Source organism: Parasteatoda tepidariorum, chromosome 8 (genome assembly GCF_982258835.1).
Source record: "Parasteatoda tepidariorum strain Cologne lab strain chromosome 8, Ptep-v5.0, whole genome shotgun sequence".
Lineage (NCBI taxonomy): Eukaryota > Metazoa > Arthropoda > Arachnida > Araneae > Theridiidae > Parasteatoda > Parasteatoda tepidariorum.
This window is the reverse complement of record NC_141762.1, coordinates 59189670-59306812: the sequence shown is the minus strand read 5'-3', so window position 1 is coordinate 59306812 and position 117143 is coordinate 59189670. Positions and strand designations below refer to the sequence as shown.

The 117143-nt window shown below is 30.2% G+C and overlaps 1 protein-coding gene across 1 annotated transcript; it reads right to left on the bottom strand.

The window, feature by feature from the left end:
- Positions 1-2714: 2714 nt before the first annotated feature.
- Positions 2715-94679, bottom strand: LOC107444627 (uncharacterized). The gene is made up of 18 exons (XM_043041074.3): positions 94507-94679; positions 61281-61377; positions 46804-47004; positions 35208-35470; positions 33401-33525; positions 30383-30512; positions 28046-28234; positions 26244-26369; positions 24348-24655; positions 23504-23727; positions 21204-21383; positions 20787-20967; positions 17978-18197; positions 11634-11832; positions 10051-10248; positions 8318-8532; positions 6069-6337; positions 2715-4271 (listed from the first exon to the last, which is right to left on the bottom strand). The coding sequence occupies exons 2-18, from the start codon at positions 61360-61362 to the stop codon at positions 3938-3940; spliced, it is 3444 nt and encodes a 1147-aa protein (XP_042897008.2). The 5' UTR covers positions 61363-61377; positions 94507-94679; the 3' UTR covers positions 2715-3937.
- Between the last annotated feature and the right edge of the window lie 22464 nt (positions 94680-117143).

Here is a 117143-nt window from a genome sequence, read left to right as displayed (position 1 = left end):
TTAGTTATTGTTATAAGTAGTTGTTGTTATTTGTTTTAGTTGTTGTTGTTTATTTAGTTGTATTTACTTTCAATAACTTTTCTTTATAATGCAATAAAATCTGGCGAGCAGCTATTTAAACGATCGAACACTTCGTTTGTTTATTTGTGGCTTGAAGTTAGGCTCGCAGAAAATGCCGTTCATGGGTTAAATTTAGTAGGAACAACACAACCTGTGACGTAGGCTATATTATACCCAATTAACTTATATATTATACTTAAGGCTGTGATAATAAGCCTTTGATATTAAATCTCATTGATAACAAAGTTTTATTCATAGAATAAAAGAATAAATTAAGAAACAAATCTTATATTTTTTAGGAGCTCATATTTTAATGTGTTTAATGAGCTCATTTTAGTATGTAAAATAATTTGCTGTTATATTATCATTAAATAAATTTCAATTATTCCCATTTAATCTTATACACATTTACTTCAATACGTGTAATTTTAAAACTTATTAAATATCTATTCGTAACTAAGGAATAAAGACTTCTACCGCGAGCAATTTATTTTGAAAATGTTTTCCGATTTAAATTAATATTTTTTCCATAGATAAGTAGTTTTTTTGTATTTGCAATTCATTAATGGTTTTAGTTTGATAAAAAAAGAACTAACTTCTATAAGAACTAACTATATTAGAACTAACTTCTTTCCTTTAACTAGTTTGCAATAATTAAATACAAATATTAGCCTTTTTTATTATTAGTGATATTTAGAATTTGCTATATTATTGTTAAATAATACTAAATACTATTTATACATTTTGTCAGAGTGATCGTCAAACGCGAAAAAAAAAATTTTTAAAATCTGATTGAATTGAAAAAAATCCAATGTTTGATAAATACTTTATTAAACAAACATTTTAAAATGCCTTAAAAGCCATGACATGTTTAAATGTCTTTTTATTAACCCTGAAAAAAAATCTGAATGCTTCGCCCAGGGCCGCTAACATTCTAGGTACTCCCCTGATTCTGTAATATGATAAATTCTACTCTAAATAGAGAAAAGAAAACTTCTTCATTCCTGACACTTTTCTGTATTTATTCTCCTATTAGTTAAAAAGATTAATTATGCTCACATAGATATGGATTTCATTAACATAAAAATAAATATAAGAACAGGAAAAATAATTAGAAATTAAAATGAACGTAACTTACTTAACAAAATGCACATTTGCGTTCGTTAAAACACGACATCCTTGAAGAACTATTATCTAAGCATTTCATTAAACTGTAATAAAACAAACAACCAAACCATTACAAAGAACTTCTGTAGTTCAATTAAAAATAATTAGCAATCTAACTAGTAATTAAGCATTTTGTCGTAGCGTGGCCTAAAACTGTTTCGGCCAGACCTGTTGCCATTTTGCACTCATATAAAAAAAACGTGCTGCCTTTTTATATGCTTTAGCATTAGAGTGAAAATTCTTTATATTCTATGTTTTTTGTGGTTACCACTATTATTACTAAAAAGACGGCAAGTTTTTTTCATGCACTTCAGAACACCTAGCACTATCCCTATCAGTTTTAGTACCTTGCAACAGTAAAAAAAAAACTACTAGTTAGATTGTTGAGTTCATCGTTTTCTTTTATTATTTTTAATTGCATTTATGAAGTTCTTCACAATCGTTTGATCATTTGTTTTGTTTTAGTTCTATGAAATGCTTAAGCTCTAATTCTTTAAGAATGCCGTGCGTTAATGAAGGAAACAGTATAACTTGTAAAGTAAACCACGATTTATTTGAAATTTTTAATTTCCTTGTACTTAAATTAATTTCAATGTTAGATAAAATGCTTATTTAGATGGATGACATGCACCATTAATTCTCTTAAACTAAAGAATAAGTTCCGAAAAATGTTATTAATGTAGATTATTTTCTTGTCTCTGTTTAAAGTAGATAATCAGAAGTAAATAAAAAAAATATGGCGGAAACACATTTTACGAATGATATATCTAAAGCTTTAAATAAAAGATTTGAATTGATTACTAATAATTGTTATTTTTTATTTTTTTAATAATCAGATTAAGCAAGGGATACGAGTCTACACTGTTTTTTAAAGGTTAAGTTCCACTGCCCAATATACGCTACAGTGATGTTTTTTTCTTTTTCGGTAAGGTTAAGTGCCATTGTTGTCTGAATTCTCTATGATGATGTTTTTCTTCATGTACCCAAATATATTTTTTAATAATAAACCATAAAAAGTAAAGTAACTACACTGGTAGATCGCATATTTTGACAATAGACAACTGACCAGCGTAATCCTCAAACTGAAAAACTAGTAATAAAATTTCCATACAAATCTTTGAAAACTCTCAATACTTTACTTTTCAATTTTATATTCTAAGAACAAAAATCTTTCGCCGATTTCAGCAATTCAAGTGGATAATTTATAGTAGAACTGAATATAAAGATTTGTAAATACGTGAAGCGTTTATTACTGAACTTTATATGAATATTGGCGCCATTAGTCTTTGAGAATTAAGATTACTATTGTGTGTTTTTTTCGTTCACGCAATATTAAATGTAAGAGTTGCACAAAAAGTAAGCATTTATTAAATTGTTCTTTTAATGATTTAAAACTCGCTCATAAACTAATCTAAGCCTCAAATATCATTTTCATTCTCTCATAATGTTTGAAAATAAACTAAATGAATAAAAAAAAATTCGCAAACTATTTGCTAAAACAATTTATTCAATATATAAAAATCAACAAAATTTTCACAGATGATTGTAAAATGTGCACATGATATCATCCTTTGGCTTATGATGATATATGTGCTTACAGTAATTTGAACAAATAAATATGTTGACATAGCATGAAGCAATTCTTACGTGATACGAACTTCAAGAGTTTAATGAAATGACGAAGGGTACTTTTTTAATGAAGAGATGAGATACAATTTATATAATGAAATAAATTTTTGAAATCAGCATTTGGAAATTAGATGAGTTTTTATGTGTTGATGAGCTTTAAAAGTTTTACATTAATAAGATTGTAAATGAGAAAAATTACGTGGCAATGGATAGCAATATTTTCATGCAGCGTATTTACATAAGATTGAATATTCCCTGTAACCAAACTCTACATTTGCCTTTTTATGAGAAAAACAATCTAAAAATAAGCTTTCAAATTATGCTCAAATAACTAATAATTTGCTAAGGCACGTTAAAAATTAAAACTTCACATATGTAAATTTACTTTGAAATTAGCTCAAAATAAAATCCGTTAATTTTAACCAATATTTTCTTAAAGCTGCTGTTGTTTTATATTGTAAATATTTATACTCTACATTTCTATTTCGTATAAAAACTATATTAGTCTGGATTTATCAAACTATAACTAATACTAAATTCAACTTTTTAGATTATGAACTGTTTGCAGCAATAATTTTCAACAGATTTTTCTTATTAATGTATAGAATTTGCATGCATAATTAACAAAAGAAAACAACCACTTTAAAAATATTTTTTCTAAAACAAAAGGGAGCTTCCGAGACTAGAAAACAAAATTGTTAATTTGAACTCTGATGATATTTCTTAGTTCTATAAGTCATCTCTAGTTTGTGGGATACTGCTTCAATCAGATTGGTTGTAACAAATCAATTCTGAGAAAAAACAATGATCAAATTGCTTAATGCTATGCTTACAGAGATTGATGCTTAGATCCATGATCACAACAGAAACAACGTCGACAACAGACATGATTAGAAAAGTTACAAAAAATAGTTAAACCACGATGCGCAATTGTTTTCCCTAGAAATCGCTGAAGAAGCTGCAATTCAACGAAGTTTGAGAATAATGAGTCTCAAAAAAGTTCCATCTCTATGTACAGTCAGTTACTTCATTTAGTTCCATTTTCAGTACTGGTTTGTAAATATCTAAGTATCCTTTCTGTTTATTTCAGTTTCTGACACTTACTTCTGTCTCCTTTCATGCAACGTCCTATATCCACTAAGTATATTTGATTAGCCGGGCAATTTAGGATTCGACCTTTCAATGCCTTTCCAGCAGCTCGAGAGGCCGGTGCGCAAACTACGAACTTACTACACTCAGTGGGATGAATAAATACACCTCGTTTAAAGCAATCAACTTCGGTTTCTGATTTTACGACTACGGGTGGTCCATCATCGGATGGAGTAGGTAAAGGACGACTAGTTGTGGTAGTTGCTGACGATGCAGTCTGTGAACCACGACGATTAGAACTTCTTGGGGAAGAAGTTGTACTGGTCCTATGAAAAAAAAATTGTAAATTAAATCACTGAATTAGGAAAAATATGCATGCCTATAACACGTTAGTGGCATTACGAATTTTAATAGTTCTTTCCTTGAGATCCCATTAAATGGACTAGTCATGTTCCGATTCTGTGGCGTAGAGAAATTAACTGGAAGCCAAGCTTATAGCTAAATCGTGATTATTTGTCGTAATTTTGTTTCGAATTAATATAAATACATGTTTTGAAGCGTTCTTGTCCACCTTGCACGAAAGAACAAACAGAGCTCGTTGCGTTTCAGAACTGGTTGAACATTTTTCCTGGTTGAATATCACCGAAAGTTTAGGTAAATATTTGCAAAAAAAAAAAAAAAAAAGACTCAGCCCACAACGCATCGTAAATTAACAGAAACTACCTAGTGGGCATTGGTGGGAGACGCAGGGCAAAATGAGCCCTTTTTTGTTGTATGTATAGTATTAGAAAAAAATGAGAGACTTGGCGCAAAAACAAAGTTCCTTTTTCAATTGCATTTATATGTGTGCAAAATATCGGTGTTTTCATTAGTGCAAGAGCCGTGATTGAATATGAAATTAGCCCTCTCTTATGTGGTTAATAATGTAAGAAAAAATTGGGTTAATCTGCGGACTATTTAAAATTCTATTGGATCCTACCGATAATTTCTGAATCTGCATTTTCCTTGTTACTGCACCAAGCTCTTCAAACACTCTAACTGTGGTGGGATTAGATCAGAATATTTGATACCATCCAAATCTATGCAACATAGCAGTTAACAGATTAAGAAGTAACGATGTTAAGTTGCACTGCTAAATTAAAATGTGAAGCACATAAATTTTACAGTTATAGATTCTAATATAAATACGATGTCCTTTTGTTTTTCGATAAATTACACGTTTTAATGCGTAGTGTCAAGATTAAAAAACAAACGAAACGAAGCCATTAGTAACTTCAAAAGGAATTTTAAAGGAAACACATATGATCCATCTTATTTTTAAAGCTGATGTTAAGTTTACTTGGTCAACATGATGTTCAGTTTACAAGTTAGAGTCACAAATATTTTAGAAAATTTTTCGAATGTTATTCGACAATTAAATGCATTTAATTGTCTTGCATTCTTTTCTGTTAAATGATTTCGTATTTTAAAAGCTGTCAATAAAACTTTTATAAATATGTACTTTTATTTTATTTAGATTATTTTGCAATTTTTTTTAAAAAAAGCAAATATTACTGCTTATGGATTATGTCGGAAAAATTTTAGCTAAGTAGCAAAAAGAAATATCAAACAAACTTCTTCGCTGGCCTCTTATCCTGATAAAAGCATTTACTTACATTCCATTACGTTTTAGTTACAATTTTGGGTAGTAAGTTTTTAAAATTACGAGGTTACTTCTGTGCACAGTCATTATAAGTTAGCTCTATCAATTAACTATCCTTTTATATTCGATTTTGATGTAGTGTTGCAACTTTAATTGTATTTCGACTCTGGAATATTACTATGCCGCAATTGTAATGCGATTCTGGAGCATTGTTGTTAATATGCCGTAGTTGTAATTCAATTCAGAAACATTATTACTACAATGCCGTAAATCAAGATTCTGGAATATTGTTGTTACTGCAAGCCATAATTTTTATCCATTTCTGCAATATTGTTTCTCTGATGCCATATTTGCAACCTAACTCTGGAATATACAGAGTTGCTCTTATGACGTTTTTAAAAAAAATAGATATATAGATAGATGGCGTAAGTTAAAGTTTGAAGGCATGTCAGTATTTAGATGCTAAATAAATTCTACTTACGTTCTCACAGGTGATGATGTTGATGATGAGAATCGTCTTCTGTTGCTAAGAGGGGGCCTAAGTGTTGGTCTTTTGGTTGTTGTAGTTGTAGTGGTTGTCTGCTCGGAAGTAGTAGTTTCATCTTCATACTCATAATAGTATTCATCTTCATATTCATCACTATCATTTTCTGAGGTTGAATTTGGAGCAGTGTAAACTGGAGCTGGTTCAGGAGGCAAGGTGGTGGTTGTCGTTGTTGTTGTGGTAGATGTTGTTGCAGGACTTGTTAGCTATAAGAGAAACAACTTTTAAAGCAATGGGGTCAAATTTAAAGTGGGTAATTTCATAATTTTATTCCAGAAAATGTCTAAAGCCTATATGTTCGAAAAGTTTAATTAAAATATTTTTATTATTTTTATTGTTCGTAAATCAGTTTATGATTTTTATACCACTAGATTGAGACTCTGGAGCATTTATGAATGTTTTTTTATTACTTTACTCGCAATGTTCTAAACTTTTTAGGGATAATTTTAATTGCTGGTTAAGTGTTGTTTGAAAAACATTGAGAAGACAAGCGTAAATAAGATATAGAATATTTTCAGAATGTTGCCGAGTAGATTTTACAAAAACGCATATTTTCTCTCTTCAAACCACTTCAAGCTCTTATAGCTCTTCTTTAGCAAAAATATCATGATTATGTTTTAAATTAGATTTATAGAATCGCCTGTTGCTTATTGTCCTTAATGTATATATTTCATTTTTAGAATTAAAAAAAATAAATAACTAAGCCTGATAATGTGCTCTCCAAGTAATGCTAAATACTTTAATTTATAATTTCGGCGAAGTAAAATGTTTCCTAAAGTTTGTATTTTTTAGTAACCTAATTAAGTTTAACAATATGGATTGATGTGTATTAGTTTTTTTTTTATGGAGTCAAATGTTTGTGTAGGTCAAAAAATTGTAGTTATAGATTTCGATTTTCAGCTATAGATTTAGATTTGCAGTTATAGATTTTTTTAAATCATCAGCTTTACTATAAAATTTTTAAGGAAATTTATGAAGCAGGAATTCACTAAATTAGCGAAAGAGTTGTGAAACATCGAATAAATAAACACGTTTTGAATACATGTTTTTGAACAGTTACTTAATTATTTAATTTTAAAATTTCAAACATATGCTGCTTTTCTAAGGGTATACTGTGCTGTTTTTAATAACTTTTTTCATTCATTGAAATTTTTTATTTATTAAATTTTCAACTTTTTATTTATTAAAATTTTTTATTTATGAAATTTTTCAATTTTTTATTTATTAAAACGAACGTTTCCTTTAGAAAAAAAACTTCAACTATTGCTTACATATATATATATATATATATATATATATATATATATATATATATATATATATATATATATATATATATATATATATATATATATATATATATATATATATATATATATATATATATATATATACATATATATATACATATATATATACATATATATATATATATATATATATATATATATATATATATATATATATATATATATATATATATATATATATATATATATATATATATATATATATATATATATATATATATATATATATATATATATATATATATATATATATATGTATATATATATGTATATATATATGTATATGTATATATATATATGTATATATATATATATATATATATATATATATATATATATATATATATATATATATATATATATATATATATATATATATATATACATATATATATATACATATGTATATATACATATATATATATATATATATATATATATATATATATATATATATATATATATATATATATATATATATATATACATATGTATATATACATATATATATATATATATATATATATATATATATATATATATATATATATATATATATATATATATATATATATATATATATATATATATATATATATATATATATATATATATATATATATATATATATATATTTACTTTTAAAATAAAGATATTTCAGTTTTATTTAATTCAAATTTCAAAGTTCAGATTTTCAAATTTTTTTAGAACCAAAACATAAATGAGATAAAGTTTTGAACAAAATGTTTTTAAAAATTTCTTCTGTAGCCACTGAAAAAAATTAACATCATATTGGCCTTTTTTTTAATAGAAATTGCATACTACTTAGATTTCAACACTACGTTGGAACTCTTTTAAAAAAATGCCTCTTTCTACCTCGGCAGTTGTAGGACGCCTCCTGACAGTAACATAGTTGCCTCTGTCATTGTCAGCTATGGCATTGGGCCGTCTAGCTACAAGGCGTACACCTTGTCCTACTCTTTGTTCTTCAGCGATCTTGTCAACTGATTGCCCTTGTCCTGGTCTTCTTCTCACAGCCACCCTCGATTCTCCGTTTCCAGCAATATTTGATGCGGCGACTACAGGATTTGCTAAAAAAAATATGTGGAATGCAAAGAATAAGTTAACATTCTTATGTCATAAATAACAAAAAGCATTGTTGGTAACATCTATTTATAAACTGAAATTAGTCTATTAATCATATACAAAACTACAATTTTTAAGACAATTTCTACAGTTTAAAATACAACAGTTCTCGGCATAATTGAAACTTAGAATTTAACTCAAAAGTTTAGAAAGAGTTTTTAGACAAAGTATCGTTTTCACGTTTACATGAAAAGAAAGCCATAAAAACTCATCGTGGTACACTGAACTACTCTGAGCTTCAAGCCGTGGTGACTCAGGGGATAGAGTGCTCGCCTCCCAACGAGTTGACTCAGGTTCGAACCCCAGCAATAGCTGGTGGATACTTATTCTTCACCCTGCTCGTATCAACCACAGTGCTGAAGTAAAATATCTTCATGGATCATGGGTTAGTTCCCTTGCCGTCAAGCTAACCGTGGGTGTTTTACGTGATTTTCCTCTCCATGCAATGCAAATGCACGTTAGATCCATCAAAAAGTCCTCCACGAAAGCAACTTTATCCCAATGCTTGATCCAGGAGTTCTCTTTTCTTTTAGGTTGAGTTCAAAAACTATGGAAGCTACGGAGTCAAAGTTATGGTGCTGAACATTAATAGTCGTAAACTCAGAATTGGGTCAACTATTCACCACTAGTTCCAAAATAAAATCATTAAATGCTTATTTTTACTATTTAAATCAAATTGCAAATTATTTTGTTAATTTTGTTAATGAAAACTATGTCATATGACTTCACATTTTTTTCAGTCTTTCTAGATAATTTGCCATACGAACAAAATGTTCCCAAAATCATTAATTATAGTATTTTACGAATTAAATCAGAGCGTATGATATATTAAACATTATAGTAATATTTAAAATATTTTCAATATAACTAATTCGTATAGTGTGTGTTTTATTAAGTTCAGCAACTGCAGTAGAGCTCCCCTAAATACTGTTCTGGCATTCTGTATGTTCTGGCATTCTACACTGTTCTGGCATTCTGCCTTGATAGACAACTCCGTATGAGAATAATATTTTATTCGAATTCTGAACATTACATAGGTTTGAATAATATCTTTCCAATCTATTGTAATAATAAAATCTTTCATAAAATTAAATAAAATCAATAACTATTATATCTGGTTAATTTTACAAAAAGGTTTTAACTAAAACACTTTAAGTTATATTCTAACTTAAAATAAAAATACAAATACATTTTACTAATTTATTAAAAACATTTACTTGAAATTAGCCATATATGTTGATAGATTTTCATTGAACTATCTCCAAACTTAAAAAAAGGTATCAAAAAGATGAATATGAAATTAATATGCTAGAATGTGAAATTTAATTCGCCATTATACCTCCTAATGCAAACTATGAACTACTTTGAACCACAAAATATCTAAAATCCACAACTGAAAACTATAAGCTAAGTACTTAAGATCTTTAAGATCCTTAGATCTTTTAATAACAAAATTTCATTACTTCTTGTGGCTTGAATTGTTGATCCGGACAAGCGACCATCTTCTCTGCTAACTGCCCTTCCTGTCACTTCACTGACTGGTTCTTCGGCTGTCGGCCGTACATCGTCTTCAGTTGTAGTACGGTTAGATCCTGCTGGTCTTACTCTAACAAGCATTCTTCGTCGCCCTACGTGTGGACCAGACTCCACAATATTGTTTCCTACATTGAAAAAAATAATTTTTTTATTCAAATTCATAGTTTTTTTGTTTAATTTTTCTTCCGAAAAATAATCTACTTATTGGGTGCTAGTTACTACTATTCCGCATGTCACAAGTAGTTTGAGAATGGTTCGAGAATTTTGTGACATACGTTTGATAAATCCAAGAGTCTTCTTTTTTAACTTTAAAAGATTAATCTGAATTTCTCTAACAAAATAAGAGGGGTGATAATAACCATGCATTTTCCATGTATTGTAGTATTTACCATGGTACATATGGTGTCACATTCCATTCTAAGAATCAGAAAAGAACGAAGTCGAAACGCAGCGATCATAAAGACGACACTTCTGACGTCATTTTGTACCTGCCTGTCGTAACATGCAAGCTATCTTCATCGTATGTGAACTTTGGAACGACAAGTCAGGCTATTACTTTGTGCACTTGCTGTATTTTTCAGATAAATAAATCAGATCGTACAACTTTTGGTATAGTTTTGGTATATATTGACTCAATTTATAAATTGTTGCTCGTCTATATGGTACTATTGCCTCTCTTATTTAATAAAAATTATTTAGATTCACCCTGTGAACACTGTTAGTAATGTTTGAATCAAGTAAAATTGCAATAATATTTCTTTTCAATAATATTTTCTCAAGTATTGATATTTTAAAACTTAAAATCATTGTGTTTGGAAACTCCTTTGGGATGAACCCTACTTTTGAACAAATTTCTTATTTAATAAAATAATATGAAAAAAACAATTTGTGGGGAAGCTGTCAGGAAAATTTGTACATCTTGGATCGTCGTACATCATCAGGAGCATCCATACATCTCTTTTACACCGATCTGTACATATTGACGATGCAGGCCAATCATTTAAGTCTATAAGTAGTCTAATATACTTCGTTTAATATACTGATTAAATAAAGTAGTTGAATATACTGATTAAAATTGAGGCTGAACGCCTCGATTTTAATCAGCGACCACTGACTGGACCACGGACACTAAGAAGACGAGAAAAATCCATCAAAGAACGCCTCGACACATATCGGCCATGCATATTTTTCGACATCGCGAGAGGTCTCCTTTCCATAGACTGTCATTTATCCCTTTTAAGTTCAAACCCACAGTCATCAAAAGACGTGACACACGCTGAAGCACAGCTTTAATAAGAGAACTCCATTACTGGTATCAACTGACAATAACTTGCCAACGATATCTTGTGATAAAATTTAGAAAACTATACTGGTAACCATATTGAAGAAATGTAACATAATTTTGCTTGTGGGTTCATTAAAATAATGTTTTCCAAAGATGTTTCCATTACTTTATTTACAGCCCTCGAATGAAATGAAAACAGTAGAGTATAAAGCTAATGGAAGCTACCTGTTTGGGGTGGTTGGTTTCCGTTTTGTACTCGAACTACCCTACCGACTTGTACTCTGATCGGGGTTCGATAGGGTCCTTTGTCTGGTGCGGCAGTTGTCGAAGATGATGTAACAGGAGATGAATATCTAAGAGGGGCTTCGTATGGTGCTACATCAGGTACTGGTCTTTCAGAAATTTCATCTTTAACATAAACAACCTACACAAATACGGTAACAACAAATGTTAGTATGGTCAGAAGTTAAACAAAATATTCAAAAACTTATCAGCAAAAATCTGTTAACCTTTAGGTATTTTTTCATGTTTTAAACATATACTGGCAATATCTTTCAATTTACATATAAATAACATTATCAAAAAAAAACTTTTAGATTTCTATTGATAGTTATTACTTCAGCTTTAAATACCTAGATTAATTATGTACAATGTGGCAAGCTTCGTAGTGCAACCTTAAATGAAGCACCATAACTCGAAAAAAAGTTTTCGCTGTATACGAGCTCAAGGGTATCGTTTGAAATCTTGCACTTACATTCCAGTGTTAGAGGTTTTCCTATGCGAATTATGAATGCCACAAATCAAGAAGAGCTGTCTAAACAAAATTATTTTTATATAATTAAAATAGTACTGTGTTCTACTGGCCTAAGCCAATTATTTAACACTTTTTAAATAAAGCAATGAAATCAAAATAACCAAGTAATAGGTAATATAAGATAAAAAAAATAATAATAAATTTTTCTCCTTTTAATGCAGAAAATTACCAGAATTGCTGTCTAGGCATAGTTAGCCTAAATGAATTTGCTTGTAATAAATAAATTTCATGAAAAGTTTAAATACAATCATGAATGAATCTTCAAATTATCTTGAATATCATTTATTACTATATTTGAAAAACGTAGTGATGACATTTGTAAATAAATACTTAATATAATGCAAATACAACCAAACTTTTCTTAAACTACATAGCTTGTTAAAACAGTACTTAATTAAAAACTTCATCGACTTCCTTGAAGCCAATGTAGTTTGTTGAAAGTTGCACTCAGCATTTATACGTGACTTGATACACTATTAGAAAATTTGGTTGTATTTGCATCAAAATCTTTAAACCGTGTTGTCAGGATGGTTTGCAACCTTATAAAAGCTTTGATTTTAAAGTTAGGCTCCAAAATGTTTATATGCAAGTTTAAAAATCATTCATTTACATAGACTCAACACCATATTGAGGTCAAAATAACAATTTTAAAAGATTTTGAACCAAAATTTTAGCACTGTGTTTGATACCTAAGATTATTTATTTTTTTTGCTTTAAATCAATTGATAATACTTCCTAAGTAGTAAGCTGAGCATTAGATTATCTGAGAAATAAACGCATGGCTGAGAAATAAGTGCATAGTTATCTATCTAAGAAATGGGTCTGGTTCATTTCATCGACAATCATTTCATCGACAGGCCATTTCATCGACACCACTTCATCGACAGGCCATTTCATCGACTAGGTCATTTCGTCGACAGGCCGTTTCCTCGACAGGGTTGTTTCGTCGACAGGCCATTTCGTCGACAGGGTCACTTCGTCGACAAGTCATTTCGTCGACAGGGTCATTTCGTCGACAAGTCATTTCGTCGACAGGGTCATTTCGTCGACAGGGTCATTTCGTCGACAAGTCATTTCGTCGACAGGGTCATTTCGTCGACAGGGTCATTTCGTCGACAAGTCATTTCGTCGACAGGGTCATTTCGTCGACAGGGTCATTTCGTCGACAGGGTCATTTCGTCGACAAGTCATTTCGTCGACAGGGTCATTTCGTCGACAGGTAATTTCGTCGACGGGTTCATTCCATCGACAAGTCATTTCGTTGAAAAGTGATTTCGTCGACAAGTGATTTCGTCGACAGGGTCATTTCGTCGACAAGTCATTTCGTCGACAGGGTCTTCTCATTTACAGGGTCGTTTCGTCGACAAGGTCATTTCGTCGACAGGGTCATTTCGTCGACAAGTCATTTCGTTGACAGGGTCTTTTCATTTACAGGGTCATTTCGTCGACAGGGTCATTTCGTCGACAAGTCATTTCGTTGACAGGGTCATTTCGTCGACAAGTGATTTCGTCGACAGGGTCATTTCGTCGACAGAGTCTTTAATTTACAGGGTCATTTCGTCGACAGGGTAATTTCGTCGACAAGTGATTTCGTCGACAGGGTCATTTCATCGACAGAGTCTTTTCATTTACAGGGTCATTTCGTCGACAGGGTAATTTCGTCGACAAGTGATTTCGTCGACAGGGTCATTTCGTCGACAAGTAATTTCGTCGACAAGTCATTTCGTCGACAGGGTCTTTTCGTTGACAGGGTCATTTCGTCGACAGGGTCATTTCGTTGCTAGTGTCATGCGTAATTCTGAAACTATTTTAGAGATTTAATCTAAATATTTCTATTATTAATTAGAAAAATGCACTTATTTAATTTTATACTAAAGTAAAATTCTTTATGGCGGTTTATTGTTCCAATTGCATTAAAAGAAGTTCGCTTTTTAAATTAATTAATAGGTAGTTGAGAAGCGTTTAAACGGTTGATGTATCGAAATCTACTTTTCTATATCTAAATCGTAATAGCTCGACACTTATTTTTAGGATAGGTAAGGATTGTCTTCAGAGCATTACCAAGCATGATATCCGGACCGTGGTTACAGTTAATATAGTGTGACGTTAACAATCAAATTGTTTTTAATATCAAATCAAATTAATAAAATATATTTCTAGAATTGAAAGCAATAAAAATATATTACAATGAAAATTTAGACACTATTTCAAGGAGAGGAAAGCTAAATTTATTGCTGTAAAAATTTTCAACATTTTTACATAAATTTTAACAAAAACATAGACATCAGTCGAATTCTCACAGAAATGAAAATAATCATAGACCTAATTATTATATCTGCTTAAGTAGAAAAAAAATTCTACGTTTTTTATGATGGAAAAGTAATTTCTTAATGTTCACTTTAATTGCAATTTTAAACTTTTTGTTCAGCATCTTTAACATTAGGACAGGAATATGCGTATTCGAACAATCGAATTGAGTCTTAGTTTCGTTACTACTATTAGAGATTTCGAAGAACAATAGGAACACAAGCTTGATGTTTAGGTATTTACCGAGGCGGTTGTAGATTCCCACAATATTTAAAGTGCTACTCACCTTACCAAAATTGTTTAGAAGCACGGGCGTAACGTTGCAAGCCTGTTAGTGTTTGGTCTTCACAAAATATGTTTTTTCTATGAATAGTGAATTTAATAATAGTATTAATTATTCAATTCTAATCTAATACTATCAAATTATACTATTTTTGCATTATACTATTATTATAATTAAATAATAATAGTATAATTTAATAAGAATAATAATAGTAGTAAGTAAATGATGAATTAATTCATTTTTTATTTGCAGGATTTAAATTAGACACATTTTGCTTAAAAGAAAATTAACAAAAAGTCAAGCTTGGAATTTAAATGTAAGAATAAATAACTCCTACTATACAAAAAAGAAAAAAAAAATTTTGCAATTAAAATTTGACCAATTTTTTTACTAGCATAATTGCTGAAATTTTTAACTGATTTTCTACACAGGATGAAAACACAATTTTCAAACACTTACTGACCACTATTAGCACGACTTATTGCCAATCAAAATTTTGATTATTTTCTGCCTGAACAAGCCAGAGACTCAAAACTAAAATGTAGAAAAAATGAAAATAAAAAATGCATATGTATTTAAAATATCAAGTTTGTTCAATAGACTACAAATGAGAAAAACAATTTATAAAAATTTTCACGCATAGCAAAAACCACAAGGGCAAAATTTCACAAAATATTCTATCAACATTCAAAATTTCACTTTTTTCGTTTTGGTAACGAAAATTCACATTTCTTTATCAAGACACATATCAAACATGATATTTAAAAATTTACACTTTTTAAAGGACTTATTGCTCGCCTTTAAAATATATAATCTCCCTGCAAATTTTATCAATTTAAATAAATTTTTATTCTCTTGCAAATCGAAAAGAAAAACATTTTAATATTTGAGTAAAAAAACAAGTTTGCTAAACTTATTTTAATTAAGCATTAATGGGAATAAAATCAGATGCATATAGATAACTCTCCTCAATTATAAACTCAAAAGTCAATTTATTTGTTATATCGTAGTAAATTGCGTTTTTTCCCCAAATGTTTTAGATCATAAAAACCAATTAGACAGGTTTCCTCCCCTCCTCTGATTTAGAACCATTTTTTATATCATTTCGATTGCATCGCATACCGAGGATGTGGAGTCATTGTGAGTTTTTTTTTTTTTACTTTAACGAAGTTTATTTTATATGGTAAAAGAACTTATAAATGTTTAGGGAACATATAGGATAAAATACATATTAAACGTCACAACGTTATAAATAATTAATTAAATAAGAAATAAAATAAACTGGAAATGCGAGAAGATTTTTGTTTAAAATAATATTTCATTTTAAATTTCACAAGAATTGTCAGAAACTTCCCTCTTCAGCAGAATAGCTTACAAAGACATGAGGAAGAGGATTAGAACAAAAAATTTATCAACATTATTTCCCAATATGTTTTCCAAGTTGGATTTTCATTTTATTTTTCCCCTCATGCATTTTCTTCCCAAGGTTTTTATAATACTATAAAGTTCAGTCCGTTGCTCACTTCGCTCGCCAACCTTCGTAATAGCCACTCATACAACTTAGTTTGTTTTTTTCCAATATCGATCTTTCTTTTAAAGAGAAAATATATAAATATTGAAATTTCATGTAAGAAAATTTTATTAATATGTCAATAGTAACAAAATTAACGATTACTTGCATGTAAAAAAAAATCAACTGAGCTTGAAAAAAATAAATATCTAAGCACAGGGAATATATAAATTTTTGATAAAACAAGAAGTAATCTTACTAGCTGACTATCTAAAAGGTTTGTGTTTTTCGGATTAAATTCTTCGTAAACATCACCATTGTTATCATTGCAAAAGTTAGTTCCTTTTCCTTCTCTTTTTTTTTTGGACAAGATTTTAAACTGTATTAATGCGTTTTACTCATTGCGGGGGAACGTTATATAAGTATAATCTTCTTTTTTATCGACAGAAAATTTTTGCAGTTGAAATGGCCTGTTAACGAAAAAACCTTGTCATTGAAATTATCTATCGACCCATGGTTTCATTATCTCACAGATTCATTTTATACCGTCTTTTTTTCCTTCCTAATTTCACCCGTCATTCACTCCCTACATCAAGAATCATTCACAATAGTTGTTGCAATTGCTTTTGCGATGATAATCTACAATAATGTACATTAAAAATTAATCTTAGAAACAAATGTGTTAAATATGATTAGAAAAAAATTGTGTAATATACAACTTAAATGTGTAAAATACAATTAATGTTTCGTTTTTGCAACGTGATATGAATAGAGGAGTAGGCAATTTTCAAATGAAATGCTTTTTTCCGGCAACTTCAACATACAATTAAGATTTTGTATCAGGCTAGGCTTAAAAAATTTCATCAGAAATATACTAAATTACAAAAAAGTGCAAGGGGCATAACGTCTATTGTAAAAGAATCATAAGACTAGTTTCAAAATTACGCATGACTTTGCCTACAAAATAATCTTCTCTTAATATTGTCGACGAAATGACCCCTGTCGACAAAATGACCCTGTCGACAAAATGACCCTGTCGACAAAACTACCCTGTCGACGAAATGACCCTGTCGACAAAATAACCCTGTCGACGAAATGATTTGTCGATGAAATGACCCTGTCGAGGAAACGATCATGTCGACGAAATGACTTGTCGGCGAAATGACTTGTCGACGAAATGACCTGTTGACGAAACGGCCTGTCGACTAAATGATTTGTCGATGAAATGACCCTGTCGACAAAATGACCCAGTCGTCGAAATGACCCTGCTGACAAAACTACCCTGTCGATGTAATAACCTAGGTGAAGATACGACCCTGTCGATGAAATGACTTGACGACGAAATGACCCTGTCGACGAAATGACCCTGTCGACGAAATGACCCTGTCGACGAAATGGCCTGTCGACGAAACAACCCTGTCGAGGAAACGGCCTGTCGACGAAATGACCTAGTCGATGAAACGGCCTGTCGATGAAGTGGTGTCGATGAAATGGTGCGTCGATGAAGTGATTGTCGATGAAATGAATGCGACCCCTAAGAAATAAGCTAATAGTTGGCACATCCTATAATATATTGCTATCGAATCATGACTTAATGTACAAAACTTTCAGGTTTTCAAAACAGAATGGATCTCTTAAGAATATTCTATATTTACTTCGGGCTGAACATTAGTGTTTTCACGTGGAGGGGTATTATAGTGGAACGGGAAGTCATCGATAGCATCATCAACGTCGGGTTCACCTTCCTCAGCTCCTCCAAAATCATATGGATCAGGGAAAAGTTCTGGTTTGTGCTGAGGTTGTCTTTTAGGCTGTGTAGCTGGAGCAACTGTTGAAGATGGTGCTTCATATACAGGTGGTAGTACTGGCGATATCCTGCAATAAAGTAAATTAAAACATAGATGATTACACTTTTAAATGAAGTAATATATTTTATTTAAATTAAAATTTCGCCCCTTAAACTATATATCATTTTTATCTTTAACCAAATCATTGTAAGAAATATACAGGATGTTTCATCATTACCACCCTTAACTTATATTTTTAAAATCCTTGTGACAAATGAATTATTTTAAAAAATTTCGCGTGTCAGGGCTTAATATTACACATGTTGTTTGAGATTAATATTTTAAGTAAAGGATTCCAGCATTACGTTAAATATTATTCCGCATACATAATAGCAGACTATTATTTAATATGATAGCCCATTGTGAGCCCAGTGTGGATCTTAAAGCTAGATATTTTCATGACCAACAGCATGGTGATGGAAATGGGGTCAGTTATTGCAAACCTTCCACCTTTATTTACCAGACAAGCTGGCGCCATAGAACTATAATCTAAGAGGAGCGAGCGCTGCATGAAAAGTTTCGTCCTCAAAATGAAACCACGTAATTACCTACCGTTTCTCATTGTTACTTCAATGGAAGAAAATCTATGAGGGAATTTCAAAGCAAAATAATCTTAAGACATAGAGATTTACTGTGCTGCAATTGGCTGTCCAGAAAAACTTATTGAAAAGGCACCTTATACATTTTATAAGTAAGTTGACTTATCACATTTTGGAATTACAATTGCCTTATTAACAATATAAAATGAACTTTGAGCATGTGCTTTTTTTTCCTAAAACACCATATTAATCTCGATTGTTCAATTTTAAACATTCTAAAATCCAAATTTACAGTTTCAAGACTATCTCATAAGTAAATATAACTGAATACGAACACAATCATAAAGTAATGATTATATATAGAATTAAATTGAGAGAACAAATTGAGAAAACTAGCAGTGATATTAGCTAATTAACCTTATCATCGATGTAAAGTTTAAGTAAAATCGAAAAGTATTAAAGAGGGAAGCGGATCTTAAGATTAGGCAGCACTTTTTTATTCTCAACTTTACTTCGTTTTTATTCTCAACTTTATTTAACTTTATTTCGTTTATTCTCAACTTTATTACTTTATTCCTGACATCAGTGAAATCATTCCTTGTAAATGTGTTCTAAAAATTTCTACTATCTGGGAAAATATTCGTTATTTTACAAGATGTTGCTCTATTGTAAAATCTTTGCAGGATGAAAATTTAAAATTGTTTTCATACCCTACAATTATTAGACAAGGTTATTATAAAATAACTGCAAATGTTTTGAGCCTCATAATTAAAAAAACTATTGAATCAAAATGTAATAAGTTCTCAAGATGCATTTTTACCGTTTTTAAAACCATTCAAAAATCATTATTTTTTTAATTTTGGGTAAGCTTAAACAATTTTGTACAGTTTACACATAATTCTTAAAAAATTAGAACTGTAAAATAACCAATGGTCTAGCAAGATCTTGCTAAAGAATGATCCAATATTTTACTGTTCAGCAAACATCAACACCGTTGAAGCTCTAAACTTTGTTCTCCTCCCTTGTCTTTAAAGGAATATCTACCAGAAAAGGAATCTTGCCTCCTCAACTGTTACCTATTATTTCAGATCTATGACTGGTACTATATGAAACAGCTAGGCTCAAGCCGCGATCAGAGTCACTCCCCAGCGCTTCACACTTAACCGTTAAGCTATTGTGATTCAAATTAATATTTCAACGAAGTGAAAAGCAAAAGCATCATACAAATTTGACAAATAATTAATAAGGAAGGTGAGAATATAAACATCAAAACCTGTTTTACGAACTGAGAAAAGTAAAGGATGTTCGGAAAGGCGATTATTCGGAACATTCTCAAATTGATTACGGTAAATTTAGTTCAGCTGTAATTTGTAAAAAAAAACTGAGAAATTAGTTTTGTTAATATTCCATAGAATATAAAGAAAGAATTGTAATTTACATGTTTTCTGGTATTTATTCTTTGTTATTTACCTATTTCAAGAAGTCTAACATTATCTACATAGATTGTTATAAAGACTTTAAACAATGGCGAATTCCACTGTGATAGTTATAAAAATTAGCATTCTGTTTCAAAATTTAATCTCAATATTTTAATATAATTAGAATAGCCAGGAAAAAATAAGCTTTAAAATTCATAATATGGCATAAATCAATCTCAATAGCAAAATTTCAATCTGAAGAACGTGAAAAAAAAGTGAGGTAAAAAGAGTCAACTCTTAAATTTTATTCACCTTTTGCAAAGGATGCAAAGAGCATTTTTTTTTATTGAAAATTAAAGTAGTCTTTTATGAAAATTTCTAACTAACTCTATCAATTGAAAAAGAAAAGCAATTTTAAAAAATTTTTCTAGTCACAGATTCTCTTTCCCCTTGTTAAAATTTAAACATAGACTCCTGTGTTGTGTTTTAAAATTTTCCCTGCATCTGTAAGAAGATTTTCTGAATGTATATTAACGAGAAATAAATATTTACAGTTAGAAAGGAAAAAAAGCAATGAAATAATAAAACATTAAATAAGTTTTCAAAAACAATTTAAACTGAAATGTTCGACTTTGGACAAACATTGAATTAATAGCTCACCTTTTAGGAGTGTCATAATTCGGCAAAGAAGGAACTGTGTCGTGACTCCTTATGCTCGATGCTTGATCTTGGGCTCCTAAGATACTCTGAAGGCGCTCAACTCCTCCTATCGCTTGTAGGAGTCGGAGTAACTCTGCTACATTTCCTCCCCCTTCCGGTGTCTCCTCCTCTTCTTCTTCCTCTGAAATGTTTACAATTTCACTTCATAACCAACAAATTTTAAATTAGTACATGAAAATTGGGTACTTCCGACTCGAAAAAAGGTATAGTGATTATACCTAACCATGTGATTTAAGTCAGATTTAATTGGACTACGCCTAAGGGTTAAGAGCCATAACTTATAAAATTATGGCTCTTAATATATTGATTTTGAGATAGTTTAAGTTATTTATCACTAAATGTAATTGTTTATCTTACCTGGTTCTTCAGTCGTGGTTGTTGGTGGTTCAGTGGTTGTAGTCGTCGTGGTTGTGGTTGTTGTCGTTCTGCTTCGAGGTCGTGCTGTCGATTTCGCAGGTGAAGCACCAGTGGATCCCACTGGACAAACAACATTTTCAGGATAATCACAGGACTCCGAGTTCGAATTAAAATGAAGCCCTGTTTAAAAATTCATGAATGACAGTTTTTAGTTTCGTTATAAAAATGAATTTTGTTAAAACAACAAAAAATTTTAATTTTAACGATGCATCTAGATACTTCAATACCATCACTGCAATTTTTGTTTAGTGCTGCTAATATTTCAATAGAATTTTTTGGTTTGTACTTCAGTTTATTAGAGATTGAATTATGTTATTTTTTTAATTATAACAAACATGCAATCTGCAATATAAATTGTATACAATTCTACAATATTTAACATTAGTTGGAAATTAACAACATTTAACTACAAATCTGATAAAACTCAGCAGTGCAGGTATTAACTGCACTAATTGCAATTTTAACAAGTATTCGATTTCACGTTTTTATTCTGTTATAAATTTATACTTTATTAGAGAGGATTTGGAGAGTTAATCAATCGCGGCCTACTACTAGTTCTTGAAGCTGGGGACTCGTGATTAGGGGTGCTGTAGAGGGCCATCTTTGCCATGAAGCCATCCGTTTCTCTAGTCACGAATATCTTAAACCGCTAGATGTCCCAAACGGTGCATAGGTGCGGGGCCCTGAGCTGGTGTTGTTGTTGGTGGTGCGTCTTGAAATATTTTAATAATAAAAACAAATTAATGAGATTTGATTTGCAATTTTATGAACATCGTTTAGTGCAAAAATGTTTTAAATAATAATTAAAATAAATATAATTTTAAAAAATATTAAGCATATATTTCGCCTTTAAAAAAAACTTTTTAGACTTGTCAATTAAGAACAATTCTTACTATTAATATTTACAATTTTCCACCATTTACACTACATTATGTTAACACATTAACCTACTTATATTGTTTCACAAAGCTCAGACAGTTTTGACGCATAAAAATATTTCGAACATTTCGTGTAGCCGATATGCTTTCTGAAGTATTTTTTAAATACAATTTTAAAAAATATATATAACAGATCAAGTAAGAAAATTCGAAATTGAATACCAGCATTCCAAAATAAAATTAACTCTATCACTTAATACTAAAAAATGAAAATCCTCAAGTACATATTCTATAAGTAATAAGGCTAGCGAAAAGTGCCAAACATACCCCATTTTGCAAGAGAGCCTAACTAGCTTAAAAATCATGAATTATAAAATTTATTAAATTAAAAAGATTAATATTTGATATTTATCACCTGGAAAGACTTATGTTATCCTGCAATTTCTTACTGTTAAAACGCATATTTATTAATGACAATCTAGAACATGTTTTTTGTTGCATTTATACAAATACTTATCTTGCCTGATTCGGGTGGGGGATTTCAAATCTGAAATTAATTTTTTTTCTGAAAGCTATAGATTATTTTAAAAATGACATTTTTGGTCTATTTTTGTCGAAATGCACAAGTTTAAAAACGTTATATATAACAAGGGATTGCGTAAATGACGCAACAAACATCTAGGGGAGTTAGAGAACTATATCAGCCTTAAAATTTCATTAGAGCACATAACTGGAAATGTCGTCGTACGTGGCTATGGGAGTTTTCCTATTCATGACCTGTTCAGAAGCACACGAAGAAACATTTCATAATAAGGAAGTGCCTTGGTTGGCGCATAAAATTTCCGGGCATGTTTAATAATGCAATTTTAATCCAGATGATGTGACCTAACTCTCCTAGACGTTTGTCTCAAAATTTAAGCGATCCTCTATTATGTATAAAGTTTTTAAGCTTGTACATTTCGATAAAAAAGGAACTAAAAATGTAATTGAAAAATGTAGCTTGGAGAAAGAAACCGAGTGCAGATTTGAAATTAGCGGTACAAAAGTATTTAAGATCTGTGCAAAAATTTCACGCTACAGAAAACTAACTAATTTCACACTTTTATTTCTGTATTCAATAAGCTAAACCTTTATTTAAAAAATTCTTAAACTACAATAAATTGATAAGTATGTAAGTTTCTAAAACTCGAAGCTAAATAGGTTCTAGAACGTGCGACGGTTGAGATATTTTCTAATTTACCATAATGAGACAACAAACTTAGTTCAAAGACCTAAAAAGGATTTATATGATATCTTTTTTTAAACTAATTCATTCATACTTTATTCTGAATTTATTATTGAATTTATGGAATATTTCAGTACCTGAAGGACAGGTGAAAGCATGAGCTACCACACCAAGATTCGCCGGACCACTGTCCAAACACCAGAAATATTTCCTGCAGTCTTTGGGGTTATTGAAGAAGCCTTCGTCCTTACATTCAAAGGCTACACCGGGGTCTGGAGTCGGAGGTGGAGCTGGAGTTGTAGGAGTTACCAAAACTTCATTTTCCTCGGCTTCTGTGTTTAAGCGACGAGACGAAGTTTGCCTGTATGAATGCAACAAAGACTCAATTGTTATGCAGTGTCAGGCCACAAATGTGAACAGCAACAGGCAACAAGAAAAATTATGTATATTTTTTCTTATGTTAATTGGAGCTTTTTAGCATATAAAAAAAGGCAAATCAATGTAAGAAAAATTGTCTCTTAACGATCTTTGAAAATGCAGCTTGGTTATATTAGTGTGGTTAAAATAAATTAATAGAAAATTGCGCGCTATATTACTGTTTCACTATATATTTTTCGAATGAAAAATAATTTGAAAAATTATTCTTCTCCTCTTTTGTCAGCAAAAATAAGCAAATGACCTCCCTCTCCTTGAAAGGTGCTTACATAATATTTGAATGCGCCCCAATAAAATTAAAAGTAAAGTTTGAATAACGCCAAAAATAAGAGTAAAAGATTAAGTAATATATTGATTGATTAATATGCAATGCAATCAATATAGAACTTTGCTCCTAACAAAGATTGACACAAATTTGCATCTAAATCATTATTATTGAATTATTTTAACAGTGCACCCAGAGACATTTTGATAAAATTCCTTAATTTTTATCCCCAATTTTTAAAACAAATGTTGAGATTCTTAATTATTCTTAATTATACGAACCTGTCTCTCGAGGACTGTCTGTTTTGTACCAATCTCCGAAGAGTGTTCCGTCTTCTGGGAGCTTCAGTGGCCTCTTCTTCAGTTGCATCATCATCAAATCTGACAGCAGATGACCTAGGTTGTGGACCAGCTGATCTAGCAATAGATCTCTGACTCGAACTGCCCTCAATGAGATTTGTGAGCAACAGAACCTCTCTCAGGGTATTAACGAGAGGACTTTGCTCCCCTGTGCAGAGACCTCTAAAATCATCATTATCAAGAGTCCACACCATGGCACCTCCCAGTTTTTTATCTAATATGTACCGAGCCTATAGGGAAAATAATCTATTACAATCAATATAAATCAATGTGTAACATACGCATACGCAACTTGAAGCCCCACCTCTCCTCCCCCTCCCAATATTCATATTTGGAGCCACTGTGGCTCAGGGAATAGAGCGTTCGCTTCCGAATATGGTTAGCCAGGTTCGAACACCAGCAGTGGCTGGTTGATACGAATTCTGTTCCCATCTCGCACCGACCACAGTGCTGACGTAAAATATCCCCAGTGGTAGACAGATCATGGATTAGACTCCTCTTGTCATCGGGATTACAGATAGAGGTTTTAGTGGCTTTTCCTCTCCACATAACGCAAATGCTGGTTAGTTCCATCAAAAAGTCCTCCTAGTTTATCCCAATACTTGATCTAGGAGTTTCCTTCTGCATTCGCTTCAAAATTATGAGGCTACAGAGTTGAATTGAGATAGTCGTAAGCACCGAATTGGGGGAGCTGTTCAATGAAAAATAAATAAATAAAAATATCTAAAGTTGTGGCGAAAAAACAATTCAGGTAAGGTTACTTTTGCTTGCACTTAAAATCTTGACTGCATAACTTTCAGGTCTCATATATTTGTTAAAATTGTTTGTGGAGAATAGAAGTCAAAATTATTATATTGAGAAAAAAAAAAGGATTTTTTAAATCAAAAATAGTATGCGTGCGTGCTTATTTTTGGTCATATATACATTATATTTTGTTTAAAACCATACTAGGTATAAAAAAATTTCTTTTTCATTATTTTATTAAGGTAGTTAATAGAAAAATACGTTTTATTAAAAGCTTCCTGCTAATTTTCAAGAGCTGATCTTTGTAAATTAAAATGGTACTATAAACACTTTTCAACAAATTTTTTAACAGAAAAAAATAATAGTTTTTGATATTTTTACACTATCAACAAATGAATAAAAACATTGAAATCATTTTTAAAATAAATATTTCCTAGAAAAAAAATACAAAAAAGGGAAAAATATTTTATTCAAAATTTTGAAGTTAAAAACTAAAAAATATAGGTATATTTTTGAATATTCTAAATTAAAACGTGTACTACAAACCTCCACATCCTAATCTTATAAATTATTTTTTCTATTGTAATTTTAATTAGTGTTCTGCTTTTTCTAACATCATGACATTGCAATATTTTTTCTTAAAACATAGTTTTATTATTCAAATATATCTTCCATAAAATAAAATAAAACAAGAAACAAACTGTTGAGACTGAAAGAATTCTTAAATAATTATGAAACAAATGTACATTTAGCAAGAGGAATTCAATCTTGAGTCAAAATTAAATCAATTCATTGAGAAATGCACAGAAATCATCAAACTCATTCACATAAAAAAATGTATTTAAAGACAACGAGGTCATATTCAAGTGTAAAGTCATGTAATGCATGTTTACTATTTTATGAGCAACAGATTTTCCATCCATAAACACAATTAGAAATTAATTCTAATCCTTAAAGCTGAGAGCTTTGCTAAGCAGTAATTTCTCTCGGCAAATTAGTGACCTGTCTGGTTTTTGAAATGTTTGAAAACAGAGTAAAATAAAAATTAAATCAAAAGTATTACATTTAATTTACCTTATTAAATACCATGTCCTCATCATCAAATCCAACCCATTGATTTTCTTTGTAAGCATAAGGTCCTATAAGACTTGGTGATGGGGCTTCCACTTCCCAATCATCTTCTTTCACTTTCTGACAAATCTATTTTAATTTGAATATAAATCACATTTATTTAGCAATATCCTTTAGAGCTATGAAATATATTTAAATAATTCTAGTCAATATTTTTTAAATATTATTTTTACATTTCTCCATGCAATAACCAAATGTCCCACACAATTATTCAGTTACATAAAATTAAAAGTAATATTTTAAAAAAGCTCTAACTACTTTAGCCAATTTCAAAATATAACAACCGATTTTCTGATTTATTTTATGGCATGGCATTCAATATGCAGGCGAATTTCGTAATTCGTCAAAACTCGCTGAACTCGACGCTGAATTCGTCAAAACTCGACGCTTTCGATTACTAAAAAGCAGTTTTCATTTTAGTAATGGTTTTGAGTTCATTTACATCAACTTTGTCTTTAATATTTCCCCACAAATATTAATCTCAAGGTTTGAGATCAGGAGAATAAGGTAATCTTGATGATCGGTATGTACTTACAATACTATATTTCAATATTTTCACAGAAAAAATTAACAACAATAAAAATGCGCCTGCTCAACAAGAATCACGAGATACCCTACATTTAACCACTTTTTTTTTACAGAATATTGCCAAGGGTTCAAATGTCATTAAAAAAAAAATTTCGTGTAGCTCAAAAATTTTCATCCTAAATATTAAGATTGCAAATTGCAAGCAATATTATTTCTAATTATCTAAATATTCGAAAATGATAGGTGATACTTCATGTTATGTAAACTTTAAAAAAAAGGAAAAAGGAAAAAAACAAAAACAAAAACGTGAATAAAGTTGCAAAGTGACCAATAGAAGATAAGAAACAGGTGTGAGGGGACTTAGCGAGAACCCTAGGCAGCAAACGTTACGAAGCGGTATGATACTAGAAAAATAATTTACTAAATTATTAACATTTTTCAAAGTATCGTTTGATTCCCGAAATCAAGCAGCCTATAATGATTTTAGTAGAAGAAAACTCAAATTTGTGATTAGAATTCCAAATAAATATAATAATTGAACACTGGTTAATATCCTGATTCGGACAAATCTTTTGTGTTCTCTAGGTTGAAGTTTAACTTTACGTATAGTTTGTCCAATATAAGAAAAACCATACCGACACGAAATTTGATAAATGCCCTAATTATTAATATCAGGAATAGAGTCCTTACGTTTGGTGAAATTTAGTTTATTGACAGAGGAAAAAACGACTTAAAACTCAAATTCATTCAAAATCTTAGAAACTTGAGGACTGACTTTCGGATAGTTAGGTAAAACAATCGAATTGCTTAAGCTAGAGAATTTGATGGATTGCGAGATTAATTTTCTTTCCATGAAATCAATAATATTGGAAGGAAAACAGCGATAGCTTTAAGGGAAAAAAGCTCTTCATTGAGAAGATAAATATTTAAATAAATTTTAAAAGCTTAAGAGTGAGTAAGGCAGCTGGTTAGGGAGATGGGAAGAAAGATCATGAGGGGAGGAATATAAACGCAAATGGTTTTTTATAAGCAGCAGTGTGGAATTCATTGCAATTATGAGTAATAATTGCAATAAATTTCTCACTCATAATTGCAATGATTGATTCGTTGCAATTACGAGCATTGCTGACGAAATTTAGTTATTAGACTTAAAAATCCAATCGCCACAGCCAATTACACTTGTGTCATATAAAAAAAAATAGCATAAAATACCCTACTTCGTAAAATGCAAGATATCCCTTTTCTCTAGTAGCTGCACCTTCCTCGCCGGGGCCTGTTGATGGAGCATCGTAACTACTTGCAAGTTGAGGACTAGATAAAGTAAAAGATCTGCCATACATTGGAATCCCAACAATCAGTTTGTGGTTTGGTGCACCCAATTTCAAATAATAATCCACTGTCCATGCCTATTTATAAGAAAAATATTAATAAATAATTTATATATATAAATCATGTATAAGTTTTCTTAGTTAAATATGTATTATATTTTTTTTCACTTATTATTACTAAAATATTTAAACAGCTGCGAATTATTTTTATATGGACAAATAATTTAAATATGGACAAGTAATTAAAAAAGTAGCGAACGACAAAGGTTTAGACAATATTTACAATTACCGTATATCGGGCCGGGATAGCCTGGTCGGTAGGGCGCTGGGCCCATATCCAAGAGGTCGTGGGTTCGATCCTCGCCGGCCGAAGACTCCCCGTGTAGTAAAATGGTGACTGATGCACGTTAAATCTGTCGAGTCTCAAAGTCCTCCATGTTCCCACAACAAATCAATACCTCTGGGGGTACTGATCCAGGAGTTTCCTTGTCTTCTGGATTGGTTCAAAATTATAAGGCTACGGAGTTGAACGTAAGTAGTCGTAAACCCATGAAATTGGGTCGGCTGTTCAACGACGGTTATAAAATAAAAATAAAATTACCGTATATCCCGGTGTTTAAGTCGACTTTTCAACCGCCCAAAAGTTTACGAAAATCAGGGAGTCGACTTACAGGCCGGCAATATTCGTTATTCGGATAAAGTCGGATATTCGTTAATTGAGAAACATCGATGAATTATAAACAATGAGATAGATGTGAAAAACTTTGTATCAATTTACTCCAATCAAAAACTATTTTTGATATGTTATACAGCATTATTTTTGCATTTTCTCTCTCTATATTTTCCTTACATACACATTTTTAATGGAAATGATACTTTAAAATACGTTGAGAAAATAATTAAAAACGGGAAAAATTAAGAAAATTTATTCAAAAGTATTATAAGCAATATTACTCAATGAGAACTTTTAAAACATTACATAAAGCTACAAATTTAAAGATTCTAGAGCATCATCTCACAGGATTTGTTTATGCACCTTTATTAGAGGGCAAATGTATCATATCCTGAGAGAACAATGTGTAGGGCTCGTCAATTGTCTCCAAATGTCAGTAAAATCATACGCATGGGCGGCAAATTTATCGCCTTGAAATATGTTTGAAATTTATAAAATAGTAACGAAATATAATTTTTTGTATGAAATTCCACACATTTAAAAAAATTGTACTAATTATATTGTTCTACGTGCGGTATGGAATTCAAATGGAGTAACACTAAAAGTGTCTGGTACGGAAATTTTTTAATTAAAATGTTGAAATTTTAAATTTGCATGTTGTTCTCTGTTTTGAATTTATGTACTGGCGTATGTTACTGCTCACCAATAAAATAATATTTGACTTTTTTTTAAATTTTATAATTTTTAGATAGTTAAATTTCATTATAATATTTGTTAGTTCCTACTTTCTCTGTTTTCATCATTTATTTATTTATTTGGTCTCAATATTTTAATCTCTATGCTGAGTATATTTACTTATATAATAGTTGTTTTTCACGTAATGTAATAAATACTAATCTTCAATCATTATGTAGTAATGAACCTAATTAGGGTGTTATAGTCATAATTAATAATTTTTTATCTGTATAATAACGTGAATTATGTAATTGTAAAGTTAGATTTTTCTCTCAAATTTGTAGACCATATGAAGTTTTTTGACTCTAAATGAATAGTGGTACAAATTTTAAGGTTCTATTAGACCACTAAATTTTCCTTGCTGTTGTGAACTCTAACAATGTAAGCTATTTTTGCCTCGAGATAATTTTGCAGACTTAACATTTTGTATGTTTTTTTTTTCAATTTTAGAAATTTCTATAATTGTGTTTTTACAATGGTCGACCTATACACCCGAAATACCAGAAATTTGATATCCCATCAAAAAATAGGGTTACTTATACACCGGATATACAAGTTTGTTTATTTTCAGTTACACCCACCGAAAGATTTACCAAATGATTTACCAAGTGCCAAACAATGGCAAAAGTGCAGCAATCGGGCATTCAATATAACTAATGCATTTTCGTTAAATATATTGCATTGTGCATAAAAAGTATTTAAAGTATTAACTCATCTAAATAATAGTACTGATACCAAAATTACTTGCCATTAATATTTATATTTAGAGATATAAAGTTCATGAAAAATCAGAGAACAAATTATTTTGTTAAACATACCACATTGAGGCGGTTGCGCTCGTCAAGAGGATCCAAATCAGACGGAGGGAAAAGTGGTGAATGATGATGAGTTTCTGGCTCGTAAGCTGTATGGTAATCATACGTTAACATGTTCAAAAAGTCAGCATGCCTGGTGAGGAAAAAAAAGAATGGTTATTATTTTGAGTCAAATTGTCATTACACAGGGTTAGTCTGCGCAAGGTGGCAAAACTTACTGGGTGATAGAACGCAACTACATGAGCAATATCCGTTATAGAATGTGTGATCGGTACACAAGCAGTGAGAAGTTAAAAGGTACCTTTCCACTGTCACATTTAAAGAATTAATAGAGGAATAGGAAAAAAGATTTCAGAACACTTTTTATTCACGACACTCAAAGAAATTGCTCAAAAGCTTTTCCGCATCCTTTACTCGAGTCGCAGTCTGCGATGCAGCTGGTGGAAGGTCGTTTGAGCATCACTTGGAGCAATTCTTTGTACATCGATTACATCTTCTTTTTTTTTGAGCAATTTATTTGTACATCATTCATATTCCCATGAATAAAAAGTTATATAATTGATGCAAAAAAATGGATATGAGTGATAGGATATGACACGGAAGTATGATTGATGTGGAAAGAATTGCTCCAAGAGTTGCTCAAAAGATCTTCCGGTAGCTGCAACGCAAACTGAAATGCGTATAAAGCCTGTATTATAACTGGCAAGGAGAGCTTTTGAGTAATTTCTTAGAGTACTTGAATAAAAAGTTTTCTGGAGCATATTTGCTTACTCTTGTGTTAATTTTTTAAATGTGACAGTGAAAAACTACCATTTAACTTCGCACTGCTTGTGTTCCTATCACACATACTATGACGGATATTGCTCGTGTGAATGCGTTCTATGACCAAGTAATGTTCTGCCACCTTGTTCAGTCAAAAATCAGCAGGTTTGGTAAAGGAAAAGAAGAATTTCATAATTTTAAATCAAGCAATAGTCATCATATATCTACATAAACCAGCATGCCTGGTGATTAAAAAGAATTCTTATTTTGAGTTAAGTGATAATAAAGGGAAAAAGTATCCCGAGTATAACGTTCAGCCTACACAGATAAGGAACAGACAACAAAATAAATATAATAATAAATAAAATGAAAACCGAGAACATTAGTTTAACACGCATTAAAATTCAGTCTTAATGGTCCGTGGGTCTAACCATAAATATGCTAATTATTTTATGGCGATGCTACTTTAAGTTGTGAAATGAAGCGTACTCAGGAATCTGTCTAGGTTTTTTTGAGAGGTACCTATTTTGTAAAAATTTAGACATAATTTGTGAAAATTAAAAATTATATTCAAAAATCAACACAAAAATATGGTAAAAATATGAATTTATCGTTTCTTAAGGGATACAAAAATAAAATTTTGAGAAAAAGTATTTTGTGAAACTACCGTTTTTCCTAAAGTTGAATTTGTGAAGGTACCGCTAAACGGTAGTAAATTTGGCCTGAACATATCCTTGGAGTTACTCCGAATAATGATGCCTGCCTCTCGACAAATTTGGATTCTTGACCCTTAAAATATAGACGTTAAGCAACTGTGATCTGGTTAAACTTTGGTCCCAATATATTTGTCAGAATAACTTTGAGTCTTTTAATGATTTACTTTTTGGATATATTGCTATATTCCCTATTTAAGTGAATCAGAAATTTTTTGCACATAAGCTAATTTATCCAAAAATAATTCATGTAGAAACTAACCGTTTCAAATAATTCATTATAATTTAGTTTAATAATCCTTGAAAAACTTTGAGCTGTAATGCTTACAAGATTTCACATTTTGATCTATGTTACTTTAAGTACAAAATTTGAAGGAAATTGGCCAAATAGTTTTTGAATCGATGATATTTCCTGAAGGTTGTCAATTTAAGGGTCAGTTAAAGATAACATTTAAAATTCGATTTAAGGTTAAATTTTCAATAAAGAGCTATTCAGCCAAATTCATTGAACTTTCAGATTTTGTCATGTAAAGTCTCCTAATTTAAAAATGCTGTACAAACTTCCACATGCCTTACAGTTCAAAACATTTTCATAATGAAAAATAATAGATGATTGTTTTATTTCATATCCGGTGTTGAACAGCCGACCCAATTTTGAGGAATAACAAAAGATAAATTCGGTCTTTGGATGAATTATTTTCCCTCTTCATGTTTAAATGGTTAACAAAACTTAAATTTACCTAAAAAAAATATACGTTTATTATTATATTCAAAATTAATTACGTTGTATTAAGATCAAATTGATTATATTTAGGATTTAACTCACGAAGCATAAATATTTTTTCTTAATAGGTAAAAATTCTATTACTAGTTCAAAAGTTATTGAATTGCTCTGATTTTATGTTGTGCATACATAAATAATGGAGGATAAAAAAGATAGTTTTTGTGGTTTAATCAGAAATGATACTAGTCATCATTTAAGCTACTTGTTTATATTTTAAATGCATCATAAGATTTAGAACAATTTATTGTTCAAAAAAGACAGTATCTCCTCCAAAATTATTCTATATTAAGAAAATTGATAACAAATAATTCAGTTCAAATGATTGAAAATTAACGCACACTAAAATCTTTTTGAGCTTTGAAAATACACGGAACCTGCAGAGGATTGATATCCATTCAATATTTTCTAACCACAATGGAACTTCTGTAGTTTTTGAAGAAATTTCCTAGTACTGGCAAAGGCAATGAAGGAATATTTTGCGAAACTAAAAATTACATAATCTGTCCACTACTTCAAACAAATAATTTAAACAGATATATAAACGGTTAGACTGACAAATTGATTTGTTTTTTATTTGTGTTAAAAGTTTCATAAAAGCTTGATTTGTTTTTAAAATTTCAGCTTTCGCTTAGTACCTCTGAAAAAATATTTCGCAAAGATTTCAAATGTTGCATGGTATGATGTATTTGTAATTTTTAAGTATTTATAAGTATGTTTTTAAATTGGTTGTTAACAAAAAAATTAATTTTGTTAATAACTGACTTTGATATTTCTGGTACATCGAATCCTTGATCTATATAATCCTTGGTGGCAGGAACGGCAACAGAAAGAAGTAGTTTCTCTTTATCTGGTGAAAGATCTTCTTTATCTATGACTTCACGCAACTCCTGAAAGAATAAGACAATAAAATTATTTTTAAAATCACTGTTATTTACGGATGAACTTTTACAAATTGACTTCATAACAGTTTTTCTTTTGTATTATTAGAATAATTTAAGCTACCTTCATTACATTAACATACGAGCGTTGTTTTTAAAGTAAGGACCGTTTGAAAATAAAAACCAAACGCAAGAAAATTTCCGAGAAGCAAATTTATTTTCAGATTCATTTCTCCTTTTATCAGCATAGTTGCCAAGTTTGTTTAAACACTTACCATTTCTTACTACTACGTTTAGAATACCTTTTTCATACAAACTTGCCACCTACTCCGTTGACCAAGAGGTCACTGCCGTTTTCACGTATTTGTCATCGTTGTTGTGATTGCAGTCAAAATGATGCTTGAAATATCGGAAAAGATTAAAATCACTCAGATCAAGGTCTGGACTGTAGGGAGGGATGGTCCAAAACGTTCCAACCAAAAGAGTCCAATAAAGCTGAGGAGAGAGTCATTTTCATAAAGTAGCAAAATTCCATGTGAGCATGGCAGGGAATTTTACTACTTCACAAGTCGTCACTTCACAAATCTGCTAAGTGAATGTACGCAGCAGACAAGATGTTTGCAGACTAAAAACACATCATTGGCCGTATCGCTTGAATGATGGGTGTTTTGTTAAATTTTGAATATTTTAAAGACTTAAAACTGACTGTACAGTTTACCTGCACAGCTGCAATTGAACACAGTTGATCCTGAGGAATGCCGAGACACGACACAAGCACTTGTTGCGACGCAAGCGTCAACTATTAGTGTACGCGACAAAACGGCCCTTACTTAAAAAGCAACCCTCGTACACAAAACCTTTAAATGTTATCTCCTAAGTGACATATAGCGAAGAGTTTCTCTAATTGGGCCATCTTCATTATTTCGTTACTGACTGTTCGTTATTTTATTAGTTATTGACTGTTTATAGTATACTTTATGAAATTTGAAAATCGACATTGAACCATTAAATTAATTAATTTTACCCACTCAAGCCAATCATAAAAATTTTATAAGTTATGGTATTATTTACTTCGTCATATATAACGTCGTCGTATATTACGTCGTTATAATGTCGTCATATGTCTCTATGGGGCGCTTCCCTGTTATGGGCTGTTTCTTCATGTACTTCTGAACAAGTTGTTATAGATAAGCACCCCTAGCCATGCACAGCGGCATTTCCGGGGATGGGTTCCTATGCAATTATAATCACGCGAATGCTTCCTAACTCCCTTAGAATTTTGTCGTACCATTTACACTATCCCATGTTATCTATAGCGTTTTTAAAATGGTACATTTCGACAAAAACTGGACTAAAAATTCATTGAAAAAAGCAATCAGTTGCTTAAGAGCAAAACTAATTTCATATTTGAAATACCCATACCCGAATAAAGCAAGCTCAAGTACTTGCATAAATGCAACAAAAAACCTCTTCCCCACTGTAATTAATTCATCAAACCAAGAAGACGCTGTCCTACTTCTTACTATCTGTACTACATTAAACTTGAACTGAAAACGAAGAATTTAGTTGAATGATTCACCTAATTCGTCTTGAACTGTTATTCAAAAATAATAAGTTTTCTTACACAACAACGGCGTTGTGGTGTCACCAACTTCAATGAAAACAACACCTTAACGATGATTAAACTTTACCTTGACGAGTAAGGCGTATCCACTTTTGTCAGTGGTGTGGTTTCCTCCTTCTCTGAAAGCAGGGTATTCCCAATCTAGATCAATGCCATCAAAACCATGTTCCCTGAGGAACAACAAGGCGCTGGAAATGAAGGTCCGGCGATTGTCCTCGGATTCCACAAGTTTGGAAAATCTCTTGGATCCCTCGTTCCATCCACCCACGGCAATCATGGTTTTCAGGTTCGGATTGTAGGCTTTTAAACTGACAAAGCTCCTGTAATTGCCTGGGGAAAAAAAGAACGTTAATAAGGGTAATGTCATTTGACTGAACATTTTTGGTTAAAACATCCCAGAATATAGAATTCTTGGTGATACATAACACAGGGGAAAAAATTTCTGTTGCGTGAGATTTTTTAAACAGATCTTAAATACTTTCGTATCATTGATTTAAAATCTGCAATTGGTTTCCCTTTCCAAGTTACATTTTTTAATGACATTTTTAGTCGAAATGTAAAATGTTTATATACAAAAAGATGTCACGTAAGTGCTGCGACGAACGATTAAGGGAGCATATCATCAAGAGTAAAACTTCATTAAAATGCATCCCCGGAAATGTCGTCATACGCCGCTAGAAATGCTTGCTTACTACGAGCTGTTTCTTCGTGTGCTTCTAAATAGGTCAAAATTGGGAAGCGCCTCTGGCGGTGTAAGACGACATTTCGTGGTTGGGTTCCCATGCAATTTGAATCCTGATATTGTGCCCTTTAAGAGTTTGATAAGATATTGTGTCCTTTAAAAGTTTGTCGCAACATTTACGCGATGCCCTGTTACACACGTTTTTAAACTAGCAAATTTTGAAAAAAAAATATAGATTCATTAGATCTTTAAATCAAAAGTTACTCAGGGTGGTCCTTTTATATTTTTTGCACACTATAAAATTTAGAAATCAAAACATATATTCTATGCCTTAAATAATTTTACACTTTTCTTAAAAATTCACCTCTTTGAAATCACTTTGATTATTTTGATATTATGGTCAATCCCTAAATTAAAATTAATCAAAGGAGTATATTAAATTTCTCTGTGAAATTAATTAAGTTGGAATATTTATCCTTTTCATATTGGTATATTTTCTTATGAAATTCAGCATTCTTTCGCGTGAAAATCCAATTACTTATTTCCATTAAAAATTTTACATATTATTTTACCTCAAATTTAGAAATCAAAAAATTGAAATTATATATTATGCTTTATAGAATTTCACACGTTAGCTGAAAATTTACTTCTTTGAAATTGCATTGTTTATTCTAACACTAAGATTTACATAAAAGTGCATATGTTATATCGCTGGGCTTTGCTTTAAAAGCCAGACATCATAATGTATGTGAATGTATAATCAAGTATTTTGGAAATGAAGAAAAACTATGTATTATATTAGGGTATTAAATCTCTGGAAGCAGGTTAAGGTATTATTTCAACCTGGAGCAGGTAATGTTTGTTTTCCCTAAATCCCTTTCATTAATTATTTATTCCCTGTTTTCAAGTTCTCTTTTTCCCGCTCTGACGTACGAGCGAACCACCAATAGGTAGTAGCTATAGCTGTGACGAAATAATGTCGTCATCGAACCTGTGCAGCGTGGACGGTGTGGCACGCGATCTACGAAGGGAGAGTTTTTTTTTTTGCTCTCTCTTAGCTTCCCGAGGTGATGGTCGTGACTGGCGCCTGCAGGGTCCGAATCAAGTTAACGCGGCGGGACGGACGCGTCCCTATCTCCCGATGGACATCACGATAAGTTTTCCTATTTCTTTTCATATTGCTTCGTTTAACGCTAAATTTAAATAAACTAATTTATTTTTTTTTTATTTATTAAATCCGTAGGATCCTATCAAATAAGTAATTCTAATAATTAAACTTAACTTCGTGGTAGCTGTGCCACGTGCTCGCGCTAATTTAACTTAATATGAAATGAAAACTTAATATTTTTTTTTATCTTTCCCTGCTCCAGAGAATCTTTTTTTATTGTATTAAAATGATTAGTAATGATTTTCATTGTCATGTTTAAATTAGAATGTTAAACCACATGAGGAATGTTATACTTAATTGTTTTAGAATGTTAAACCACATGAGGAATGTTATACTTAATTGTTTGAGCTGAACATGATTAATATGATTTTCAATAAATATTGTAATTTTATATAAACTTAACTCTCATTTATTGGCAGTTATTAATTGATTCACTTTAGGCAGTTATTGTGATTTTAGTAGCTTTTAGTTATATATTTGAATATTTTCCTGACAGGCTCGAACCTGATTTTAGATTAGCTTAAATAATTTATTTGGAGGAAAATGCTTGAATTACTTTGATTGCATAAAAATAATAAAATATTAAATCAAGATAAATAATTTTATTAAGAAATCTAAGCCTAGATGCAATTAGATTTAAGTATTAGTGAAGCACGTGTCGATCCACACGTGTTGATTTAGACTTGAACTAGAATAGTAAATTGTTAATTCTAATTTTTTCTTAATTAATTTCATAATTAAATTAATGAAACGGTTCGATAGTGATGAGTAATTATCAAGGAATATTAATCATTTTTCTCCACTAACTAGTTATTCAAATTCACAACGCAATTCAAATTAATGAAAGACACATTTTTAGGTACTGTTATATGTCTCCATAAAGCAAATATAACAAATGGTGCCGAGACACCTGTTAGGAAAAATTTTATTTCAGTAAATAGTAATATTTAGAGAAAAAAAAAAACTTTTTTTTAACGTCATGTTCAGCAAATGATTTTGAATTTGATGCATATTATTTTCATTTGTGTGTTATTTTGTTATTAGTATTACTGGTATTAAGGTATATTTATGTGAATGTGTGATATATTCCCCTGATGAGATTGATATTAGTGGTTACAAAGCTAATTAGATTAATGCTTTCAAAATAGCAATTATTTGTAGGTAAACTTTCACTAAGACAAAAATTTTAGTTTATATATTTTTTTTTGAGTGTTGGTTTTTCCGTTTTTTAACTAGACATGACTGATAACCAGTTAGAAGGTCTTTCTACAAACTCTACGGGAGTAAAAACAATAGACATTATTCCAGTAGTCAAAAGTCACACAGTTTCTGAGTTCTTACCCGTGATCCCATCGTTTGACGGAAATTCTAATTTCTCTGCTTTTATAGATAAATTTAATTCGATTGCTGACTATTGTAAATGGGATGATAATGACAAAATTTTGGCTCTTTCGTTACGCCTTATCGGCGAAGCTCAGGAATTCGTATCCACTCAGCGAGAGTTAAGGTACACTAAGGATTTTAAATTGTTAGTTAAATCGTTAAGGGAAAGATTTGAAACTAAATCGAATATGGCTTCGTATATAACCAAATTAACACAGGCATATCAGCTGCCTTGTGAAAATGCACGCCAGTTTTTCAGCCGTTTAGAAGGGATATCATATAACTGTATTCCAGGTAATGGCGGTGAAGAGTTTGAAAGTTATAGAGAACAACTTTTGTTATCCGCTGCTAAGCAAGGTTTAAGGGTTGAATTGTTAAGAGGAATTGCATCGACCGCACTAGATAGTTATAATGAATTTAAAAAACATACTCTTACGTTTGAGGAAAATTTTAAGTTAATTGAGCCAATGCAATTAGCGGCAGCAATTCAAGCTAAATCGGAAGACAATACAGCAGCCAAAATAGATGATCTAAGTACAAAAATCGAACAGCTTACACTAACAATTTCTAAAATGCAAACAAAACTCGATACCGAACAAAACAATCGGGAATATAGAGAGAAGCCGCGTCAAACACATAGTGCTAGAAATCGTTATCAGAATCAGTCTGAAAAGAAATGTTTTAACTGTAAAAAATTGGGACATTTAGCAAAGAATTGCCCAGTTCCATATTGTAATTACTGCAAACGTATAGGTCATTCAGTAGAGAATTGTTTTAAGAAAAACAAAGATTTAAACTAACTAGGGGTGAGGTAACGGCACCACTTATCTCTGTGGATACCCCCCAAGTGGTGTTAAATCAGGAACCAAATTTAAATAATGAAAATGCAAACAAAAGTACACTTTCTGTGGAAAGTTCAGAATTTTTTCCTAACGCTAATATTTCTAAGAATTTACCAATTGTTAAGGTAGACATTAAAAATTTAAATTATTTTGCTCTCGTGGATACCGGATCTACAATTAATTTAATTTCAGAGAATATGTTAGAAGAACTTAATTGGATTGACAAACAGAAAAATTGTAGGATAGAAGTACAAAATTTTAATGGAGGTCTTGTTAACATCAACAAGTCAATAAACTTAGATCTAAAAATTGATAGCGTAAAATTTTCTGCAGAATTTTTTGTTTTGCCCAGGTTATCTCGAGAGTATGACATAATATTAGGTTACCCTTGGTTAAGTAAAAATAAATTCACTTTAGATTGTAATACTAGAAACCTAAGAAGTAGTGAAATTGATATAAGTTTCGCTCATGCAAATAATACTGAAACTTGTAATACTTGTGAGTCCGAAAAAGGTATTTCCTTATTTACGACCCAAAAGACTGTAGTACCCCCTTTCTCACAGTTGGTAATTCCCGTTCGAACAAACATAAATTCAGTAAACATACTGAAACAAATACTTCTTTTGCCCAACAAAAATATAGACAATCTTTTAATTGCAAGAACGGTTTCTTTGGCTTCTGATAAACTATTTATAAATGTCATGAATGTAGGTGAAACCCCTATCCATATTAATAAAAACGCGTCCCTCGCTAAAATGGAATGTTTATTTGTACCAAATAAAGATAAATGTAATAATATTGACACAGCTCAACTTGGAGAGGATTTTGAATGTTGGGGTGGAAATTTTCAGCTTGATCATTTAATGCTGAACAAAGAGATAGATTGTTGGAATTTTTAAAAGTTTACAGGGATGTTTTTGCTCACTCGGTCACAGATTTATCTGAGGGATGTGAAACGCTGTTACACAAAGTTGATTTGTCGGATGACATTCCTGTCAGGCAACGTCACTATAAAGTACCACACCATCTAAAACAAGAACTTGATAGACAAATTAATGAATTGCTTGATATTGGTATAATTAGCCCAAGTGATTCACCATATGCAGCCCCCGTGGTTTTAGTGAAGAAAAAAGATCAATCATACCGCTTATGCACCGATTTCAGGAAATTAAATTTAAAAACCTTACCCGATTCGTTTCCCATACCCTGCATTACCGATTTGGTGGATAATCTGGCTGACGCAACGTTATTTAGCTCATTAGATTTATGCAGTGGGTTTTTTCAAATGAAAATTCATCCTAGCGACAGATATAAGACCGCTTTTGCCACCGAGCACGGTCTCTACGAATGGAATAGGGTACCCTTTGGGTTAAAAAACTCCCCAAACAGCTTCCAACGATTAATGTCTTTAATTTTATCAGGTTTAAAACCCTTGCAAATAGCCGTATATTTGGATGACATTATAATAGCCTCGAAAACCGAAGAAGAGCATTACAAAAAATTACAGCTGGTTTTCGAACGTCTTCGCCAACACAAATTGAAATTAAAACCATCAAAATGCTCATTTCTAAAAACAAAGATAAAGTATTTAGGTTTCCTAATAACCGACGGTAAAGTCTTCCCAGATAAAGATAATATTAGTGCAATAGAAAATTTTAAAGTTCCCGAAAACTCTGATCAGGTTAGATCCTTCATTGGAGTTACCGGTTTTTACCGCAGATTTATAGAAAACTATGCAAAAATTGCATTGCCGTTAACTAAATTGACTAAAAAGAATTGTAAATTTCAATGGACTCCTGAAACGCAATCCGCGTTTGATAAATTAAAAACTGTTTTAACACAACAGCCTTGTTTAAGCTTGCCAAATTTCGAGAAACCATTTACAATATTCACTGACGCATCTAAATATGCGTTAGGCGCCGTTCTGTGTCAGGAAGATGAACATCAATTTTTTCATCCCGTCGCATATGCCAGTAGAAAACTTAAAAATACCGAAATAAACTATTCGACAGTTGAGAAAGAAATGTTAGGTGTGGTTTTTGGTGTTACCCACTTTAAACAGTATTTATATGGAAAACATTTCACGGTATACTGTGACCAAGCTAGTTTGTCCTACGCCTTAAATGTAAAAGACCCTACATCTAGAATTGCGAGGTGGGTGATGACCTTACAACAGTTTGACTATAAGATTATTCATAAACCCGGGAAATCCAATCTAACAACAGATTATCTATCTAGGTATGTAGAAAGTACAAATAATATTGTGAGTACTAGTTTCTCCCCAGAATTCCGAGAAAGACTAAAAATTCATCAAAGAGAAGACCCCCATTGTAGCAGAATATTCAAACTAATCGAAACGAACAGTAGTGATCTAGGTGATTTACCCGTGATCTATTTTATTAAAAATGAACACTTATTCTGTACTCTAAAAAGTAATAATAGTCAAGGCAATCCCGATAAATTAGTAATCCCCTTAACATTAATACCCGAAATATTAAATCTGTGTCATGACTCCCCAGCTGTTGCTCACCAAGGCTTCACGAAAACCTTAAAACGAGTTAAATCATCATTTTATTGGCCTCAGATGTATAAACATATTATGAATTACATAAAAACCTGCAAATCTTGCGTTGGGAAAAAGGCCCATAAACCAAATAAACTTGCTCCCCTCCAGAGAATTCCGGTTACCAGCCAGCCTATGGAATGCATAGCAATTGACGCTCTGGGTCCACTCCCCGTAACGTATTCCGGAAATAAATTTATTTTAGTAATTAGTGATTATTTTACACGTTATCCCGAAGCATTTGCAACCCCTAACATAAAAACCGATGAAGTAGTACGTGTTCTTGAAGAGTTCATTTCACGTCACGGTATTCCATCAAAAATAATATCTGATCGTGGAACCAGCTTCCTCTCCCAGGCAATAATGAAAGTATATCAATATCTAGGTATTAAAAAACATTCGACGAGCAGCTACCATCCGCAAACAGACGGAGTGGTCGAACGCTTGAACGGAACGCTTATTAATTCTTTGAGTCATTTGGTTAATGAGACTCATAACGATTGGGATAGGCACTTACCTTTTGCACTTATGGCACATCGAAGCGCAATCCATTCTTCCACCGGTTATTCCCCCGCTGCTTTGCTATATGGACGCGAAATTAAACTCCCAAAAGACGTTCTAACAAATGAAAAAACATTTTCATATGCTGATCATCGAGAGTATGTATACGATTTGTCCTTGAGATTAAAAAAGTCGTTCCAAAATGTCGAGGAAAATTTAAAAACGTCAGCATTAAAACAGGAAAAGCAACGAGAAAAAGTTAGCAAAATAAAAGATATAGAGGTTAATGATATTGTGTATCTTTACACTCCCCAGCTTTCGCCAGGCTTAACACGAAAGTTCGCGAAACCAAATAAAGGTCCTTTTAGGGTTAAAAGTAGGACATCCCCAGTAAACTTTGAAATCGAAGACGTAAGGGATATCAGTAAGACACAATTGGTACATGTTGACCGCATAGTAAAGGTACCAGAGCGAATAGAATTCCCTAACTTATTAGTTGAAGAAAGAAACACTGATGAGGTTTCAAACAACTTTGAGACTGCTGTAAAAGTGTTGGACTCTAAAAAAGACAACACGCATGGTTATAACTTAAGGTCAAAACAAAACAAATAAGGTAAAAAAAAAAAAAAAAAAAAAAAAAAAAAAAAAAAAAAAGTAACATAAATTTTTGTACGAATGTTTTTATGTATGTGTGTTAAAAATGTTAATTTGGGTGTTTGGGTTTTTCTGAGCTTGGAATTGTATCTTTTGAGGATAAGTTCTTCCATTTTCCCCTCACCGTTCCCTTCTCAACAGAAATTCTTGAGAAATCTTGTTGAAAGCTCCAAATACAGGGTGTCCCAAAAGGTCGTTTACAAACTTAACATGCTGGTCTGTCATATCATGATGAACAAGATTTACATAGGAACTTGTGCCCGAAAATTAAAACTGAGACCGCTAGAGGGCGATAAGTGCAGGTTTGGATGAGGAGAAAAAAAATGATATCGATAGCGGTGTTAATATGATTTTTATTATAAAACACCATTACATCACAGCAAATGCTCAAAATTCCTTCCATTCGCCACAATGCACGTTTCACAGCGTCGGCGCATGGATTCACGAACCCGTTCAAATTGGCCAGGAGTGTCACGGACACGTGCTGCCGCTTCCGCGATCCTGGCGATAAGATCCATGTCCAATGTTACAGATGTCTCGTACACTATGGACTTCATGTGTTCCCACAGGTAGAAATCCAGGGGAGTCAGGTCGGGGGATCGCGGTGGCCATGGGACTGGTCCGCCTCTACCGATCCAGCGATTAGGATAAATCCTATCGAGGTATTCTCGAACAGCGTAGCTAAAGTGGTCAGGCGCTCCATCATGCTGAAGCCAGATGTTTCGGCGTGTAGCGGCTGGAACGTCACCCATCAGATCCGGCAAAACTCTTTCTAAAAAATGCGATAGGTATTTCCGTCGAGGCGTTCAGGTAGAAGGTAAGGGCCAATCAACATGTCACCAATAATACCAGCCCAAACGTTTACGCTGAAACGTTGTTGATGTGCATGGGCATACATCTTGGGTTTTCATGCGCCCATACGTGCATGTTGTGCAGGTTCACGACACCATCCCGTGTAAAGCAGGATTCTTCAGAAAACAAAATCCATGATGGAAAATCTGGCTGTGCGACCCGCTGTTGCAAATTCCAGCGTGAGAATGCAATGCGTTTGGGATAATCGTCAGCGCACAATGCCTGTACTTTTTGGAAGTGGTAAAGGTGTTGCATGTCATCGTGCAGTATGCGCATTATGGTGGAACGAGCTACACCCAAGACACGTTCGCCTTCTCTGAGACTTCTTTGCGGGTTGATGGCATACTCCTGTAGCACGGTTTCCTCTACGACAGGTGTGCGTGCAGCACGTTCTCCGCCGAGGTGACTACGTGCTACGAAAGCACCTGATTCACATAATCTGCGGTACAATCGTCCAAACAAAACATGACTTGGCTGACGTCTGTTTGGGAAGTGCTCAAGGTACGTCCGTGCCGCGGCTCGTCAATTTCCATCAGCAGCGCCGTATACGTAATGCATGTCGGCCATTTCTGCGTTACTAAACTCATTCATCCTTCTCCTTCAACGTCCACGCCTGAAATGATTGTTTTTCCCACTCTCCCGTTTTCGTGCAATTATCGCCCTCTAGCGGTCGCAGTTTTAATTTTCGGACACAAGTTCCTATGTAAATTTTGTTCATCATGACATGACAGACCAGCATGTTAAGTTTGTAAACGACCTTTTGGGACACCCTGTAGAAAGAACTCTTGATAGGACTGTCAAACATGATGAATCACCTTAAGAAATTCTTCATAACATAAACTTTACCTCAGATAATCTAGTTGACTATTTTGTGGTCCAACTGCAAAAGAAGTAAGACCAGACAGAGACCTGAAACGAAAGGAAATTCCTATCTACTGCTCTCGTAGCCTGATCAACTGTGAGGCAAAGGAGAGAATTTACCTTACAAGACAACTTCCCCTTCAGTGCTAAACGTGATGAAATGTTGAAATCCCCGGATTGGCCACTCGAGGAATAAATAGTTGATTACCAAAGCAATGATGATGGAAAAAGGCTTCCATGGCGCCTGGAACCCTCAACACACACCGAACTAGTACTCAAAAACCAAAAACATGATGGAAGATTGGCGGACGTATTTGACTCTGAATCCCGGATTTTTTTTTTCCTTTCCTGAAAAACCATTAAATCCAGGAACCCTCAGTGAATCCTCGAAAGATGACAGATACATTCCAAGCAGGTGAAATGCTAAACAGAAGAGGATCTTTTGTGAACACTTAATAAAAAAATTCATCCTCAATGACAAAGTTTCGTTAGCTAAGACAATTTCCAGAATTTGTCCTCTTGGGTGCAATTCCTCCCCTCAGATCCCCGAACTCCCCTCTCTAAGGTTATGTCATATTTACTGTATTTGTTATGATATGTTATCTATGATGTTTGGTAATAAGGCAGATTCAAATTATAATATGTGACGTCAGTCTGAAAGTTTAAAAAAAAAAAAAAAAAAATTTTTTTTTTGAAAAAGTCTTCTTTTGCTTAAAAATATATATATGTATGTCTGTGTACATAATATATATATTTTTTCCCTTACCCGGTTGGTATGTTATATCGCTGGGCTTTGCTTTAAAAGCCAGACATCATAATGTATGTGAATGTATAATCAAGTATTTTGGAAATGAAGAAAAACTATGTATTATATTAGGGTATTAAATCTCTGGAAGCAGGTTAAGGTATTATTTCAACCTGGAGCAGGTAATGTTTGTTTTCCCTAAATCCCTTTCATTAATTATTTATTCCCTGTTTTCAAGTTCTCTTTTTCCCGCTCTGACGTACGAGCGAACCACCAATAGGTAGTAGCTATAGCTGTGACGAAATAATGTCGTCATCGAACCTGTGCAGCGTGGACGGTGTGGCACGCGATCTACGAAGGGAGAGTTTTTTTTTTTGCTCTCTCTTAGCTTCCCGAGGTGATGGTCGTGACTGGCGCCTGCAGGGTCCGAATCAAGTTAACGCGGCGGGACGGACGCGTCCCTATCTCCCGATGGACATCACGATAAGTTTTCCTATTTCTTTTCATATTGCTTCGTTTAACGCTAAATTTAAATAAACTAATTTATTTTTTTTTTATTTATTAAATCCGTAGGATCCTATCAAATAAGTAATTCTAATAATTAAACTTAACTTCGTGGTAGCTGTGCCACGTGCTCGCGCTAATTTAACTTAATATGAAATGAAAACTTAATATTTTTTTTTATCTTTCCCTGCTCCAGAGAATCTTTTTTTATTGTATTAAAATGATTAGTAATGATTTTCATTGTCATGTTTAAATTAGAATGTTAAACCACATGAGGAATGTTATACTTAATTGTTTTAGAATGTTAAACCACATGAGGAATGTTATACTTAATTGTTTGAGCTGAACATGATTAATATGATTTTCAATAAATATTGTAATTTTATATAAACTTAACTCTCATTTATTGGCAGTTATTAATTGATTCACTTTAGGCAGTTATTGTGATTTTAGTAGCTTTTAGTTATATATTTGAATATTTTCCTGACAGGCTCGAACCTGATTTTAGATTAGCTTAAATAATTTATTTGGAGGAAAATGCTTGAATTACTTTGATTGCATAAAAATAATAAAATATTAAATCAAGATAAATAATTTTATTAAGAAATCTAAGCCTAGATGCAATTAGATTTAAGTATTAGTGAAGCACGTGTCGATCCACACGTGTTGATTTAGACTTGAACTAGAATAGTAAATTGTTAATTCTAATTTTTTCTTAATTAATTTCATAATTAAATTAATGAAACGGTTCGATAGTGATGAGTAATTATCAAGGAATATTAATCATTTTTCTCCACTAACTAGTTATTCAAATTCACAACGCAATTCAAATTAATGAAAGACACATTTTTAGGTACTGTTATATGTCTCCATAAAGCAAATATAACACATACATAAAAGTTTCTTACCTTGTTCTATGTCATTGTAAGGATCAAAAGGCTGTATTTTGTACTCTTCAGATAAAGAGGCAAATGCGTAAATGACATGGGTACATAGATACGGATTTATGTTTTCTGGAGTAAACTTTGCTAATCCGGGCCGATATACAGCCCAATTGGAGTAATAACATACGAGTTTAGCTTCTCTGCTCTGGCCTTTATCAACCTCATCTGGAAAAAGTAATAGGTTCAAAGAATTAGACTTAAATACTCACAAATTTTAAATAAAATTTCAACAGAATAGAAAAGAGTACTCTTTTAGATAATAAATTATGAAATTAAGCATTGTTTGGAGATTCGAATAATTATGAAAAATTAGCAACATGTTACTGAGATGAATAGCAACTACCTAAACTAAATGGGTTACTTTTTCAGTTTTATGGATATTGAGTGCTTTTTAATAAAAATCATTAAACTCTAAATAGCGCATACATATTACAGACAAACAGCGTTTATTCATGTTTGTCAACATACACGAATGAATAAAAATATAACCAAATTCTAGATCTGTAAGAATGTATAAAAATATAACCAAATGCTAGGTCGTTGTTTTAATGTATAAAACTGTAACTAAATGTTAGGTCTTTGTCTGAATATATAAAAATATAACCAAATGTTAGATCTGTCAGAATGTATAAAAATATAACCAAATGCTAGGTCGTTGTCTAAATGTATAAATAAAACTATAACTAAATGTTAGGTCATTGTCTGAATATATAAAAATATAACCAAATGTTAGGTCGTCTGAATGTATAAAAATATAACCAAATGTTTGGTCGTTGTCTAAAAGTATAAAACAATAACCAAATGTTAGATCATTGTCTGAATATATGAAAATATAACCAAATGTTAGGTCATTGTCTGAATATATAAAAATATAACCAAATTTTAGGCTGGTGCTTAATACAATTTAGTCGAACTAACCACGTTTTTCTGTTTACATTCTTAAAAACGCAGTGTTTATACCCAAATAAAAATACCCAATTAACTGCGAAACAATTTCAAGCTGCAATCAAATGAAATAGAATAATTGAAAGTTATGCATATAGGTACTTTTAATTGCATTACAACTTCTTAACTAGCTATCAATCATATTTGAAAATCTTTGAGTCAGAACAAATTAAATGACATTTTGTAAAGAGTTTTTAAGTCTGAAAAAATGTTATGTTCGGCTCTACATGAAAATATTTAATTGGTTTCAGTTCAGCATAAAGGGACTTAGGCAATATTTTGAAGAGTTCTGGTTACTCCAAAGGGGACAGTTTTACAGCAAACTGTCCCTTTGTGCTGTTTCCAGATAAGCACTTTGCAAGTTTTCAAAATTCGCATGCAATAACAACACAAAAATCAGAAACATCGCATTGCCAATATGAAAATCATTGTCTAATTCCCCCCAAAACGTTCTAAAAAAGCACTTTCTTGAACAATTTTAGAAATATGGTTTTTCATTAAAAAGCCACGGCCTTCATATGATTCATCATATTTTTGGAATTTTATTTGCTCTTAGCTATTTATTGGCACAGTTTTCTTAAATTATCACATGCAGCAACTTCTTCTCTACGGCGATGAAATTAAAGGAATACTTGTCATTCTAAACAGAATGCATAGAACACTTTCGCTCCGTATGAAATTTCAATTTCCTCTATCAAATTACATATGGTTGGTATGGTAAATTAAGATCGATGATCTATGTTTTCATCATCAAGCGAAAACTACTGTGAATGGATTTTTAGCTAGCCTCGAACCAACTCCTGGAGGGAAATTTCAGCTTCATTTAGATTCCATACGATTGCCCTCCGCTTATTGAATAAGTATGTCATTGATTAAAATTGAAAACAACCGATAGACCAGAAATAATTCGCAGAAATAGCTCTTTCACTTTTTATATGATTAAGTAAATTCAAAATGCCTCGCAGGTTTAGATCTATTGATTTAAGAAAGGTTACCATGGTACAGTCACTCAATCTTGCAAGAATCAAGATAATCTGGTTTTAGGAAAAAGGAAACATTGTAATCCTCAGAGATTTAATCGTATTACTTTCATAGATATCTTGTAGGAAATGTCTTTTTAATCTATTTAGAAGATTTAAAAGTTTGCATGTTGAATAAAAATGATTTTCCTCTTGTGAAGTTGAAAAATTTTTGAATTCTATTCGTACTGAAAATTGAAAACGTTTATACGATACGGCTTTGAAATGGTATAGTAAGACAAATTATCAATATTGAATATTACAATATTAATAAATGAGTAATACACAATAATATACAATTGATATTGTATTCATTATTTTAACTCTACAACATTCATCAGTATTATAAACATTAAATATCAATAATAATATCATATATTTAGATGCTATATTCATTATTCTATACGTGAAAAATCTAACTACATCTAATTCTATACAGGGTAATAAAACTGTAAACTAAGTCCGAATTGAAAAATAAAAATTCCATACTTAGTACTTTTAGAATGCAGAAAAAGCTTTAAACTTTCTTTTTTTTTCTTTTTTCCGTGATATTTAATTTTTACGTATTTACCCTGTGAAATTTATGACTTAGACTGATTTACATGAGTATAATTTAGGGAGAACTTATCTCGAACTAAAATGAACTTTCCAGTGTACTTACATTATTTTGTTATTCTAATAATTATTTTCCATTCCAACATCGAATAATAAAGGCTATTAAAATTCGAAAATGGAATTTTGTAAAAGTAATCATTTATTTCATTATTTAAAAAGTTTAACCTGGCCTTCTCGATCGAAAATTCGATCTTTTGGATTAAAACAAGTGAATTATGATATTTCTAAACCTAAAAACTATCTAACTCTTTAGATAATTTTTCACTATTTTTAATTAATTACTAGCTTTCCCCGGCGATCAACTGATCCACTTTTTTAAAAAGGTAGGATTTCAAGTATTTCGAGATTTAATATCGTACTGTCAATATTTCAATGCCAATATATCGTACTATAAAATCAAGACACTATTTATGATAAACTCATAAGTATAATGAACTCATAATGCTTAAATGAGAGTGAATTTAATTTTTTGTCTCTTACATGTTGGTATGGTATCATGATAAATTCAATATTAAAACGTTTAGTGTAACATATACTAACATTAAAGAAAAGCTAAATTTCCCAATGGCTTCTTAGAGGGATAATAAATCAAATTGGCTTTAGCAACTTTGTTAAAATCAAACGATGCTCCTATTTGTCATTATTAACTATGCGAGTCAATGAATATCATTTGTAAGGGTTTCTTCACCAAAACAAAACGAAATTTATCTGTTATAAATTTCCTTAAGTTATAACAATGCGCAGATCTAAAAAAGTAAACAATAAATTTTCAAGCAATAAATTAAGCTTAATGACACTGTTCAAGAGTTATTTACTTCTTACACTTCAAGAAGAAGACCACGAATACCCACACATGAGACCAATGACGTCAGAGTCAGCTGATCGCTTATAAACACAATGGCATGCTAAAGTTGAGTTAAGTTTCTTCATATAAGTTAGAATGTTAATTAGCGTGATGTTAATTGAATACAGAGTCGTATCGCACATCGAATTTGTTGAAATATAATTCTTTCTCATCTACATCTCTTACTTAACTTAAATATATTATTTGCTTATGTATTTTATTTCAATCGTGATACATTTTTGCTTCGTGTACCCATCAACTTCAATGCATAATTAGTTTGTTTATATTCAACATGGCTTCGTGGCTGTCTTTGTGCTACGTAAGAATTATATAGTGAAATATTTGAAATCTTCGTCAAGGAATATAGAATGTATCACTTAAGAGAATTGATACTTGACTTGCTTGGCTAACTTGAAATAGAATGGAAAGAGCAGTTGCTAACGTAAACAAATGCCATGTTTCAACAACAAATCACGATCGAAATACCCCACAGCCAATGAGTATTTACCTTAAAAAGCTAAAACCAGCCTTTACATTTATTTAAAACGTCTAATTAGTTATTGAAATTGAGCCTGAGTTCAATTCCAGTTTCATTTAACTTTTAGTAGCCTTGTGAAAAACTTATGCTATTATTGAAATTGAAATTGTCCTTCTGAAATTGTTTTGTTTATTGAAATTGTCCTTTTATGGAATTTTATGTCTGCATCTTATTTGTGTTAACGTCCATGGTTACCAGTTACTCAAGTGTTTGGGAAAAATCCATTTAAAGAAATGGTAAGCAATGTGGAAATTTTGAAAACATATAAAAAAAATAATTTGATAGCAGATAGATAAAAACAAAGATAATAGAAATTCAATTAAAAAGAATCGTAAGAATGTAAAAATTATTACGAATCTAAAAAATTACAAAATGTGATTTTTAATCAAAGAGAAAGTTTAGATGGGACAAAAGAAATTATTAACTCATTTTGGTATGTACTCACATTTTTGTGAAGATATCAAAGTACATTTCGTTTATTTTTTCCTTGATATTCCCAATCATCCTAATCACTTCCATAATTTAGCAATTAAGTGAAAAGAAAGAGAGAGGGGAATCGTTTTCTTTTCAAGGGTCATTGCTCTACAAAATTCATGCCTTCTAGGTATAAAATAGATGAAATGAAAACCACTCCCAAAGTCAAGGACATAAAAAAAAACTTTCGATTTAGAAACTAGGTGACATGCATCACATTAATACAATATTAAAATAACTCTACCTTTTTTGCTATTTTCAATTAATTTAGCTAAAAAAATTATAATTTCTAGAAAGATTTCAGAGGTTTGAAACTGAGAAATAATGTTTCTTACCTCCTCACTCTCAGAAGTAAAATTCTTATTTTTGACAATGCTGTAGTCTTGAGCTTATATTTCGTTACTTTTGGTATTATTTCGTTGAGAAATAAAATTACTTTTTGAAACAAAACATGGACTTTCGAACAATTGAAGTAAATGTTCTCTTTATGTCATATTTTAGTGCTTTCTGAGAATTCATTAAAAAAAATTTTATTGATTTTAAAATCATTCGCATTATTTGACGCGATGGTACATAGGGTATCTTTACACGCTTATAAAGTTTCAATTCCTGCAAGGAGAAAAAAATTACGGTTTAATTACCGTACAGTAGGGTAATGACATTTCCGGTTTTAAAAAAAAACGACATTGGTTAATAAAAGCAAAATATACAGTATTTAAAAAATCCATTTGGTAATTTTTTACTTCATATGGTAACAATTTGCCAGAAATTCCGGTTTTCTTAATTATCTAGTTCTTATTGTCACACATTTAGTAAAAATTATAATATTAGAAAGTAAATTGAACCGAAAAAATATATTTTATGCTATGCTCTAAGTTATCATGATAAAAATTTCAAAGTTTACTACATTTCCCAAATTTTAAAAACTAAGTGGCGCGACAGCCCATAGAGGGAGAAGACCTACTGTATCCATCTCAGTTTTCTTGACCTTGGGCACTGGGGTGCAGGAGCAAATGTTCCGATCAGGTGGTCAGCCGAACGCGGAACCCCCAGTGTTTAGTTCCCAAGCATGCTTGGTACTCATTTATCGACCCACTGTAGGGATGAAAGGCTGAGTCAACCTCGTCCGGCCCGAGGATCAAACCCAGGACCAGTGGCACGAGAGCGCGAAGCGCTACTACTCAGCCACCGGGCGTCTCCCAAATTTTATACCACTTTATAAAACCATATTTTATTGTTAATTTTACCACAATCACTGCTGAAATCCTTTGGTAAAAATTACCTAACCTTTTGGTATTCTCTTAGAGCCAGAAACACGGTAAATTTTCCCATATTCTGGTAGTTTTAAGCTTACTTTTTCCTCAGTGTGACATATACTGAGTACTCATTTGGTTATTTCCCTTTTACTTTATGTCGTATTTTCTAATAAACGATATTAATTTATATCTTATATTGAGTCAACGTAATTTAACGAAATTAGCATCCTGAGAAAGAGAAATTTGACGAAATTTTCCTCAATTTGACGAAATGCTTACTGGGAGCACATTCTCGAAAAATGTTTCATCAGTAACGAAAATTTCGTGAGTTTCGGGTATCCATATTTTATAGCACATTCCCTTTAAATGCATAATTTATCAAGGTTAATGTGGAATTTTAGTCAGCAGCAAGTATTTTATGCTAAAAAAAAAAACTTTGTTAAGTTTATAAGTTAAGATAAAATAAACGTGACATTGCCCACATTTGTGACACAATGACACTAAGTTTGTACAAAGGTACAACATCTCATAATACCTTTCAAATTAAGTATGCCACAATTTAAAGTCAAGTATCGTCATTTCGTGTGATACAAAACTAAGTTGGCAGCATTTATAAACGTAAGATACGCTATTGATTAATATTATCAAAGTAGAGTCAACAGACCAATTTTCATTTGAAGACCAAGGGTGAAAAAAGATTTCTGCATATCAACGTTAATTCTGAGAGTAAAACGAATATAAATGTTTGTCAGTCGTCATTTTTGTGCAGAATGGATATTAGCCATTCCTCCTCTTTGGGTCTTTATTTGTAATTGGATATAGCTAAAAAAATATTTGCATGCAAGAGTCAGCATTATTATGGAGAAGCACACCTTTTTTTTCTTGTGAGTTTTTTCTACGTCAGTACTATTGTCGAACTGACCAGCGATAGCCAAGGTTTAAATTCAATATGAAATATAAATCCTTGCCTCCTGAGATCTACAATGATTTTAATAACTTTTAATCAGTAACATATTATGGATATTTATAGACGCTATTACATTTTATCAAAAAGATACATTTTCGAATCTCCGACAAAACGTTTAACTTTGTCCTGCTAAATGGAATGAAAAAATAGCACGAAAAGAGTACAATTTTATATATATGGATATACGATCGTTTCGGTACTAAGGAGAAGCATGTTCTTCAGTGTAAAAACATAAAATGAACCCGAAATCGTCATTATAGTACCCGTGGGAAAAAATCTGGTAAAATTATCGTACTGTATGTCAATGACATTTGTGGTTTTAAAAAAAAGCGTAATTTTGGTTAATAAGTTCAAATTATACTATATTTAAACAATTCGTTTGATTAGTGAATTTTCTTTGCTAGTCATTTATTGATAGAATGTTTTTTATGGTTATTAATTGGGTTTTTTGGCATTCATTGCTAATTCTTTTGTTAACAATTGTTGTTTTTTGTGAATTTTAATTTAATTTTTAATATGCCTCATAGTGAAGTTTGTGATCGGTGGTGTGCCCAAAATATTGCGCCGCTTGCCATAAATGGCACGCGTGCCATAGGTTCGCCCTCCCTGCTCTAAGGTATCATGATAAAATGACCCCATTTTACCACATATACCAAATTTTATCACTTAATATAAAACCCTACTTCATTGTTAATTTTATCAAAATCATTACCAAAGCGCTTCGATAAAAATTACGGAGCTTTTTGGTGTTTTTATAGAGCCAGAAATACGATAAATTTACCATATTCCAGAAGATTCGACCATATTTCTTTTTCTCAATGTATTTAAATGATCTGATGTCTAGTATTATCCATGCTCTCTTCACGCTGTTTCAGCTTTATTCGTGCCAATAAAGTATTAGCCAAATTTTCATATTTCAACTAAATCATCCTACTTTGAAATTATATCCTTATATCATTGTTAGAATATCATAGTAATAGCACATGACCGATTACCCCTGCAACTCTACTTATAATGTAACCCTGAAAGTTTTGAATAGCAGCATGAACCTAAGAGTTTATAAATTGTCTAAAGCTCCAGTTTTGCTCCAGTTCACACTAAAATCTCAATACTCTAAAGAAAAGTTAAGATCAACTATTTTAATCTAAAGGTGAAGAACCTTCAGCTGCTGGTCAGTGCAATTGATAAAGCTTACTTTCACCTCTTTCTCATCTTTGATGGCTGACCTTGTCGAGTTTATTTCCTCCATCAAACAGCAGATGATTGGATTTATTGAAGAAGAAAAAGAAGAGGAACCTAGAAACCCCATTTCCTTCCCGTCTATGTTTAGTTGTTTGGTCGCGGGGTCAAGGGGAGGAAGGTAGGAGGTAACTCTCACGGAAAAATTAAGATTTAGAAAGTTTAATTTGAAAAGTCTGAAAATATGTATATTATATCAAGTTAAATATGTAATGTTATTGGAATACTAAGATTTAGAATATTATATTTGAAAAATTCCAAAAAATGTATATTACATCAAATTAAATTATATGTAATATTTTATAAAAACTGAGATTTAGAAAGTCAAATTTGAAAATTCTTAAAAATATATATTATATTAAGTCAAATATGTAATATTATTGAAATACTAAGATATAATACTAAGAAATACTCTCAAGGAAAAATTAAGATTTGGAAAGTTTAATTTGAAAAGTCTGAAAATATGTATAGTACATCGAATTAAATTTTACGTAATGTTTCAGAAAAACGAAGATTTAGGAAGCTAAATTTGAAAATTCCAAAAAATATATATTATATCATGTTAAATATGTAATATTATTGAAATACTAAGAATTAGAAAATTAAATTTGAAAATTCTAAAATATATATATTGCATCAAAATAAATTTTATGTACTATTTTACAAAAACAAAGATTTAAAAAGTTAAATTTGAAAATTCTAAAAAGGTAAATATCAAGGTAAATATTTTTTTAAAAATTCAAGCAAACATTAAATCTGTAAAAATAAAATATAATATGTAAAATATATGTGTATCTGTAAGACAGCACTTCTTCAGGGGACACACTGTCTACAAACACACAGGAGCCTTTCTGTTGTCACTGGAAAAACCAAAACTGTTTTTCCACTGTTTAATAAAATATTTTATACTAGTTGCCTTTGGCAACCATCCAGGCCATCTTAAAAACCGTTCTTGTACAACTTATAAACTTAAATGGTAACCAAGTTCAAATGCACAGAAAAACTCTATTTAATTATTGAACACTTATTTAATTATTGTGTAAAAAATATACTATATTCAAATTATATATATATATATATATATATATATATATATATATATATATATATATATATATATATATATATATATATATATATATATATATATATATATATATATATATATATATATATATATATATATATATATATATATATATATATATATAATTTCTTAAAAGTCTCTTCCCGGTCTTTAAATAAATTAGATTCCTTACATGTTTCATGTTCTTATATTTAGTTGCTCTTGCACAGTGTATTCTAGCATTAATCTTAGTACCCTTTCAAGGCGAAGCAGCTCCGAAGTTTTCGAAATTTTTTGCAAGACAGCGATTGAGATAGATGCTCACGCGGCCAATTTCAATCATTATTTGTGAAACAAATATGAGTGAAAAAGCTTTGTTCAAGCTTGTTTTATTCTAACAAATTTTATTTTGCCTAATTTTAGTGATATTTGCATTTTCAGATAGGTTTTTGTTTAATTAAAGATTGTACATTATGACCCTAAGTTTAAACACTCATAATTTTTCAATTTTATTTACATAGTAATACTAAAACTTACTTGAAGACTCCAAACTTTATAAAAAGGGAAAAGGAAGAAGACTTGATGTATTTGTTCCCATTCTGTCCATGTTTGCTAAGGAGGGCATTTTTTTAACAAAAAAAAATTATTGTTTTCATCTTTGAGGCAGGGCATTGTTTAAAACAGAAAAAAATCACGATCTAATTTTCCCATTCATTTTTCATTGAAAATCATTTTTGAATAGAAGAGTATCTCAAAAAAATTGACATTTTTAGTGTAAACATAGTTTATTCACAAATTTTACAACTCAATAACTGAAAACTTTCAATTTTACTTTGACTTCTTCACCTCTACAATTTTTTAAAAAAAAATATGAATGAATTAATTTTAAAAGTGAAATAAGAACAAGTCAAGCTCGTTACTTCCGATAATGTTTTTTTATTCTTTAGAGAAAAATAGATCATATGGTTTACATTTTTTTTAAACACTTTTCATTCCATCTTTGACTTATGATGTTTTAAGATGGAAAACGGCAATCTAGTTTAGCCTTATATAAAACACTTTCTGTAACTTTTTAAGAAAAAAAAGTATTTACTCGAAAAATCCCTACGTTTTTAGTTCATGTGTAATTTAATGTCAGCATATAAATGTTAGTAACAATGAAATTTCTCACTTTTTTTGCAAACAACTTAATTTCGCTTTTATATCAATACAACTTATAACGGAAATCAATATAAAAAATCCCATGAAGAGTAGAAAATTTGAAGAAATTTGAAACGGACTGAAATTTGACTATCTAAGTACATATAAAATATAAAATAAATATATAAATTAGCAGTTACTAAAATTTGAATAAAAATCAAAGAATGTTGAAGTTTTTAATATAAATGAGCAAGTGTTCAACTTTTGAATATAAATGAACGAATGTTAAACATTCAAAGACGAATGTCAAACATTTTTTGTTAAACTTTTGAATATAAATATGTAGAACAGAAATATTAAGTGTCAGAAATTTAAGTATAACTGAACAATTGCTAAATTTTAAACTTAAATATTCACTTGTTAAAGATTTGAATTTAAATAACCTGTTTTAAATTTTGAATATAGATAAGCAATTGCACTGATTTCAAATAAAAATGAACCATTACTTTAATTTTGTTAAGTTGATAAAATTTTTAATAATACACTTCATTTGAGTTAAATGAAATGAATACGTAAAATTGAAAAAAGTATTTGTCCAGAAAAAGGACTAAATTATATTTATTTTTCAATTTTTTATTTAAATCAATCAGTTCCTTAGAAAAAGTACAGACACGAAATAAAAACCGATCCTCGTATGCAAAAGCATGTTTTGTTACATGGATTAATCTTTTTAAATTTGATTCCAAATATAATTGATATTCTATCTGAAATTATAGCAAAAATTATAGCAATTATTCTAAATTGTTTTAAGATATTTATCTCATTAATTTACCTTTTTTATGAAATTAATATTAAAAATTTTAATTTTGTATCAACAAATAACAATGTGTTTTTTCAAGCACATGGAAAGATTTACATTTCAAAACAAAATTTTTATGATATTGTTTTCAAGCAACAGCACACAAAAAAATCAAATTGCACGTTCTAGGGGGGAAAGGAAAAAACATTCTGGTAATACTACAAGCTAATGACATTTCTGATTAAAAATAATAAAAAAAACATAATTCTCATAATAAAACTATAATATTATTTAAACCTTTCATTTTTTAAATTTTTCCGTTCGTATGGTAATGGTTTACAGTAAATTCTCATTTTCAAAATTATGGCTTTTATTACCACACATTTAGCAAATAATACAAGACAGAAAAATAAATTTAACCGAATAAATGGTTTTTATACTATGTTCTAAGGTATCATTAAAAAAAATTAAATATCACCACACTTACAAATTTTCATCACATATTATAAAACTTTATTTTATTGTTAATTTTACCTAAATCCTTTCCAAAGCGCTTCTGCGAAAATTACCAAGCTTTTTAATTTTCCCATAGAGCCAGGAACAAGGTAAATTTTACCATATTCTGGTATTTAAGACCCTAATTGCTATATCAATGTAAAATTAAACCCTGAAATTTACTTTCAAAGTAAACAACACTTAACATAAAGTGGAATAAACATTTATCAACTCAAAAATTTAATATTTTCCTTTTGCTTTTATACTTTTCTCCTCTGTGTTAAGGGTCGTAACTACACATTCAGCTTTACAGCATTATTTTATAATTTCCTTCATAGTTTAAAAATTTAGAACAAACATTAAAAAGTCTAGTTCTGGAAACATTTTTTTAGTCTTTTTTTAGTAGAGTATATCCCACTGCGCAGTGAACATTCATGTACAACTTGTAATCTATTGTAGATCTTAAATATAAATTGACTGGGTTTGAATTAAATTATAAATATTAATTAACCGTATAATTCGCATATACCAAATATTATCACACATTGCAAAACTATATTTTAAATTTATTTTACCAAATTCACTGCTATTTACACAAGTTAAATAGTTATTTAAACAAATCACATCGCAAAAATTGAGCTTTTTGGTGTTACCAGAGAGCTAAAAACACGGTAAATTTTATCATATTATCGTAGTTATGCTCAATATTTTCCCCAGTGAATAATTTAAATACTAAGTATATTACTTAAATAGTATATTTTATAAGACTGCGTCGCAAAAATTGTCCCAATTTTGAATTATTTCATAAATTTTGATTAACTTTAAGACTGTGCAAATTTAATAATTTTTTATTGATCATTATATAAATTTAAATAATATGCAATAACAGAATATAGATAATATAATATTTGTTGACAGCGCAAAAATATCACCTCACAATTTAAATATTACTTACATATTTAAACAAAATCCTTTAATTGAAATTCATAATTGCACCAATTTTTTCAAATAAAAAATTTTAATGTTTAACTATATCATTTTTATTAAAAAATAGTCTACATTTTTCATTAAAAAAAATATGCCACTTGATTCTTCAAGCAAAAAATCTTATTTCTAGTGTAGAACTAGAAAATCACAGGCTTCAAATTGGGATATCAAAAATCTTAACCTTCGGAAATTCCCAAGGAATTTCTAAACATTCTTAAAAATCATAGTTAATGTGGAATCAGTTCAGTCGTCTTGCACCTTTCCCCTCTATGCTCATTAATTATGCATTTTTATGACAACAGCTACTTTATTCTACATAAAACGAGAAAGGGATTACGAATAACATTCATTGCCTGAGGTTCCCAGCAAATAACTGCAGCCCGTTATTCAAGTTTTCTACCTTTCATGGTCACCTGCTTATGCAAAACCTGACATCCTGATCAGTTCCAATTTGGTGAAATTTTTATTTTTGGGTGAGAATATGGAAATTAAAACTGTGCTGATTGCATCCTTTTCTTGACAGTTTACGAATGAGTAGCTTTCAGGCTGAATTGCGTAAATTCACTTCTCGTTCTTAAACGATCTTTTCAGATGAATTACATCTCTCGATAAAATTTGATTGTCATGTAATTCTAAAATAATGCAGTAATCCTTGGTACACCTTACTTTTTACTTATGAATCTGTTATGAAGAAATTTAGATTATAAATCATTAGATACTTCATTATCATTTACGAAAGAAAATTAATGTAGCTTATACATTTCATTATTATTTGATTTTATAACCGTCGTTGAACAATCGACCCAATTTTTGGGTTTATAACTACTAATGTTTAACTCCGTAGGCTTGCAATTTTGAACCCAATCCAGAAGGCAACAGAACTCTTGGTTCAAAAATTCGAAGAAATTTGTTTTCGTGGAGGGCTTTTTGATGAAGCTAGCCCGCATTTGTGTTACATGGAGAGGAAAACCACGAAAATCTCCCATGGTTAGCCTGATGGCAAGTGGACTCTAACCGATGTTCCGTCTACCACTGATGATATTTTACGTCACTGTGGTCGGTGTAAGCCGGGTGCGGACCAGCCATCGTTGGGGTTCAGACCCGGGACCAGTATAACCTTATTGGGAGGCGAGCGCTCTATCCCCTGTGTCTTCACAGCTCAATGTCTTATATTGAAAAGATATGTCTACAATTTGTTAAGACAATATTTTTTGGATGTAATAAAAAAGTATTCTTTTATTAGTCCGAAAGCTTCTGAGACCTTCTTTTCATCTTGGTTTGATTCGCTTTATGAAAGCAAATTACAGTTTTTTATATTATTATCACCTAATTTATTATTGATATAACTTTTATGGAATAGTACAATAATAATGAATGATTGCAGCTATTAGATTTTAAAGAGCGCATAGTCATTTCACATTCCATAACTGTTGTTACATTTTTGTAGAATAAAATACTTTTAAAAAAAACCAGAAATAATCTTATTGTAGCAGATATAATGCTTCATTTATTTATACATCCAAACTTTAAAACACTAAATTTTAAATCATTCAATTGTTTAATTATTTATATTTTCTTTCATTTAAGTTCATTTATTAATTTTGTTCATTTATTTTTTATTTATTTTTTTCTTCATTTGGCTTCGTTACTTAATTTTATAATCAGATAACAAAATTGATCACTAAATGCATATTTTGAGATTTTGCGAAGTATTTATCAGAATATTTTTATGCTTAGAAAAAATTGTTCAGAGATTAGGGTTAAATTAGTCAAACAAATTTTAGTATAAAATAAGCATCATCAAACATAGTCAAAGCACAAATTAACCTTTATTTTTATTTTATTTACTTATTTATTCATTTTTTGACAATGCTTTATCAATCTTTCGAAAGAATGAGAAAATAAACAACTGCAACAAAAAATGTGCAGCATTAACATAGATTTACATTCTAACTTGTTATTGGCTACTAATGGAATATCCTTATAATAGTTCCTTCAATGTATGGTATACATGGCACACATTTGTGAAATAAATACATTAAAAAAATATTACTTACTCTGGTCAACACTTTCTGCAGAAACCGCTATCAAAATCGCCAAACTCAGCCACCTACAGAACAAAGATGTCAGGCGGCTCATTTGAAAACTCAACACCTGAAATAAACGAGAATAAATATAAAATGCGGTTTGAAATAGAACATTAGACAATTAGCTTAAAACGTGAATAAAAATCTCGTGGAGGAGTACCCTTAAGGAGTGGGTGACCCCCTCTTTAAAAATCAGGGTCAATGTCAAATTGAAACTAACAATAGTCTATAAAATTGAATAGAAGTCGCTTTACCAGTTCACTGGCCCACTGAAGTCGTCACCAGCTTACTTTGTTCCATGCAAACGATCTGAAATTCACTTTAATAACGTAAAACTTACGAGACAATTTACTAGCCAAAAATGGCAACATTGTCATAGAATAATGAAAGGAAAATAAGATCTCGAACGCAATGAGATTGATGCGGTGACAAAAAAATATCATTTAGGTTCAATTCCCTACGTTCACAACGCATTCATCTTATCTCACGAGATAATTAAAAAGGAACAAACAAGAATTAAAAAAAACTTTTTGCTTCTAAACCAGCTATTCTTAAAAGTTTAAAGATTAGCAAGCAATTTCGTAAAAATTCCTATCAGTAATATTATTTTAAAAATAGCTTTCAGACATTGTACAACTTAGTTTAAATGTTGATTTGAAATAATTTTTATAAAAAAATCTGCACTGTCTTATGAAACATCAAAACTTTAAATTTTAAAACTAAAAAACCACAAGTCTTCCATTTATAAAATATTTTAGTCAAACTATCGCAATCGTGTTCTTTCTCTCTTTACAATATTGTATACAAGAAAATGTTAAAAAATGTCTACGTTAACACTTAGAAATTTGTATATAGTGTTTCTTTAATGACTTAATAAAAAAAATTTAAACAATTTTGTAAATAAGTTACTTGATTTAAAAATTATTTTTCAAAAAAAAATTATTCCAACATGTGAATATATGCATAAATCACGTAATTTAAACATCTTGTAGCGAAAAAATTAGGTAAATGAATTTTTATAATAAATATGAAAAATATGATTATCATATAGGTTAAAAAAGCTATTTTAAAGTAATAAATAACATTTTATGTATATTAATTAATAATTTTTAGGAAAGCTTCAGTTTTGCCCGGTTTAAAATGCGCGAGATTTTTTTATAAGAAAAGCGCGTTTATATTGGGAGTGTCGTAATTAAATTTCTTACTTAAAGTAATAATTTCACTAGCTTTTAAAGCATCCACTGTATAAAATTCCGGATCAAATTATGGTATAAAGTACTGGCACTTAGAGTGTATCATCCGTAAAATAAATTTTTATCGTGAAATCTATTTTTACCGTGAAATATTATTCCGTCATTTTTACAGTAATATTTATTTAATGATAGTAATTCAGTGATTTTACATTAATAATAACTATTGTAAAAATTACGGTACATCAGATTTTTTGTTCTGTAACCTGTTGAGGTAAAACTGGATTTTACTGTAAATAGTACTGGAACCCTGAGTGACTGTACTTTTCTCCGGAATTTTTTACAGTGCGAGTTATGAAAGAAATGAGTTCAAGGATTAAATAAATCATACGATGTTTTTTATCTTGCGTGGCTTTTAGTGGCATAAAAAAACTAATAAAAAATTTCCCAAACCAAGTTCTTATTATAGTTTTAAATTTTAAGAACTACTTAAAGTAAAAAATAGATCCATTTCAATTCTAAATTGATAGTTATATTTCTAAAGCTTCAATTTGTCTTCGAAAAGCTTTTTCATATACACTGTAAAAACTTACAGATCAAATTACGATAAAAAGTATGAGCACTCAGGGTGCTGGTACTTTTTACCGTAAAATCCCTTTTACCGGAACATATTACGGTGCGAAAATCTGAAATACCGTAATAATTACCGTAAAATCACTATGACTAAATAAACATTAATGTAAAATTTACGATATGATATTTTACGATAAAAAGGGATTTTGTAGATGATGTACCCAAAATGCCGGTACTTTATAGTGTAATTTGATTCTGGAAATTTTTTATTGTGTACCTGATCCATACAAAAAAGATGCGGGGGAGTGGGAGTTTTGACTCAGTTTGTTTAACAGGCACTCCTAATTCTTAAAGTTTGACAATTTAAAATATTCAGAGCGCAAATAACAACTGAAATTTTACTGAAATATTTAGTGGTGTTATGTATGAAAAAATATTAGTTCGTAAAAAACGGGAGTAGAGAGCAAAATTTCTCTCGTGAATGGAAGAAAAAAAAACTTGAAGTGTTTCGTATCGGTTGGGCGATTTTACAAATAACGAATACAAGAGAGTTACGGTCCAAGTTGTAAAAAGCTCTCATGCGTGGAATGATGATTTTCTTCAAACAAGGGTCAATAAATTCATACCTTGAGAGATGAATGCGCAATTAAGGACAAAACGATGATGAAGGGTTAGGAAATGTTCTGCTTTTTTCGCCTTTCGGAACCTTCAGACGTTGATTCAAGGAATTTGTTAAACACACAAAGATCTTTAATAGGTTTGGAACGACATACTATGATGAGAGTTGTCGAAAGGACACCAAAAATTAGGTACATTGTTGTTGTTTCTAGATTATTTGCTCTCGTTATACACGCAAACCCTAAAAAAATTCTGACCACTACAATGCACAATTTGTTTAAATAATCAAACTAAATATAACGGTTAACTTTATTTGCTTTTATTAATTTTATATATTCTAATTAGTAATAATTACTAATAAGTTTGTAATAAGTTTGTTTGTAATAAGTTTGTTTGTTCTAATTGTAATAAGTTTTTTTGTTCTAAATTAGTAATAATTAGCAATAAGTTTGTAATAAGTTTGCTTGTTCTAATTAGTACTAAGTTAGGAATGACATACTGTGATAAGAGTTGTCAAAAGGACACCGAAAATTAGGTACATTGTTGTTATTTGTATATTATTTGTTCTCGTTACACACGCAATCCCTAAAAAAATTCTGCCCGTAGCAATGCACAATTTGTTTAAATAATCAAACTAAATATAACGGTTAACTTTATTTTCTTTTATTAATTTTATACATTCTAATTTTTATTCAATCTAATTCTATTTCTTTAATTAACAGTTATTATTTAATTGTACGCATTAAAATAATAAATGCATCAAAATCTTTATGAAGGAAATAGAAATTAGCATATTTAATTGAGATTACCAGAAACAGTTTTTTTATATAACTGCTTTTCCCGTAAACTTCACATTAACAATATTAAAATATGTTTTGGAATAGCGACTAGAAAATAAACACTCTGTAAAGAAAGTTTACAGGTGGTTTCTCACAGTTTTTTTCAAATACCGATGCGTAACATCATCATAAATCACAAAACTCACTTTTAATTTCGCTGTCGACATACATAAAAAGGTGACACGAAACTGTACATTCACGTTTCCTAAGAAGGAGAAAAAAAAGTCTCAAATTATTTTGAAGCAACGGGCTTCAAATGACGCAAACTTTGTCACCGCACTTATGTTGCTATTGAGAAAATGGCATAATGATGTTATTTCCTGTCACTTAAAAAATAGGCTCTCAGTTCTACTTCCTAAAACATTCGTAGAAACTTTTACTAAAGCGAAATGCACAATGATTTAAATTATTTTATTTTATTTTACAACCGTCTCAGAAAAGCCGACCCAATTTTAAGTATGTGATCATTTTTCAACTCCGTAGCCTTATAATTTTGTCCAGCAGAGAGCCAAATTAAAGTAGTTTGATCTCACTTGTCACCTTTAAATCTAATTGACGCACCAGAACCTTGTAATTTTGTAAACTTTATAATTTTGAAACCAATCCAGAAGACAAGGGAACTCCTGTATTGAGAATCGGGACAAACTAGCACTCGTGGAGAACTTTTTTGACGGAACTAACCCGTGTTTGCGTTACATGGATAGGGAGACAACGAAAACTTCCCATGGTAAGCCAACGGCAAAGAGATTCTAATTCTTCCAGTGAGGATATTTTTTGTCAGCACTGTGGTCGATGCAAGCCAGGTGTGAAATTCGTCTCAATCAGCCACCGCTTGGATTCGAACCTGGTAAATCTTAAGTTTATAGAAAATTTGAATAGTAGTATGTTTCAAAGAAACCAATATTATGATTTTTTGTCAATATTTCTGAGAACGTTTGAAGTGACTAATGTTGAAAGTTATTACAAAGCAAAAAGCTTCAATAATCGGGAATCGGGACAAACTAGTTCTCGTGGAGAAATTTTTTGGTGGAACTAACCCGTGTTTGCGTTACATGGATAGGGAGACCACTAAAACTTCCCACTGTAAGTCGACGGCAAAGAGAATCTAATTCTTCCAGTGAGGATATTTGTTGTCAGCACTGCGGTCGATGCAAGCCAGGAGTAAAATTCGTCCCAACCAACCACCGATGGGATTCGAACCTGGTTAATCCTAAGATTACTGAAAATTTGAACTGTAGCATGTTTCAAGAAAATGATTATTATGATTTTTTGTCAATATTTCTGAGAACGTGTGAAGTGACTAATGTTGAAAGTTATTACAAAACTAAAAGCTTCAATAATTGCCACTCATGGCATTCTTTTATTTGCAATAAATAAAGTAAAATGAAATGATTAAGAAACGGATGTCTTAGTTAACGTATCCATTATTTTTTTAAGAAAAAAAATACCTTGAGCATTAATGATCATTCCAAAATCTCGCCATTATTACATACTAGTTCAAAACAAACTATCTGCTTTAAGTGATCCATTGCAACTATCGAGAAATATTTTCGCCGGTAAACATCCTTATTTAGAGAAATCCTGACCTGTCCAGTTGTTCTCAATGAATCATTAGTTACTGAGGATAAAAAAAAAATTTCTTCTTTCCTCCTCCCTCACGCGAAAAACATGAGTTGGAATGTGACATTCGAATTTAATTTCACTCACGTTTCCATACCTAGAGATATGAAGAAAGAGAGAATGATGTCGTTGTGATGCTGACCCACAAAAAAATGACCCGGTCGAAGGTCATCGAGTGAGAGATAACAGAAAAGAAAACCGGGATCTGAACCTCCTAACATATTTAACTCCTTCATTTCCCAAAATTAACCATCTGCTTAAAAAGCACTATCTAAACTTTCCACGCAATCGTGTTTTGATTTTAAGATAATAGCTCTAGTAAGAGCTGACATTGGAGAATAATCTAGTTTCGCATGAAAAAAAATCCAGAAATATCATTAAGAAAATTGTTCTTTATGCACGAATCTTAAGAATTATTATCCCTTTAGAAAATCGAGCTAAACATAGAATATAATTTCAATAATTTTGCGTTTAACAAAATCAGGTGAGCGTAAAATTAAAATTGATATAGTAAACAATTATAAATTTTATTTTTCGACAAAAGAAAAAATACTAACACCAATTGCGCGATTTTTTAATAAGAAAATCCATCAGGATTAGAATTGACTCATATTATCGATTTTTTCTTCTTATTTATTATTAAAGGTAATATTAATTAAGTAAGTCAGTGTTTCCCAAAGTGTGGTAAGCGTACCCCCTGCTTAGTGGGGGAGCGCGTTTTAATGCGAAATATCTTGCAACAAACGAAAATTTCAAAACATTTTATTCAAAAACAAAGCTAGCCATGAAAATTTACGATTATGTATTTTTCTATTGGCTATTTTTTGCAGAGTTAACAGTTATTAATTAGTGATGTCAACAGCCAGTTGTGATTTTTATTTGTGCAATTTTTTATAGTAAGAAATAAATTTTTTATGAGTGGTACACAGCGTTACGAAAAATTTAGAAAGAGTACACAAAAGTCATAAGTTTGGGAAACACTAAAGTAAGTAATAAGGTTAGGTACTTCTGTTTAAATATTGTTTGTATTTACATAAGATTTTCGCAGTGTTAATGGATTTTATGCAAACCATCATAAAATCAAGCCCTACTGGCCAATAAAATTCTATGCAATTTAAACAGCGCAATAATTTTGACAATAATATTTTCACGTAAGTACATATGCAAACAATTCCTTAAAAAAAACTGCGTAGATGTAATTTCTCTTTGTTCCGATTCTATTAATGTAAATATGTCAGTGCATGCTTATATTTGAAAATTGAGGATTACAATTCACGTAAAATTAAATTTTAAAGTAAAAATCGCGATATAGAGTTTCAATTTACGAGATATAAACATACTTATTCTTAAAAAATAAAAATTACTTTTTTTTAACTATGCCTATCATATTCTCTCTTATTCTGTAAGAAAAGCTGATTCTTTTTAATGTGCTTCATAAAACTTTTTTTATGGATATTTATGAAGTTTAAAATGAAACAAACGAAATGAAAACGCATATGTCATCCAACCAATTTGTTAAATGACAATTTAAAAAAAAACAATACTTCGTGTTTCAACCTTTATGAAAGGCATCAGTTTGATGTAACTTAAATTTTAGTTTCAAAGCAGATTAAGCAATATTTATTAAAAATGACGTTTTTGCTTGAGAAACCAGAAAAGTATATTTACTTCCGTGTGAACAAAACAACAGAAATGGAACGAGCTGAATTTTTACTCGGTATTAATTGATTAAAAGAATTAGATTCGCATCACTGATATCGCATTCAGTCACGTGAACTCCGTAACATTTCCAACAACACTCGAAAAATGTAATTATGGCTTTATTGTTTAGAAACATCTTCTTAAAGAGATACATTTCGTCTTCTACAAAGTATTATCTCGCTTAAAAATAAATAACATGGCTTAGAATATCTAACACTGAGTAGTATGTTGATCTTTGGCCTTTTGCAAACACTTGCCAGAATCAGAACTCGCTTTGGAACCATAGTGCTTAAGATTAAGGTTTTTACTTAAGCTACATGCTGATGCGATAGCCAGCCGCAGACTACTTTCTACCACCTCTTTGAAGAGCACTTCATCCCTGCCCTAAACTATGATCGAGCCATTTCCACAACCATAGCTAGATTGAGGACTAAACACTTCAAGGGAATGAAAATATCTCCCGATGGCCATCGAAGCTGCAGAAGCTGTCCTCACTGCATCGACACCGAACTCTCTCCTGACCATGTCTTTGATTGCCCAGCCATACTAGCGAAGCTCTTCAGGATCCATCTGGATCCCCCGCAGCAACTCCTATATTCCATTGAGATTATTGGTGTGGCCAAAGCTATTATAGATACTTTTGGACAAATTTAATTTTCCTTGTACTACTGGACAAGACAACAACAACAACAACTTAAATTATTTTCAGATCTGTAAGATAAAATTTAGGCGATTTTCTTAAAATTGTTGAAATAAAGTTTCTGATGTCAGGGAGCATGAATCGAGATTGCGTGGGAGAAAGTCATTTAGTATTAGGGGGACCGGAAAGTAATGTCGCTTCGGTGCCTTTGATATTCGTAATCAAGATTTTATTTTTAATTAATAATGTATTCATCCCGTTGGCAACAAGATTTCAATGCCGGATCGAAACTGAATGGAAAGGGATCGAAAAAAATTAATTGGTTTTTAAGGCTAACGAATATTTAATGGTTAGCTTTCCAACTTTAATGGTAACCAAACAGATTGCACAGCACGCTTGAATTTAAATATTCTAATTTTCCTCTTTCCTCCAATCTTGACATCGCCATTAGTTTTAAAGAATAAATTTTTCACCGTCTAGTTGTTACCCTTGACTTTGACAGCTCTGAAGTACTTATTTCAATTTTAACTATTTTCAAGAGTTGCCCACGATATTTTCAAAATTCTTTATGGATTGATTTTTTTTAATAACTTAAAAACTATCCGACAGCCATTGAGTCACCCAAACAACCGTAAGTATGGGTTAGGGTATATTTTAGCATAGTAAACGGAGGGAAGTATTAGAAATTATTTCCATTTCTGTCATGAACTAAGATAGAAAACTCATTCCAATGTTCCAGTACGTGCTGTACTGTTTCCTTACAGACCTCTAGGGCAATAACTTAGGTATATAATATATATATATATATATATATATATATATATATATATATATATATATATATATATATATATATATATATATATATATATATATATATATATATATATATATATATATATATATATATATATTTGCTACTGCTTAAAAAAGGCAAAATCCGTATTTTTAATACTCTAAAAACCATATTTTTAACACTCCAATTTAGCTCTGTATTTGTTTCCTTTGTATATTGCTCAAAAAATAAATTATGTTATTTTTTCTTTCTTTCACGATCAGTTTTTAAACTTATCCTTTCCAACAAAATCTACACTCATATTTCGCATGAAAACTAAATTCGCATCCAGCATTTAATATATTTTTTTTTTAAAAAATTAAGGAAAACTTAAACAAACACAACTGTCTACACTATTGTTCAAAAAACATCGTTTTTCTTTTACTTTGTTTATTTCTTGGAAAATATTGTTAAATCATTAATTTTGATAATTATGCATTAAGCCTTTATAGTCATTGCGCATGACAATTTAAATCATACAAAATGTACAATTAAAAAATTTTTTTCATTCTAAATAATTCCGGATCAAATTACGGTACTTCGGATGACTCGTGGATAGGATTACGGTACTCATTCATAAAATCCATTTTATTGCAGAATCCATTTTTACCGTAAAATATTACACCATAATTTTTACAATAATATTCATTTAATTTGAGTGGTTCATTGATTTTCGGTAATATCATATTTCTTGTTCCTTAAACATGTTCCTGCAAAAACGGATTTTACGTAAAAAGTATCAGTACTGGCTGCCGGAATTTTTCACCCTAATTTGATTCGGAATTTCTTAACGTAATTGGACTCGGAATTTTTTTAACGTAATTTGATTCGGAATTTTTTAACGTAATTTGATTCAGAATTTTTTAACGTAATTTGATTCGGCATTTTTACAGTTTCATCTAATCATTAAAAATTAAAACATTCTTATTGTCACAGCTGAACAATTATTTTCCACGCTATAAGCTTTGTCACTTGAGATTATTGAAGTATTGATAAAATCTTCAATTGCACTTTTTATTTTACAGAGTATTTCTTTAAAAAAATACAATTTACAAAAATATATCTGAGGAAAAATAAATGATAAACTATCACTTTTTATAGTAGTAAACGGTTGATTGATTCAGCTAACTACCTTATGTTCTAGTTAAGCTGCCTTCGATATGTAGAAGATATCGCGCCCAAGTTCATCCATGGTCTGAGGCTATCTCAACACGACAACGTTGTTGACCAGGATGTGCAGAAACATTTATTTGGATGAAATCAACTGACACTTTCCCTCAAATGGAGTTCGTAATTTATTTCAAAAAACACCAAAAAGGTCACTGTGTGAGATTTTTATCAGGACACTGAAGGATAACACAATTGGGTCTTAAAAGGAGAAAAACCCTGTGACAAACATAAAAAGTTTGTAAAAGTTAAAAGAATCAAAGACATTGCTCAAGGCGACGAGGAAGACATCGTATACACAAGGACGACCTACATTCTTAAGGGAAATTACATGTGGACACTAATGTTGATTGTATCTTTGCTTAGATCAAACAACCATAAACGGAGTAAATTATTTTTTTGATTTATGTCAAATATAAATGCAATATAACTCGATTTTTGAACAGTATTCAGTTTTACTATCAAATAGCCTTGTACGCTTTTTACAGAAATAAATTTAATAAAAAGCAACAGGAATGTTAAAAGGGAATCACAATAATAAGCAATGAAATTATATTCAAAAAATTCTTTTTTCCGTAAAATCCGTTTATACCGTAAAATAGTATACCTTAATTTTTACAGAAATATTTAATGAGAGTAATTCAGTGATTTTATGATAATTATTACTGTAAAAATTATGGTGCATCACATGTTTTGGTAAAAAAGGATTTTACGGTAAAGATTACCGGCACTCAGGTGCCGTAATTTGATCCAGAATTTTTTACAGTGCAGTATTACATTTACATTGAGTTTTATTCTATTTTAGCTAACTTATTTCTTTGAAAATCCCTAACTTTTCTTTGATAGAAAAACCGAAAAAAGCGTTCTAAAACAAATCGAAAATACCTAAAAAAATATGAAGAAAAAAATTATGATATTAATTTTTTTCATATTCATATTATTCATATTTGTTTTTTTTTTTTCATATTATAGTATAGGAAAAAAAAGTTATCAAGAGATAAATTTTATGCTATTTTAACTGCCGTACTTTATGGAAAATCCCTCATTTTTCCTTTCCCAGACTAACTCCTAATTATTTCCATGCATATTATCCCCCTTAATCTTAGACAAAAATCTATACCTAGTTTAAAATTTTAAGTATTTTACAAATGTTCAAGGGCTGTTAAAACCATTGGACTAGTATGAAGTCAGTAGTCAATTACGGACAAAAACAGTACGGGGTGCCAGTACTTTTTACCCTAAATTAATCCTGAATTTTTTACAATGTAGAGTTAATTATAATTGATTCATTAATTATTTACCTTTTGGAAAAATGGATATTTTGCTAGTTTTTAATAAAATCAGCACAAGGTGAATTTAAAGAAGAAAAAAACTTATGTAACAGGTTTTTGAAATTAAACATTTAAATTAATGTGGAAAATAAAGAAAGTGATGCTACAATGGTGTGATCAATGGTCATTCTTATTTCACCGAAGGACATTGATCGGGGTCACAAGGAAGAGTTTAATTAAAAGAACTCTCTCTTTTTTAAAGAAAAAATTGGTTAGTTTTGCAATTCTTTGAAAATAAGTACAAACCGGTAATAAAAACGGTAAAAAAAAAACATTGTTATTAAACATTTTGATTTGATATAAGAACTGATTAAAAAAAAGATTATTCGATGAAAAATGATGAAATTTCGTATGTTTTTGCCATTAAAAATAATTTACTTTGATAAAGTTTCTTAAAAATGCGATTTTATAATTACTTTTGATTAATCTGCTAACCTATTTATACATTTAAAGGTATTATATCATTGAATAGGTAATTGCGAGCAATTAATCTGAAAAATCTAGTTTTCCAGAGATAGCGAGACATGAATTTATAAAAACAGGCAAACTATTATTTTTTCTGAAAATACTCTATTTCAACCTTTAATATTTTTTTATAACCGTCGTTGAACAGCTGACCCAATTTTGGGTTTACGACTACTAATGTTCAACTCCGTGGCCTTGTAATCTTGAACCCATTCCAGAAGACAAGGAACACCTGGATCAGTACTCCCAGAGGTATGATTTGTTATAGGAACATGTAGGACTTCGTGACTCAACAAATTTAACATGTATCAGTCACCATTTACTACACGAAGAATCTTCAGCCGTCGGGGATAGAACCCACGACCTCTTGGACATGGGCCCAGCGCCCTACCAACCAAGTTATCCCGGGTTCATACTTTAATATTTTATATTTTTTTATAACTATCTTGGAACAGCTGACCCAATCTTTGAGTTTACGACTACTAATGTTCAATTCCGTAGCCTTGTAATTTTGAATCCAATCCAGAAGGCAATGGAAGGCCTGAATCAAGTATTGGGAGAAATTTGCCTTCGTGGAAGACTTCTTGGTGGAACTAACTTGCATTTGCGTCACATGGTGAGGAAGACCACGAGAACCTCTCACGGTTAACCTGACGGCAAGGGAACTCTAACCCACGATCTGTCTACCCCTGAGGATATTTTAAGTCAGCACTTTGGTCGGTGCAAGACAGATGCGGAATTCGTATCGACCAGTCTTTGCTAGGATTCGAACCTGGTTCACCTTATTGGAAGGCGAACGTTCTATCCCCTGAGCCATCACGGCTCCATCCTTTAATATTGAAGAGTGATAATATTTTTTTTTGATGCTCATAACGTGTTTACTCCTTTGTTATAAACTTTTTCCCTTTCTAACAGCACTATTCTTCCAGCGCCTACTTGTAAAATAATATCGATTGTTGACTCAAAATATACTTAAATTATCTTTGTTCAATTCCTCTGTGAAGATTTGCAAGTTTACTATTCACTGATTAATGCCTAACTTTCAACTTTTCAATATAATTTTGCTTGCTAATGTAAAATATCGTGAAATCAACTAAAACTGAGGAAAACCTTAGTTCTCTATTAAACATTATTAAAACCATATTTCAATTCTCTCGAAAGCAATTTGAAAATTACTGATAATTAGTACACAGTACAAAATTAACAAAATCTTAAACTAACTAGTAAAAAAAGATGTTTTTACCACTAATGTTAAATAAGTTATTTGTTGAATAGAAAATAATAAGATGGATAAGCAATACAGTCTTATAGGTTTCTTAAGTATTAAAATTGATTTTGGAAAGCTGAATACTGAGAGGTTGATTTAAATTATGCAAAAAGTTACCTTCTATCATCAATTCTTATGAGTCAGCATAGCTATACTTCAATTTTTCCATAAAATCTCTACAATTTAAAAAGTAAAATACTTTTTTTTTAGCATAGTATGGGGCAAGTTCATATGGTTCTTCTAGGTTTTACCAAGTGAGGACTTTTTTCGAAGAAAAAACAAAATTACTAAACTTTACCAAAATCAAATCAGAAGTTTTAAAAAACACTAAAACATTTTTAAATTCAGCCATAAAAGTACGTGATTGCAAGAAAAAATACATAATTTTTCTGCAATTAGTTAATTAATTTGTTACACAAAAAAAAGTCAAAAAACTATTATCAAAAACGAGAATAAAAATGCAATAACTTCAAAACAAATTCAATTTAAGAAAAGGAAAAAGTTTTGTTTATTTTCGGACGTGAATAGTTAAAAGAGTTATACTTCCACTGCTAATAGTTTTTAAAAAATTAAACTATATGTTATACAAAAGAAAAATTTACATCTTTTGAGCAAAAATAAGTAATGTCGGCTTTGGTAACATTTACATAACATAAAGTTCCTTTAAAATTTCTCTAAAAGTTTGTGAAATTAAAAAAAAAATGGAAAATAATAAAATGAAAAAATAAAAAAATGAAGTACCAAATTTTATTGTTTCCTCCAATCACCTGCACGCATAAGACAGAAAAGAATGGGGGTCAAAAAGTACACGCTAAAAAAAACTTTTTAATTTACAGAGAGAAAAAAAAAACTATCAGCTATCAGTGTGTTTCTTTCACAGAGAAATACAGTTATTTAAAAACAGGCACCAGTTTTTTAAGCAAATAAGTACTATTATTTTAACACACAAACTCCGCTGTTTTAGCAAACAGACTCTGTTACTTTAACAAAAAATACTATGAAATAACATTGTGGTCGGTATGAGCTGAGAGCAACATTCGTACGAGCATTCGTTAGTTGTTTTTATATCAAAAGTGTTATATATTAAAACAATATTTAAATATAAAAACGTTTAAAAATATATATCACCCCTCACCTGTTACAACTATATGTAACCGTATAAAAATGTCTGGTAACTTAACTTAGCGAAACATTATATCGAAAGAAAGATAATTATCACTTAAATTGACAGTAAAATTCGCAGTTCTATTTATACGATGTTCAAAAACATAAAATAATTGCTGAAAAACAAGATCAAGCATAGAAAATAATCGTAAAGCGATTCGAGAAAAGATAGAATTATCATCATACGGTAAGTAAAACGGTATCATCATACAGTAAGCAAAAAATGTAAACTGACTGTTTTAATACGTTTATGGGTAGGATGAAAAATAAAGAAAAAAAGGTTTTTGGCGAGAAAACAGCAGTCAAATATACAGAGAAAATCTGTAAAAAAAAAACAGAAAGTTTTTACAGAGCAGATACAGCCACTGTAGTGGGGGAAAAAATTTCTAAATCCAAATATTTTTTAATGTTTAATCTACGCAAATAATTAAATTTAACTTTTTCAAACATTGAAATTAATTATTTTTGTTTTCATATGTTTGTATTTTTTTAAAAGGAATATTTGTAAATTTAAAATTATTAATATTTAAAACTTTGTTTTGATATAGAGGACAATATTATGAGACAAAAAGTAATTTAACCTTTGGATTTTATAACCCACCATCATAATTCACAACACATAAATAGCTTTATATGAAATATTTATGCTTTTTTCATGCATAAATTCTCTATAAAATTGGGAGTTGCCTCTGACTACCCAATATTGTTACATCATTCAACTTACTCATTCTTGTGTGGGTGACCGCGAAAGTACAAAGAATAATTAAAACAAAAAAAAACCATTTCAACTTTTGCATTATACTTTCACCCTTTTGTAAAGAGAAGCGATTGGTTTAGCAACAGTTTTTATTCTCACCCACCAGCGGCTCGTGTTTTTGTTCAATACACATCATTCTCGAAATCACTTTCAAAATAGGTGTATGCCTTTTTCGAATTTAATTCATTCTCCTACTTCTTTCTTCTACAACTAGGTTTCAAGTGAGAAATATTTCGTTGAGAAAGGCAAACATCTCAAAATAATAAAATAAAGCGCATGATTGTGTTCACGTAACTAGATTGCGTTGAGAAATTTTCTTCATTATTTAAATCCCTCTCATAAAATGTGAATAGTATTTATTTCTTTTCTATTAAGTGTCTCATTAATTATATTCACTCGGTTATGAAATTTTGACTTAACATTATCTACGTGCACTGAGAAAAAAGGTATGGTGAAAACTACCAGAATTTGGTAAAATATACCGTGTTTCTGGTTCTAGGGCTCGGTACCTTTTACTGAAGCGTTTTACTGATGATTTTGGCAAAAATAACTAGAAAATATAATGTTTTAATAACGTGATAAAATATGGTACTAGTCGCAAAATTTAGTAATTTTAGCATGATACCTTAGAGCATGGCAAAAAAATAATTTATTCTTATAAATTTACGTTTCAGCTTTGTATTTTTTTACTAAATGTATATTAATAAGAACTAAACTTTTGAAAACCAGGATTTCTGATAAAACATTATCATATGAATGGAGAAAAAATACCAAATGGAATGGTTTAAATACCGTATATTTTGTTTTTGTTACTTGAAGTATGGTTTTTCGTACCAGAAATGTCATTACTGGACAGTGCGGTAATTTCACCAGAATCTTTCGTTTTAGTTTAAAATAGTTGATTATGAAATTTAAGTAGCTTACAATATTAAATATACATTTTATATAAGTCCGAAATTCGATATGTCCGAGTTCGAAATTCAATAAATGTCGGCGCTTCCCAAATTTTCACTGAATACTTTGCACTGTAAAAAAGAATCCCGTAAAATTTACGGTTTTCAATCCGCAGCTGGGTTGGTTGTGCAAAACAGTAACATTTGAAAAGTAAATTCGTAGCCTCAATAGTTTTTCACCATACAAGAGCAAGTTTTTTCCCTGAAAACGACGAAGAAAATCAGTAATCAGACTGGTTTTTTTCCGTAACAAAACTAGTTTTTACAAGAAAAATAAATCTGTTGTCATTACCAACTTTTACCATACGAGAACAAGTTTCTCCGTGAAAGTTACGATGTAAATTGTACAAACACCAGATGTGTGCCGGCAGAATCGACATCGTATCGACAGTATAATTTGTATCGATGGTCATGGCTTCAGTGAGTGGTGCACGCTTTGGCCCTGAGTCACTGCTGTTCAAAGGCCTTGTTATGAAGAAATTGAGATAGTGAGAATTGTGATAGTCGCTTTAATATTGTATAAATTTCACAATAGAGTTGAATCTCAGTTTTATTCATACGACTTTCAAATACCAAAAAGTAAAAGCAAATATAGAAAAATAATAGCAAAATGATAGGAGAAAAAGTAAAGTTATATTACAAAACGCGAAACTGCATTGCAAAAACTAGGATTTCAATTCAAGATCTTAATCTGCTTGTGATTAGGGTGAGAAACGGAGAAAAAATCCGTTTCGTGAACAGAACGACTTTAAACAGTTGAACAAACGAAGAAATTTTGAAAAAAACAACGAGTATTGTTTACAGTGTAGTTGATTTGGAGAATGTTTAAAATGGTAATTCAATGTTATTATTTCTTTCTTACTACTGCAAACGTCGACATTCAGATCCCTCAGATGGTGGAAGTTATATAAAATTTCTTTTGTTATCATATTTCTAGCTTACACCGACGAATTACGATATTCAGCAAGGATTGTAACAAGAAAACACTGGTAAATGTTGACATTTTCTGGTGTAGGAGTAAATTAATGATATTAATGAGTTGATTTTGGACAATCACCAAAGTGACTATTAGAACGTCTGCATTCACTTAATTTCGTCTGAATTTACAATAAATACTTCAGTCACTTTAGTGAATGCTCGAAAATAGATATCGGATTGCATTATTTACTTCTTACACCTTCAAACGTGCATATCGAATAGATCGTTTTTCTTAAATATCCTATTTCTCATTTTCACAGATGAATTTCACACAAATGTAATAATTGTATGGAAAAATTATGTTAACGAGCTTTTTTAATTCATCTTTTACAGATAAATGTTGACACTTTCTAGTGTAGGAGTGAAATAACGGTATTAATGACTGAATTTATTATGAATGACAAGTTTTGAACTTTCATGTCAGCATTTATATAATAATCTTTATGCTAAGTATTTTTTAATGTCCATTATTACATCTATTTAAATGATAAAAAAAATTATCGTGTGCCCCACATCTTCATGGGCAAAAGTCCATGTGTGTATCATCTGATTTACGAAACTTTAAAAAGTTAACTTCAAGCTGTTGCTTCTATATTTTTCAAAGCCTACTTGTTATTTCAAAATAAATCTTTTGCTTCTTAGATAAATTAAGCAGTTAAGCAACTTTAATTAAGTTATGGTTTGTCAAAGAATGTTCAGCTCATAAATAAATTAGCTAAACCAATTATCAAAAAATTAAATTATAAGAAAAAATGCACATTTACAGTTTTCTTAAAAAATTCTTTCATCAAAACTATTAAAATTTATTCAGCTTTAACAGCACGCCTTAAAATAATAGCTGAATTCCAAATAAAACTCCATTTGGCTAACAACATTTTAAAAATTAGCATGACAATGCTTATATTAATTTTAAAAAATGCATATTTTCAATGTCTGCTGTATTTCAACTCCTTGGTTTTCAACATTGAAGAAACACTAACATTGCATGGCAGTTTTTTTATTTTAAAAAACGTATACTATTTACATTTTTATATTTGGTTCTTTAAAAACATGTTAAAATCTACTCTTCAATTAACAGCATAATTTAAAATGATCAATATATAAATAGAATTTAATAATTTTCATGACACGTTTTAGAGTGGGGCAAAATATTGACTTATCTGTATTTTTATTTAAAAGCAGCAGCATTATTTATTAGCAAGAAAAAAAAATACCCCTCCCCCAAGTTTTTTGATGCATTCCTGCACGCCTGCCATAAAAACGCAATTGTTAATTTTTCCAATGCCTTTTAACTTAACTGTTTGTTGCTTTCTTACACAAAATTTAAAGTGCTTTTGTCATCTTAAAATAACTAAGTTAGTTACTGTTTCTAATTAACTCATATTGTAATTACATTTTCTATCAATTTGTTTAAATGTACAACTTTCGTATGCTTTACTATTTTTAATGACATGCCGGACAAAGTATGTCAGCCAATCATTGCAATTAACAGAAAAATGTAAAACTAAATCATGTGTAAAAATCTATATGTAAAACTAAATCATGTGTAAAAATCTAAATGTAAAATAATAAACTAAACATACAATGTATGAGTATATCCCATTGGTTTAGATGTAGTAGAAGGATTTAAGGGCAAGTTCCTCCAGCCAAAAAATTAAATAACACTTTAAAGGGGGCATTATATTGAAGTTCGTAATCTCTAAGTAAAAATTGTAGGAAATGCTGATAATTTACTTAGTTATCAGTGACCAATGCCAGTGACCGTGATATCAATTATTTTTCAACAAAACAATAAGACTGCGAAAATCACGACATTTTTTTTTATATATAATGAACCATCCGTGCAAGTTTATTTTCTTTCTGCGAAAATAAATCAAGCGTTAAAAGGAGTCAATCGACCAATTTATGAAATCTAATTATTTTGGAGGATCATTTTAAAAATTTACAATCTGTTCGAGAAAGAGTAATGATTTTAATAGCTTTTATTTAACATTTTTAGTTTTAATTTTTGAAAAAAAATGCTAATTTCACGACTGAAAGATATCATTTAAACAAAAAATTATAAAAAAAAAAAATTGTTTTTTTGACCTAAAATCAAGCTGAAGAATATCAATATAAACTAGTCATACCGATATTTCTGTACATCTTTAAGGGTTTTTTTTCGGCTGTTTTGATTCCTATTTTTGTGATATAATTTAAAAATAATAATTATAATCGTTTTAATTAAATATGTTTAGTTTAATTAAAAAAACATTGTATTACTAAGTTGGTTCATAGCAAGGAAAAACAACGATAGTAATAAAAAAAATTTTGAACTTTCACTGTTATTTTTCATCTGTTTAATCAGGACCAAAATAAGAAAAATACAGTAATTGGTGATTTTGTTTTGTCTATCTTTTAATACATAAAATAAATTAGAGAGCAATGGAAAAATTTAAACCCGTGCTCAGTATTAATCCCATGGGTAATGTGAAACGCGATTATTTTAAAGTAAGCTTAAGACAAAATCGACAAGAATTACGTATTAAATAAACAGTAGGTATACTTTCTTAGCTGATTTTTCGCATCTTTCTTTTCATTTTTGAAAGTGTTTCACGGGCATTCTAGAACACTGATTAATTTCTTATAAAATTTTCCAAGTTAGTTTTAAATTAAAACAAATTGTTTGGCCACATTTTCACCTTCCTTTTAGGAGATCATTCCTTATAAATAAGAATTTACTTTAAATTTAAAAGAAAAATTTATAACCCTGCTCAATATTAATTCTTAATCATGTTAAGTTTAGTTTAACAATAAAAAAAATGCTACGTTAGGTTTTTTTAAGTATATTTTGTTTCACTTTCATTTTAAGAAATCTTTCGTGAATCCATTAAAATACTTTAAGTTATTTTTTAGACATTTCTTAGAAAAATTTTGAAATAAAAAATACTTGTCAATATTTATTTAATTTTTCCTCAATTCTATGGAATTAATTATGATCGCTCTAGCTTACTCAAAATTAGTTTTTTTATGCTTTTTCAAGTTTAGTTTAAAAATTAAAAAAAATTATGAATTATACAAAATAATTTTTAAGACTGCTTAATCCTACATTAATACATTAAAGAACATAAAATACAAAAAGCTCTATGCGTATATATTCTATTAAAAAAAATGCTTCGAATTTCGTAAGACTAAATTATTTAAAATGACGCTTTTATCGCTTTCCAATAACAGCAATTTCATTTTGTTGCAAATAATAACAAAATTAGGAAATGTCAGATATGTTTAGCATAATAGAAATAAATAATGGTTAGAATTTTTTAAATTACATATTTCTTCCTGAAAATTTTAAAGATTTTAAAAGTTTTAAAATAATAATTTCAAAAATAGTTTTAAACTAAATAGTTTTTTAACTAAATATTTCTCTATAAAAATTTTATTTTATTACTAAGCATATAGTATTAAGTATATCAAGCAAAGTTTATTTCCTGAAAGATAATTTGTTTTAGAAAAATAAGAAATTCTCAATTTTTAATGGCACGAAATTTATATTGGTCAAAATTCACCATCTTAAACTTGTAAAATACAATAAGAGAAATAACAAACGTAACAAAAATTCAATACCTAGAAAGCATTTTTCGGGATGGTTTTTATGCAGTATTTTTAAAAATGCAAGAGATTCGGCAATTTAATTTTCTTTTTCATATAAACTAAACTCCTGAAACCTCAAACTAAAATAAAAGCAAATAGAAAAAGTAGTTGAAAATTACAATTTGCGCAATATTTTCCACAGTGATTTCACCCAAAGTCAATAAAGATTATTTTTAAAATTAAATTAATTACAGCAAAAAATTAAATTCCTTATATGAAGACAACATTATTTTTTTAAACCTAATAATTTAAGTGATTGCTCTTAAGAGATTGGATTTCAAAAATAAGATTTAAAGTTTAATGATGCATAAAATAAAATAAAATTCTTCCGTACTTCTTTACGTTCCTTAATAATTTTTAAATGTGCCTTTTTAAAATCATAGTTGTGTGTAATTATACCTCTTTAAAATTTTCTTCGCACCATTGAGTTTACTATTTTTTTTTCATTCCGTTTTAGTTTTTAAACTCATTTGATTAGTAATCGATACATATTTGCACATTACAAAGTTAATGAAGCAGAAATTATGTAGAAAAAATGGCCGATAAGCTTTTACTTGCTAAGCTATCATGTTCTAAAATGGAAGGGGATAAATGACAGCAATGAGCTAAATAAATTAATCTAAGACATGGTTTAGTTTAATTTTTTTGTAACATGTATATTAACGTTAAAAAAAATAGGAGCTTTTATGCTCAGTACTAACAATAGCTTATAAACCAAAACACGACGAATAAAGCAATAAAAAGTACAAAATAAAGCAGGACAGCACAAAAATACATCCACGCTTATGGTGAGTTTCGAATTTACTATGACCACGCTTCAGAGCATTTGGCAGATTGGTGATGCCAATCAGCCTAAGTAGCCGTTAAACTATTAAATCTGCGGGGCAAATCCAAATATAAACACTAATTTAAATCATCTGATTGGATAAGACTGTTGTTTTAAAATTTGTTGAATAGCTTTAAACTGTATATTGAATGCTCGAAAGAGCACTAAAAAGAGTGCTGAGATCTTCTAATAAATTTCCTTTAATGTAGAAACATGTATAATTAGAAATTTCTTCCTAATATATCCTCGCAGAAAAAAAGTATAGTCAAACTACCAGAATATAATAAATTAAACGTGTTTCTGGCTATTTGAGAATACCGGAAATTTTTATCGAACAGTAGTTTTTACTGATTAGCAATGCTATTTATTTTATCAGCAGAGGTAATGATCATGATAAAGTTAACTATAAAATATGATTTTATTATACTTCATAAAATTTGATAAATGTGGTAAAATTTAGTAATTTTATCGTGATATCTTAAAAAATGGCATAAAAACGGTTTATTCGATTAAATTTACTTTTCTTTTTGTAATTTTCACTGAAAGAGAAGTTATACGATTAATAATTTTAAAAGCCAGAACTTCCATTAAATCGTTACCAAATGAACGGTAAAATTAGTAAATGGATGGTTTAAATAGCGTATATTTTGGTTTCTATTTCCAGAAATTCGGTTTTCCGTTACCAGAAATGTCATTACCGTACAGTACTGTAATTTTACAGAATTGTTTTCTCCCTACACGGAATATAATTATGTTAACAAACCTTAACATTGCTCCACGTAATTGGGGATGCGTCAATTTTTTTTTTAAATGATTTTAAAATCTTGCCCAAAATCACTTTGGCTCAATTTCAACATATTATAAAATATGCAATTGGAAACACACCACTTTTTTCCATTGCTACAAAAAACGGAAGATCCTTAAAAAAAACATTTAAATATTTCATAAATTAAGAACTTCTAGAAAACTTCAGTTGGGTGAATAAATGAGTACCAAGCATGCTTGGGAACTAAACACTGGGGGTTCCGCGTTCGGCTGACCACCTGACCGGAACATCTGCTCCTGCACCCCAGAGCCCAAGATCAAGAAAACTGAGATGGGCACAGTAGGCCTTGGCCCTCTATGGGCTGTCGCATTACTGAGTTTAGTTTAGAAAACTTTAGTAGCATGACATTCACAAGGCTATATATAAATTTTCTGCCATGCTCTGTAAAAAAATCCGGATCAAATTACGATAAAAACTACCAGCATTCAGGGTGAAGGTAATTTTTACTGGAACATGTTACGGAACAAAAAAAATCTGATATATTGTAATTTTTACGGTACAATCACATAATCACTCTAACTAAATAAATATTATTGTAAAAATTACTGTATAATACTTTACGGTAAAAATGGATTTTATGGATGTGCCCTGACTGCCGGTACTTCATACCGTGATTTGCTGAACCAGTGCTGAAATGAATATATTCAACGAGTGCTAAAACGAATGCAAGATGTTCCTCAATGTAGGTCTTTAAAATATATTCTTAAAATTCTTGTAAAAATGAAAAGAAAAAACCTGCACATTATGAAGCATAAATTAATATTTAAACCATGTAAGATGAATGCTCAAAATTCTAGATCTAATGATTTTTATTTTTAATAACACGTCATGGGCTAGATAATCGCTATGATTTTTAGCATTCAACCCTCGTCTTGTTACTAGTGTAATTAATCAAAGATTCATAATTCTGATAACAAATTTATCCTTCAAAGAGTAAACTTACTTCTACTTCCTTATTGGAACAAAATATATATTAATCTGGTGTTCGACACCAGTGAAAAGACAGCTCTATTTCATATAAACAAAATAGTGAAAGCAAAATATTAGATGACACCTGATTTACGGTTTCAAAAACTCTCTTGTGAAAGATGTTTCATTCAGAACAATACGACTTAGTCTGATGCCTCACCACAACAAAACTTCCTCGACAAAAGCCGTTAAAAGGGATATTCTTGCCTTCAATTCACTTAAGGTAACGGTCTGCTTCTCTCGGACAATGCGAAGAAGAGCGATAGTTAGTGTTTTACTGCCCATACAGGCTCAATAGAAATTTTCACTGATTGCGCAGGCAGGCATAAGCCTAAATGCCAATCAGGCCTTAGTACTTACAATGAAAGTGCTGCTGTTTTGTGAAAGAAAAACATGATAGTGACAGCGAATTTCACCCTCCTCTTATTGTTTTCACTTAATACATCTAGTAGTTATTTTTCTGTTGTATGATATCTTCCATCTGTAAAGTATCAATGAAAAATATATGACATAAAGTGCCATTGACACTAGTTGTTCACGGAAAATTATTGTGAAGGCAAATAAATGATGTGGAGTACCATTGATATCAACTGTTCACGAAAAATTATCGCAAAGACGAGTGCTCTTCAAAGTAGGGAGTCGACAACCTGAAAACATACTTGTTCTTAAAGGGCATGATATATCTTTAAGTGTTTTCTCAGAATTTTTTAACTGTCACATTTCGATTATTTTCCTATTATTATTCTCCATTCTGTATACTTTAACTCTTCGGCAGTTTACGCCTTCTCAATTTTAAGAGATGCTCGTTTTGTTAAACATGTAGCAACTGCATTAATTTCGTAAGTCTATCATAAATGTGGAAGTTATAGAAAAGTTAATAGAGTTTATAAAGTTATAGAAGCTGAGTAAAAAATGAATAACATCTAGCTCCATTGATGCTAACTGTTCAAGAAAAATTACCTACAAGGCAATTAAATGACGTTCAGTTCTAATTTTATATCACTTGTTCACGAGAAATTATAGCAAATGCGTAAATGTTTCTTAAAGTAGCAAATTGAGAACCTGATGATAGTATTGTTTTTGAAATGTTTGATAATTATTTTAAAGTACTCTCCCAACATTTTTTAAAGTTGTACTATTTACTTATTTCTATTGGGACGGTCTGAATATTACGTAAACGCTTATGAGGGAGCGAGGGTGTCTGATTTGTTTAGTTTTGCTGACACTATGGGAAAAGAGAGGCATGAGCATTGATTACGTAAGACACTAAAATCCATTTACTTTCAAGACACAAAAAATTCTAAAAGATTGTTCGGATCAAAATTTTTGTAAATGAATGTAAAACGCAAATTTTGATTAATATAAAGCTCACATCTTTTTTTTTTAATTTTTATTACTTCGATGTAGGGGAATGAAATGGAATGAAAGAGTTCGAAAACTGGTCATCTCCAACAAAACTAATTTTACAGGAGAGAGTTAAGTATCAGCTTGATATAGAGAGAGCTTTTTTTACTCCACAAAATATACTACATCAAGTAAGTGGGCATGAATTTTTTTTATATCCTAGCTATGTATTTACGTCTACTAAACTTAACAATCCAAGAATCTCCATTTTGAAAGAAAAAAAAATAGAGATGACTGGCTTTCGATGAAATGGAGATGGCAACTGAAATTAAATTATTACAATAATTAGATTACTACATTACAGTATAATTAGAACATAACAATACAGTATAATCAAATTACTACTGAAATTATATTATGATAAAAATCAAAGTTAAAGCAAAAACCAAAAAGGGTTTGTGATTAGCTTAATTTTGTTGATGAAAATGAGGTAGTCTGAAATTATCAAAAACATTCGTAAGTAGTATTTGAATGCTCCCCCCCCCCCATAGTATGGTTAAATATGGATGGGAACATGGCTATACTTGTAATTATAGTAAGTTGCATTCCTGCTTCAAATATTCTCCAGAATATCATAGAAGAATATTTAATATATATATCATATATTCTAAGTTTTTATTAAACATAGTCATCGAGTTAAAATACTTATAACTTAATTAAATTTTTATATGAGAACATTAACTACTGTTTTGTTTCCCCAAAATTACATTTGATACTTTTACGTGATGCGGAACTTAATTCCTGCAGACTGAAAGGATTTCAAATTCTTTCACGGTGTCAAGCTCGCCTGTGCATATTCCATTCTCAAAATACAGAACTAACGTGCCAGCATATCCTCATTAGCACATACGTGAATGGACACAGAAAAAAAAACAATGGGCTGATCAAGGCCAGAGATAGTATCTTAAGCGAAGTTGTCCATTTAAACAACTCTCACAACGTTAGCGGATACATCTTTTTTAGAGGATCTTCTCCTAATCTTTATTTAACTATTTGAATAAGCTTCCGAACAATCATCACAAACTTTGCGTTTTTCTTAAGGTCAGGGATGTATCGAAATAAAAGTATTTGAAGACTTGCGTCAAAAATGATGGTAGAACAATTGAATTGGCTGGAAAGGATGAAGAGTCCTCTATACTGAATGGTTGCCAGATTCAGTTTTATGTAAGTAGTAAAAAAAAAATAATCACACACAAATTCAATAATGCCAGAGCAAAACAAGGTCTTCGAGGGTATTTTTGGGCCTTCAATGGAAAAACTTCATTGCTGCAGCAACAAATCATTGTTACGATCATTTAAGAAAGGGAATTATTTTAACGATCTTCTAGTTATTTCACCGTTTCTGTTTGATTTAGAAGACATTGGAATTATGGTGAAGAATTCTAGACCAGTTACAGCCATGAGCACTTTATTGTGTAGGTAAATCAAAGAAGGTAGTTATGAAAGTATGAAACTAAATAACAATAAGAAAAATTACTACTCATTTTGAAAGAAATAATCGCCCCATTTATGTTATAATATGTAGTCTTATTCTCCTGAGTATAAGCAAATTTTTTATAGTTTACAAAATATTTCCATTATAATCTTCCAGTTTTAATAATCAAAATGTATCTTAGTTACTCACTTTTTATTGAGAAACAAACTGTTTCAAATTTTAAGTTTCCACAAATGCATTTATTAAAGAATGTCTTTTTCAAATAATTGCGCGTATTCTTTTCTCTTTAAAATATTGTTCTTTAATGAAACAGAACATATAGTACATGTTTTGATTTTAGCTAAAATTCAAAGCATTTATAAGCCAATTTTTCTTTATCGAATCTAAAAAGAATACAAATGTAATGAACTTTATAATTAGCAGAAAATATCTTAAAGTTAAACTTACTAAACTACTTATATAAAAAATGATTAAATTGGCAAAAATAAAACTAACTAAAATATAATATTATATTATATTACTTAAATATCAAAAAAATATAATTTTTTACCAAAAGAGAAAGAAATATAAACTGTTCATGAAGTGTAACAAAAAATTGCTTGTCTGCGACAGAAAATTGCTTGTGCGATAGAGTTATAATGTGCTATTCAAATGAGCATATCAATAAAAAAAATCCATACAGACAACTTTTTATCGCAAAATTCACACTTCGCGGTCAATTAGACGCGCAAGCTTGCACTTAAATGCATTTTGTTTTTGCTACCTTGTTAAGGTCGTCAACCGAAAACAAGATTCTTGACACTAATGAAAAAACTATGTCATTCTGATTATAATTTTTTTCGTCGAAAAAAAAATCGTAAGAAGAATTGTCAATGTGGTCCGAATTGGCACCTATAAGGTGCTGATTTCCCTTTCATGCCATTTATAGCCACTCATTAGCAAGCGTGGGCACATAGAGTTGAAAGCGGATCGGGGTTGATATGTAGTTCCGTTACTTTGAGCAAACATCCGATCTTCCATCCTGAAATTGCATTCCTTTCTCTGCCAAGTTTGCCATGACACGCCTTTCTCTGAAATTCTTGCCATGAGCCAAGTTCGATGAAACCGATTACTTTCGTAATAATCCAGTCCTCAGATCAAGGAAGTGTCATTAATGAATTTTCAAGTGAATAATCGTCACAATGATTGATATTAATTGTGTCAATTAGTCCTCGTGTGAACTCATTTCTTTTGAGAAATTCAATAAGAACATGGACAAGAGAACTTTTCTTTACCGGCACACAGGGTGCCGGTACTTTTTACAGTAAAATCCTTTTTTACCGGATATGTTACGGAACTAAATTCTAATGTACCGTAATTATTGCAGTAATAAATACCGTAAAATCTCTGAATCCCTCTTATTAAATAAATATTACTGTAAAAATTACGGTAGGGGAGAGTGGGGTCAATTGTAACAGGGTACGATTGTAACAGAGCAAAAGTTTCGAGTGTCGGGTTCTAGATTTGGTTCTTAGGTGGTGCACAAGGTGTATTTAACAAATCTACATGTACACCCCTGATGGCAACCATTTTTATGTACTTTTGAAAGAGTTACATCACAAAAGATATTTTCACGTCACGCAAGTACTTTTTTTGGTATTAGAATATTTTATTGTAACAAAGTAATTTTGTTTAAACAAATAAAAATTTGTAACCGAATATGTAAGTGGACACCTTAATTAACATTTCAATAAAAAAAAGATTAGTTTTGCTAATTAACTATCATTGTTTTTAACAAATGAAGCTGAAATGGCGTCTTGGGGACAATTGTAACAATAAGTAAAGGGACGATTGTAACAGTTGAAAATAAATAATCTTGTGTTTACAAACCGTTACTTAACTCTTTAAGAACCACCAATAGTTTCCTATAGCATTTATATTATGTTGCATGTGCATTATTTTATTTGTCACCTTTCACAGCATAAATTGAAATTTTTAACCCCTTAAAGTTAAAAGTTTAACCCTTTAGGTCTCTGTTCATTATTATTTTTACTCCTAAAATATCACTACTATTTTGATCAATAAAAAAATATATCACAACTATGATATTATGTATAATTAACTATGTTTTAGTTGAATTTATGAACTGTTACAATTGACCCCGTTAGTGGGGACAATTGTAACAAGTGCACGACTGTCAAAAATTGCTAATAACTAAAATAATAATATTTAAAATCAGGTATTTATTTTTCTTCTAGTAGAGGATAGTCTACTTTACACGTCTGTCAATAAATACTAATAATATATTGGATTTTTTGTCAGTTAAAAATAGTTAAGTAAAAAATGTTACAATTGACCCCACTCTCCCCTACTTTTTACAGTAATTTTTATTTGCTTTTTATTTACCTTATTTTTACAGTAATAATTACCATAAAATCACTGAGTCACTTTAATTAAATTAATGTTACTGTAAAAATTATGAAAAAATATTTTACGTTAAAAATGGATTTTATGGATGATGAACCTAAAGTACCAGTACTTTATACTGTAATTGGATCTGGAATTTATTATGTAGGTAACATTAGTCAAATGAGCGAATTATTTTTTTATGAAGGGGTGCATTAATTAAACATAAATTAGATAATTCTACAAAACCTTTAATATAAAATGATAACATTTTCAACTAATGAAAATTTTAAATTGACTTATTTACTCTCATTTAACTAATTATTGATAATTTCAGTTTGAACTGTTAGTGCCCCATCATTAAATATATCAAAATTGATGATAGCAAAGATATAAAATTTGAAAGAAAGAAATTATAATGAAAAATTGCATCGTCAAAACCTGTTGTCTAATAGCCTAATGGGCAATGAACTGACATTTCTTAAACAAATAAAACTGAAAAATGTACCTGTGATTATTTAAACATTTATTACATTGTTTTAACATTATTTTTTAAACATTTTCTATTTATTCAAATTAAAATGTCTACCTTGACTGAGCATTGTTTTGAATGAATTAAAACTCTTCATTAATTCAGACTCAATTCGAAATAAGCCCATTTTGAATGCTTATTTTCATAAAGGAAAAAGGAAAATTCCGTTCTAGTTAGGAACAAATTTCATTTTAGGAAGGAAAATTTTTAATTCCAGCGTTTTCTCTCTTTGATATGAAGCGGTGAGAGATTATAAAAAAAAAACAGTTGTTTAAACAGGAAAATTTAATTGCTGAAAATAATTTGGTTCATCTGAATTTTAATTCTATAAGCGGTATTCTGATTTTATTTTTAAAAAAATCTGTAACTTTCGCAGCACAACTAGTTTCAGATTTGATATCCTCATACCCGAATTAGACAAGATCAAGAATTTGTATAAATGCATAAAAAAATATGTTCTCCATTCTTTTAAATAACTAAATGTAATTAAAATTTTAAAAACAATCAATCAATTTAAGTTTTTAAATCTCAACAAACGAAATAAATACTCGCTTGAGTGAAGAAGAAAGTTAACTTAAGAGATTATTTTTAAGAGTTGATTGTTTAGCGCCTAATCTCCTTTTTCTTCCATTAGAAAACTATTCTCCTGAGACAACTAGAGAAAAAGATTGTTTTCCGATAAATAATCACTGCCTTAATAGTGTCAACGGAAAAATAACTAACGCGTTAATGGTGTGAGAAAAGCATTAAGGCGATAATGTCTGAACTTAAGATAAAAATTTGAAGGAAATTACTATGTTTACATTTTACAGAGATAATTTTTTGATTATGTTTAGAATAAATATATTTAGTGTAACATTCCGTCAGTATATTAATTTAGATTTGATATATATTATTAAGCATTCGTATGGGCATTTTTCATTTATTTATCTTCTCCTAATTGAAGAGTTTAGCGGTGGAAGGTTCTAAGAAACATTTTCGGAATAATATCCTATTTTAGTGCCATTTAATTTTATAACATGATTTGTTCTGCCAGGTCATTTAGTAGAAATTTCAGTGATTGGAGGTACTAAGTGACAGACTTTGAGAATTTATTGAGTTGGGAAGATCATAGTGGATGGAAGTACTTAGTGACCATCTTTGAGTGTTCTTTAAGTTGTGGAAATCACAGGGGATAAAGGTACTAAGTCATTTAGTAGAAATTTCAGTGATTGGAGGTACTAAGTGACAGACTTTGAGAATTTATTGAGTTGGGAAGATCATAGTGGATGGAAGTACTTAGTGACCATCTTTGAGTGTTCTTTAAGTTGTGGAAATCACAGGGGATAAAGGTACTGTACTGAGTGACAGTCTTTGAGTATTCATTGAACTGTGGTGATCTCACAGGATGAATGTACTAAGTGGCACTATTTTAGTGTTTATCAGAAGAAGGCTTTAAGTGCATTTGACAACCAACAATTGTCTTCAACCTTTGAAAGTTTCTCTTTTAGAAGCATATTAAAACACCAAGAGTAAAAAGCGATAACATGGACAGCTTAATGAGACGAAGAAAAATTAGTAAAAATTTAAAAAATATGACAATCAAGGCTGAATTGTACCAGCCCTGAATTGTCATAAAAATGCAAAACTTTTTCTATCGAGAAAGCTAAGACAAATGTCAAAAATGCTTTCTTTGTACCCCAAAAGTCTTGCCCCGGTTCAGATTCTGGGCCGGGAATTGCAAAGATTGAAATTGCTGAGATCTGGACCGGGGCAAGACTTTTGGTGTTCTCTTTCTACGTTAGCTGTATGATTTTAACTTAATTTTAGTTAAAACTTTAATTATTATAATAAAATTTAAAATAACTATGTTAGCATTGATATTAATTATGAAATAACTCTAGCAAATAATATAATAATAATATAAAAAATTTAATAATTAGTAGAAGTATAATAAAAATCTTAATTTAACTATATCAAATGTTATAAAATTATAATGTTGTAATGTATAATAATGTTAAACTGTAGTAATTTTAATTTAAACATTTGAACCTAATCTTAGAAAAATATCGCAATACGCTAATATTTAAAAAATACTATAAGAGTTCTATCAGAGTGTCTAGTGAAACAAACTTTTTACAAAAAAAAAAAAATAAAAAAAAAAAATAAATAAATAAAAAAAAACATAAATAGAAGCTAAAATTTGAAATATATTTAAATTTTATAAATTTCGAAACATTTTCCAACTTTATGCTTGAAAAATCCAAAAACATTATCCAACAGTCGCGATTTTTCTGCTTAAACAATTTTACTCCGATGAAAAGATGTTTTTTACTTAGAGGAGAAAGCAAAAGCAATCTTGAAATTAGGCCTGCAGGAGAAATCACCGGCATATTAGACATCTCGGGAAAAAAAACAACTCACAAAAACGGTTCTTTTAGGTCAGTAGGAGAATAAGAGTTAAAGCATACCGTCACGACCACAAAACCACTTAAATTCTTCGAGAAATATTTGTTTATTTAAAAATTCATATCATTATAATGAAATACATTCGTGGGAAAAACAGAGAACCAAAACAAAATATAGCAGTGTCTTATTACTTGAAAATACACTGTTATACATTTTAAAAGCGCAGCATTAGTATTTATTAATTTTAGAAACATACGTAAACATTGAATTAAGCTAAACAATGTAAAAAAATAACACAAATAATTACGCATTAGTGATATTATGTTATCTGTGATTTTTTGTGTGTGTGTTGTTTAGCTCACCATTCTTCACAGTCAACTTAGTAGTAAAATCTTTCAACTTTACTAAAATTTTCTTTTATAAAGATATCACACGGATAAAGTTAAATTCGGTACCGATTCCACCGATTTAAAAATTGTTTTATTTTCCCACTGTGACTTAAAATTTTTGCAAGGATGTAAACTTTTGTTTTGTTGATTTTTAAGTGGGTTTATAAAACACAGCTATTTTTAAAAAGCGCAGAAGGATAGATTAAGAGTGTTTTTAAAGAGGTGCGACTAAGAAAAGAGTTAAAATCGAAAATTTTAACGATTTCAAAATTGTTTTTATTAATATTAATGTTATTTACTTATTTATTTAGTAGAACACTGAATTTTAAATAACAAAAAGCAGCTGAAAGCAAAACCTTTTTATTAACTTGTAATTAAATTTAAACATGGCTATTTTTAAATAAAAAACACTCGAGAATTAAGATATTTTGCCACGTTTATGGGATTTACTCCACAATTAAAAATTAAAAATTCTCTTAAACTTTTTTATTATTAAATAAACTAAAACTATTTTATTTTTCCTATAAATTGAAAAAACTGCGTAAATTTTATTTGCTTGTAAATGCTTTAATACCATTTGCTGCTAAACAAATTTTAGAAACAATGTTTGAAAAAAAAATTATGAATGTCTAACGATAATAAAACAAATTTTATAAAAATTTAGAATTATAATTAAACAATTGATTTTTCTTTTTTTACTGAATGATAATCTGAACACGGTGGAGAAATATGTTTAAATTAAGGGATTTTTCAACTCTATTTTTAAAAACTATAAAAAAAAGGAAAAATTTTAAATTGCTGAAATAAATTTTATAAGTATTTGTTGCATGATTCGTTTAGTAATTTTTTGAAAGTGGTTCAAGATATGTTAAAGTATAATTAGTGAAGAACGATTAAATGAGCATGTTCATAATTCAACTGTAGCCTGAAATAAATACAATATTTAAGATATAATCACTAAAATACTGATGACTTTAAGATATAATCACTAAAAACTTCCTTTCGCTAAGATGTATTTAATTTAGGTTACAATTAAACTATTACATTTTTTTAATTAATAAAATAATTCCGACGCAACTTATGCATAACATTGAAGTGTTTTGTATAATTGTAGTAAGGGAACTTTGTAGCGAATAGTTTAAAAAATACTAAGAACATTTTGTATATAACATCAATATACTTTTTAATAATTTCTAATTAATATTTTAAAGAGAGCTTATTATTTTGATGTGTATTAAATTACACAATAAATTATTTGTAATATAATTTATAGTGGGTAGTTTAAACTCCTTTTAAGAATGATTTATTACAAGGTTTGCAGCTTGCAATGAGTATTTTAAAATTGATTTTAAAACAGCATCGGGTTATCCTAATATGCAGACTCAGGTGGTGTTGTAATCAATTAAGCATTTTAGTCTTATAAGTCAATATTACATAAATCAAAATCATGAATCGAACAGACGATAAATGAAAGGCAATGACTTTATTAATGATTGATACCAAACAACTTGCCAATGAATTTTACAAATCAAAAACTAAGATTATTTTTACATTACAGACTTTAGTTTAACTACGTGCAAAAATTTAGAAATAAATTGGTCAAACAATTTTTGTGAAAGAACAATTTCGAATATGACACCTTACAAATTTCAACTTTTTCATTTAATTGCTTAAAATTAATATTTCTTACTCTAATTAAAATTAAAACTAAAATTAAAATTAATGATTAAACTTTAATTTTTATAAAATGCTTTTTCATTTAAAATTTCAGTTGTAAAAATAAGTTCAATTAATTTTTTGTAAAAACTAGATCGCATAACTTTAAGTTATTGCTTGATTTTAAACAATTTAATGAAAAAATGCACCTTGTTAAAGTAGTTTCTTCTTTTAATACCATTTCTCTCATCCATGTAACAAACTTTAAGTATTATTTTTAATTGCATTTAAATTTATTTACAGGTATTTTAAGGCATCCCGTAAATGCATAGTTAATCCATCTGTTTTACAGATACGCTTGTATTTCCATTCACACATGTATTTGTATACGTTTGATATAAATTTATTCAAATATTCCTGACTTCACTTTTTCTTATAAAGAATCCTCATAAACCGTTCATTGCAATAAGTATCACTCATGCTAATTTGTTATAATACATTTTAACAACCAAGATTTCAATAATTCTTAAAAATATTTCTGATAAATTCAGTGATGAAATAAATTTAGTTTTCAAAATATTAAAAGTCATAAAACTCAAAAATTTTTATAATATAAAAATTATATTCAGATAAAAAGATTTAATTAAATTTTTCTTACCTTAAAAGGAATATTTCAGAAAATGTAGTCCAAGCGAAACTAAAACTAAAATATATATTTAATTCCGCCACTTGATCCGAAGGGAATATTAAGATGCCACCGTTTCTAACGGAATACTGATAGAACAGTTATTCAACACAAGTTCTTACCTGTTCAAGTAATAAATAGCAGACGAGAATCAAGTTCGGTTTCTTCTCATCGTTTACTATGTTCTTATTTTTTTCTTTTTTTCGCTTGGCCTCAAATCATGTGCGCGTGCGTAGAAAACGAGATTCAAAAGATGATTCTATATCTTTTTAAAAAAGAAGAAGAGTTAAATGAAATGAAAAGGTATTGAAGTTGATTAAATCTTAAATAATAGTTTGACATACGGCAACAAAAAAAAAAGGAATTGAAAAATGAGATACATTCCAAAAATGTTTCAATAAGATTCGCTTTTTTTAAAGTGATAAATTAATTTCCATGAATTTCAATTTCCATTCCATTTATTTATTTAATTTTCTGTATATTCGATTTATTTTAACTTTATTTAATCTCAATTTAACCTTTAAAAAAAGCAAATGTATGCAATTTTCATACTAATAATATATTTTAATATTTTATTCAAAGTTACAAAAATTGCTCTAATATTATAAACCGTATATAGACATTAATGATGTGGTTTTCTAAGAAAGTACTCGTATTTCAGTACTATAAGAAGCACAGTATAGTCGAAACGATATTTGCATTTACTGTATTTTAATATGTTGTTTTTTGATCTTTTGTAATGCAGCACGAATATAACTGTTGTGCTTTGGATGTTTTTATATTAACTTGTAGAATCATTTTGAACATCATAAAATACAGAATTTACTTCTTTAATTTTAGCTATCTAATCAGTGTCTTAAAAACAGTTAACAGTATAGTGATAGTTTGTTTTTATAAATTTTAACTTTTTAAAAGTTTGGAATATTTAGTAAAGAAATTTAAGAAGAAAAATATTATCTTTAAAAAGCCGACCAGTGGTCGAGTGGTTAGCGCGTCTGAGTGCGGAGCCGTTGGTTGCGGGTTCGAATGCCGCTCAGAGCATGGATGTCTCTTTCTCTCTCTATGTTCTATGTCCTTTCTCCTTTGTGTGTGAATGTGATCCGCCCTATAAACGAGGTTGTGGTTGTGTGACGTGGGCGACGCTGCTCCTCCGCCGTGGCTTCGCCACAGGTGCCCACTGAGTAACGAGAAGAGAGCAAGCAGTTCTGGCATTTTCTGAGGCCAATGGACAATAGTTCCAAATACCCACCATTAAAAAAAATTATCTTTAAATCATTCTTTTTTCCTCTTCAAAGTTGCATTAAACAAATTTGGACTATTCTGAATGTATTACATTATACTGTTGACTTCATCTTCCGATTTGAAAACTTAAACTTTATAATAATAAAAGTTGTTAAATCTTAGAAACTGAAGATTTCCATCTTGAAAACAATTTAAGAAAATAACTTGCTTATTCTGAGCGCTATATGCTAAATAGGTAAAATAATTTAGGAAATGTAGGATCGAAGATTTTGAAAGTATTATATGGAAAAATAAGCTTGTAACGTTTGTTCAGAGATATGAATTTTGTTACAGAAAATAGAACGAAGAAATACGGAACAGACAGCAAGAACTTCAAAATTACCGCTAAGAAAATTGATAAAATTTAGACAACTATTTAATTTGAAAAACAAAGAAATAAAATTGACTTTAACACGGAATTGAATTCAAGAAAAAAAAAATTTCAAGAAAAATACAAATAGGAACATATAAAGCGAGAAACGTCTACTTACTTGTTCCAAAATTTATTTCAAAATATTGTCGTTACTACCGGGGGAGTGCCAGATCACAAAATATGAAATTAAAACGTATTACTTTTCCCTATGCAGTATGATTGAATCCAAAATACACTAGGATTCTATTTTGTCGAAATGTGCAAGTTCAAAAATATTATAAATAAAAAGAGGTCTCGTAAATGTTGCGACAAACTTCTAGGGGAGTCAGGACACAAAATCAGGATTAAAATCGCCTAGGAACTCATGCCCGGAATTGTCGTCGTAAGCAGTTTGGCATGTTCAGTTCCCCTATTATGGCATGTTCAGAAGCACTCGAAGAAACAGTTCATAATAGAGAAACTCCCTTTGTGACACATGAAGACATTTTCAGGTATGGGTTTATATACAATTTTAAATCTGACTGTGCCCTAACTCCCCTAGAAGTTAGTCGCAACTTTTATGCAACCCCCTGCTATATTTAACTCGTACATTTTGACAAAAAATAGACTAAAAATGTCACTTAAAACTGTATCTTGGATAGGGAAACCGATTGCAAATAAGGAAGTTTATAATTTTACTAATAAATATTCACTAAAGCAACTATACAAAGTAATTTACATACGAGGAGGTTTGTCTCAGTTCACGTACTACACGAACCTATCTCTAATTCACCGCAGTTTTTCTGTAAATGTAAATTGTTTTACGTAAAGTGTTGAACTTTTTGTGCTGATGTTTGTTTAATTAACATGTGTAAAGCACTCATCTTTTAAGAAATTTTACTTTCTCTCTGCTTCAAAACATAGTGTGATACTTTTTGAAATTCATTAGCATGAAAAAGCCAAATAAAGGTCCAGTCCATGGAATAAATACCTCCTTCAATCAAACCAGTTGTATTAAATTGGGTAACTAGTAAGGCATGGCGCCTGTTTGTGTCCAATTTAGTAGGAAACCAAAAGCTCTTTACCAAAAATAAATAGGTAATCTCTTGAAAGTACAGACAATCAGGGCAATTTATTTTTAAACCAGTCAGTGCCTTCTTCCACCCTCCACCCAAAACAAAGAAAAGTCTAAGTTCAAAGAACACAAAATGTTCAATTTGAAACAGTTGGAAATTCATATCGTTTTGAGTAAAAGAAAACAAGCTGTTACTTTTTAATAATAAAATCAACCCATGAACCAGATTTCTTTTTTTATTTAGGAAAAAAAAGGAAAGGCGTGAAGAAAAGGAAGTTGTATTTTGAAATATGCTATATTACATTTTTACCGGTAAACTCTTTTTCTTGTAAAAAAAACCATAAGATGCTTTTTAGTATAAAGAAATATCATGCTATTATTTTATAAAATTGCGATATTAATTTCTTAAAAACAATAAATAAGAAATATTTGCTACAATTGTTTGTAATGAACTGCATTATTAGAGAGATTTTACTTCCTATACTACTGCTGGAAATTTCTCGGAAAAATGATTTAATAACAATTAATTTAATTGTTTTTTTTTACAAAATTTAAGCAAAACAGTCAAATAACAGTAAATAAGATGGTATTCAAACTGTTAACTGGGGAAAAAAACCGTTTAATGACTGTTTTCACCTAAAACTGAGAAAAAATGTATGATCACTACTAGAATATGTTAAAATTTACTGTGTTTCTGATTACATGGGAACTCCAAAAATCATGGTAATTTTTACAGAAGCGCTTCGGTAAAAATTTTGGTAAAATTGGCATAGAAATATTGTTTTACAAATTGTATTAATTTAATAAAAATAGAAACATTTGAAAATTCGGGAATTTTATGATATTAAGGCATGGCATAAAAACTTTTGTTCGGTGAAATTTACTTTTCAGTTTTGTATTTTTACTAAATGTTTATTAATAAGAACTATTTTGAAAATCAAAATTTCCGGTAAACCATTACCATATAAATGGTTTATATACAGTATATTTTGGTTTTATTACTAGAATTGTGGAGTTTTCTTTTTCTTAAAATATTTTACTAAACAGAACGGTAATTTAACCTGAATTGTTTCCTCTTTGCATGAAAATTTCTGAATAAAAAGGACTTAAAAGAAAATTTAAATCATGTCAAATAAATCTGTGTAAATTTGAATAACAAAATTTGAAATGAGTCAGCAAAATTGATTACGAAACGAGTTTGATTACAACAAAATTGATTACTGAAATATGAATAAAAAAAATTTTTTTAAAGATACTCTTTATTAAAAACTGCTACTTTTTTTTTCAATTATTATTTCTCTTAAACTTTGAGTCGCTTAAACTTGCCTAGATTAACATTGCATTAAACACTATTACTGTAATAATAAATAACCATTATAAATCATTTTTGTTGGAAATTATCTTCAGAAAAACAAGTTTCATAAAAACGTGTTAAAAAGTTCTTGATTCATAAAATCAGTTTTAGAAATATCAGATAAAAACCAAATGTATAAACAGTATTAAAAGGACTCAAAATTTTGTTCCTCGCTTGCCTAAGCTAGAATTCCTGATATCTTACTTCTAGTTAGAGAGTTAAGACATTGACTTCAACATTGTCCGAAACAGCTAGCTGGGTTGCGAAAGAGAAAGATAATGAAATGGTAATGGTTACCACCCTTGGTGACGCTTCTCAATAATCTCTTTTTCTTCCCCCATGTTGGGAGCTTATAGCTTTCACAGTGATTTTTATTTGTATTTTTATTTCTTTTTAGTATCTTTATCATGTGATGTTTAAGTCAAAAATATCTTAAAAAGGAAACTAAAATGAATTCGCGATCGCAACGCTCGAGTACGCCGTCTAGCGGGAGCCTGTAAATATCGGACATTAATTTATCACGTTTTCATTTAGTTCCATCAAAGTCATTGACTGAAGCAGACGCCATTTTTTAGCAGCAAATAAGAAACAAAATTTCCCTAAGGAAAAGGCCGAAGAACTTGAAAAAAATCTCCAGAATATTAGTAAATCTTTCAGGAACAGAACACGCCAAACATTTGAAGAAAAATTCCTCAATAATTTTTAATTTCTATTATCAACTTGCAACTGATGACTTCCGATTTCGGATACTGTTACAGATGTGTGTATTAAGGTAAAATGCATTTCTTCTGTCTTCAATTCATTACGAATTAAAGTGAAGTCAACATTGCTTTCGTCATTCCAGTGAATAAATATGAATTCAGAACATACAGAATTGTAATAGTTATAGCATATTCTTCTTCGTTATAGAATAGTATATATTTCTGTATCCATATAATTCGGAAAACAACAATAAAAAATTATCCAAGTTACTTGAAATAGTGCCATTTGTGCTGATTCTTAATTAATTTAAATCGTTTCCTAGGTAAGTTTTTTTTAATTTTGAAAGAATAAGTTCAACTAGAATTCAGCTATTCTGTTTTTAGCTACATATTCAAATTCATATCAATTATAAAATTTTGCTGTGTAGTATGTTATCTAAAAGTAATGAAGGTATAAACTATGTATCTATTATTTGAGAATCAAGTTTTCAAACAAGGAACTTGTCATTTTGGAATTCTCCGGGAATCATAAATCAGGTAAGTGCAATGATTTTTACAATAAAAAATTTGCTTGTAAATATTTTATTTTTTTTTCATTTGATGATGGCTCTCTACAGAATGGTTTTTTACGTCTGATTAAGAACTATAAGAATAATAAAAAAAGAAACAATATGAAAGTTTTTATTTCAATGTTAAGAATTCTTAAAATCGTTTTTTTTATCCTAAGAATTCTTTATTTTCCGTTTTTTAGTTTATAATTTTTTGATAAAAATTGTTCTCAAAATACTTTTGAAAAATTAAATGGTATAACATTATGTGTTTATGTATACTTCTTGTATATTCCAATGTTTGAAATAATATGATTCAGAAAAGTATGGAATAAAAATTCGGTACTTACGTATTAACGCCACCACCGCTACAGATTTGGCGGTTTTTAAGTGCCGCCAATCTACACTTAAAATTTTTGCGACAATTCATAAAATAAAACACTTTATTTAAAATCAAAATAGTTAATCGGATTTCGGTGGAAAATGAGCCGATATAGAGTTTAGCATAGATTCAAAACAATCATATCGCCATATGAACTCTGATGAATAAGATTCCAAATGAAATAACATTTCCAAAACGTACGTTTACCAAGATAAAGTTTTATGTTGTGGGAATTGGTACATTTTCGTTTTTTCGGTAAAATATTTCCCTCCTGAAAAAATAAAATTGCATCTTGTTTTGTTTTTGGCAAATCCCAAAGACGAATATTCGTAGCACTAAAAATGGCGACAAAAAAGAATTGTTTTTTTTGTTTTTGTTTCGTCAGCATTCTTTATTTTACGTTTCTTAGTTTCTAAATAATGATTTTTATTGAAACTTGAAATTTTTTGATAAAAATTGTTGTCAAAAAACGTTGTTTACAAAATTAAATTTCATAAAATTATGAGGCTTATGTATACTTTTTGTTCATTTTAATTTTTGAACTAATATGATTCTTAAAACTATAGAATGTAAAGTTTAAATGGGCCTTTCATGTTATATCATTAAATTTAGTAATACTATTTCTCGGGCATTAGGTTTTAACTCTTATAAGAATATACATATTTTTTTCTGTTAATGTACAAATATTTTTCCGATGTGTTTTGGATGTTCCTTCTCTAATAAAAAGAGATACCATTTTGTTTTCGGTTGTACAAGAAAGAATATCAAGCATTTTTCTTTTTTAAATTTAATAAGCCACATTAAAGAAGGAACGTTGCAATGCTACACGCTACATTAACGACGTCTCTAGAGTAACTGAATGACGGTTCATATAGAAATCGCAGGTATGCGTCTCATACAACAACGCCCCCTATAGTTCGTTGCGATCGCGAATAGCACTTTAATTAAAAGAGTAAAAGATTAATAACTTCAAAAAACTTAAATTGGTAAGAGTTTTTTTATTATTTTTTTAACATATTTCTCATCACTTAAATATTTTTATCTTAATATAAATAACCTTTTAATTCTATTATTTCTTTTCTTAACTTAACGGAATCTTGTCAACTTTGCAATGAAATCTCGATAGACGAATGTTTGTGATAATTGGAATCTTGCAGTCAAAATTTAGATCACTTTCTAACTAGCTAGAGCCCTCAAGTCAGTACTAAAGTTCCAGGAGCGATGTCAATGTAAGATTAAATAATTTTTTGACCGCTACCAGCAAAACTTATCACGATATTACTGTCAAAGAGAATTTTTCTATAATCAAAATTTTCCGACCACTTTAAAACTGGCTAGAGCACTCAAATTTAAACTGCAGCTCTATGCTGAATTACAATACTATTTGCCACCGTTTTGTAACCGTCAATGTAAGATTAAATCATTTTTTGTCCGCTACCAGCAAAACTTATTACGATATTACTGTCAAAGAGAATTTTTCTATAATCAAAATTTTCCGACCACTTTAAAACTGGCTAGAGCACTCAAATTTAAACTGCAGCTCTATGCTGAATTACAATACTATTTGCCACCGTTTTGTAACCGTCAATGTAAGATTAAATCATTTTTTGCCCGCTACCAGCAAAACTTATTACGATATTACTGTCAAAGAGAATTTTTCTATGATCAAAATTTTCCGACCACTTTAAAACTGGCTAGAGCACTCAAATTTAAACTGCAGCTCTATGCTGAATTACAATACTATTTGCCACCGTTTTGTAACCGTCAATGTAAGATTAAATCATTTTTTGTCCGCTACCAGCAAAACTTATTACGATATTACTGTCAAAGAGAATTTTTCTATGATCAAAATTTTCCGACCACTTTAAAACTGGCTAGAGCACTCAAATTTAAACTGCAGCTCTATGCTGAATTGCAATACTATTTGCCACCGTTTTGTAACCGTCAATGTAAGATTAAATCATTTTTTGTCCGCTACCAGCAAAACTTATTACGATATTACTGTCAAAGAGAATTTTTCTATGATCAAAATTTTCCGACCACTTTAAAACTGGCTAGAGCACTCAAATTTAAACTGCAGCTCTATGCTGAATTACAATACTATTTGCCACCGTTTTGTAACCGTCAATGTAAGATTAAATCATTTTTTGTCCGCTACCAGCAAAACTTATTACGATATTACTGTCAAAGAGAATTTTTCTATAATCAAAATTTTCCGACCACTTTAAAACTGGCTAGAGCACTCAAATTTAAACTGCAGCTCTATGCTGAATTACAATACTATTTGCCACCGTTTTGTAACCGTCAATGTAAGATTAAATCATTTTTTGTCCGCTACCAGCAAAACTTATTACGATATTACTGTCAAAGAGAATTTTTCTATGATCAAAATTTTCCGACCACTTTAAAACTGGCTAGAGCACTCAAATTTAAACTGCAGCTCTATGCTGAATTACAATACTATTTGCCACCGTTTTGTAACCGTCAATGTAAGATTAAATCATTTTTTGTCCGCTACCAGCAAAACTTATTACGATATTACTGTCAAAGAGAATTTTTCTATGATCAAAATTTTCCGACCACTTTAAAACTGGCTAGAGCACTCAAATTTAAACTGCAGCTCTATGCTGAATTACAATACTATTTGCCACCGTTTTGTAACCGTCAATGTAAGATTAAATCATTTTTTGTCCGCTACCAGCAAAACTTATTACGATATTACTGTCAAAGAGAATTTTTCTATAATCAAAATTTTCCGACCACTTTAAAACTGGCTAGAGCACTCAAATTTAAACTGCAGCTCTATGCTGAATTACAATACTATTTGCCACCGTTTTGTAACCGTCAATGTAAGATTAAATCATTTTTTGTCAGCTACCAGCAAAACTTATTACGATATTACTGTCAAAGAGAATTTTTCTATGATCAAAATTTTCCGACCACTTTAAAACTGGCTAGAGCACTCAAATTTAAACTGCAGCTCTATGCTGAATTACAATACTATTTGCCACCGTTTTGTAACCGTCAATGTAAGATTAAATCATTTTTTGTCCGCTACCAGCAAAACTTATTACGATATTACTGTCAAAGAGAATTTTTCTATGATCAAAATTTTCCGACCACTTTAAAACTGGCTAGAGCACTCAAATTTAAACTGCAGCTCTATGCTGAATTACAATACTATTTGCCACCGTTTTGTAACCGTCAATGTAAGATTAAATCATTTTTTGTCCGCTACCAGCAAAACTTATTACGATATTACTGTCAAAGAGAATTTTTCTATGATCAAAATTTTCCGACCACTTTAAAACTGGCTAGAGCACTCAAATTTAAACTGCAGCTCTATGCTGAATTACAATACTATTTGCCACCGTTTTGTAACCGTCAATGTAAGATTAAATCATTTTTTGTCCGCTACCAGCAAAACTTATTACGATATTACTGTCAAAGAGAATTTTTCTATGATCAAAATTTTCCGACCACTTTAAAACTGGCTAGAGCACTCAAATTTAAACTGCAGCTCTATGCTGAATTACAATACTATTTGCCACCGTTTTGTAACCGTCAATGTAAGATTAAATCATTTTTTGTCCGCTACCAGCAAAACTTATTACGATATTACTGTCAAAGAGAATTTTTCTATGATCAAAATTTTCCGACCACTTTAAAACTGGCTAGAGCACTCAAATTTAAACTGCAGCTCTATGCTGAATTACAATACTATTTGCCACCGTTTTGTAACCGTCAATGTAAGATTAAATCATTTTTTGTCCGCTACCAGCAAAACTTATTACGATATTACTGTCAAAGAGAATTTTTCTATAATCAAAATTTTCCGACCACTTTAAAACTGGCTAGAGCACTCAAATTTAAACTGCAGCTCTATGCTGAATTACAATACTATTTGCCACCGTTTTGTAACCGTCAATGTAAGATTAAATCATTTTTTGTCCGCTACCAGCAAAACTTATTACGATATTACTGTCAAAGAGAATTTTTCTATGATCAAAATTTTCCGACCACTTTAAAACTGGCTAGAGCACTCAAATTTAAACTGCTGCTCTATACTGAATTACAATACTATTTGCAACCGTTTCACGACCGTTACCAGAAGAATTTATCTTGTAATTATTGCCAAGGGAAACTTATCGCCTGTCAAATTTCATGGTCAATTGAAATTTCAAGTACTGTCTCTCCTCTAAAGTCAGATTAGCAAATGGGTTTACATTTTGAATGGAGCTCTGTACTGGATGACATTTCAAGTTTTTATCGTCTCCTGATCACTACGTGCTGATTTTAGAATCATATCACCAAAAGAAATTTGTCTTTAATCTAAATTTCGACCATTTTTTCGACTACTAGTTAAAATGTTCTTAAATGAACTAAACACTGCCAGATGGAAAGAGTTGTTTCAATAATTTCTTGACTTATCAAAGCACAATTTAGATCCTCAAGTGAAATTTCAACAACTTTCCGACTAGCTAAAGTGCTTAAATTTCTACAGTGTCTGATGACAATAAGCAATTATTTTTTAATAGTTCAAGCTAAATTTATTAATAAACGAAAACTTTTCTATGCTTTCTCACTTTATAGTAAAATAAGGTAAAAGTTTTGAAAACTACGTTTTTTAAGTGGATGAAAAAATTTGAAAATAATTCAATTTTTGTGTTACGAAAAACGCAAAAAGCACAGTTTATAAATAAGTTTCTATTACCACCAAAAAATCTCTCCTTCGAAAGTGATACGCCTAACTTTTTTATTTTCTAGTTTGTTAAAAATCAAATTGTTTTCGCATTTTTTCATCCACTTGAAACTTTTATTTTGTTTTTTTATAACTATAGTCGAGATAAATCAATATCCATTCTAAACTGAAACAAAATTTTGCAGAAATTCAAGTTTTTTTGTACTTATTGAAACTTTTAATTAAATACTGTGGTATTAAATCCAGAAAATAAAATTTAAGTAAAGAGAAAATGATGAGTACCATTTCATTTTTGAATAACAATAATGAAAAATAGAAGGAAAAAAATAAAGCAGTTTGGAAGAAACAGTACACAATAGATTTCAAAGTGATATGATATTTCACGATATATTATTTAGCAACAACATTTTATTTTTTGAAGAACAATAATAAAAAATAAAAAATAATACATTAAGCAAGAAATTCTAAAAACAACATTCAATAAAATGCAAAGTGATTTAAAAGATCTCTATCTTAACTTGGTGAAATATATACTTACTAAATCTAGATAATTATTTCTAATAAAAATTTGAGGAGTTCAGTTATATTGACTATATCAACCTTCATCTATCAAATGGTGCTTCCAGATGGAATCAAGATTACATATCTTATATACTAATGATTTGGTATTTAATATTTATAGTGGTAGTTACACCACATTACTCCTTTTCCAGAATTTTATCTACAACAAACTCAAAGTAACGTAACTCACTTTTTTAATCAATAATACATGAGTAACAAATAGGTAATAAAATTAGGTATTGTATATAATCATTAAAAAGCTAACTTACATTTCTACATAAATATGCAATAACCAGTAAAAGTTAATATTTCAGCAATAAAAAACTAAACTTAAACAAAAGAAAAATAATGATAAATGGCTGTAATTAATTATAATTAGAAAATGAATAAACAGCAGATATTGTTGTTATTTGGTATGCATATTTAATTACGTTAGGATTCGTTTTTCTTTTCCCAGCCAAAAATCAAGAAAGTACGCCAAAGTGCAACAAATTATTGATGTACAAATTAAGCTCTTTAAATATAGCAATATAATTATTCTCCAAGAAATAATATCCCATTTTTCTCAAAAAATTAACGATTTATTCAGCATGTAATAACATAAATAACTTGAGAAAAGCAACAAGTAAGGCTATTATAATTCTTAAAATCTAATTATTTCACAAAATAAATGATTTTTTAACATTGTATTTGTGTATGAACGGTATTTTGAACTGTTAAGAATAATTTTAAAAACAAAGGAAAAGAATATGTACCTAAAATTATAATTTATGTTAATGTAATTAATTATAATTATATGTTAAACATGTGTCAAAGTTAGGTGATAGTAACTCTAGGCTAAGCTATTAACCTTTCATGTATTGAAAAACCTTTCAAGGCTAACTAAAATAAATAAAAAATAAATAAATTTATTTTATTTAAAAAGGTAATTTGAAATCGATTTTATTTTTATATCAGAATTCATGCATATTAATTAACAAATTTTTGAAAATAATTAATTTACCACTTGTTTTTATTAATTAGCATTGCTAAGGCGCGTACCCTTCAAAAATCATTAACATTGCAATTTTACGCGTGACTGGTTAAACTAATCTAACAATCGAATCACGAATTCTCTCCAAAGCCTTAAATTAGAACATTTTCTAACAAAAAGATATCGAATCACATATAAATTTTTATCGCGTCTTATTTCAAATAGAGTCCGTAAGAACTTTTATGTAAAAGCGAGTTCAAAGCCACAATGCTAAGTGATTAATGATAAAGTTATTGGTGGTTACTATAATTTAATGGAAATCAATAGATATTATCGAATCAAAATAGAGAATTATTCAGCTTCAAACACAGTTCAAAAGATTTTTTTTTATGATTTTTTTTTAAATGCTTACTCTATGGTAAATGATGCATACCCACATATCTTAACTTTTCCTCCTTAAGAATATGGAACAATGTCACTTTCCCCTGTTTTTTTTTTTTTTTTTTTTTTGTTTTTTTTTATCGTCGCGCAGGTCTAGGTTAGGGAAACAATCGCTTTGTATAATGTAGTGTCGGCTTTTTTAACGGTGACAAAGATTTTACGATGAGTTTATTCCCCATTAAAAGGGATAAAAAAAAATATATTGTTGGGAAATACGTATATTGATTACAATTCAAATGCAAAGTCATATATTTTACGATTGTTTTGTGATAGGTATCTGGTTTTCTTCTCAACACTTACAATTCATGAGCTTGTAATCTGTTCGGAATCTTAATCTCTCAGCTATACCGGTTTTCGAAATTTCTTTTATTACTAATAAGAAGAGAGTCTTGAACTTTGGACCAATTTTAACTACATCATTTTTTTATTAAGAAAATTGTTAATAATTGTATGAAATATGAACATCTTATTAGATGTACCGTGCGAAAAAAACTCAAATATGCTAATTAAATATAGGTATTTTTAAATTTAAATTTCTCAGGAATTATTCGACCAATTTCGTTCAAATTTTGTATTTTGCCGTGTAAAGTTACATCTAAATTAAAATTAAAGCAGTTAGATATGTAAAAAATTACATACCTCACAATTCAAAAAATTTTCAACTATTATTAAAGAAAATAATTAAAAATAGTAATAAATATTTAATAAATTTACTCTTTGCTTGGAATTAACAAATCGGATAAACAAATCTTCGGATAAACAAATTTTAAAACTAAGTACAAATTTTTTTTCAATTCACTTAAAAAGTTCTAGTTACATGACAAAATATGCAAAAAGTAAAATTACCATTAAGGGGTGTGAATTTCGTATCGCTCTCCTAACCAAACTATTGGAACCATCTTTCCCAGATTACTGTTACCCCCTATATTTCTGGGATCAGAAATCCTATTCCGTCCAAAATACGATATGTTTATTCAGAGAAAGTACGTTTTTGTATCTGAATTTGCAACTTAAAATATCGTCTGCACAAACCAATTAACATATTTGAGTTCACCCCTCAAACCTTCAAAAGTATTAGAACGTAAAGATCCGATCATTAGATCAAAAGTTATTTCGGGGGGTCCTTTTATTTTTTTTCCGCGCTGTACGTTGTTTGTTTATCCATAAATATAATTTTTTTTGCCCGAATTCTGTCCTTCCTTAAAAGAAAAATTAATAAATAAATAGAAATTAAAAGATTCAGCATAGTATTGTATATACCTTGGAACACAATATATTTTATCTTGGATCATTGTATGTTACTCTTTCGATAGCACTTATTTCGGGTACTTTTTTCTATTAAACTTGTTAGTTGATTGACTTTAGATATCCAAGCAATTAAAAACTTAGTTTTCAAATACATAAGCTAAACTAAATCAAATTAATCATGAACCTAATACTAAATAGGAATCATGAACATATTAATTAGCATTGAGGAAACCCAAGGTCGGTACGAGCAATAGCTGTCGGTACGAGCAAATTCAACTCCCAGCTCGCACCATGCTGACGTAAAATATCCTCTTAATAAACGGATCATGGGTTAAAATCCCCTAGACGTAGTCATAACCGTGAGAAGATTTCGTTGTTTCTCTCTCCGTATGACGCAAATCTGCGTTAATTCTATTAACAAATTCTGCAAGAAGGCTAATTTGTAACAATAGTAGAGGAGTTTTTTTTTCATCTTCTGGGTTAGTTTTAAATTTACAAGGCTGTTGAGTTGAGCATTGATACCTGCAAAAATTAAGTGAGTCAACTTCGATTACAATATAAATTAAAACTATAGTCCATAATAAGCCGAGTTGTATTAGGGTATAGAGCTCTCTCCTCTCAATTAGCCCATAACGAGATAACCCAGGCTCGAATCTCAGTAATGACAGGGCGATAAGAATTTTGTTCCTGGCTCTCACTCATTACAGTGCTCATATTCTTTGTGGTAGACAGATCATGGGCTAGAGCCCACCTTTCTACCAGTTAAACCATGATTAGGTGTTCCCTTTCAATGTACTGCAAATGTGGATTAATTTCATCAAAAAGTCCTACGCCAAGGCTAGTTTTATTTTATTTTATAACCGTCGTCGAACAGCGGACCCAATTTTTGGGCTTACGATTACTAATGTAAGCCGTAGCCTTGTAATTTTGAATCCAATCCAGAAGACAAGGGAACTCCTGGATCAAGTATCGGGGAGAAATTTGCCTTCATGGAGGACTTTTTGATGGAACTTACTCACATTTGCGTTGCATGGGGAGGAAGACAACGAGATCCTCCCACGGTTAGCCTGACGGCAAGGGGACTCTAGCCCATGATCCGTCTACCACGGAGGATATTTCACGTCAGCACTGTAGTGGATGTAAGCCGGATGCGGAATTCGTATCGACCAGCCATCGCCGGGGTCGAACCCCGGTTCACCTCATTGGAAGGCGAACGCTCTATCCCCTGAGCCATCGCGGCTCAAGCCAAGGCTAGTTGAACCAAATGCTTATTCCAGGAGTTCTCTTGTCTTATGAATTGGGATAAAAATTACTTGGCAACATTGAACATTGATAGTTGCAAGCCCAAAAATGGGCCGACAGTTCAATTCCGTTATTAAAATGTGAAATAAAACTCGTAGCTAATAAGCATATAAATTCCAAGAATGTTTGCATTCACTAATTTGACCTCAGGTGATTTACGAATTTTAATAATGGAAAATTCAACATGAAACTTTAACTTATCACTAATGAAAAAATTTTGCGTCACATTGGCGGAGTCGTTGTGTCACATTTGAAAGTAATGGCGCCAATGAAAGTGTTGTCATTTCCTTCTAAGAAAGCATTCTGGAATCGCTTTCTCTTCTTCGATCCTTATGGACCCTTGGGCATTTCCTCGTCAAAGAAACCCAGTTACGCCTAACCTCAAGTAGAGAAAATGAACTTGGATTCTTAAACAAAAAGAAAAGCCATTTGGCTTCTTTTGTTTGAAATTGGAAATTATAATACTGTCACCTTTTCCTCACACCGTCCCACCCGACTCCAACTCTGCAGAATTCGCTGTTGGAGGAAGAAGCGTGAAATTAGTGACACAAAAGCATTTTCTTGAACGAGCGGAAAACAAATACTTTGGAAAGAGAATAATGGGAATCAGTCTGATTTCATAGCAATATAACCAGTTTATTGCCCATGGGGTCACAACCTTTATGCTTAAAGTCACCAAAATATCATTACTGTTCAAATGTATCATTATATTTCAGTTAAAAGAAAAAAAACTAGTTATCTTCTTGTCTGTTTGTAAAGTCTAGGCGTAAACTTTAAATTCATTTTTAATTTTTTCCGCTTACGTATGAATAAAGTGAAACTGCATTGATTTCTTTTTCTTTTTTAACACCGATTTAATTGTTACGTTAAAAAAAGAGGAAAATATATGTCACTTAGATTTTAAAAACAAATACTTTTATCTCTGGGAAAGTACAAAGAACCCGGCAATTACCTCGACCAAATATTTCTTTTTTTAAAAAATAATTTTTTAAAAAAATTTAAAAAGAATTTTACAACCCTTTTTTCTTTTTCGGACTCTGACAATTTTGCAGGATATCCAGAACCGGGTATTATTCACATTCGACCCTATTCAGATTTACAGTAACCTCATAAATATTTATAAAAGTAATAGTAAATTTGGAAATTCTATCTAATTCTAAATAATCATGCATTCCAGCAGATTTTTTAACACTTCGACGCAGGATTTTTGTTAAACATATTTTTCATACTTTTTTCATTATTTTGTATAAATGTAGGTCAAAATAAGTGGGAAACATTACATTTAAGCATTTTAATAATTTATGGATATGAAATACAACATGAAAGACCGGTGACTTTTTTGTCACGTTAAAGGTAAAAACTTCCAAACATGGCTTGCTTCCAAACAATAACTTTTCGAATTTGCTCTTATTGGCAGTTATTAGATCTAAGAGAAACAGTTAGCATTCATTGAAATTTTTTTAATTTACAAAATCAATTATTGATAAAATTTTAAATATGAATGAAAAAAAGTTTCGAACTAATTTCTGGGGGGATTTTAGTTCAAATACAATTTTAATAATCTAATAATTTTTTAGTAATTATTAGACTGTTTTTCAGAATTAAAAAATACCAAAATATATTTTTGCTTGTAATTAAAGCGTCAAAAATATATATTTATATAAAAAGGATACCCATGTCCCATCTGCGTTGAAGGGTTAATAATCGAGCTGAAATAAGTGCTTAAGACTCGACAAATAACTCTTGCAACTCTTGCTCAAATTTTAAATTCAGGGAATCCTTAATAAAAAGGACACTTTTGGGACACTAAAGAGAAGTGTTCGCTCAGGGCATAGAAGAAGGTACAAATTTAGAAAAAGGTTGAAAACTATTTTATCTAAATTAATATGATAGTAAAATAAATACAAAATTAGAAATAAGGAATTAACTTGATAAAGTTAATGAAAGCATAATGATTAAAATTCAAAGGTAATTGTTAAAAATGCGCTACAGATGCACTATTCTCATGCTAAATTTTTTTTCAGTAAATTAATAAAAGTAATATTTAAAAAGTTACTATTACTGTTTGTAGATTTAATATTTTATAGTATATATACTCAAACATTAACTATTATTACACAATAATTTTTTCAATGTTGTTATTAATGTAAGCACCATTAATAATTAATATGCTACTAAAAATGCGATTGAAAAACCGAGACAATTGTTTTTAAGAAAATTGATAAATAAATTTTTTGATAGCAGTTTTAATTTTCAGAACAAGAAAAAGCTTTTACGTAAATTGTCAAAAAAAAACTCTTTTAGAAACATTTTATTACATTTTCAATATAAGTTGATTAACGTTTATATTGAAAAGAATCATGTAGGAATAAAATTAACCATCGGTCAATATACACATAAAGGACTTGAACAATATCGCAGATCTCTCGAAGGTAGTTAAAACTGAAATTAAAGTAGTAGCTACTGGGAAACAGCTAGACGATGAAAAAATTTGGTTAGTGTATTGTTTACAATAAATTAAGGCTTTGGGATTGGAGGAGGGGTTAGAATATTTAAATATAATTGTGCTGTGTATTCAGAAAATTAAAGTTTATGTATTGTACGAGATAATTTTGAAAGGTGACCCAGCTGATCTTTAAATAAGGCTGATAATTTCATACAAATAGCCAAAACATTAAATTAACAATGGGTTATTTATTCGATATAAATGTGTAATTACAGAAAAGAAATTATTGCTAGCAAAAAAAAAAAAAAAAAAAAAAAAAAAAAAAAAAAAAAACTTAACTTCCGGAACCCGTATTACTCAAAGCATTATATGGAAACCGCTGTAGAATAATCAGAAAAAACCAACCTTAAATTCATCATTGAAATGTCAAATTATCTTTAAGAGTTACTATGAGACATCTGACCAAAACAATTGATTTCAATTATGTATTCAATTTTTTTTTCCTTTAGGGTGTATGCAATGAAAACATTCTCGAGCAATTTTTTTGAAATTTGGGTGTGCCTTTGCACCCACCGTATTTCGAATGCAGCTAAGCTTCACAAACAATTGTTTAACGAAGGCTGAAAACCTCCCATCGTTTGCCACAGAACTAGTGACAATGATAACAAAACAAAAAAAATATCCGTCGAATATTTCATCCTTCGTCAATAATTCTTATTTAATATTAAAAACGCCCGATTATTGAAAAGATAATAAATTTTTCTCCGGCCTTAAAGTATTCAAGTACGCAAAACTAGTTCTTTGATAAATTAGCTTTTAATAGTGCCAAACACTAGTTACATTTTAATTTAACACTCAATTGCCCAAGGAAATCATTTTGACTGCTTTTAGAAAAACAATTTAATTTCAATTAGAAAAACAATGATTTCTTAGAATTTTGTGACTTCTATACTTATTTTTATTATTGATATTTACTAATAACTTGTTATTAAACTGAAAATAATATCAAAAATATTAAAAATTAATTTTAAACAAATTTCTTTTTACCTTAGTTATTATTTCACAATGCAGCAATTTTGACTGCTTTTGGGCAATATAGGTATTTCAGTTTTTCTAATGTTAAATCCGTAATGAATGAACATTTTTCAAGAAAGTTCTTTGTTTGGGTATTTCAAAACAAATTTAAAATTATACTTGATAGCATAATTCCACTAACTTCAAATATAATTTTTCTATTCATTTTAAATTTGAAACTGGTCTCAGGTTTTGACATTCCTAAAATTCTTAACATGACACACTGTAATAAAAATCTTGAAATTTAGCTGAGCACAAAATCTTTTCTGTATCAAAAAATCTTAAGTGGTGTCATCGCTGTTATGGTTGTTCAACTTTACCGTTGCATTCCGTTTTGAAGCGAGAAATCTGTAAAAGTGTTAGAAACTTCAAATTAAAATGTTGTGTAGAAAATTGTACAGAGAGTACGATGGAAGAGAAAAAAATTTAACATTCGATAATTAGTTCGGGACATGTAAAATGTGCAGAAATATAAATACCGGGTTTGTCGCTCTACAGCTTGCTGGGAACTAATTAAAGTATTGAAATTTAACGTGTTATTTTTATTTCTAAACTTAAGTGAACGCCAGAAAATGAAAGAAACTTTTCATCGCAATTGTTTTTTCACCTCCAATACTTAAAAAAAAGCTAGCGCAAGCAAACCTAGAGTAATCCATGAAGTTTCAATTATTGAAAAAAAAAATTTTAAAATACTAAAATTCAAATTATTGGAAGAGAATTTCTCCATTGCGTAATCCTACGACATCTTCTCATATTTTATTTTCATTTCGATATTTTAAAAATTTCTTTTCAGTATTTGAAACTTTACGGCTTACTCTAGGTTTGTCAGAACTCACTTTTTCTTTACTTTAAATTCTAAATTAATTATAGAGGGGAAAAAGAATTTGAGACGAAAAGTTTCTCGCGTGGTATGGCGCCTCTTAAAAAGAGTTTTTTTTTTTTTTTTTTTTCTTTTTCTTTTCGAAATTCCAATTGGTTTTATTCGAGATCCTTATATTACGTGCTCCCGCTTGAGTTGAAGTCAAAAATAACAAAAGAAAAAGGAATAAGATATTGCTAGATACATAAAAACAACATTTATAATGAGTTTTTTGAAAATTTAAAAAAAAGAGAGAGTTCAAGATAGATAAATTTAGCCTTATATTTGAATGAATATGGTGACATAAGTTTATCGTTATACATCGTTAACGAATAGAATTATTTCTCTTTTATTTCTTCTTATTGGGTTACACAATCAATTTTTCTTTTTCCTTTTTCTTTTTTTTTTAAATCAAAGTTGATTAGTTTTCAAAGAAAGGTAATGATTCATTTCAGTACTCAATTTACATGTTAACAAAACGTGTTTACGTAACAGTATAGTAAAATATCATTGCTTTTTCTAACAAAACGATATTTTTTTTTTTAAAATATCGGCTTTGAAAAAAAAAACAATCATGAATCTGAAGTAATCGAGCGAGCAGAGGGTGGAGCTTCCTCGTCTATTAAAAAGTTTACTTTATCGGTTTGTTGAAAGGTAAACATTTTTATGCTCTATTCCAATAACTATGAAAGAGCCACATAGGCGGATCAGGGGACAAAGCGTTTGCCTCTCGATGACAGTTCAAATCCCAGCTGTAGTTAGATGGTTGGAATTCTGCTCCTTGCTCGCACTGACTACAGTGCTGAAGTAAAATATCCTCAGGGGTACACGAATCAGAGATTAAAGCCCCCTTGCCGTTGGTCTGACCATTAGAGATTTTCATGGTTTTTCTCCACATGTAACACAAATGTGAGTTAGTTCATCAAAAAGTCCGCCACGAAGCAAATTTCCACAATGTTTGGTCCAGTAGCTGCCTTGTTTTCTGGATTGAGGTTAAAATTGCAAGGCTACGGAGTTGAACATTGTACGACGTAAACTCTGGGTCAATTGTTCAACGCTAGTTATGAAATAAAATAAATCTATACGATGAGACAAATATCAAAAATGCATTAAATAAAATAATTTTCAAAAAAAGAGCACGGTTGTTTTCAAAAACACTTATATCTTCTATGAAATAACGCCTTTGAGCACGTAACATGTCTTTTTTAAAATGTTGCTAATTTGAAACAATTGTTTAAAATTGTCAAGTTTTAACCATTTCTATGAAACGTAATCTAAACTGATAATGAAAATGGCAAGCAATTTCAATTTCAAACGCCACGGTTTCTTTTAAAATGAAATGTGTTTGTAAACTTTTTTTTTTAATATTTGTAAAGTTTCTCCTTCATGCCTTTCATTTGTAAAGTTACTCCTTTATAAAATTTCGGCTCACAAAGATATGCAAAAACTGTAACCATTCATTGTTTCAAAATAGCCCTCAGGTTTAACCCTGGTAAGTTGTGGACAAATTAAAACATAGGTTTCAACGATTTAATAATTTTCAAAAATTTTTCATGTTTATCCGTTTTTAAGGCCAAACTATTGGATCTGTTACACAACACTGAGCTTTATTTAGAGCCAGCTCCAAACTGTTCTGACGATGTCGTTCGAAAACAAATTCAAAAGTTCAATCGGTTTTCATCTTAAGAAAAGTGAGGAGATATTCTTTCTTTCTCTTTTTTTGTTCTAAGGAAACGATTTTGTGTAGAATTAACGATAGATAAAATAGAAATTTGGAAACAAACTCTTCATTTTAATACAAAATATTTTCTAGCGTAGCATCGACAATGTATTTTGTCATTTTTTCATCAAAACCAAAATTCATAAAAAATATACATTAAGAAATTTAGAATTTAATTAGTGCTTTTAGAGTAGAAAAATCGCGAATAGTATTTTACTTTTAAGATCTTAGCTTTTTCATAGTAGTTAAATTTGCTGAAAGAAATATTTAAAGTATTGATAAGGAATTTTATTAAATAAGGAATAAGGGCTTAGTGTGAAAATCAAGAATTGAATCAATCAATAAATTAACAATTAAACGATTAATAGCCGTTAACCATTAAACTATAAATTTCTCAAAAATTGAAGAAGTTTTGAGGGGGCTCCAAAAGCCTATTGTCGTAGAATAAGACCTAAACTTTTCAACAAGGTAATGTATATATAGTTTAAAATATAGAGAACAACTCAAGCTTAATGGACACAAACAGTGACTTTTTTATTTGCTTTTTTTTTGGGGGGGGCGAAGATTCAAAAAAGAGCCTTGGCAACAGCGACGCGAAAGAAACTTTAAAGGGGGGGGGGGAGGAGGCAAAATCGAATTGTAAATTTCAAAGCCACATCCAAGTAAGCCTATACAGATTTTTTATCATTATTTATTTATTTATTTTATTTAATTAATCCCAATAATAGGAACTAAGCAATGTAATTGGTGATTGTACTAAGAGCGATTTGTTAACATTATAGGAATGTTCTTAATAATTATAGAAATCGAAAAAGATAATAAAATAATTAATGTTTATATGACAACACTGATAAAAATTAACCCTTTCTCAACCAGAACAAATGGATTCGAAACGTCAAGCAATAGGATACATGCCAACCTAAAAGTTATAGGTTCCCAAAATATTGAAAGTTGTTAGGTAAGCTTAAATTATTGAAACTATTAACGTAAGCTTAATTTTAATTCCACCAGCACTTAAAAACTTCATATCCCCGTAATGGGATGCCTGCCAATGACATAGAGTGGGTATCACGATCCTGATTGGTTGTTGAAACGTGGCATTTGTTTACGTTAGCAACTGTTCTTTCCATTCTATTTCGAGTAAGCCAAACCAGTCAAGTATCAATTCTCTTAAGTGACTTACTCTTTATTTTTTCACAAGGATTTTAATTCTTTCACGATTTTTTTTCCTTACATAACACAGAAACAGGCACGAAGCCATGTAAAACATGAATAAACTAATTGTGTATCGAAGTTGCCAGGTATACGAAACAAAAATATATCATGTTTACAATAAAAGACAAAAACAAATAATGAACCTTAGTTAAGTAAAAAAGGTAGGCGAGAAAGAATTATATTTCAAAAAATTCGAAGTGCAATACGGATCTGTGCTTAATTAACTTCAGGTTAATTAACATTTAAACATGTGTAGAGAAACTTAACGAGCGATTTTGCTTAGATACGATCAGCTACCGCTGACGTCATAGGTCACATGTGTGAGTATTTGTGATCTTCTTCTGCAAGTGCCAATACCCAATTGGGTCTTATATAT

Coding starts and splice junctions, on each gene's coding strand:
- LOC107444627 (XM_043041074.3), bottom strand. CDS start 61,362: ATGAGCCGCCTGACATCTTTGTTCTGTAGGTGGCTGAGTTTGGCGATT. Junction 47,005..61,280: donor TGCAGAAAGTGTTGACCAGA/GTAAGTAATATT, acceptor TACTTTTTCCAG/ATGAGGTTGATAAAGGCCAG. Junction 24,656..26,243: donor AGGACATGGTATTTAATAAG/GTAAATTAAATG, acceptor TTTTCCCTATAG/GCTCGGTACATATTAGATAA.